At 41.1% G+C, this 144,179-nt stretch overlaps 1 pseudogene across 1 annotated transcript; it reads right to left on the bottom strand.

The window, feature by feature from the left end:
• Positions 1 to 56,908: 56,908 nt before the first annotated feature.
• On the bottom strand, positions 56,909 to 101,210 carry LOC308492332 (endosome-associated-trafficking regulator 1-like; annotated as a pseudogene). The gene is made up of 2 exons: positions 101,152 to 101,210; positions 56,909 to 58,115 (listed from the first exon to the last, which is right to left on the bottom strand). The product of its transcript is annotated as an endosome-associated-trafficking regulator 1-like (transcript).
• Positions 101,211 to 144,179: the final 42,969 nt, after the last annotated feature.

Here is a 144,179-nt window from a genome sequence, read left to right on the forward strand (position 1 = left end):
CTGTTTCCTGTTTCCTCTGTGGGGATTAAATAAGATGAGTCCACAGATGCCTTTGCACAGTGAGCTGCCATCATGAGCTGCAGCAGTAGCAGGAATTTCCACACATTATTGCTGACCTGGATGAGCAGTTGTATCCAACTCACGAAAATATATTGTTTTACATATATATGTACCCCCTTACGTATGTATTTTATACTTCAGTAGGTGGTTGGGATATTTTTTGTTGCTTTGTATTATTGTGTTTTGTTTTTGTTTTAATCTAGAAAAGGAAGTTGTAAGGAAATAGTCCCGCATCTCCACACTGGTCTATGTAAAAGAAGAATTTTGCCTGAACACTTGTTAAAAATGGCAACACTTTATGTGTACTACTGCAGTAGGGGAAAGAGACTTCAGTATAGAATTGAGCTCAACTCTGAATACCGTAAAGACAGCTGGGGATTTCTAGCCAGGGAAAAGAGTGAGGGGGTCAGTGGATAGAAAATTACTATAAGGAACCTGAACAGATATCAAAGGTAGGGTGATTCTTGCTAAACTGTCTTAATAGAATTCTTGCCAAAGGCAGGCCAAGGACTTAGACATCAAAGGTGGGGGGTACGGAACTTAATCAGGTGATAAGGGTACGGAATTCTTGCTAAAATGACTTAGCTGGATTCTTTGCTAAAACTGGCCTCCAAAGACCAAGGTCAAGACCTAGTGGAAAAGAGGACTCAGAGGAACCTGACCAAGTTTGGTCAAAGAGGGATCTTTGTCATTCATTGGGTTCTGACCCTATTATCCTGTTGAGCTACAGGTGGGCCTCACTCTGTGAGAGAGAGGAGGTAACCTTTGCATATTTCCTTGGAATATATCCTTGGAATATATCCTTGCAAAGAGCTAATTACAGGGTCAGAAAAAGGGCCTGGGATGCAGGCTTCATGACGGTTTGGGGCGTGAATCTGAGGGATCTAAATATGCTCACAACACTTACAAGGGTGAGGTGAAGCCAATTTCTGCCATAAAGAGCAGAGTGTAAAGGTAACTTGGCTGCCAGAGGGGGCTTTGGGGGCAGGGCCTGTGGGCTCTGAGAACAGCCAAACCTAAGGGCAGGTTATATACAGCAGAGCAGGAAAGGCCTAAGGCCCTGGAGCCACACTGCTCAGGTGCAAATCTGTTTATGTCACCTACGGCCTGTGAGACCTTAGGGATATCACTTCATTTTGAAAAGCCTCAGTTTTGCGTGTCTGTAAAAATGGGTATAACATGGCATTAAATACTTGCTTTGAACTTTTTGGGTCTTGGCTTTGTAATAAAAATGTAATAAATATCTGCAGTGCATTGTAAAAAAAATGGGCAAAACAATGGCAGGAAAGAACTCTGTGGGGATTAAATAAGATGAGTCCACAGATGCCTTTGCACAGTGAGCTGCCATCATGAGCTGCAGCAGTAGCAGGAATTTCCACACATTATTGCTCAGCTGTTCACTCACCTCAGCAGAAATGATGTCAGGGCATGTGACCCCAGGACAGCATGGAGGAGCTGGCAGGTCATGGGGTGCAGGGATTGTCCTACTAAGGCTGAAGTATCGCAGCAGGAAGAGCTGCTGAGTCAGGGAATGTCTAGATATCTACATGTGACCTCATTTTTCCCCTAGAGGGGGATGTCTGAGCAACACTGAGGTTATATTTACATAGCTCACTATAAGTGATACTGAGTCAGGGTCCCCAGTGAGGAATCTGAGGGTCAGAAGGTCTAAGTGACCTGCAGTGGGGAAGGGAGACGGTTATGTCCAGTATGTGGCAAAGCTAGTGTCAGATTGTGTCTCAGGCCACTACTTCAGCACTCTGGCCCCACAGCAAGTCTCTCTGAGTTGACTCTCCTGACATGTGAGTGGCCTAGCCTGAGGCCCAGTTCCACAAACACCTAGGCCTGGGGGAACCACAGGCATTGGTCATTTTGGGGCCTGGTCCCTTGGGCATACAGGAATGGTTAACTCATCTTTGTAGATGTTACAGAAGTTTCTTCTTATCCTGTGACTGGCTGGGAGGTAGGCTCCTAGCAGGTACACGGGCAGAGAGATACGTTAGCTGGTTGCAGCAGGACCACATTCCTCTTGATGGTGGTGGCGGGAAAGCTCAGGCCACTTGCATGACTGGGGCCTCCCAACTACTCTGTGACCTCACAGCAGCTATACAGTAAAAAGTCAGAATACCCACATTTGTGGGGTTTGCACTAAGAAGGTGATGAGAGGCAGATTCGTACACAGAGAGGAAGCTAGGCCAGGGTCCAGCCTGGGCAGGGGGCCATCTCCATCAGGATGTAGCTGGGGAACGGAAGCCCCAGGTAAATAATTTATCTGAGCATCTTTCTGTGGATTACATAAAAAGCTTCACAGAACCAGTTGGTTGCAGGAGGTAACAATTCCTTTAGTATTTTATCCTAAAGCAGCAATAAATTAGAGGACTTTAATATCTGAATGTGAGGATCCCATTAAAATGATAAATAGCCTCTCCTGCTCTCATTAGTTTATAGTCCAGCTAGAAGAGGCAGATGTGGCAGTCTCCAAAGAAGCAAAGCTCCAGGCCTGACAAATAGCCCAAGAGACTTATATTTAGAGATGAATGAATCTGGTTCCAGAGGAATACGTCATGCCAACAGCTGAATAAATAAACACCTAACAGGCCCATCTGAGTCAAGATTCAGCAGAAGGATGGAGGTTTGGTTTTAGAGAGGTCCTGTCTCTTCCTGACAGCTGTCAGCAGCTAAAGATCAGTATCTAAGAGGCTTTGGGTCTGCTCTGCCTCCAATGTTTGTTCTACAACTTTCACTCACTTTACATGAACTTCAGTTTCTTCTATCCACAAAATGCTGTCCTTCTCAGAGAGTCTAGGATGGGAAAGTTGTTTCAAAGTATGTAAGGAGCTACATACCATAGGAGAGTTAGTCCCAGGTTTGTCTGATTGCAAAATGAGGTGTATAGGGAAAGGATCAAGGTGTAGAGAGAGCCAGAGGTGAGGAAAGGAGATGGTGCACCTGGTTCTCCCTTGTGCCTCATCTCCCTTTCCCACTGCAAGGTCTCTGGAGGGGTATCACAGTGTGCCACCCCAATTCTGACCCATACTGTCACACATCACACAGGGAGAATAGGGGATCACGCCTCTTTAGCCATGTCTTCCATTAAAACAAGGTATCTTGCCCCCTTGACACACCCTCTTATTTTGAGCTGCAAGGAGTGCTTATCTGCCTCTCAACATGTCTGCATACACACATAGCCTTTTGCTTTCAACCATGCACAGTCACTGGTACTAGAGTTACCTTCCTGCTGTAAAAAACTATAAAAATAGGCACAAGAAATGAGGTAGCTGTTTTCTGGCATTAATCAACAGGTGGTATAGAACTGTAGACAAAGGGAAGGGACACGCACGAGCAGCCTCTAGTCACCAAGTTTTTCTGCCTCATGGCAGATATTTGTATAGTGAAGGGAGGTGGAGTGATAGGGGGCTGAACTCAGACCGGAGTCTGGCCGCATACATGGCAGATATGTGGGGTTCACAGTGGGCAGAGAATCAGAAGTCTGCATGGGATTCTCCCACATCCTTGGTCTTTGTCCTCAGGCTGGCTGAATGTGTGCAAGTTCATACTCCACAGACCTAGTAGAAATGGCCTCAGTGGGCTCAGAGCCAAACAGATACACAAGAGAATGAACAGCACTGGGAGCTGTTGGAATTCCACCCAGTGAAACTGCGAGCACCTCATCCTGTTCGATCATACCCAGAAAAGCCACGTCTTAGAAATGAGAACCATAGCCTACAGGAGAGCTTCACCTTGGAATGAATTATGAACAGAAAGCAAAACTAGATATGTCATGATGAGAAATAAAACCAAGCCTGATAGAACCAAAAAGATTTGTAATTTAACTGCTGTAACAACAAAACTTAACACCTTAAAAAAAGATAACACAATCTAGACCAGTCCCTCTCTTATTCCTGATGTTGGTGATTTATGTTTTCTCTTCTTTCTCTCTCAGTCAGTTCTTTTAGGTGTTTATCAATTTTACAACCATCCCTAGTAGCTGATGTATTTTTCCTTCTTCTAATATTTTTTCTATGTTCTTCCTCTTCCTTCTGCTCATTGACATCTAATTCTGACACTAAGTCACCTGGTGTCAGAAGCTGTGACTTGACGTTAGGCATTTATCATCTCAGGATGGAGTCCATCACACAACTACTTTCTACCCCAAATTTCTTTTTCTTATTTTGTTAAACAATATGATTTACAGTCATTGCTGAAAATAATTGATTTTTTTTTTGTAATATCATGACTCTGGTTGAGATCTGGACTCTGCAGCACATTTATTACTTCATGTGTCCTCTGTTTATTCTAGTGTGAAATTGTTTTCCAGGTACTAATTAATTCTGCCAAGTCTTTCTTCCTTTGACAGATAATTTGTGATGCTTTGGAAGAATACGCTAACTGCATGGGCCTGCTCTCAGTGGTGTCATTTCAGTTGTGTCAAACACTGACTCTTACATTGTCTTTTGTCACTCAACCAAGCCCGAGGTCCAGTATTTACTTCCCATGGCTGGTTTTCCTACAGGGATAAACAATGGCCCTAATAACCTCTCTGAAATTAGAAGTGTGGCTTTAAAGGTCTATAATGGAGAGAGAGAATGTAAGGTCATAAGTCCAATGTAACCAAGCCCTCCCTTTCTCACTCATCATTGAAGGAAAGAGCAGTATGTCCTAAAGGTAAAGGCAGAGCTGGGGCATGTCAGAGCACTCATGACCTGGGGTCATGAGTGAGTAAGCAGAAAACCCAGAAGCTATTCAATACAAAGTAAATAAGAAATAAGGTAGACTCTGGTTATCTCATTGTTTTTTTTTTTTTTCAGAGGAGAACACGAATGCAGTCCCCCACTACCACAAATTATGCAGTCGAGTTTCCCACATTTGGGGAAATCGCAGGGGTCAGCACATCTGGAGTGCAATGGATAAGCCTCGCCCTGGGAAAACCACCTTCGTGATCATGGTATCTCCCCTGCCAGGTAAGTATTGGTTATCTCATTTGTAAGGTCTTATCTCAGGATTTATTAAAACTAGTCACTTAGATCTTGTAAGTCATGATACCTAGACCCTTCCACTGAGGTGGGACCAGAACTGAGGGTAATTGATTGTTGATACAGGTAGAGAACTCTAGCTGGCTGGCCAAGAAACCAGTCTAAATGTACATGGAATTGGTGGGCCAGGTAAGGAGTCAAGGATGGTGAGGCCCAAAGTAAAGTAGCAAAGGGTGCTCTAGAAACAGAGGGAGTGAGATTTAGAAACACAGGCAGTTGCCCTCATGAAAATCTCTCCACATGGAACAGGGCACCAGCCACCAGCATGGAATTAAGGGCTAGTTTTCAGGAAGGGCAGGAAATAACAAGGCAGAACTTGGGACTCAGGAGAGCTTTGAGATATTAGAGTGTTCACTAAGGCAGAAAGGTGGTCATAAGTGTTGGGGCCCACAGTAGGACTGGGCTCAGGAACTACATTATCAGATTCTAGTCACTGGGCAAGGGTGGGACAAGTAGTAAGGTGTCCTTAATACTAGCCCTTTTGTGTGTGGCTATAGCTGATAAAGTACTACCATCAGGATTCTTGTGGTGGGGTTATTTTCTGCAGACCAAGTGGACTCACTGTGAGGAGAAGGCTGTATGTAGAGGCTGGAAAGAGACTGGGCCTAGTAGGTAGAAACATCACTCACAAACCAATTGTGGGTTTCAGTCTGTGTGAACCCCATTCCACAGCCAATGACAGATATCTGCTAATCTGCTAATGTTCATATATATATTATGATACTAGAGGACCAAAAGAATGAAAGAGAGAGAAAACTGAAAAAATGAGAGGCTGGCACATAGCAATTGTTCATTAAATCCTGCAGAATTAATAAATGACTAACACAAAAAAAATCATAAGATGGAAAAATCATTCTAAGTACCCTTCTACTGAACAAAGGATTATTAGTCTGAAGCATGAGTGACAACATGCCAGGATTGAATTGAGGGGCAATGATGGGCTTCCAGATAAGAGGAGGACTTGAATACATTGAAGACAAAACAAATCAATACAAGTTAACACTTTTTGTGTGATGCTTTGTCATATTAAATGCCTATTTTCCCTTCACAGCAACCCATGAATTTGATATTTGTTATCTATATTTTATCAACCCAGCAATTGAACCTCAGAGAGACAGATTGACTGTCAAAGGTCATACAGCTTGTTGACACCTAAACTGTGCAGTCAATTTGAAGCAAACCTTAGATAGAAGGGTTCCCTAAGGCAGGGCATGGAGGCTGGCTTCATAGAAACAAGCATTTAGCAAGGCAGAATCTGGGAAGTTGATGTTGATGGCTCTAGAGACAGGGCTGATGCACTCTGACCCTGGGGCAGAAGCTTTTGGTCTGCAGAATGAAGGGCAAGCCTGGATCCTGGGTATGGGCAGCATCAGGAAGAGGGTCAGAAGCTTCCCTGTGTTTGAGGCAGAGACGGGAATGCAAGAATTAAATTCATATCAATTTTGCTCCAAAGGAAAGTAATAGATTTTGTACTATCACAGACTGAAATCAGGTGCAGAGCTTGAGGAATTTTTACTGATGCTCATTAAACATGATAATGTTTTCATGAACACATCCATAAAACTTTTAGAAGTGAAATTTTGCACAATTTAATAATTACCCTGAGATAGCAGACAAAACCTAGGCCTAACCGAGGCAAACGAGGAGATATGACACCATAGATATGGAGACAACATCCCCACAGCAGGCTGGGAATGACCTCGGGATTTCAGGATGCAGAGTGTCCTGTGGCCGAGGCCAGATGAGTGAAAGGCCAGCTTTCATTGCGGACCAAGGTCAGCTTCTCTTGGGAGGAACCATTCCCACCAGACTATTAGAACGCTAGAATGGGTAATTGAAAAGGGAGCACTCAACTGACGGGAGATTAAAGAAACTGTCTCGAATGGTTTTGTGGCTCAGGCACGTCACATAGTCTGTTTTGAGTGCCACTTTCATCATATGTAAAATACATAATTCCTTGTCTGTTACTATGAGATTGTTTCGATGTTCAAATGAAAAAAAAATGCATGTACATGCCCTTTGAAGTAAATAATACTATTCACATGTAAGAGTATTACTCATTTCTACCATGAGTCACACAAGGAAAGTGGAAGTGAAATTTCTTCCCTTCTGTGGAGAGAACATTTGAGATTTATTCTCTTAGCAACTTTCAAGTATATAGAACAGTATTATTAACTAAAATCACCATGTTTTGTATTAGTTCCCCAGATATTATTCATCTTATAAGTAAAAGTTTGCACCCTTTGACCAACGTCTCTCCATTTCCCCAACCCCCAGGTCTCTCCGGCAACCACCATTCCAGTTTTTTTTTAGATTTCACCTATAAGAGATATATTTTTCTCTCTGACATATTTCACTTAGCATAATGCCCTCAAGTTCCACCCATGTTGTTACAAATAGCAAGATTTCCTTCTTTCTTATGGCTTAATTTTATCTATCTATCTATCTATCTATCTATCTATCTATCTATCTATCTATCATCTATCTAAGAGGAGGACTTGAATACAAGTCTTATAGATAGGATAGATAGAAACAGGCATCTATCTATCTAATAGATAGATAGATAGATAGATAGATAGATAGATAGATAGATAGATAGATGATAGGCAGATCACAGAATTCAGTTTTCTGTGAGTTATTTTACCAAGCACATTAGTTCTTTGCTTGCTGAAAGTCAACCTCAGATCTAGGTCACATAATCCTGTCCAGAGGGTAGCTCACAACATGGCAACCGGCTTCAAACAAATCATTAAGGGCAAGAGTCTGCTATCAAGAGAGAAGTTACATAATCTAAGATAGTAGAATATATAAACACTGTGCTTACCTCATCCCATGTACAAATCAAAATTACAACAAAATAATAGAATAATCAACCTGAAGAACTATCAGCAGGGGGAAGGGGAGGCAAGGCCCTTTCCCATATTTGTTTAAGGCAGCTCATTAGGGGTCCCCACTCAGTTTCGCCTGGCTTAGGTTGTAACTCCCGTGAGATATCTTACCCATCTTTAGCTGCAAACCATCTTTTGGGGACCAGACAGAGAAACATAAGGTGTAAACACAAGGATGGAACAGAGTCCCAGGAAGGCACAATCTCACAGACTCTTCTTTCCTTAAGGACAGACATGGAAGGACAGTTGGCTAGGCTGTTGTGCGCCTACATCCCCTGGAGAAACAAGGGACACTATCCCCACACCAGGCTCCCCAGCCCAGAGAACTGTTGCTGGGAAGAGGAGTCCCTACAAAGTCTGACTCTGAAAAACAGTGGGGATGCCAACTGTCTGGGTGGAACGGAAGGCGCAGGAAACCTAGACATCCTCTTAAAGGTCCTGCAGAGACTCACTGGCAGGCACTCCCCTTGGGCTCTGGCAGACAAACTTGGGGAGCATTAGAGACATACGATGTGCAGACTGAGGTGTGTGGCTTCAAGTAGGCTGGAAGATAGTTGCCATTTTCCTGTGTGGGGTCCTTCTTCTGTGTAGCTGGCAGGCAGGTGCCATATTTCCTTGTTGAGCCCTTCTCCATCCCATGGCCAAATCTGTATCTGAATTGGTCTGGTGAGCTCGGTTTGCTCACACTGATAACTCACTGAGACCCTGCCATACCAAACTCTGCACTGCGCCAGGCTTTATCAGCAGCTAAACCTTACAGAAGCCAGCAACCAGCAGCAGGTCTCAGGCTGTCCTGGCTTTTTATGGAGCTACCCCAAACCCGGTGCTAGTGATAGCATCCTCAGTTCACAGCACAACCTCTCCCACAAGCCTCCAAGTCCAGCACAGGCAGCAACCAACTGTGGATCACTTTGTAGCTCCTACCAGGTAGTCCTTGGCTTGTCACAAGCAGTGGCTGACCTGGGCATTCACAGGAGCCCCTCCCAAGAGGATCCAGAACAAACATACTTGGAGAGCGGCTTCAGACCACAGCAGAGCACCACCCAATTAAGCCCAAAAGTGGCACACCCAAAGGGTGGTCTCAACAAGCACCAGAAGCTAATAAGGGGAATCTCACTCCATGTGTTAAGTCCCACTGCACAACAGCCCATATGCTGTAGATGTGGTCAAACCCCACAGCCAGTTAGCCTGAAGATCAATTCCACCTACTGCTGTGCCAATAACGATCAGGGCTCAAATATAACAGGAGGGCACACACAACCCACACAAGGAACACTCTTGGAGTACCCAGCACAGGTGACCAGAGCGACTGTGTCACTGGGCCCTACAGGGCACCTACTATATAAGACTACTCAGCAGGACTGGAAGATATATCACATCTATCTAATATATAGAAACAAACACAGAGAGGCAAACAAAATAAGGAAACAAAGAAATTCATTCCAAATAAAAGAAAAGGAGAAAACTCCAGAAATGGAACTAAACAAAATGAAGGCAAGTAACCTGCCAGAGACAGAGTACAAAACACTCATTATAAGGATGCTCAAGGAACTTGGTGAGAACTTAAACAAAGAGATAGCAAGCATAAAAAATACATAAAACCATAAAAAATAACCAGTCAGAAGTGAAGAATACAATAACTGAAATGAAGGATGCACTAGAAGGAATCACCAGCAGACTAGATGAAACAGAGGATTAAATCAATGATTTGGAAGACAAGGTAGCAGAGAACACCCAATGAGAACAACAAAAGAAAAAATATAATTTTAAAAAAAAATTAGGATAGTTTAAGACACCTCTGGGACAACATCAAGCATAACAATATTCACATCATAGGGGTACCAGAAGAAAAAGAGAAAAAACAGGAATTGAGAACCTATTTGAAGAAAGAATGACTGAAAACTCTCCTAGCCTGGCAATAAAAATAGACATACAAGCCCAAGAAATGCAGAGTCCCAAACAAGGTAAACCAAAACAGGACCACACCAAGACACATAATTAAAACGACAAAGGTTAAAGACAAAGAGAGAAACCTAAAAGCAGCAAGAGAAAGGCAACTAGTAACTTATAAGGAAGCTCCCGTAAGATTGTCAACTGATTTCTCAACAGAAACTGTGCAGGCCAGAAGAGATTGGCAGAAAATATTCTAAGTGATGAAAAGCAGGACCTACCACCAAGACTACTCTCTACCCAGCAAGGCTATCCCTTAGAATCAAAGAACAGATAAAGAGTTTCAAAGAAAGAAAAAGCTACCACCAAACCAGTAATACAAGGAATGTTAGAGGGACTTCTTTAAGGGAAAAAAAAATCAAAAAATGAATAATAAAATGGTTATAACTACATATCTATCAACAATTACTTTCAATGTGAATGGATTAAATGCTCCCATTGAAAACATAGGATGGCTGAATAGATAAGAAAACAAAACAAAACAAGAATTTTAATAAATTACCCATCATTTATCTTTCCCAACAGTCATTATCATGAAACCTCTTTAAACGTAATTAAAATTGCCCACAGTAAAGAAAAAAAAAAAAAAAAAAAAAACAAATCCCTTATATTTGCTGCCTGCAAGAGATTCACTTCAGACTGAAAGACACACACAGACTGAAAGTAAATGCAAAAAGTTATTTTGTGAAAATGGAAATGGGAAAAAAGAAAATGTGGAGTAACAATATTTATATCAGACGACAAAATAGACTTTAAAACAAAGCTATCACAAGAGACAAAGAAAGACCCAGTAACCAACCCCTTCTGGGTATTTATTTGAAGAAACCCAAAGCACTACTTTGAAGGGATATGTGCATCCATATGTTCATTTCAGAATTATTTACAATAGCCCAGATGTGAAGTCAGCCTGAGTGTCCATCAATGGATGAATGGATAAAGAAGAGGTGGTACATAGATACAATGGAATATTGCTCAGCTATAAAAGGAAATGGGTTCTTGCCATCTGTGGCAGCAAATGGATTCAGAGGGTATTGTGCTGAGTGGAGTATGTCAGACAGAGAAAGACAGATGCAATGTGATTTTGCTTACGAGGTATGACAATTAATTTCACAAACTTGTTGCAACGATGTTGCTAACCTTTTTTGATATCAGAGGGATTATTCATTATGAATTTGTACCAACTGGACAAACAGTTCACTAAGTTTACCATTTGGAAGTGCTGAAAAGGCTGCATGAAAAGTTAGACGACCTAAACTTTTTGCCAACAAATCGTGGCTCTTGCATTTCGACAATACACCAGCTCACACGGCACTGTCTGGAGGGAGTTTTTAGACAGTAAACAAATAACAGTATTGGAACAGCCTCCCTACTCACTGGATCTGGCCCCCAATGACTTTTCTTTACCTGAAGATAAAGGAAATATCTTTCAATCTTCCTTTCAGAAGACATTTTGATGACATTCAGGACATCAAGAGTAATATGACAACAACTCTCATGGCCATTCCAGAAAAAGAGTTCCAGAATTGCTCTGAAGTGTGGACTAGGTGCTGGCATTGGTGCATAGCTTCCCAAGAGGTGTACTTCAAAGGTGATTGTAGTGATATTCAGCAATGAGGTACATAGAACTTTTTCTAGGATGATTTTGTGATCTTAATCATTTCACCGTGTATATGTGGAATGTAAAGAACAAAATAAACAAACAAAATAAAAACACACTCATAGATACACCGAACATGTCGATGGTTGTCATGTGGGAGGAGGTTAAGGGAGTGGATGAAATACAGGAAGGAATTAAAAAGTACAAATTTGTTGTTACAAAGTGGTCAAGAAATATAGTCAAGAAATATAGTGTGGTGTCAGGTGGGTACTAGATTTTTGGGGGTGATAGATGGAAGGGGTTTGGGAGACAGGGTGAAGAAGGTAAAGGGATTAAGAAGAACAAATTGGTAGTTACAAAATAGTCATGGTGATGTAAAGTAAAACAGGGAATATAGTCAATAATATGGTAATCACGCTCATGTAGTGCCAAGTGAGTTCTACACTACTCAGGGTGATCACTTCTTAAATTACTAAGTGTCTAACCACTAGACTGGATACTTGAAAATAATACAAAATAATATTGAGTATCAACTATAATTGAAAATTTTAAAAAGCAGGGGAAAAGTTGAAGGGGAATAAGAGGTTCAAATTTCCAGGTAAAAAACAAATAAGTCATGGTCTTGTAATATACAGCACTGGAAATATAGTCAATAATATTGTGATAGCATAACAATGTCAGATGGTTGCTATAGTTACGGTGATCATTTCTTTTTTTAAAAAATTAGTTTCAGGTGTACAAAGCAATGTAATAGTTAGACATTTAAACCCCTCATAAAGTGATAACCCACCCTCCAAGCTACAACCCCTCTGACATCTTATATAGTTGTTACAATACCATCTACTATCTTCCCTACGTTGTATTCCACGTCCTGTGACTATACATACCTATATATTTAGTTATAGTTGACATTCAATATTATTTTACTTCAGCTCTTCAGGTGTATAGTGTATTGGTCAGGCATCTACAGAGTCGATGGTGTGATCCCTCTGATAAGCCCAGTGCCCATCTGGCCCCTTACATGATCTTTACAACATTGTTGATTGTATTCCCCAGACTGTATTAACTATCAATTTATATTTCTTAATGTCTTCACTTTTTTACTCTGACCCCAACCCTATTCCCATCTATCACCCTGATAGATCTAGTACCTCTCTGGCACGATACTTAGTTATTACAATATTGTTGACTATATTCCTTATGTTATAACCTACATCCCCATGATTACTGTATAACAACAAATTTGTTCTTCTTATGCCTTCCTAGTTCACGTGTCCTTAACTCCCCTCGCATCTTAAAGAAGTTCCTCTAAAAGTCCTTCTAATACTGGTTTTGTGGTGATGAACTCCTTCACCTTTTTCTTGTCTGGGAAGCTCCTTATCTGTCCTTCAATTCTAAACGACAGCCTTGCTGGGTAGAGCAATCTTGATTGTATGTCATTGCTTTGCATCACTTGGAATATTTCCTGCCACTCCCTTCTTGCCTGCAGTTTCTGTTGAGAAATCAGCTGAGAGCTCCCTTGTGGGTAACTAACTGCTTTTCTCTTGCTGTTTTTAAGATTCTCTCTTTGTGTTTAACCTTTGACATTTTAATTATGAAGTGTCTTGGTGTGGACCTCTTAGGTTTATCTTGTTTGGGACTCTCTGTGTTTCCTGGGCTTGTATATCCATTTCCTTCACCAGGTTAGGAAACTTTTTTGTCATTATTTCTTCAAAGAGGTTTTTAATTCCTTGCTCTCTCTCTCTTCTCCTTCTTGTACCCCAATAATGCGAGTGTTTATATGCTTGATATTGTCCCAGAGGCCCCTTAAACTCTCCTCAATTCTTTTGGATTCTTTTTTTTTTTTTTTGCTGTTCTGGTTGGGTGTTTTCTGCTACCTTATCCTCTACATTGCTGGTTGGATCCTCTGCTTCATCTAATCTACTGTTGATTCCCTGTACTATATTCTTCATTTCCATTATTATATCCTTTATTTCTGTCGGGTTCTTTTTCATGGTTTTCCATCTCAATTTTTATGAGATCATTGAGCATTCTCATAATCAGTGTTTGGAACTCTGCATCTGATAGATTGCTTTTCTCAATTTCACTTAGTTCTTTTTCTGGAGCTTTGTTCTGTTCTTTGATTTGGGACATGTTTCTTTGTCTCCCCATTTGGGCTGCCTCCCTGTGTTTGTTTGTATGTATTAGGTAGGGCTGCTATGTTTTCCGGTCTTAGTAACATGGCCTTATGTAGTAGGTGTGCTGTGGGGCTCAGTGGTGCAGTCTTTCTCCTCACTTGAGCCACGTGCTACAGGTGTGCCCCTGTGTGGGTTGTGTGTGCCCTTCTCTAGTAGTTGAGCCTTGGTTGATCATTACACATCATGTGAGGGACTGACCCTTGGGCTCACTCGTTGTAAGGACTGGCCTTGACTACAGTGGAAGTATTGTTGTTTTGCAGGGTCTGACCCTACAGAGCAGGATCTGCCTCAGCAGGACTCTGGTGCCTGCCCAATCCAACCCTTGGGTGTATCATACTTGCAGATGGCTAGGTGATGCTCCAGCTCATTTTGAAGCTGGCCACTGGGGGTACCAGCCCCAGGACCACGTTGGAGGGGATCCTCTGTAGGTCTATTTCAGCCACAGCCCATGCCCCACCCGGGGCTACCTAGCGGGAGCCAGAAAGAAATCTGCAGATGTCTGCCATCAGTGCTGTGCTTGGAAGGACCTTTGAGAGGCCAAGCCACAAACCAAGGCCCCCTTTCACTGGTGACAGCTTAGGGCTGCTCAGCCAGAGGCACAGGACACATTCAAACCAGAAGCTGCTTGTCTGAGTTCTGCAAACCTTTGAGAGAACCTAGGAAAGTGCAGCTTGAGCCAAGGCAGGCTGTCTGCATGAGAAGGACATTGAAAGCAGCCTGGGCGTGCCCAAAAGTTGGGTAAGGCCAGGTCTCAAATTACCAGGCCATGGCAAACTAACAGGGGAGACTCAGATATAGTGGCTGCCTGTGTTCACACACTGGGAATGGGGAAGGCTCAACAAAGAAACAATGGCCTCTACCAGCTCCTCCATCCATGAGAAAGCTACCTCTCCAGCCTCTGTCCCAAGCCAGACAACTCAATTCCCCACTATTTGTCCCTGCCACCTTTCCAGCTGCTGCTCCAGTGCTGGAGCTCAGTCCGCACCCAGTCCCTTTAAGAGGAGTGCCTGTGAGTGCAGCCAGCCTTAGTCTCACTCAGTCACAATCTCTGCTGTTTTTCATAACCAGAAATTATGGAGACTTCTTTCCCCAGCACTAGAACCTTGGGCTGGGGTAGGATTGGTATCTCTTGCTCCTTTCGGGGATGGGGGCACCCCCACAGCTGAAATAGCTCTCCCAATCTTTAATGGTCACACGCAGGTGTGGGACCAGCTGGTACTGCGTCTCTGACCTCCGTGCTTCTTCCGCACGTCCTTAGTTGAAAGGCTTCAGTTCAGCTTGATTTTAGGTGATTCTCAATAATGGTTGTTTTGTAGATTAGTTATAATTTTGATGTGGTTGTGAGAAAAGGTAAGCACAGCATTTACCCACTGCACTATCTTGGTTGTTTCAGGCCGGTGATCCCTTTTGTAGGTATATGAATATTGAATAACTATGGTGTACACCTGCAACTGATATGTTAGCTATATATTTTTTTAAAATAAAAATCTTTTTAAAAAAGACAGAATTTATAATCTCATGCAACCTAATTATATCTGTCACAGAAGTGGCATCCCTCAACTTGGAGGAATTCCAAGGGAGACGTTTATACAAGTCCATGAACACAAGGAAGCAGGGATCCCTCGGGTCATCTAAGAAGCCACCTACCACTTTTGGCCCCCTGGGCTTCAGTGATGTCCACCTCCTGGTATTCATGTTGTGTGTAATGTCCTACCCTTGAGTGTGAACTACACCTGTGACCAGCTCAATATGCCACACTAATGTGAATTCTCCAAAAACCTCATGAGTTTGGAAGTGGATCCTTCCCCAGTCAAACACTCAGATAAGACCTCAGCTCTGGCCAATGTCTTTTCTTTTCTTTTTACTATTTTTTTTAAACTAAATCATTGTTACACTTATTTATTTAGTTTTTTAATTGGGGAATATTGGGGAACAGTGTGTTTTTTTAGGGCCGATCAGCTCCAAGTCAAGTCATTGTCCTTCAATCTAATTGTGGAGGCCACAGCTCAGCTCCAAGTCCAGTCCCCGTTTTCAATCTTAGTTGCAGGGGACGTAGCCCACTATCCCAAGTGGGAATTGAACCGCCAACCTTGTTAAGAGCTCTCACTCTAACCAACTGAGACTTTTGGCCACCTGGCCAATGTCTTAATGGTAGGTTAATGAGACATCCTGAACGGAGAACTCAGGTAAGCTATGCTGAGGTTTCTGACCAGCCCAGGCTAGCTCTTTGCTTTTCAGATGTTTGTGCTCTTTGACAATCTCTCTCCAGCCCTGGCAACAACTATTCTGCTTAGTTTTACTTCTTTTTTTTTTCCCACATATAAGTGATATTATACAGTATTTGTCTTTTTCTGTCTGTTTATTTTACTTAGCATTATGCCTCTCAGGTGCATTCAAATTGTCACAGTTGACAATATTTTCTTCTTTTGTAAGGCTAAAAATTACAGTAAGTCTTCACTCAATGCTTTTAATAGGTTTTGAAACTTTAAGTGAAACAACATATAACAAAACCAATTTTACAATAGGCTAATTAATACAAAAAATAGTTAAGTTCCTACAGAATCTCACCAATGTTATAATGAATTGAAGTTGAATAAAACAGTATTATTCAAGACCTTGCCATATTTTACTGTATGTATACCCTCTTGCTGCCTCCATTGGCTAATGCATGAAGACTAATCCCCTGACCTTCAGGGCTCACCAGGTGTTCCTGACTCTCTGTCGACAATTTTGCCATTCTCTGCTCTCAGTGTCTTATGAGAAACTACTTATCCACCCTCTAGGTTTTCATCAGGAAAAGCTAAAAAATTGTCAGAGAGACATTGTCCCCAGTGTAGCAATAGTGGCGTCCCTGGAACCTTTCCCATTTCCCCTAGCTTTCTCTCCCCCAGACACAGTGCAGGGCTGGGAGGGGTGAGAAGGACAAAGAGGGAAAGATAGGTGGGCAGCAGCTCTGGCCACCAGTCACACTGCTCTCATCTGGCAGGTAGGCCTTTTCAATCCTAAATTCCCTCCTATTCATTGCATAGGTCATAGCTGCAGAACATTCCTAAAGCATCTAAAAGCTACTCGACCAATGTTAAATAACTGAATAACTCTCAAACAGATGGTTTGCCTTCTGCCTTCACAAACACCCTTGGGGTCTGCTTTGAGCATAGAAGCCTCTCTCTGTTCACCAGCAGAGGCAGATAGCAGGGGCACAGAAGCCTGTACCGATGGTGTCTTTCAGATTAACTTTGGGGCTGGGCAAAGACTATGAGTGGCCATGCGTGGTCTGTGGAGCCAATGGTGTCTCAGCTATCCATCATTTGAAGAGGAATAAATCCAGTTCTAGAAAGAATGCCATTTGGGAGTTCTTCACTGAGAGCTGCTCCCAAGGCACAGATAACACCCAGACTTGAGGGTTGTACTGAGCACCAGGGAGCCTGAAATGCTGTAGGATTTTTATTGCTGTCTCACCCTCTTTTCTTCATTTTTGCTCTTTTTTATATGCTTTTCCTTCTCCCTCTCCTCCCTTCTTTTTGCCCCTTTCTCTCCCTCCTTCCTTTCCTACCTCTCTGTCATCTCAAGAAGATGATAAGGTAGAGGGGATTGTTAGCAGTGTTCCCTTTGTTTGGCTCTCCTGGCCTCTCATTTTCTCCCAGGTTTTCTCCTCTCATGCCACCTTTTCTCCTTCACCACCCCAGCCACATTTGCAGATCTCTCACAGAATAAGCCAGTTGAGCCCAGCTGAATTTTCTCTCTCCTGTTGAGATGAGACCAGGGGCCTGCAGAAGCTCTACAAGGTCTGGAGAGGGAAGGGTCATGGTGGAGTGAGGCCTCAGGGCAGATGTGGGGCATCCCAGGGTTGCTCCTGAATGACAGTGGGGGCTGATTAGCCCTGTGAGTTTTCCCTAGCCCTTTCTTCCCCTTCTCTAATCCATGCTGCTCAGAATGTGGGGAAAAAAGAAAACATAGAGTGGTTGTGATAGTTTTTTATCAAATCATAATGGTTTTTAAATTGCATGCTGTACTATTACTATTGGCAAAAAAAAAATGAGAGCAACATTTATCTATATCTAGATAGTGTCACACACATGAAAACATTGAAAATCAACTCAACAATGTCTTTGCAAAAGTCTTACTTTTTTTTTTCCTTTGCCAGAGTCTGTAGGAAATTCCAACAAATAACCACTGCAGTATTTCTCCACTACCACCTTCACCCAATTGTGTCTGCCACCTCTGCCTACACTTAAGGATGTGTAAACAAACACAGTAGCTGACCACTACTTGTCCTCACATGTGGTTCTTAAAATGCATGAGATTAGTAATGGGTTATCTGGGCCAAATCCATACACTTAGTACAAAGGAAGGGAGATTCTGGCCCACACTTTACCACTCACCCTGGAGCAGGCAATGTGCTGAGAATTCCCAGAGAAAGAATCTGCTCTTGTTCACTAAGGGCTTGCAGTCTAATTGGGGATTAGATAGCCTCCCAGATGACTCCCTCAGTCTGCTGATCAAAGGCAGTCTGCAACCAGTTGGGCTAAGCCTCAGGCAGATGTACTGAGAGATACAAAAAACAGAACACTGCCCTGTCAGCAAATAATGCCTTTAGCTCAGAAAAAAGCAGAGCCATGATTCACACACACACACAACCCACAAAGAGCAGAAGAAAAGTAAGGTCAAGATCTCAAAGATGTTTAAGGTACACTAAGAGATTTACAATAAGGAGTGGGCACACACAGAGGGATCAAGGATGGCTGCACAGGAGAGGTAACCTTTGGTGTGGGCCTTGAGAAATGGGAGGACAGAGTAAGAAGTCTGTGGGAAACAGGGCTGGAGCCATTTGGAGGGCACCTCAGTCAAACAAGAAGGCACACTGCAGCTGTTTTAGGGAGAGTGGGTGGCCAGTTTGACATATTTCTGGAGGGTAGAGGCAGTATTCTTACTGGTTAAGAGCTCTGGAGCCTGGGGGTAACTGTGGCTACCCCCCATTCCTGATTTAGTCTCCCCAGCCTCAAGTTTTCCATCCATTTCCACCTAAGCACTGATACTCACCTAACAGTGTGTATTAGCCCAGGTAATGTGAAGGACTTGGCCTATGGCAGCTACACAGAGTGTGTGTGGCCCTCAGAGACAGGGTAATCTGGCTCTGCACCTGCCATGGGAACTTGCCAGCTATACCACCACCTCCTGGGCTTATTTTGACATCCCTGTGAAGAGGGATCAGTGGTGGGCCTGTGCTGAGAGGTCCTACTCCTCTCTCTTTCTGAACAGCTGTTATATGGGCGATAGATAGTTTATGGGTCCATTAGCAGAGAAGCCGACCACCAGATGAGATGGGAGAAGCACACAAAAAGCAACAGACATGAGATCGAGGCCCATGGACCAAGTCATGCTTCTGCCTAGGCCCTAATTTCTCCCTCTCTTATGACTTCTCTCTCTTCCCCATTTGCTGTGATATTAGAGGAACATTAGGGGAATTAACAGCCATAGTGGTGCCCCTTTCAGAAAAATTGAATCACTGTCTTAAATTCCTTCATTATTAATTTAAAGTAATACAGGGAAAGACATACAGCTCAGCCCCAGCACCCAAGAGCCAGGCACATTATTATTATTTGTTCCCACAGAACTGCAGAAGACAGTGGGACTCCATTGGTTTTCCTTCATTTCTTCCTGTTCCTAAGTCCCTTGAGGAAGACTGAGATGGCGTGGGGCCCACAGGGCTCATGCAAACAAAAGCCTGGGGAATAGAAAGAAGTAGAAAAATGCTCTAGGCAGACTGACCAGCACAGCCTGTCCACTCCTCCTTAAGTCCCTTATATTGAAATGTGCCCCAGCTGTTACCCAGAATGCTCTGTTCCAGTCTTGCACAGATAGCCATTGTCAACCCTGAGAAAGAAAACACCTACTAGAAAGAGCTCCGGGTGGCTATTTTGACTCAAAAATTCAAAAACAAACAACAAACAAGCAAAACAAACAAACAAACAAATAGAATGTCTAGCAGCCATTGCTAAACTGAAACCTCTCACGTGAAGTGCACTCACTTTAGGGAGAAGCCTGCACTTAACTCCCTGTGTTCGCACTAGACTGCCTGCCAGCACTGTGTTCCTAACCTCTGAGCAAGCCCCTATAAAGGAGTTCCTGGAATCCTGAGGCTTTCCCTGTCCATTGGAGCTGCACAGCTACCTCCTTATTAGCGTCTTTAGTGACCAATCACAGCAGCTCCATTATGACCAATCATGACTGTGCTCTTTGGACCAAACTGTAAGGATGTGGAATCCTCATTTGCATAAGAATGGACCAATTAGGGGTGAGGGCACGGACTTCTTTCTATATAAGTCAGCTCCCCTGTGGCTCAGAGAACTCACTTTCCCTCTCCACCAAACACCGTGTTTCCCTGGCTGGAACACCCAAGACATCTTGTGGGAGCAAAGCTGAACTGTCCTGTCCCAACAGAACAGAGTAGAGTGAAGAGAGGTCTAGCTGGAGAGGGGCCAAGCTGCAATACTGAGCCAAGCTACCTCACTGCCTCGCTCCCACCTCACAGCCACACTATTCCACAGTTACCTTATATCATAACTGAGCTGTAACACTACTGAGCTGTCTGACAACTGTGTTGTTCAACAGCTAAGCTGTATCACAAATTAACTGTTTGCACTGAATAAAGTCTCATTCTTGGCTCCTCAGATTGGGGATTCGTGTTGGTGTTGAATTGGTGCCAATGACCATCAGCTGATACCAGGTAACTTTGGTCAATTGCCAGCCACACAGGGGCAGGCACGTGGCTAACTACCACAGGGGACCACCTCTGTGGAAATGGACAACTCACTGTCCTGCACTGAGTGGTTTTGGGTGATCCTCTGGAAGTGAAAGCCTCCCTCCCTCCCTGCTTATTACCGTGTTTCCCCGAAAATAAGACCTAGCCAGACCATAAGCTCTAATGTGTCTTTTGGAGCAAAAATTGTGGGGACAGAGTTCCAGAGAGCAGTTTCCAGGCTTTTGGCCTCACGTGGAAAGGTGCTGGCTCGGGTAGTAGATGGCCATCAGCTGTAATCAGATGGCCATCCGTTGTGGCTGGGTGGCCATCATCTGTTACCGGTTAGCCATTAGCCACTAATATAACTGCAGTGGCTACGCTAGAGGGTTGGTTGGTTGGTCGGCAGAGAAACAGTGAGCAGATTATAGCTAGCAAGTGCAGTTGGTTGGCAGAGAAGCGGATGGCAGATTGCAGCTAGCAAGTACAGTTAGCAAGCGGATTACATTGCAGATCATGTTGATCCTACTTCCTGTGTCTTGCCTGGCCACCAGCGAGACTGGGGAGCAGGAAGTCCCCTCGTTGGGGTATTGGTGAATGTTTGCTCTTGTGTCTCTACCAGCCGCCATCGAGAATATAGTGGTATGACTACCCTATCTATGGCTCCCTTGTTATTCCTTTTTGGCCTCACCATATCCTGTGTTCTTGTGCGGGGAGCAGAACCAGAGTCCCTGCATGACAAAAATTAACATAAGACCCAGTCTTATTTTACTATAAGACCAAGTCTATAATAATATAACATAATACAATACAATACAATACAATACAATACAATACAATACAATACAATACAATACAATATAATAAAATACTAGGTCTTATATTAATTTTTGCTCCAAAAGATGCACTAGAGCTGATGGTCTGGTTAGGTCTTATTTTTCGGGGAAACACGGTAAACATGATTCTGGACCTGAGATACAGCTGCTGTTCCAAGTTGTTTTACCCCTGCTCATGAACACATAAAACTGAATAAATGTAACTACTCTGGACACTTAAGTCACATACAGATGAGACCCTTCCCAGGATTATTTGTACATTTGTACATTTTAATAATTGCTTCTCAGGAGCCTCCTCCATGTTTCAAGGAGGTTGACTGTTTCCAATCTCCATAGTAAGTGAAAACCGTCTGTGTCCTTCAGGCACTTGGCTCACCTGGCTGGTACTTTCACTATCCCCCAAAAAACTGCCTAGAAAGGAGCTCTTCTGGGCTCCTTTGTTTAAAGCCCTACCTCCAAGGAGTTATCAGAGGTCAGGTTGGTGGTGAGGGGTGGGGGCAAGGAGTTTTAGCATGGCCTACAAAAGACTGATATTGCCTGGCAAGAAAGTGTATGGTTGGTGCTCAGCATCTGTAACTGCAGAAGGAATGCTGATAACCTCTGCTATATTATTATTATCATTATTTTGATTTCCATAATAATAATATGATTTCCATGGCAACATATGGTCTGGAAATGGATAACCTGTTTCTGAATCTCTAATGCTGATCCCACCTCTCTGAGCCTTTTTTCTCATCTATAACCTGGGTTCAGAACTGTCTTTGTCCAAGGCTGTCATGAGACTTACTAACATAACACCTATGAAACTGTTGTCAATGTGGCACCTGCCACATTGTGACGAGTTCTGTCTTCGTGGATTTTCAAAATCTGCTTTCAGGTAAACAATTCACATTTCAAAGAGAACAGTATCTGAAGGACTTTACCAGGAAGTGACAGGAAAAGCCAGCCCCTTTTCCAAGCATCTCAGAGCTACTGAACACTTATTGGGAGATTTTCAATCTGCAAATCAGCAGCCCTGTGATTCCGATTGTCTCCGTTAGAGGGCAGCACTCCATCTCCCCAAAGGCAGAGGGTGGGCCTTCGCATAATAGTTGAGTCTCTAATGAAGTTGAACATCTCGTCTATGGGTGACCCAAGACAAACGCCTGAATGACAAAGGAAGACTTCATACAGCCGCTGTGCATGTCCACAGCCATCCAAATATTTTCACTGACTTGTCAAGACATCTGGATATGGGCTAAGTTTTATCCCAGTGTTTGGTGTCTGCAGGTGAAGCCGAGACCAGTGACATCAGCAGAATTATTTGACACTGGATGTTCTCTTACATAGATGGGAGGTTTCCCTCACTTCTATCCTGTGGAGGGTCAGGACCATACACGGGCTGCCTCTTAGTGAGTGTGTCACTGGTGGAGTGGAGACATCCAGGGATCACAGACAAAGAATTTGTCCCAAATCCTGGCTTTGTCACACTGGCAACAATGAGCCTGGGAAACCCTCTTAACTTCTCTTAGCCTTAGTTTTCTCATCTATAAAATGGGAATAAAGTGTTGGTGAGTGGATTAAGTGGAAGAGTGCATGAAATGATTTTTTTCTTTTGTGGAAATTGCTAGTTTCTATGTAAGATTTCTTTCAGGTATATACCTTGGAGTCATAGTGATGGGTCATAGGATAAATCATTTTCAGACTTACTAGACATTGCCTAATTGCTCCCCAAAGTGGCTGTACCCTTTTATAGTGCTATCAGCAGTGTGTGAGAATTCAACTAAAATGTCCAATAGCATTGAGCAGTAAATTGTACCTCATTATTTAGTGGAAAATTTTATCACAGTAAAAAAATATATCTGTCAACATAAATGAATGTCAGAATAATGTGAGATTTAAAAAGAAGGAAACAGAAGAATACATCCAGTTATAATACCATTTCATACAGTTGCATAGCATGGAAAACAGTGCAATATATGAGATGATGCACACACACTTTCATGGGCAGGATCCTAGTTAACTAGGTGAGGATAGAGGATGGGTTTGGGAGGGGTGATGATGAGAGGTTTAACTGCACTGGCAATGTTATGTTTATTAACGTGTGTGCATAGGTGCATTTATTCATATGCCTTTTTGTTTGTCTTCAACATTGCACAGTTTATTTTGGAAAAATTTACATACACACAAACACAGTGCCAAAACAATGTATACACATTTTAAAAAAGGAAAAAGTGTATTAAAATTGTAATACTTTTTTTTAAAATTAAAGTTTATTGAGGTGACAATGGTTAGTAAACTTACATAGGTTTCAACTGTACAATCTGTAATACATTGTCTATATATCACGTTGTGTGTTCACCACCCAGAGTCATTGTCACCCCAATAAACTTCAATTTTAAAAAATTGTAATAATATATACCAATAACAAAAGATGAATACATGTCACATTTTACTTCTGCAATTACAAGGGGTGCTCAAAGTGGTTACAATCAGCATAATTTTAATACAGCTCTGTATATATATATATATATATATATATATATATATATATATATATATATATATAGTGTTCTTCAAGTATAAATTATTTGCTTATACTTGCACCTTGGTCTCTCTCCCTGTACTGGGTGAACGAGGGGTACCCTGCCCCGAGTCTGATGCGTATCTGAAGGACACCCTGGGTGGGAAATTAGAGACTGAGCCCTCATCCTTAGGAGGACACAGAGGTCCTGGCTAGGACTTTTGTAGATAATCAGTCTTCATAAAATATCTTCTGCGTGAGCCAATTTCAGGAAGCACACAGGGTAATGGATTCGTGCAATTGCTCTCTCCCAATTGTTCACTCCACATGACTTAAACCTAGGTGGACCTAAACTGCATTCTCAACTCAGGGAGTAGAAATAAGCCTTCTGAGTTCATCCTGAAGGCAGCTGAAATGGAGGACTAAAATTAACTGATGGAAGGAACCCCAAGAGTCATTTAGCATATAGATTTTACTTTACAGATACATATAGTGAAAGCAATCATTCCTTATCTGGAAGTGGCACCACCAGGGCAAAACAAACATGTCTCTGTTGAACTCAGTTATTGCACTGCCAGTTTGGGATCCCTACCCAAATTTCTTCAATAGACTCTACCTACCTATAGGATAAAGTCTGGGTTTCTCAGGTGGGCACTCTAGGTCCCTACTGTCTGGTCCCAGACAAGTTTCTAGATCTGTGTCTCTGCTGCCCCCCAAATGCCCTGCACACCCCTACTACTGGCTGCTCTCTGAATGGGTAGCATTTCCCCACCTTATTTTCTTCATGTTATTCTCTTTCCCATGTGGCCTCATCTTTGTTGGACTTTTACGTGCTGCTATTCAGGACCACCTTGGTCATGCCTTCTTCTATTAGATCTCCCTGATAATCAGGTGGATGTTGTACTAATAGTCCTTTATTTTGTATACCCTTTAGAGGCAATGTGTGTATTTTCTCCTTTAAGCCACATTCTGAGACAGGTTTCCTTATTCTGATTTTACAGATGAGAAAACAATACTGAAAGCTATTGACTAAGAAATAATTTGATTAGGAGTTTCATCACCAAAAGGATTTATTCTAGAAAAAAAAAAAAAGAAGATTGCAATCCAGTGTACACAGACATGGCAAGCCATGTGCCCACACTCAACAATGTGTCATGATGGAGAGGTATTCATAGAGGGGAAAAAGGAAGTTACGGAGAGGGGTAATTAAAACCATAGAGCTTTATTGTAAGCATAGAGTTCTTCCTGTGTTGTTCTCACAATGACATAGAGTGTGAGAACTCTTCCCATAGGCCCTAGCTCCTCCCACAAACCCCCCTGACCACTTTCATTTAAAGTGAATATTTGTCAGAGCAAAGTGAATGTCCCAAGCCTGCAAGGTGAGTAACTGATTGAGACTGTTCTGATTCCTGTTTTAGACATATTGCGTGTGCCTGAAATCCTTCCAAGCTTTAGTTTTTGAACTTACCGATACCATATTGCTTGTCAGTTAGCTGTGTATTTATTTCCCTCATTAATTTTAAAAGCCTCGTGGGCAGGTACTGTTTTACTCAGCTACACATCTCCACGGTCTCTTTAGTGTTTGGTTTATAGTTCATGTTTATTTAGTAAATGTACATTTGTTTCCTGAGTGAAAGCTCCACTTAGTACCTGTGTGTGTGTTTGTGTGTGGTGTGTCTATAGGTGTGTGTCTGATGTGTTTGTGTGTATGTATATGTCTCTATGTGTATATCTGTGTCTGTGCGTATGGTGTGTGTTTCTCTGTGTGCATGCACATGTGTGTGGTGTGTATGTGTACATATATGTCTCTGGTGTGGTATGTGGTGTGTGTCTATGTGTATTTTTGTGCCTGTTTGTAGTATGTGGTGTGTGTATTGTGTGTCTGTGAGTGTCTGGGTGTGTGGTTGGTGTGCATTGGGTGTGTGCATTATGAGCAGAGAAGAGGGAATCAAGAGTGATTGGACAAGGTGAGCTTCTCTAAAATACATGGCATGTGTTTCCACATAAATATTAGTCTTTTTACTCCACAACAAATATTGATATTTGGAAGCAGTAGAGGCTGGTCTCCCTCACCCATACCTCTCTCCTCTTTTACCTTTCACCCCTTATGATGATGGCCTCATTCTAGATAAGGACCTGACCCTTCATTTTCTCACCCTATCCCTCTGGCTGTTTATTAACTTGTATCAATAACCAAGCACTTGAGTGATGTCATAAAAATGGTGGCTTGAGGCAAACCTATTGAAATCTCTGGAATGTATAACAAATTGAACAAGTGTAACTCCACAAAGGACTCCCTGAACAGCAGATAGGCAAGTCTAAGAGGAAAATTACTGAAATCACCTAAAGGTGGGCATATTATGCAAGCAGGGGAGGAAGGAAGGGAGAAGTGTGGAGACGGAGCCGCACAGGTGCAGGATGCAGACGTAGCTCAGTGCTCCAAGCTCACTGCATTCCAGAACTATCGCAGCTGCGAGAAAGGGAAGAACTCGGACTGCAAGCACTCTGCTTATGGCCCACAGGGCTGAGGGGACAGCATATAACATGGCTGAACCCAAGGCTCATGGCAGAGACCTGGGAGAAAAAACAGAGGGAAGAAGGCTGAAAACGGTGGTTTAAGCCCTCACTGCCAAGCAGAGAATGGAAGCCTTAGGCTAGGAGAATAGCCACCCCCTCTCTATCCTCCCAAATTTTGCACCAACCCCAAGGGTCCAGTGATAGAAGCGGAACAGTAGCAGTGTCAGATCAAAAGAACAGAATATTTGCCGTTCTGAGAACTGTGGTCCACAGACACAGACTTGAAGCCCAACTAGTTCTGGCAAAGGGGAGGGAGCTGTGGAAGCAGGACCACCTGTGGTGGTGGTCCCCGCCATTGCTCTGGACCACCTCTCACAACTCACCCCGCCTCTGGCCCCACCTATCAGGGCGGATCCCTGCAGGAGTAAACAGAACTGCTGAAATACACGGGCTCTGAATATGGTGCAGGAAGAGCTTTGGAACTTCAGAAGCTCTCCATGTCCTCACACAGAGGCAGTGCCTTATGACCCAAGCAAACTGTTCACAGAAGAGAAGCCCACACTCCAGGTAATCCCCCCATTGTGTGAGAAGGCAGAATAGTGCAGACAAAACAGAATAGTGCAGAGAAACTACAGTGTGAGAGAGAATAAAAGGCTGCAGTCAGAGAGAAAATAAAACATTCCACCAACAACTACTGGAAAACAAAAGAAAGACCACTTTTTTTGCAGAATCACTCCTGTAGAAGTCTAGGAAGAGAAATAATAAATTGTTAATTGCCAAGGATAACCAAAGCAACAAGACACCTCAGAAAGAAAATGAAAAGTCTCCAGAAAATGAATTTAAAGATATGGAAATAGGTGACTTAAATGACAGAGAATTCAAGATTGCAGTTCTTAAAAAACTCAATAAGATGCAAGAAAGCACAAGCAGGCAGCTGAATGAACTCAGAAACACAATCAAAGAACAAAATGAACATTTTATCAAAGAGATTGAAGTTTTAAAAAAGAACCAAAAAGAATTTCTGGAGATTAAGAACTCAATAAAAGAAATAAAAAATGAAATAGCCAGCTTAGGTAGTAGAGTTGAACAGAAGGAGGAAAGAATCAGTGACATCGAAGATAAAAACCTGGAAATTATACAGATTTAAGAAGAAAGACACTTGAGACTTAAAAGAAATGAAAGAACTCTACTAGAACTTCCTGACTCCATGAAAAAGAGCAATGTAAGAATAATGGGCATACCAGAAGAAAAAGAAAGAGAAGGGAACAGAGAGTATATTCAAACAAATAGTTGATGAGAACTTCCCAAACTTGTGGAAAGAACTGGATCCTCAAATCTAAGAAGCAAAGAGAACACCTAATTACCTCAACCTCAACAGGCCTTCTCCAAGGCACATTATATTGAAGCTGTCAAAAACCTACAACAAAGAAAGAACCCTTAAAACAGCCAGGGAAAAGAAGACTGTAACCTACAACAGAAAGCCCTTTAGAAATTCATCAGATTTTTTGGCAGAAACTCTACAAGCCAGGAGTGAGTGGAACAAACATTCAAACCATTGAAAGAGAGAAATTATGAGCCAAGAATAATACATCCAGCAAAGATATCTTTTAGAGATGAAGGAGGAATAAAGACCTTTCCAGACATACAGAAGCTGAGGGAATTTTCTGAAACATGACCTGCACTACGAGGATTACTGAAGGAGGCTATTCAACCATCATCAGCAGGGATAATTTGTGGCAAACAAAACATAAAAAGAGGGAGAGTAAAGGTTTGAACTGAAATATGGGAACAGAGAAAGTAAGCAAGCTGAAAAAAATGAATACTCTAAATATCAAACTTTTTTTATATATAAACTTAAGGGTGACTACTCAAAAAAATTCCAGAACTGAGATATATAATGTAAATAAAAAAACAGAGGGAAAACCACACAAAAAGGAAAAAAAAATAATGGAGACACAGTCTTACCAGAAAACTAAAGATAGAATGATAGGAAACCCTCAAATATCAATAATCACCCTAAATGTAAATGGACTGAAGTCCCCAATAAAAAGGCATGGAGTAGCAGATTGGATCAAAAAACTAAACCTAACCATATGCTGTCTCCAAAAGACCCATCTCAGCTACAAGGACAAACATAGATTCAAAGTGAAAGGGTGGAAATTGACACTCCAAGCAAATGGTACCCAGAGAAAATCAGGTGTAGCCATAATGATATCAGATGAAACAGACTTCAGAGTGAAAATGATAACAAGAGACAAAGATGGACATTTCATAATGGTAAAGGAGAATATACAACAAGAAGACATAACAGTCATCAATATTTATGCCCTAATCAGGGAGCACCAAAATATACCAAGCAACTACTAACAGAACTAAAGGGAGAAATTGACCAAAACACAATTATACTAGGAAACCTAAATACATCATAGACAACTATGGATAGATCATCCAAACGGAAAATAAATAAATATCAGCCCTAAATGACACATTATATAAAATGGACATAATCAACATTTATAGAGCACTTCATCCTAGGACATCAGACTATACATTATTTTCTAGTGTACATGGAACATTCTCAAGGATAGAACATATATTGGGACATAAAAGCAGCCTCAGCAAATTTAGGAAGATTGAAATCATACCAACATACCAAGAATATTCTCTGATCACAAGGCTTTGAAATTGGACATCAACTGCAAAAAAAAAAAAAAAGAAGAAAAGAAGAAAAAAAAAATACATGGAGGTTAAACAACATAATTTAAAAGAACGACCAGGTCAGAGAAGAAATAAGAGGAGAGCTCAAAATATACATAGAAGCATATGAGAATGAAAATACATCCTACCAAAATTTTGGGGATGCAGCGAAAGAGTTTTAAGAGGGGAATTTATATCATTACAGGCCTGTTTCAAGAAACAAGAAAAATCCCAAATAAATAACCTCATGTTATACCTTAAAGAATTAGAAAAAGAAGAACAAATGAAACCCAAGGACAGCAGAAGAAAGGAAATAATAAAAATCAGAGCAGAACTAAATGAAAGAGAGAAGAAAAAGACAAAATAAAAAATTAATGTGACAAAGAGCTGGTTCTTTGAAAACATTAATAAAATTGACAAATGCTTGGCTAGACTCACTAAGATAAAAAGAGAGAAGATACTAATAAACAAAATCAGAAATGAAAGAGGGGTAGTTATCACAGGCACCACAAAAATGCAAAGGACCATCCAAGAATACTATGAAGGACTCTATGCCACCAAGTTCAATATCCTAGAAGAAATGGACAGGTTTTTAGAAACATATAGCCTTCCTAGGCTGATTCATGAAGAATTGGAAAATCTAAATAGACCGATCACCAGTAACAAAATTAAATCAGTCAGTCATTGAAACCTTCCCACAAACAAAAATCTGGGACCAGATGTCTTCACTCGTTTTTTGTACCAAACCTTGAAAGAGAATCTAATACCTGTCCTACTCAAACTCTTTCAAAAAATGGAAGAAGAGACAATACTCCCTAACTCATTTTATGAGGCCAACATTACCCTGATACCAAAACCTGGTAAGGACAACACAAAAAAAGAAAACTGGAAACGAATATCTCTGATGAGTACAGATGCCAAAATCTGAAACAATATTCTAGCAAATCAAATATAACAATACATTAAAAAGATTGTTCATCATGACCAAGTGGGGTTCATCCTAGGGCCACAAGGATGGTTTTACATCCACAAATCGATCAATGTGATACATCACATAAACAAAATAAAGGACAAAAATCATATGATTATATCAATTGATGTAGAAAAAGCATTTGACAAGATACAACATCAATTTATGATTAAAACGCAATAAAATAGGTATAGAAAGAAAATGCCTTAACATAATAAAGGCCATATATGACAAACCCTCAGCTAATATCATAATTAACAGTGAAAAACTGAAGCTCTTTGCTCAGGAACATAACAGGGCTGTCCCTATCACCTCTGCTTTTCAAAATAGTGTTGGAAGTCCTTGCCAGAGCAATCAGGAAAGAGAAAGAATTTAAAGGCATCCAGATTGGGAATGAAGAAGTTAAATTGTCACTCTGCAGATGACATGATGCTATGTATAGAAAACCCTAAAGAGTCCACCAGAAAACTGTTAGAAACAATAAATGAATACAGTCAAGTTGCCGGCTACAAAATCAACATACTAAAGTCCACTGCATTCCTATATACTAACAATGAAATCTCAGAAAAAGAAATAGGAAGGCAATTCCATTTGCAATTGGAACAAAACGAATAAAATACCTAGGAATAAACTTAACCAAGGATGTGAAAGACCTATCTACTGAAAACTATAAGACATTCTTAAAAGAAATTGAAGAAAACACAAAGAAATGGAAAAACAATGTTCATGGATTGGAAGAATCAACACTGTTAAAATGGCCGTATTACCCCCGATGGCATTTTTTAAAGAAATAGAACAAAAAACATCAGATTTGTATGGAACCTTAAAAGACCTTGAATAGCCAAAACAATCCTAAGAAAAAAGAACAATGCTGGAGGCATCACCTTCCCTGGCTTTAGCATGTACTATGAGGCAACAATAATCAAAACAGCATGATATTGGCAGTAAACAGACACATAGAGCAATGGAATAGAACTCAGAACCAAGAAATAAACCCACATAACTATGGACAGATAATTTTTGACAAAGAAGCAAAAAGCATACAATGGTGCTAACATCAATAAATGGTGCTGACAGAATTAGAAAGCCACATGTAAAAGAATGAAACTGGACTGCTATCTGTCACCATCCACCAAAACTAATTCAAAATGGATCAAAGACCTAAACATAAGACCTGACACAATAAACTGCATAGAAGAAAACATAAGTACTAAACTTATGGACCTTGGGTTCAAAGAGCATTTTATGAATTTGACTTTAAAAGCAAGGGAAGTAAAAGCTAAAATAAATGAATGGGACTATATCAAACTTAAAAGCTTCTGCATAACAAACGAAACCATTGACAAAAAAAAAAGAGGCAACCAACTGAATGGGAGAAGGTTTTTGTAAACATTGCCTCCAATAATGGCTAAAATCCAAAATATACAAGGAACTCATGCAACTCAACAACAAAAAAACAAACAACCCAAATTGAAAAATTGGCAGACGACCTCAAGAGACATTTCTCCAAAGAGGACATACAAATGGGAAATAGACATATGAAAATATGCTCAACATCACAAATCATCAGAGAAATGCATATAAAAACCACAATGAGCTATCACTTTACCCCAGCCAGAATGGCTATCATCAACAAGACAAATAGTAGCAAGTGTTGGAGAGGCTGTGGAGAAAAAGTAACCCTCATACACTGTTGGTGGGAATGCAGACTGGTGTAGTCATTATGGAAGGCAGTGTGGAGGTTCCTCAAGAAATTACGAGTAGAATTACCATATGACCTAGCAATCCCTCTCCTGGGTATCTACTCAAAAAGTGTGAAAACATTTATCCATAAAGACAAGTGTACTCCAATGTTCATTGCAGCTTTGTTCACGGTGGCCAAGACATGGAAACAACCAAAATGTCCTTCGATAGATGAATGGATAAAGAAGTTGTGGTATATATACACAATGGAATACTATTCGGCGGTAAGAAAAGATGAAATAGGACCATTTGTGACAACATGGATGGATCTTGAGAGTATAATGCTAAGTGAAATAAGTCAGATAGAAAAAGTAGAGAACCATATGATTTCACTGACATGTGGTATATTAACCGAAAACAACAAAAGATCAAGACAAACAACTGAAAGAACAAAAACTCATAGACACAGACAATAGTTTAGCGGTTACCAGAGGGTAAGGGAGGAGAGGATAGCGGAGCTCTAGAAGAGGGTAAACGGGGTCTAATATATGGTGATGGAAGGAGAACTGACTCTGGGTGGTGAACACACAATGTGAAATATAGATAATGTATTATAGAATTGTACTAACAATTGTTGCCCCAATAAAACTTTAATTTAAATGAAAAAACAACAACAAGAAAACGCCACCAAACTCTTGATAGAATAAAAGCATCCCCGTCATTCACAGTGCCAGCGATGTTTCCTGAGTGATAATCAATTTGTTCTATAAAATGTTCTTGGACAAAAAAGATAGAAGAGAGTTACAAGGGAATGGAGCTTGCCAACATAAAACACTCACATGCACTCCCACTTAAAGACCTTGCCCATTCTTCAAAGAACAACAACACATACTCACTGCTTGGCTGGGCCCATTCTTCAGCATTAAGGCAATGTGCCCCAGATGAAAAAATAGTTTCTAAATAATTTTACAGAATTTTTTCCATAAGCTGATTCTTATGAGGAAAAGAAAATAGTGAACTATGAGAAAATTTATCCCCTCACTGCCATTTCAGCCTATGGGGTGCTTAGAACAAAGTGTGTATAGAGACAGGAGTTTGGGAAATAGAAAATCCTTCCTTCAGATCAGTTGGGATGAGGGTCTGAGCAATTTGTGAGTCCAAGTCTTGGCTGTTATCCCTCACTTAGTTCCAGAAAGCTGCAAGATGCCCCAGAGCAGGGGGCATCTTGAGGGCAATGATGGTTGTTGCCATACCCTTATTTTTTAGGGGACATAGTGATAATATCTTTATATGCATTGTTTAATAAATTCTTAGAACATTACATGTGAAATAAGAACATTTATACCCTTTATACCAGGGGTGTCCAAACTTTTCTCAACGTTTTTTACCAAGGGCCATATGTGGTAAAATACACAAACAGCCAGGCCACTAACTCAAGGTGAAGTACACATTGACTCACCTGGTTTATTTAGGTGAGTCAAAACCTAATGTATTTTTGGAATTTGCTGCAGGCCAATTAACAATGGATTGCGGACTGCAGTTGGCCTGCAGGCCGCAGTTACGACACCCCTGCTTTATACAGTTAAGAAAACTGAGATTTAGAGTGACTGAGTGATTTTACAGGGTGATAAAGCCAATAAATAGAAAGGTGAGGACGCAAGCCTAGGTCAGCAAGAATTCAATAATGTCTGCTATAGTGCCAGGGCCTGGCATAATCCCTAGCTCTTGGCAGGTATTCAAATTAATGAAAGGGAGAAGGAAAGGAAGGAAGGAAGAAAGACAAGATGTTGGGAAAGGGACAAGCTGATTAATCTCGGCTGAATCTGGTCACTCAGCAGAGATTGTGGCACTCCCTGTCTGTCCATTCTAAGTTCAAGGGTTCCACGCTATGATTTGTTTACACTCCTACTGCCAACACGGGGATCTGGGTCCTGCTGACTAGTGCTCAATAAAGCTTCTTCACTGTGCTTCCCAGGACACCAATTACTTTGTTCTCAGAAAACGGTCCACTGAAAGATGGCTGAAGCCTGACCACTCAAGTCTCAACTTAGAAGCATGTCTGTGGACTCTGAGCTTTTCTAGCCGTCACCTTTTCTGGCTTCAGCCCAGCCATTGCCCAGATGAAGTTTACCTTTTGACATGCTGTTTGGCTCTAGTTAAGGAAGAGGTGAATTGGTCTTCTAAGTAACTGGACTAGAAGGGTGAGAGGGGAGAAAAACTTTCTTTAACTGTGTGTTCTTCCTGGATGTGGCGAAAGTAAATGTCACTTTCTATAAATGTTGGCAAAAATTTCATTTGTCTCCTTGGTGATCTAATTATAGAAACAGAAAAGCACTTCAGGTTTCTAATGCAACTTCATTGAAAGGGTAAAATAGTGCCCAGAGGCCTGGTCAGCATAAAGTGATGTGCTGGACAAGGGTCCTCTGGTCCCTCACTGAGGCCAATGGAGAGCAAAACGGGATAGAGCCAGTATACTGGGGAGGTTTCATGAGGCAGGAGTCAACTTGTATTCTAGGGGCCTTACTAAATTCAAAGCACCATGTGAGGTATTGTTGGGGAGCTATAAACAAGTCTTTACCCCAGAATTCTATTAAAATCTAGTGAAGGACAAGGACATGAAATAGATATTTTGATATGTAATGAATAATAGATAGATTTGTGCTCAAACTATGCTCTTCAAGTTATTCTGAGGATAGAATTGTCTTGGTAACCAGAATTCATGGGTTCCAAATTCCTTTATCTGCATTACCTATAGTCTTGGATGTCTATCCTTGGGAATAAAAATCGTTCTCCAACCCACCAATCTGATCTCCCCATGCCTTGTATATCCATTCTTCAGTAGGCTGTGGTTTTGAGGAGTGTCTGTTGCCTCTCAGACTTTTCTCCAGCTTTGCCTCACTAGTGGACAGTTGTCTCCATGGCTGCCAAGCTAAATTAACCTAGGAGGCAAAGCTGACTGTGCTTCCTGTAGTACATGTGGCTCATTACCAAGAGTGGGGGAAGGAGGATCTTGTGATGACTCCAAATACATGTCACATACTTCGGCTGGCTCTCAGGACATGTGACTCCAGGAATCCCTGCAGAGAATGAGCTCCATCTCTGTTTACAGTGTCTGGCAGTAACATTTGCCACCTCAGGAGCAGCAGGTGGAACAAACACAATCATTGCCAAGTTTCTGCCCAGGGAGTTGGTTCTGATGGCTTCAGTTGTGTTGATTTTCTTTTCAGGGAAGTAAATGAATCAGGTCTCCTGAAATCGCTGAGGCAGATGTTTGAGGACTGACAGATTCAGGTAAGTATGAGAGACCAAATTTCGAATGTGAACAAATCTCCTTTCGTCCTGTGTTGATTCTCTTTCCATTAGAGTCTGGGGTTCCTTTGCTAGGGTTCAAAGTGGTTTCCAAATTGGTTAAGATTGGTGTTTACATAAAAAAGAAGTGAGCTAGGGGTAGGAGGAGGGAAAGAGAAAAATATCAGGGAGAAGGCCCAGAGAAAGACAAGCATATGAAGTAAAAGGAGAAGAGAAAAATAATAAATACAACTGGCAGTAAAAAAATAAAAATAAAAAATATAGAGTGGAGATGGAGTTAAAAAACAAAGGCAGAAGATAAAGAATCTGAGAAAGGGAGGAAAATATGATAAAAGAGTGAGACGGTGGGGGAAATTAGGACAAAAATAAGAAAAGGGACACCAAAAATAGTATCCTATAAGAGAAAGGAAAAGGAAAAACCAAAAGAGCAAAACAAATATCATCTCAAAAGATAAAGAAAATTACATAAATAAGAGAACCTGCAAAAGAAAAAATGGGGAGAGTATGAAGACAGAAGTCATCAAAGCTGAGATCTGGAAAGAGCAACCAGCCTGAGAATGGGTGGGGTCTTTAATGGCAGGGACAGAGGTTCCTTTTGCCTCAGAAGGAGCTGGCTTGGTGATGTCCCCCAGTCTCCACTCATCTGCAAGATCCTGTGGCCCAGTTACATAGAATGAGGTCAGGTGGAATCTCCTCTCTGTCCTACGCCAGGGCTACTGCACCCCTAGGCTTCCTGCTGTGCAGCCTGGATGCCCTGGCAATTTTGTTTTAGCTTTATGGATATTTAATTGACATACAATATTGTATAAGTTTAAGAGTACAACATGTTGACTACAATTAACTTACCATACACATTATTCCAGACCTCCTGGGATTGACATTTTGTCATATTAAAATTCTATATTCTCAAATGTTAGTTAAAAATTGGGGTCATTTTGCAGGTTTCATTCATCTCCCCCATTGGGGTAATCACTGTCATGAATTTTGTTTGTGTCTAGCTCATTTTTAAAAATACTTTTGTGTATACATATGCACATATGCTCACTTGCCACACACATATCACACATGTATACTGGTGGTTTTAACATGTATGCAAATGTTTTGACATTCCTCCCATCAAGATGTAGTGTTTGACAGCCCTTACACTTGAATACAGTAACTCCCTGCTAACCATTAGAATAATGTAGAAGGGACACTGCATGACTGCAAAGTTGAGGTCATCAAAGGGGATGTAACCTCTACCTGGCTTTCTCCCCCACTAGGACACACTTGTTGGGAGCTCTGAGATGATGTGTAAGAAGTTCAGCTGAAGAATAATGGCTCCTCAAACATGTCCATGTCCTAATTCCCAGAAGCTGGAAATGTTACCATACATGGCAAAATAAATTCTGCAGATGTGATTAAGTTAAAGATCATGAAATGGAGAAGATTATCCTGGGTAATCTGGGTGGGCCAAGTGTAACAATGGTCCTTAAAATTGAGAGGTAATAGGAGCTAAAGGAGGAAGGGGGAGATGTGATGATGCAAACGAGGCTAGAGTAATGCCAAGGAACATAGGGCGCCTTTGGAAGTTAGGAAAGGCAAGGAAACAGATTCTCCTCCTGAACCTCCAGGAGGAATCAGCCCGGCTTTCGCTTTAAGTAAAGCCCACTGTGATCTACATCAGACTTCCAAACTACAGAACTGTAAGATAGTAAATTTGTGTGGTTTAAGCCAAATAAAAAGGAATAAGAAAGAAGGAAGAGGAAAGAAGAAAAAAAGAAAAGAGAAGGAAGGAAAGGAGGAGGAAGAAGAGGAGAAGAAAAGAAGGGAGAGAAAGGAGAAGGGAGAAGAAAGGAGAAGGAAGAGGAAGGAAAGGAAGAGGAGGAGGAGGAGAAGTAGTAGAAGAGAAGGGAATAGCAGTAGCAGCAGCAGCAACAGCAGTAGTTAAAAACAAAAAAGAGTACAACTTGTTGATCTGACACATTTAAGTATTACAAAATGATTACTACCATAGTGTTAGCTAACACTTCATCTTGTCACATAATGTCTCACCTTTTTTTTTCTTGTCTCACCTTTTTTTTGTGTGGTGAGAATATTTAAGATCTACTCATTTAACAACCCTCAAGTATATAATATAGCATTATTAGCTATAATCACTATGCTATCCAATAGATCCCAGTAACCTATTTTATAACTAGAACTTTGTGCCTTTGACCAAAATCTCTCCATTTGCCTTACCTCCAGCACCTGGTAACTACCACTCTGCTCTGTTTCTACAAGTTCAGCTGTTTTATATTCCACATATAAGTGAGATCATACAGTATTTGACTTTCTCTGTCTGACTTATTTCATATATATATATATATATATATATATATATATATATATATATATATATATATATATGTGTGTGTGTGTGTGTGTGTACACATATGTGTACACATATGCACATATATATGTATAATATGTACATATATGTATATACATATATATGTGTATATGTATGAAATAAGTCAGACAAGAAATACCTCTTTATTCATTCATCCATTGACAGATACTTAGATTGCTTCTACTCATGGAGATTCTTGAGACTGGCTGATTTTCTACTTTGATTTGACACAGCCTTCCTCTGGGAGCATGCACACAGCTCCACCCTGAAATTAAGTTGTGACTGGATGTTTATGGCTCCACTGTTGAGAGGAGAGTGGAAGGCTGAGTCCTTGGGCCTGTACACAGAGACCTGGCAAATGCTCAGGAAGGGGCAGGAGGAGCTTTTCTTGGCAGGAGTTCACTTTGATTTCCTAAGTTAGACTTCTTTGGGGACAAGTTTTCAGCATCAGTGGGAAATGTTGAGCATCAGACTAATACTGTTCTTGGGCCACAGACTAGTGGAGACACTGATGGCTTAGAAGAAGCCCCAGGGAGCGGGAGGTGACACGGCCATGCCTCAAACATGTGTACATCAGCAACCCTGGGTCTGCAAAGAACAGAGGGGACCCAGAATTAGTCATGAACAGAAAGTGGGTCATAAGCATGAGAGAAGGCAGGAGCTTCATTAGCTATGTCAGACCAGTGTGTAAAGTCCTCTCTGAACATCACCAGTGTTTCCTTCACTCTCATCCTGCTTCTCAAAAAGCTGCAGTTCAGGAGGGATGTGGACTTTCCTGAGGATGAGATTCTACAGTCCAGGGGCTTTCAAACGTCCCAGACCCCAGAGCTAAAGGAGACAGGACAATGTAGTTTAAGGAGGATTATGAAAACTAGGAACTAACAAATAAAATCTCTCTGTTGGCTGGAAACCAGATCACTTCATCCCCATCAAGAAAGAACCAGTACTATAATCACAGAATTATGGATAGTAAAACTGAAATGAACCCCAGAGGTCAACGCCCTCTTGATCTGGAGTCAGAACATCTATGTTCACTTTTCATTTCTGCTTCCCCAGTGAGGTGACGTTACAGGCCTCTCTGACTAAGCCTCAGTGTCTTTACTTAGAAAGTAGGGGTAATGGTCTTCTTCCTGCAGGCATGCCATGTGTTTGAGCTGGTACATGCCCAGGTCAACTGAGACTCCTGGTACAGTAGGTGATTGTTGCACAGAAGCTTTGGTCACACTATCTATAAAGACACTAATGACTACACGCCCATGATTCTTATGAAGGTGATCTCAGCTCAGATAGTCAGGAGGAAACAAGTCCTTCATTTATGATGTTTTGTTAGAGATCATCTTACACGCAGAGAATGGTGACACCCTCCAGCTGAAGGCCTCTTCTTTCCTCTTTCCTCAGTGCCTCAATCAGTGGATTAGAAAAAGTGGTATCAGTCCCTACAGCATCATTACTTTGTAGGTGATCATGGCACTCCAGATCCTAGAGGTACTTCCCAAAATAACTCACACCATTCACAGAGAAACCACACAAACATGCCACTCTCTGAGCTGATCCCTGCCACCACCACCACCCCACCTTGGAAAAGACTCCCTTCAGAGAGTGCTTCTCTTCCTCGGCCACTTTTCCATCTTCAACAAAGCCCCTTGGAGAGTGATCACTTAGTTAGTATATAGATGTATGTCTTGATGCATTTGTCTAAATCTCACACAAGATAGTAGCTTAGGCAAAAATTATTCACTGTGTGTGGTAATCAAACTTCAGCAAAGGCTAGGATACAGCTGAACCTTGGGAGTTATTTGCTCCAGAGGCTTAAATGACACCAAGGCTTTTATTTCTGTTGCCCAAGTGACTATCAGGCAGAATCTTCCTAGTGGCTGAAGACAGAACCTCCAGGGAATTCTCAGACTCACAGCAGATGCTTTGCCACCATAGAGAAAGAGAGGCCTACTCTCTTAGGTCTCAAGTTAAAAAAAAAAAAAAAAAAAAAAAAAAACGTTCTGTGAAAGCCCTCCTACTGGCTCTAGTTTAAGGCAGATGTTCCTCCTTGCACAGGGAGACAGGACGTATAACATGGCAACTCCTATTCTAATCACATCGATACAGTTGTGCAGAAAGAACCATTTCCCAAAAGGTGAGAAGAAGGCAGGGAAATTGCACTATTCTAAATAGAAAAATAACTAAATATCTAATATGACACATTGAATTCATTCAGAGGCAAACCCAGAAAGAATCTTTGGCATATATCAGGCCAACCACTCTTGTATTTTCTGTTTTGCCTGTTCATTCCCTTGCTCAATTTCAATTGCAGAGGTCCATGTTCCTTGCATGTTTGCTAAGTCCTGGCTTTAGAAGTGATTGCAGAAGAGAGAAGCCAATTGACTCTTCCAAATGTCTTCTTTACAGTCTCACCCTCTACTTGACCATGATACGTTGGGGTTACTAAAGGCTGATTCTTAAGTTTTATTTCTTCTCATTCAAAACCCTCTTTCTTGAAAACCTCATCTCAGCTAATTAACTATATCACCACTATATGTAAATATCACAAAAATTATTATCTCCAGTCTGGTCCTTTTTTTTGAGTCCTATACCTATATGTCCAGCTGTCTTCTCGGCTTCTCTTCTTGGATGTCTCAAAGGCATCACATCTCAAAGACAACACATCCCAAACTGAGTTCACAATCTTTCTATTTCCACTTTTCAATGGATCCTCCTTCATTGTGCTCTTAGGAATTAATACAACTCATCCAGTTACAGCATCTGGAAGCCTAGCAAACACCCTTGATTCCTCCTTCTCCCTCACTCCATATCGAATCCTTTACTTCTTAAACATCTTTGAATCCATGCATTTCTCTCAACCTCCAACACAATTCTTATCCAGGATACCATCATCACCTACCTGCACTGCTTAAATCTACCCATTTGGTCTAATGACCAACATCATCATCCATAGCTGGAGTGACCTTTTCATAATCCAAATATAGTTATATTACCCATAACTTAGATATAGCTATAAATACTCCACATGACTACCCAGGTTCTGCCTAAAAAAACAGGGGGAGGTGGAGTTCTGGAGTCTCATGGAGATACAGCTGCAGTTGAGGCCAAAAAGATCCCAGATATCAGTTTCAGCATCAACGTCAGCAGAAAATCCTACAACCAAGAGACCCTGTACTTCCCCTCATTGCCATTCCCTCCAACCCCAGCCTGAACATTCACTGGAAAAAGGAGGTCTCAGGTATTTGGAGTACCTACTACTCAGATCAACAGCACATATTAAATGTCAAGCAGGCTGCCGGATTGGCAACAAAGCCCAGAAATTAAAAGAACACTGACTATGGTATAGTAAATTCTTTCTCTAGAAGTCGGTGAGTTTCCAGAGCTACTCCAGTCATAACTTGGGAATCTGTGATGGCCAAGCCATCCTCAATTGTGTCTGTGTGTGGAAAGAGGGAGGCATGTGTGTGAGCATGTGTCCTTGAGGGATTAAAAGCCCCAGTAAACTTCTAACCCCCTTGAAAAGTTTTTATTTGATGCTAAAGTGTCATCTTAGCAGGTTTCACTTGAATCTTCCACAAGCGATTAGGGCATTGTCATTAAGAAAAAGGATGCTGAAGTGAGATTGTGTGGCTAAAATACTGACCTGTTAAAATTAGCTTCAGAAATTTGGTCAAATCATTCAATCTGTCTCTGCTTCAATTTCTTGATCTGTACAATGAGGACACTCACATCGTACCTACACTTACGCATTATTTAAGGGTTTATTACTTCTTACATGGTGTAGTTGGAGAAATATGCATACTGTAAGGGAGAGAACTACAGTGAAAATAGAGGATTTTGAGTCAGACAGAAATGAATTAGAATCCCACTCCCACCCTTTACTATTTGTGTTAGCCTAAACAACTTAATTAGTTTTCCCAAGTAATCTCACTTGCAAATGTAGATAAAAATTATTCACAAACTCTCAGAGAGGCTTAAAAATGTAAATGTATGTACATTTCAGTGCTTGGCATGTCGTAGACCTTAATACATAGCAACCATTACTATTAAAAGCCATGGATCCTAATACTAATCTAGAAGGGAAGACAGAATTACACAATGGAAAGATATAATAAAACTAAGAAAATGTGACATGTCCTATGAGAAGGAAGCTCAAGTTTTTAGCATATTTGGAGTAGAGAGAGATCAGTTCAAACTGGTAAGGGGAGGTGTTCATGTTAGGCTTTAAAAGAGGGAGAGAATTTAGACTTTGCAATGAGAACTTTTAGCCAGAAATAGTTAATATTTGTACATGTAGTTCTGTTTCCCTCTCCTGGTACCACAATCATAACACTTGAGCACAGCCTTTCCCTGACTCAGGAGAGCACCACCAAACCTTCTGCCACCCACCCTGCAGGCAGCCACTGCCAATCAATTTGAGCTGGAACCCAGATCAAACTGTTACCTTCTCTGAGTTTGATATATGGAAATGTGGCTGAAAATAATTCCAGGTTGTGGAAATACTGTAGGCGAAGTCATAAAGCCAGACAGTCACGTGTCAGGGAATCTTGGGGAATTAAGGTATCTGAACGGATTATTGGGAAGTTAGTATGGAAAACTGACAATATTAATAGGTAACATTCGTTAAACATTTGCTATACACCAGGTTCTTTTCTAAGTGTTTTATTTGTATCACCTCAATTAATCCTTGTGACAACTATGAGGTACATAATCATTTGTGTTTTACAGATGAAGAAACACAGACACAGAGCATAGCTAATGAGCAGTAGATGTGGGATTCAATACTGGATGGTCTTGCCCCATAGCCTGTACCCTGAACCCTGCCCTATATTCTATGTAGACTGGGACATATCAGCGGTCTCAGAAGGGTGGGATTCAGTCAATGGGCAACAGGGAACTGAACAAATGTTGAACAGGATATTTTTAGCTGTAAGCCCCAGTAGCAGGGCACAGAGGGATTAGATGGTCTGAAAACAGTGACCAGCTAAGAGCAGGATACCCTTGAAGAGAAAGGAAGAGGAGCAGGGCAGGGGAAAGAAGGAGAACAAGAGAGAAGAATACAGAGAGAAAAATGTGTGATTGTATTTTAGCTATAAGCAACAGCTGAATTTCTAGGAATTATTTTAAGAATTTGTCAGGCCATATTTTGGCCCAAGCCTTGGAATAATCAATTTCTGGAGCCATGAAGGCCCACTGTGAGTGGCTGAGTTAGTTCTCTCAGAGAGTCAGTAAATTGAGCAATGCCTTGTCAGAGAATAATGGGAGCAAAATTACAGTTGTGGAATTTATCTGCAGTGTCTTTCTCAGGGTGTAAATACTTTTTTTATTAGCTCTTATGCAAATAGCCCTAGAAATGAGGCAATGAGCAGGGGAATGAACCTCATAAACTTGGCAGTCTTTGCAGCACTGTATCTTCCCACAGTCTCTGGAGCTTCAGATCATCCTCAGCATTTTTCTCTTTCTGCTGATGGCCACTCATAACAATGCCAGAAGTTAGAATAGTTCCACAAGAAAGACCATGACAGTCACACTGTCACAAGGCAAGGGAAAAACTTGAATGTCATGTTTTGCAGCCTACAGGTTTGTTTGGTAAAATTTCATCTTATACTTCCCAGATAGAGGATTGTTTACTCTTTCTTTTAAAGTCCATATAAAGATAAGCCAGATCATTTTCTTACTATAATATCATATAATTGTAATAGTTGTTCTTTCTGTCTAGATTAACTTTTCTGTCTAGATTAACTTCCTTTTCCTGTAACCTAATAAAAATATAGTGCTGATAAAGGAAGAACCACATTTTATTAGTCGGATACCCTCTGTAAGAGACTGTTAGCTTGAGAAATGCTATCTTAAAGTCAGGGTTAACAACCCCTGGCTTGAAACACAACCTAAGTGTAAACACAACCTGACTGTAAATTCCAAGATGTGGGCAGTGACAGTGAGGAGACAAGTGGCCCTGTAGCTTATCTTATACTCTTTGAAGCTGTGTAAATCCTGCAGTTTATCACATACTCCTTAAAGCTGTGTAAGTCCTGTAGTTTAATTACTGTGTGCCTTGAAGATGCTACATAAACCCTGGGTTTTAAGTGTTTGGGGTCCTTGTTGAAACCCGCTGCGACGGGCAGATACTCGGACCCCAGCTAGCTGGAAATAAACCTCGTTGTGTGACTTACATTATCGTGTGACTTCTGTTCACTTGAGGAGGGGTTGACTCCGGACCTTAACATTTGGGGGCTCGTCCGGGATAGTAAGACCCTACCTCAGGGGAACAGACGACTCCTGATACCGAGATTTATTCTGGAACCGCGGTAGGTGGTTTGGCCACCTCCAATCAGGGAAGGGCTGAAAAAGGCCCTCGGCCGGAGAGACTGAAACAGTCCCAATTGAGAATTCTCACAGGAAGGAAGGAGAGGGTTATGACCCTGGAAGTCGTGGGAGACGTCCCCGACGAGAAGGTGGCTCAGCGACGTCCGCAGTGGACGCTGTTTGGATGGGCCCTGGGTAAGGATCCTGAGTGTGGCGTGACTGGTGTGATTGAAACGGCGCCTGTGGATGTGGTGTGGTTGACCGGCCGGTGAGTGTTGAAAAGTCCTGTGCGAAGTTGTGTATTTGCTGGCACTGTGTCTTTTGTCCTTTCCTTTGTCTTTTCTTGGTTTCTCTTTGTGACCATTATGGGACAGGCTCAGGTAACACCTAAGACCCTGCTTCTGAGCCACTTTCCTGAAATCCGTGCCAAGACTCCTAATAATGGCATGGAACTGAAGAAAGGTAAGTTTGACACCTTCTGCTCTGCAGAATGGCCTACTTTTAATGTGGGCTGGCCTCCCCAGGGGACTTTTTCCCTAGGCATTATTAAGAAGGTCCGAGATATTGTTAATCGGCGCCATCCGGACCAATATCCCTATATCTTGATGTGGCAAGCCTTAGTAGAGAGTCCTCCCTCCTGGCTTAAACCCTTTATCCCCGAAAAGCCAGAAGATCCCCCTAAGGTCCTGACCGTTTCAGGACCCTCCTGCCAGCCAGCGGTGCCCAAGGCTGGCCCGAAATCCCCGGGGGAAGCGACCCAAAGACCCATCCTGCAGGAAGGGTCAAGCATATATCCCTCCCTGATAGACCTAGATTTTGAAGGGACTCCCTCTCCCTACGCGCCTGTGGCGCCGCTCCAGCCTGAGGTGGCTGCCCCTCCCGCGTCTGCTCACTCCACCGCCTTCCCATCAGCTCCGGCCCCAGCTCCCCCTCCCCCGGCTCCGGCTCCAGTTCCCCCTGTCCCGGCTCCCTCTGCCCCAACCCAGGGACCAGCGAGGGGATTGAGGTCCCTCAGACACCGGGAAGAGACCCCAGAGGAGGAACCGTCTTCCTCCACCTCCGCTGAGGCACCGATTCTCCCCGTGCGAGCCCTAGGAGGGGCTGGTTCAGATGGGGAGCGAGCCTACCAGTATTGGCCCTTTTCAAGCAGTGATCTGTACAATTGGAAGGCCCAAAACCCCCCTTTTTCTGAGGATCCGAAAGGCCTAACTGACCTGTTCGAGTCTGTTATGCACACTCACAGTCCAACTTGGGATGATTGCCAACAGCTTCTTAAGACCTTATTCACCACTGAAGAGCGAGCGGATCCTCACCGAGGCCAGAAAAAAATGTCCCTGGCGACAACGGGCAGCCAAAGACCTTGCCGAACCTGATCGATGAGCGTTTTCCTCTGAATAGACCGGATTGGGATTTTGGGAACGCAGAAGGTAGGGAGCGTCTCCGAGTCTACCGCCAGAGTCTTATGGCAGGTCTCCGAGCGGCAGCACACCGCCCCACCAATTTGGCCAAGGTAAAAGCTATAATGCAAGGGGAATATGAAAGCCCAGCCGTGTTTTTAGAACGCCTCTATGATGCTTATAGACAGTACACCCCGTTGGACCCTGGCAGAGGAGAACCAGGCTGCCCCAGATATTAGGAAAAAATTGTACAAACAGGAGGGACTGGGAGAGATGTCCATTCGGGATTTGATGAAAGTAGCGGAGAGAGTCTTCAACACTTGAGAGACTCCGAAAGAAAGGGAAGATAGAATTAGGAAAGAAAATCAGGAGTTGCAGGAACGGATTAGGAAGGAAGACAGAGAGCATCAGAGTAGGGAAAACAGGAGGCAGCAGAGGGAGATGGCCAAGATCTTGTTGGCAGGCGTGCAAGGCACAGTCGGGGCGGGACTGGGTCCAGCCGGACCAGCCCGACCGTGGAGACAGCGGCCCCGACTGGATAGGGGGCAGTGTGCAAACTGCAAAGAATATGGACATTGGAAGAGGGAGTGCCCCAAGCGCCAAGGCCAGACCGGGCAAGGCACACGGGTTCTGCTGGCGGGAATGGACAGTGACTAGGGGAGACGGGACTCAGATCCCCTCCCCAAGTCGTGGGTAACTGAGTATGTGGAGGGGAAGCCAGTGGAATTCATGGTAGACACAGGAGCCCAGTATTCAGTTTTGAACAAGCTACGGAGCCCTTATCTCAGAAAACCAGTTTTGTGCAAGGGGCAACTGGGTCTAAGGCTTATCGGTGGACCAGTAGGCGCCAAGTGGACTTAGGCCGCCACCAAGTGACCCACTCCTTCCTGGTTATCCCTGAATGCCCCGCCCCCTTATTGGGGCTCGATCTCCTGACCAAGATCAGGGCCCAGATCCATTTTGAGCCAGATGGCATCAAGGTATTGGATGGCCAGGGACAGCCCCTCCATATTTTGACCCTGTCTCTTGCAGATGAACATCGCCTGTTCACTCTGCAGGACAACCCCTCCAACTCTCCCTCTACAGAATGGCCCTGTGATATGGATTATTGGCTTAAAACGTACCCTCAGGCGTGGGCAGAGATAGCGGGTGTGGGTCAGGCGGCCCGCCAAGCACCAGTAGTGGTCGAACTTAGAGCCTCGGCCCAGCCTATCCGGATCCGCCAGTACCCCAGGTCCACCGAGGCGCGGAAAGGGATTGCCCCACATATTAACCGTCTACTGAAAGCCGGAATACTGAGACCTTGCCATTCTGCCTGGAACACCCCACTTCTCCCCGTAAAGAAACCGGTGGGAAAAGATTATAGGCCAGTCCAGGATCTAAGGGAAGTGAATAAGAGGGTCGAAGACATCCACCCCATGGTCCCCAACCCTTATATCTTGCTAAGTCACTTACCCCCTTCACATGTTTGGTATACTACCTTAGACCTGAAGGATGCATTTTTCAGCATAGCCCTGGCACTCAGCAGTCAACACATTTTTGGCTTGAATGGCATGATGGCAATACGGGAACCCCCGGGCAGTTGACCTGGACTAGACTACCACAAGGCTTCAAAAACGCTCCTACCCTGTTTAATGAGGCCCTGAATCAGGATTTGGACTCGTTCCACCGGAGCCATGATTCAGTTACGCTCCTGCAGTATGTAGATGATTTGCTCTTGGCAGCCCCCTCCGAAGCCGAGTGCCGAAGGGCCACTGGAGACCTCCTCCAGGAGCCGGGGCAGTTGGGCTATCGGGCCAGTGCAAAGAAGGCTCAAACATGCAGGCAAACAGTCACCTACCTGGGATATAAGCTGAAAGAGGGAACCAGATGGCTGACAGAGGCCATGAAAAAGACTATTCTTAGACTTCCGGTTCCGACCTCAGCCCTAGAGGTCCGTGAGTTTTTAGGGACGGCAGGCTACTGCCGGCTGTGGATTCTGGGGCATGCTGAAATAGCGAAGCCTCTGTATGAGGCAACCAAAGATAAGGTCCCTTGGGCCTGGGGGCCAGACCAACAGAAGGCCTATGACGAACTCAAGGTCGCTCTCTTGAGAGCCCCAGCCCTGGCATTGCCAGACCCCCTGAAGCCTTCTACTCTCTTTGTTGATGAGAGGAGGGGAATAGCGAAAGGGGTGCTAATGCAGCGTCTGGGGCCCTGGAAACGTCCTGTTGCCTATTTATCCAAGAAGCTAGATCCAGTTGCAGCAGGGTGGCCCCCGTGCCTAAGGATCATCACGGCAGTAGCCCTAATGGTGAAAGATGCAGATAAACTCACTTTCGGGCAACATCTGAAGGTGGTGACCCCCCATGCGATCGAGGGGGTCCTGAAATATGCCCCTGGTAAGTGGATGACCAATGCTCGCCTAACCCATTACCAAGGTCTCTTGCTAGATGCACCCCGGATCACCTTTGTTGAACCCACCGCTCTGAATCCAGCCACCCTGCTGCCGACCCTGGACCTGGAAGCCCCCCTGCATGATTGCCAAGAGGTCATGGCAAGAGTCACCCAGGTGCGCCCCGACCTCCAGGACACCGCACTTCCCAACAGTGAGTTGGTATGGTACACTGATGGAAGCAGCTTCATTACGGATGGGGTGCGGAGGGCAGGCGCGGCGGTAGTAGACCAAGGCTGGAACATCATTTGGAGCTCCTCGCTTCCCCCGGGGACCTTATCCCAGAAGGCCGAGCTGATCGCGTTGGCAGAGGCGCTGGAACGGGCTGAGGGGAGACGAGTGACTGTCTATACCGATAGCTGCTACGCTTTCGGCGCTGTCCATGTGCATGGCGCCATCTACCGGGAGAGAGGCTTTGTTACAGCGGAAGGAAAGGTTCTGCGCAATCTCCCTGAGGTACAAAGACTGCTGATAGCCGTGCAAATGCCCCGGGCAGTTGCTGTTGTCCACGTCCCCGGGCACCAGTCTGCCCGGACCCCGGAAGCTGAAGGAAACCGGCGAGCGGATGAAGCCGCCAAAGCAGCGGCAGTAGCTTCATCAGCTTTGGCACTCACCCTGCCCGCACCCGAGCTCCCGCGCCTGCCCCCGCGACCTGACTACACCCCGGAAGACCTGCGATGGATCCAGAGCCACCACTGCCCGGAGTCTGATCGGCAGGGGTGGCATCGGGATGCAGAAGGAAGATTGATACTGCCGGCACAGCTAGGACTGTTTCTCCTGTCCAGCCTGCACCAAGCCACCCACTTGGGAAAGAGGAAGTTGCTGACGATTCTTGAGTCTGCCCGCCTCCTGTTTCCCCGACAAGCAGCTCAGATCCAAGAGATCGTAGATCAGTGCGTTGGGTGCCAGGCCATGAAACCCAGTAGGAAAGGACCCCAACATACAGGTACAAGGGTACGAGGAGGGCGCCGGGACGGAGTTGGGAGGTGGATTTTACTGAGGTATAGCCTGGGAGGTGTGGGTACAAGTACTTGCTAGTCATGGTTGACACATTTTCAGGCTGGGTGGAAGCCTTCCCCATGAAACGGGAGACTGCCCAGGTTGTTGCTAAGGCATTACTAGAAGAAAATTATTCCCAGATATGGAGTCCCCGAAGTTTTAGGCTCCGACAACAGCCCAGCTTTCATCAGTAATGTCCTACAGGGACTGGCCCGAGCAATGGGGACCAATTGGAAGTTACATTGTGAATATAATCCCCAGAGCTCAGGGCAGGTAGAATGAATTGGACTCTAAAGGAAACCTTGTCCAAACTGGCCATCGAGACTGGTGGGGACTGGGTGACCCTCTTACCCTATGCCATCTTCCGGGTTCGGAACTCACCATATGTACATGGTTTGACACCTTTCAAAATTCTGTATGGAGCACCACCTCCCATTATTGTTCGTACTCTACCAGATCATGACCCTAATGTGGCCCCAAGTTATCTGGCCAGTTTAAAGGCCCTGCAGGGGGTCCAGCATGAGATTTGGCCCCTAGTGCGTTCCCTGTATGAAACTAAAGACGCACCGAACCCGGAACATGGCATCGTTCCGGGGGATTGGGTATGGGTAAGGAGACACAGGTCCCGGACACTGGAGGAAAGGTGGAAAGGTCCTTATGTGGTTATTCTGGTCACCCCCACTGCCTTAAAGATTGACGGCATCGGACCTTGGGTCCATCACTCTCACATACGCCGAGCCAACCAGCTGGAGCAGACACAAGCTGAGGAGTGGACCGTGCGGCGACACCCTGACAACCCTCTAAAGCTGCAGCTCTCCCGACCTCAGAGAAGCACCAAGCCCCCTGCCTCAGCCGATGATGGAATGGCTACTAGCCCTAACTCTGCTCAACATCTGGGAGAGGAGCCACGCAGGGATCAACCCTCACCAACCCCATAAGCTAACATGGACCCTAACGGACGGACAAACCCACACAACCCTTAATACCACTACACATACTGCCCCAGTCAATACGTGGTGGCCAGACTTGTTTTTCGATCTGCGTGACATTTTTGGCTCTAAACTGGACGGCAGTATGACTACTCAGTCAGGTCCAAGAGGGCCGTAATAGACACCTCTCAAGGACATAGTGCGCAAGGGTTTTGGGCTTGCCCAGGGAACTTAAGAAACAATTGGAAAACCTGTGGCGGCCCAGACCGCTACTATTGTGGTAGTTGGAGTTGTGTCACCTCCAATGACGGGCCCCGACAGTGGGATGTTGGGAACAGGGATCTAGTCAAATTCTCTTTTAGGGACCCCCACAACTGGGTACCCCAGGTACGTGTCCAATTTAACCAAGACGCGGCACGAAAAGAGCGTGGTTGGTTATCAGGATTAACTTGGGGGTTCCAATTAGATATAAGCCGTTGGGCATGGGCAGGCCCCCACCCCGGCGGTCTTCTAACTATTTGACTATCGGTCGAAACAATCAACACTCAGGTACGTCCAAACAAGGTACTGGCCCCTCTCATCCCTACCAAGAACCCAGGTATATCAAGGAATAAGGACACCGCAGGAGGGATCGCGGGACCCCAGCCAAAGACCTCTGTAACTCCTTCGACACCTGCTACGCAGGCAACCAAAGACTCCTTGCGGAAGCTGGTGCGCACTGTATATGAGACCCTTAATGCCACCAGTCCTAACCTCAAGACCTCCTGTTGGCTGTGCTATGATGTAAGGCCCCCGTTTTATGAGGCAATAGGACTTAACGCCTAACAGTAAGAACCCCTCTCAGTGTTCATGGGGGGATCGTAAAGTTGGCTTAACCCTGCAACTAGTGAGCGGCAATGGGACCTGTTTAGGGAAAGTGCCCCAAGCTAAACAAAGTTTATGTGCCTCCCTGAACAGCTCCCCTAGTTGGGAACGTGACACTAGGTGGTTAATTCCCAGAACTGATGGATGGTGGATATGTTCAAAGACTGGCCTCACCCCGTGCCTATCTACTTCGGTCTTTAATACCGCCAATGAATTCTGTGTCCTAGTAACTGTGCTGCCCCACATCCTCTATCACCCCGAGGAGAGTATATATTCACATTGGGATAGTGACACAAGTACGAGAAGTAAAAGAGAGCCCATCACTGCTCTAACCATTGCCACCTGTTCAGTGTGGGAATAGCCAGAGCCGGGACCGGCATAGCTTCCCTGGCCACTCAACAATCAGGAATGACCTCCCTAAGGGCAGCCATAGATGAGGATATAGAAAGACTAGAAACCTCTATTAGTCATTTAGAAAAGTCGCTCACTTCTCTATCCGAGGTAGTACTCCAGAATAGAAGAGGACTTGATTTGTTGTTCCTCCAAAAAGGGGGACTGTGTGTCGCGCTAGGAGAAGAATGTTGTTTTTATGCTGACCATACTGGTGTAGTTAAGGAATCCATGGCTAAAGTAAGAGAAGGGTTAGCTAAGAGAAAACGAGAAAGAGAAGCTCAAGAAAACTGGTTTGAGGCTTGGTTTAATAGATCCCCCTGGTTCACCACCTTAGTATCTACCTTAGTGGGCCTGATTGTCTTGCTCGTGCCCATTTTAACCTTTGGCCCTTGCATATTGAACAAGCTTATTAATTTTGTGAAAGATCACGTTAATACCGTCCAGCTCATGGTCCTCAGACAACAGTATGAGAGAGTGGCCGCCCCTGAGGACCTCTACGGCTGGCCCGCACATGAGCAAGATTCCTCATTATGAACAACAAACAGGGGGAAATGTAAGAGACTGTTAGCCTGAGAACTGCTATCTTAAGGTCAGGGTTAACGGCCCCTGGCTTGAAACACAACCTAAGTGTAAACACAACCTGACTGTAAATTCCAAGATGTGGGCAGTGACAGCGAGGAGACAAGCGGCCCTGTAGCTTATCTTATACTCTTTGAAGCTGTGTAAGTCCTGCAGTTTATCATATACTTTTTAAAGCTATGTAAGTCCTGTAGTTTAATTACTGTGTGCCTTGAAGATGCTACATAAACCCTGGGTTTTAAGTGTTTGGGGTCCTTGTTGAAACCCGCTGCGTCGGGCAGATACTCGGACCCCAGCTAGCTGGAAATAAACCTCGCTGTGTGACTTACATTATTGTGTGACTTCTGTTCACTTGAGGAGGGGTTGACTCCGGACCCTAACACCTCTTAAATCCCCATAAGAGTCTCTAAGCCTCAGTTTTTCTTGTCTAATATAAGAACAATGACTTGTTTTATAATGTTGGAGTGTAGGCCATGCCAGACTGCAAACTTGCCCCTGAGCACCAGGGTTTCTCTGGGTCAGCCCCACCGCCCTCCATGCATGATGGTCCCCATGGCAGCTCACCTCTGGCCACAACTTCCCAGAGCAAATTAGTTTATATGCTCCCACCTTTGTTCAGAATTTCAATGTGACCTCCTCCCAAATATTAACTGCCACCCCCAGCAGCTAGAATGTTCAGTTAAGCTCTGACAAGTTACAGGGTCAGGCTGGGGGTGCTCTGCCCAGCATGTGAGACAAGCATGGCCAAAAAATTCCATGGCCAGGTTCTCATTTCAGATCATAGTGAACTGGCAGAGAAAGAATTAAACCTATTCAGAATAACACAACGTCTTCATGGATTAATTCTGTTCTAAGTGGACTTGAGGAGGTGCTGATGTTTTCTTTGTGGGATTAGCAGCAGAGGTCCAGGAGAAGGGCATGCATGAAAGTGGGGGAAAGGTGATGGAAGATTGCTTCTTTTGGAAACATTTTTAACATACAAAAAGATAGAAATCATACATCTAATTAAATATGGAATGCTTTGTGATGCCCACATATTTAATATTGGTTATAAATGAATATATCAAACCCATCCTTTGCTGCATAATTTTACAATTTATTCAATTAAATGTCTCTTTGCCTGCATTGCATTGATTTTATAGCAAATGAAATGAGATAAGCATAAATGCAATCTTGTAACCCATAAGATATTTTATTATAAAATTCTGATGATGTCATTTCAGGAGAAATAATAGAGAAGGACAAAAAAGAGAAGGTTAAATGAAAGAAAAATAGGAAAAAAGAACAGGGAGGGAAGAATAGGAAGGGAGAAAGAAAGAAGGTAGAGGAAAGAATAGAGGGAGGGGGAGAGAAGCGAGAGAGGAAAGGTGCTAAGGGGAGGAAAAGGAGAGAGAGAGGGCGGTGGAGAGAGACAGAAATGGGGGGAGGGGAAACTGTCAGTATTCCAAAGGCTAAGGTTATATCTTATATATTGTTGTTTTCTCTTCTCCACAGTCCTTCCTTACCCAGTGCTTGACACATAGTTTGTGCTATCTAAGTATTTGTTGAATTGAACTGAATCACACCACCTGGGACAGGGTGGAGAAGGAAAGAGAAATAGAGATAAAAAGTAAAGATAGAGATAGAAGGGAAACAGGAGATACTAAAAACATGTAATTGTAGTGAATAACTAAAGCAGGGTAGATTTAAAAAAACATGGAGGAACAAAAGGTAGTAGAAGTTGGGAAGCAGGGAAAAGGAAGAAGGAGCGGGAGAGGGAAGGAGGAAGTTGGGTCAAATGACCTATTCAGGGGCTATGGGCCCAGTGAACTCAGCTCAAACAACAGGGTGGCTCACACACTTGGATGCCCGCGGAGCGCACAGGCCACTGTATGAGCATGTACCTGACATCATGCCCTCCCTAGAAGCCTTGACTTCCCGTCCAATACCTTGCAATTTCACCTCAGCATTGTCTGATAAGAGGGCTCCCTAGCTCAGAGGAATTAGGCTCAAATGCACTGCTCAATAAGGTACCCAGAAAAAAGATCTTTCTCGTTCTGTGGCCACTTACAATAAGGACACAATGGTCTCCAAGAGATACCTGGGCCAGATGAAGGAAGGAGACCTGGACTGGACTGGTGTTTGGTGGACAGATATGATTCTCCTGCTCTGGAAAGATGGGACAGCCACTGCTGGGGTCGATCCCCTGCCTCTTACTTCCACTTGACATGATAAGCATGTGTTAATCTCTCATGCATCACGGACAGGGTAAAATAAAATAATGGAGACAGTCCCTCTCTTCTCTCAATTTGGTATGAGGGGATGCAAGCCTCAATGTGTTGGGTTTTTGTCATGTGCCAAGCCCTGTGCCAAGTCCTTCACAGATATAATTTCATTTAATCTGCACAACTCAAATAAATATCATTATCTCCATTTTTACAAATGAGGAATCTAAGACTCAGAGATGCTACATAGCTTGCCCATGCCACGACAGTATGGAGTAAAGCAAATAGATAAATTGATGTAAAACAAGATAAATCTCTGTTTATTCCTCAATACCCCGAACAGTGCCTGCAATATTGAAAGATGCTCAATAAATATTTCTGAACAAATGGTGAAAAAAAGGTCATGGCCATAGACAGCTACAAATTGTTTCAGGATTTCTAAGGAGAAGAGAGATTATATGAGATTTGGGGAAACCGAGGGAAGTTTCTAGAAGAAGAGATATGTGGCTGTACCTTGTAGTAAAGGTAGTACTGTGATACAGTGGAGATGAAGTGGAAGAAGATGAAGGAAGGGCCAATGTTATCTCCAAAAGTCTTTTCCCCAGTAACCAATATTAAATCCTCAGACAGGCCAGGCCAGGTCAGTCTTTCTGTCTCTGAAATCACTGCCCACATTCCAAGCCCTTGCTCTCATACCTCTCATCACCAGGGGTGCCTTGCTCTTCTGCTTCATCTGTGAAAATCTAAATAAGCTCCATTTAACTCCCAGAGTTCCTTCTGTCTGGGACCACTCCCCTAGACTTCTCTTCTTTAAACTCTTGCTGCCCAGATGGTCAGTACTGGATATATACAGCTCCATTCTGAGCAGTATTTGTTGACAATTACTTAAATGGACATATAAAAAAAAGAAAAAAAGAAAAAAATATATATATATGTATGTATGTATTTAATATGTGAATGACCTCAAAGCAATATGAGTTGCTAAGAGACTGGCTCACAAAATTTGAATTCAGAAATGATAATCTGAAGCAAACAAAATTGAAATTTTATTAAAACAAATGTCAAGTCATCTGTTCATTTATTCAACAAGATCTCACAGATAATAATACTCTGGCCTCAGACCTGATCTAGTTTCTAGTGGTACAAAGGTGAATGAGATGGATGTTTCCTCTTCAACTAGAACTTCATACTCTATTGGAGAAGACAAATATGAAAAATGAAAGTTTGCAATGGTGGATGATAAGTGCTGTAATGAAGGTATAAAAAGGCTGTGAGGACTTTTTGTTTCTGGTCTGACATGTATGTCCTAACAAGATCAAAGCTGAACAAATTAACAATCAACATCTTTTTCTGGATCAGAGAATTGAGGTCAGAGCACAAACTGCTGCCCCCAAATTGGAGATACAGACAGGCCAATACAGAGATCACAGCAGAGTAGAAACCACCCAAAGAACCAGGGTAGAAAAACTTAACCTGTAGTTGACAAATTGCCAAAAACTCAGTATGGACAACTGGAGAGTTAAAAACTGCTTCTAAGAGCTCTACCATATTCTCATACTAAAGACTGAAGAAAAAACCCCTTGTGCTTCTAGCAGAAGAAGTGACTATTTTGAAATATGCCAGAATATTCTGTTCTCAGTAATATGGCCTGCCCTCAAGAGAAATTATTGTACTAGAGACTAATCAATGGGGGTTTTATCAGAGCTTATCCTACTTGTGGAGAGGGAAATACCCAATTCTAGTCCCCTCTAGCCTCCTGTCTAAGGGGTAAAAGCCAAACAAAACCAAGACAGGAATAAACTTGCCCAGGTCTTCTCCCCCTTTCTCCACATATCTGTCCCAGAAGCTGTCAACTCTCCCTTGCCATGCTGACTGCAGATAGCCTGGTCTACTCAAGAGGAGTTGTCAGTATTAAATGAGCCAATGTGCATGAAAGTGTGAAGAGCCGCACCTAGAACATCTCTATCTAATGTCCTTCAGACCCAATATATTGTACTATGACCAAATCTTTCCCACACTCCCCTGTGGGTTAGGCCAGAAACGCAGAAATTGTCCTGCATGTCTCCTCTTCTCCTACAGCCCATCATGGTGAGGTCCTGTGGATTCCAATTCTATAGCAGCTCACAAGCCCAGTTTTTGTTCCTAGTACTTTAATTCAGGCCCCTTCCTGTCACTGCCTCTCTCTCTCTCTCTCTCTCTCTCTCTCTCTCTCTCTCTCTCTCTCTCTCTCTCTCTCTCTCTCTCCCTCCTTCCCTCCTCCCCTCCCTCCCTCCCTTCCTCCATCCACCTAGCTTGTCCTTCCAATACCATCTCAATTCAGACCTAGAGGTTCAAAGGGCTTAACAGAGTCTGGTGTCGAGTAAAGTTCAATAGCTGTTACTATTATCACTAGAAGTGCAAATATGGATGAGACAAGCCTTCATTTAAACTCCTTGAATACGTTTCTATTGCCTTGAGGTAAAATCCTCATTTTTCACACTGCCCATTTTTGCAGACTTTCATTCACTCCTCCTCTCACACTCTTACCTCTTGCCGTACTGAGCATCCTGCCCCATACTTCCAATACCTTGATTCTTTTTTGTTTTTGTTTTTGAACAGGAGGAAAAATTTATTTTTAAAAATGACATCTATAGGAAAACAGCCAAAAACGGTACAGAGGGCATGTTACGCCTCTCTACATCAGAAAGCAGTTGAAAAGACGCCCTGGGAGACCTTGTGCTAATCCGGAAGCGTTGGTACCTCCTTTAAATTCCTGAATTCTAAACTTCATTGTACAAAAGGCCACTTGAAATATGTATCAACACCCTCCAAAAGCAGGTTTTCAAATCTGAAGGCCCCTAAAGAGGTGCCTATAGACCGCTTCACAGTGTGGAATCCTTGTGCAGACCTTGATCCCTGTGAGAGGATAGCAGCGTCCACCACACAGGGCGTCCATGGTCGGGCCACCAACCACAGAAGCCAGCCCTCTGAAGACCACAGTAGTGAACTGAGCCAGAGGCAACACTGAGAGATGGCAAAAAAAAAACCATCTACCCAAGGCAAACATTTGAGTTCCAGCGCATTTGGTGATTTTCTTGACTTGTGAAATGAAGGACATCAACTGAACTTATTACAATGAATGTCTGGGATGAGAATGTTCTGGAATGAGAATGGTATCACAGAACTAATGTTTCCATGTGTAACTTCAAAAGTAAGTGGCTTTTATAGAAATGTCTTCCCAAAGATCATTAGTTTGTAAAATAGCAGGGGTTCACCAGAAGGGCTGGGTGGATCTACAGTTGTGACTCTCACCTATAGGAGCTGCTCCTCTTTGCAGTTGGCTAATAGCACTATTCTAGGTCATGATATTAGTATAATGATAAATAGTTTTACTGTTAGTGAAGACTGCATATTTAAAGACACAATGGCATTTTTAAACCCAGTAAATAATTTCAGGATGTAAACAGAGCTGCAATTTGGAAGCTTCTCTGTGGTTCTCAAGACTCCACCTCCTCATCTTTAATTTCAGAAATTCTGTCTATGGATTTAAGGATTCAACATTTCAGCTCCAGAAACCAGTTGCTTTACTGAGGAGTGCGCGTTGCTCATAACCACACAGATTCTGCAGATGGTGTTTGGTGGACTGTGTTCTGCTTCACCACCTTCACCAACAACGGGCTTGTGGTTCTCGTGCTTGAAGTTAGGGATCTTCACCTGGAGCAAGCTTATTTCTTATTTTAGTTTCCTGACTGATTTTCTTTACAGACTGCGTGGTCATCAGCTCCTGGTTCTGCTTCATCTGCTGAACCATGGATTCTAGGTCACGATAGTCACTCTCCTCCTTTATCATTTTTGCTTCTAACTTCTGCTCAAGTGTCCTCACCATTTCTGTCTCAGAGAAGCTCTGAATCTCAGTCAGCTAGCTTTCTTCTTAGCTTAGAAGTCTCATCTTTCATTGCTTTATAACTTATCTTCAGCACCTGAAGATGCCTGTCCCCCAGAGACTTTCAGTGGGCTGCAAAATCTGTGCCAGGGCTCCCTGCCAGAGAGACATGAGGGTCAGAGACTCGGGCCCCACCAGCTCCATTTAGCTGGAGAAGAAGATGTATGTGCTACAGAGCAACGTGCTGGCAGTGACCCTCGATGAGTGGTTCCTTTCCACAGAGAATAGCAGACAGACCCCCTTCCACCTATTGTCCTCTTCCTCGACCTCTCCAGGAGGTCGTCAGGCCCCAATAGGTCTTCAAAAAATGGCTACTGGTATTCCAGGCCAAACCTGATGGTTTGAGAGGTTAGGGAGTTGCATTTGAGCCCAAGTGAGTGCCTCGTGGCTTCCTTTGAATAAAGTCCACAGTTGGCTGTGTCCTCTTTCGACAGGCTGAGTTTCTTGGTTTTCAGAAACTCTTTAAAGGAGAATCGATTTGCCACTTCAAGTTCTTCAAGTTTAACATCTCCAAAATGTGTCTCTTGGGCTCCTCGATGAACCTTGCTTAGTACACTACCCCTTTCCATAGACAAACTCTGTATCTTCCATGGAAGCTAGCGCTAGATCGGTCACATAGCACATGAACGTTGGCCTAATGCGGAAGTAGTGGGAGTCCAGGTTCCTGCCATAGAGGCGCTCGCAGTCTAGCTGGGGGAGACAAGACGAGAGCTGGAGCATCTGGAATGACGAGGCGGTGGGCTGGGGACAGCGGAGTGACACTGGTGGAGCATGTAACCCTCCATTGCCATGAGCCCTGACACTCCTGCCGTCCCTAGCCCCCCAGCAGCGGCTCCCTGGTCCTGGTGCTGCCCCGGCTTCAGCCTAGTAGGCTGCCCCAGTGGCCTGCAGCTCAGCAGCCGCTCCAAGCCTCTTGCCGAGGTTTCCATTCCCAGCACCTTGATTCTTATACAGGGAATTTCTTTTTTGCCTCCTTATCATGGCCAACTCTTTCTCCTCTAACAAGTTTGTTTAGTTGTCACCTCGTCAAAGGAGCCTTACCTTACCCTCCCGATCTAGGTTGCTCATCTATGAACTCTGCTAACAACTCATGGTTTCCCCATCATAATACCTCCCAAGCTTACTTTGAACATTTGTAAATCTATTGATGTCTCCAAAAGACCATGATCACCTTGAGAACAGAGATGATGCCTTATTAAAATTTGCATCCCTTGTACTACACAAAGTTCAGGCACATATAGAGGCTCAAAAAATGTTTACCAAATGAACAAATTCATCTCCTCTCCCTTCTCACTCTTGACCCCCACTCCTGGCTTTTTGCTTTCTTACTCTCTGTTTAGCAAGCTTCTCTCCTACTCATCTCTCTTTCAAAGACTGGCTTAATTTTTACCTTTTGTGAAATATTTCTTTCCTTTCCAGGAGGAAGTAATCGTGTTTTCTCTGAACTCCCTTGCTCCTGGTTCTTTCTAGTGCTGCAGAATTTATCTGTGTATCACTGCACTTTGCTAATGTTGATGTCTCTGTGTTCTACTCTGAACTCCTGAAGGGTGGAGACTGTCTCATTCAATTTTGTACAGAGTACAGAGCCTGGCAACAAAAACACATTCAGTGAATGTTTGTGAAGGCATAACTGAGTGATTGATTGAATAAATGAAAAGAATGATATCCATGCTGGTGAACATCATGGCATACACTATAAGAAGGAGGAATATTCCTTCATCCTTTTAAAAAAGATGATTGACACACTTGTGTGTCTGTATTTGCTGAGCTATCAATTCTGCCTATTAAATAGACAGATTTAAGAAAGAGTTGTGGAAATTTGCAAGTGTGGCAATTATCTCAACTCTTAGATATCTTTTCACTACAGAAACACTATTAACATAGGATAAACAAGAGAATGTGAATGCATGAATAATGCAATGTTATAGCAGATTGCTACAGTAGGAAAATAAAATTCAGCATAGCTTCCTAGATAAAGATGGAATGTGAGGAAAAGTAGAAAGCATTTATCTAATTATATTTGGGAAGTGCTCCTCAATGGAAGGAAAACTTTCTCTGAAAAGTAATGCATACAGAAGTGATATCTGTATATTTAACTACATGAGTTTGTGAACGCCTCCACAGGGAAATCAGTGCCAACAATGAAGTGCACCTCTGTGCACTTCCTTTCTCTCTGGGATCTTGGTCCTGCAAATCTTCACTTCCCTGATAACTTTCCAATATCTTACAGTACTGTTTGGTATATTTTGACAATACTTTATAGTTATTCTCTATAGGAACATCATTCTGCTACAAGCCAGCCTGCCATTGCCAAAATATACTTATCCTCTAATCCAAATAATGAAAAATTATTAGACATTTGGGTCATATGGATGACATGAAATCAATATTTTAGAAAGATTAATCTAGCACTGTTATGAAGGTGGAATTGAGAAGGAATAATGGAGATATAAACAAGTTAACGAAAGAGGGACATAGTTATGGAAAGGGGGGAAAATGTAAGAAACATTCACATGGAATAGCCCAAAGTTCTTGTTTAGTTTCAGAATGCATTAAGTACTCAGTGTCATTATTTTCTTAAACATTTGAAATGATTTCTCCATTGTCCACATAATAAAGTTTAAAGTCATCAGTCTGGCCTTCAGGCCGTGTGCAAGCTTTATTTCTACTGTAAGATATGTGACATTGACTGGGAAATGATCAGGAACTAACACGCCTGACCTGTGGCTCTCCCAGGGGATATTTAATGAATTTACAGAGAAATAACCATGTGTTCTAGGCTTCTGCTCAATACAGATGTCATAAGATCCCAGGTTATAATAACCCCTACAGGTAAAAAGAAAGAAAGAAAGAAGTAGATATATATTAGAGATCTAACCTTGCTGGTTTATTGCAGTGGAGATTCTGGTTGTGGAGTGCAATACTAAAGAATACACTGGCTCCCTTCCCTGTAATAGTATTATGTTTCTCCATGTCTCACATTTCATAATAACATAACAGCATAGGGAGCATAGCAGGTTAGGAGGTTAGTGAAAACTATGGAGTGACAGATAATAGAGAATTATTTCATTTTTGATATGTTATGTTTGACATTCCTGTGGGACATCTATCTGTATGTACTCAGAATACTGTGTTTCCCCGAAAATAAGACCAGGTCTTATCTTAAGGTTTGCTCCAAAAGATGCATTAGAGCTTATGTCCAGGGGATGTCATCCTGAAAAATCATGCTAGGGCTTATTTTCCGCTTAGGTCTTATTTTCAGGGAAACATGGTAGGTGGAAGAAAACTGTCCCAATCTTTCATGTAATAGACTTTTATGTACATCTTATTTTTTCTTTCTTTTTCCTCATCTGTTGATTTGACAGGGAATGAAAGTTGATGCTAGAGATTCAGACTGAGGAGGCATCAATGCTTTGATGGGTATGGATTCAATCTCCCAACTATGGTTACGGAGTCAGTCTCCCAGGGAGAGGTCAGAGCAGAAGTAAAAGTGGCCAAAGATGAAATACTTGGAGCTTCTTAAATTTAAGGCAAAATGGAGAAAAGTTCATAAGGGATGATAAAAAGTGGCAACACAATGCTGGGAGGGAATCAAGGAGAGAACAACACCGTGCAGTCCAAGGAAAAGGACAGAGTCAAAGGTTCAAGAATAAGAACAGAGCTCCTACTCTCAAGTGCCACTAAAAATTTGAGCAAGTTTAGAAATAAGTGTGTCATGTTGGTAAGGCAGTTTTAGTGGAATGTTGGAGGCAGAAGCCTGACTGCAACAGAGGTAAATCGGCAAAAAGGATCATCCCCAGGAGAGCAAAGTTGTCAGTGATTGTGGGGGGTAGGAGAATGTTCTAGCCCATGAGGCATGGACTGGAAAAGGATGAACACTCTCCCCTGCAGTAGGCCACCGGGAGCAAAGAAATCATAGAGAGATAGATTTCAGTGAAGTGATGGGGTTCAGCGTAGTCCAATCTAAAATATGCCATTTGGGAATGTTGATTATTATGAATTAAAGTTATTTAAGAAACAGTCAATGCAAGAAGGATACGTTGAACCCCTTTGATCCTTGAAAACAGGAAATAATCTCCCAAGTGAAAGGTACCCTCCTCATACCAGGAGGTAAAGAGACATCCTAATCACCAGAGATAGAGAATTTAGAGCTGAGAAGGCAATATAAACAAACCTTGTTACTTCTTCACTAATTTACTACCCCAAGCCAAAATCCATTTGTCTTGTCAACTCTTTACAAAATTATTTTTCTTTGTCTAAAAGGTATAAAAGCTATCTGCTTTGGTGACTGTTTTGAGTCTAATATTTTATAAGCTCCCATATACAAAAATATTTTCCTGTTAATTTGCCTTATGTCAACTTAATTATTTGGCAAGCCAAAGAACCTATGAGATAGGAAGGGAAAAGTTTTCCTTCCCTGCAGAATCAAGTGGTTTGTTGCTTCTTTGGTTTAATTATAGAGCTAATTTCCAGAGTAAACATCAGGTCTAGATTGGGGGAGAGGTGTGTGTGGATGAGTGTTCAAGGCAGCAAGTTTCACATCTTAGACAATGGCTGATATTTATATCAAGTAGGCATAAACATCTTCTTTGCCAGATGGAAAGAAGCAGGACAGAAGAAAATTAGCTGGTGAGACTCTTTAGAAATTAGATTTTATCCATTTAAAAGCCAAATAACCAAGAGCTTGCCTTTTGTCATTTTATTTTCTTTGTCTCAGACTTCTGTTACAAAACAAAATGAAATGAAATTAACAGTAGAGTTTCTAGGATCAGATTGCCTGTGGTCAAATGCCAGTTCTGCCATTTATTAGTCATTTACTATAGGCATTTACTTACTTCAGCAAGCTTGAATGTTTTCATATATAAAATGAGAGTGGTAATACTTCCTACCTCACAATATTGTTGGAGGATGAAATGAAATGAAAATGAATTAAAAGCTCTTAAAACAGTATCAAGCATATGGTAGCTGTTCTTGCTTCTTCTCCTCCTTTTTCTCTTTCTCTTTCTTCTTCTTCTTATTATAATTATTGCTATCCTAAATCACTGGGCCTTTCATGAGGTTATTGGAATTTCTTATGTGTAGAAAGTAACAAAAGCATGAGGCCAAACCTCGAGACAGGCTGTCTTCTAGAGCCACCCGTTATGCCTTTGATTCTCTCTAATTGCCTTCTTCTCATCATTAACTCATCCAACTTCCACAGAGCCACGCAAAGGCAATATGAGATGGCAATGTTTTTTGTTTGTTTGTTTGTTTTTGTTTTTATGTTCAGATGAGGAGTTTAGGGAGTTTTTCAAACATCTACACACATAATTTCACTTCACCGCTTGCCACAAACTTGGAGCCAGGTGTGGCGGTGCAGTATCCCCACTTTACTGATGAGGTTCAGAAGAGCTGGAGGCCATAGTAAGAATCTCATCTCAGCCACATATCTCCATTTCTGGCCCTCCTGAACATCCAAGGTACCAAAACAGGTAAACATTTCAAAATCATCTTGAAATCACTGTGTGGTCACCAACATCTAGGAGCAGAAATTCTTTACACCAAAATTTCTTCTGATAACTCAAGTCTTTTCTTAAGAGTCAAAGCCATACTCTTTGGAGACATACTTGATTATGAGGCCTAGACATAGACAGTGTGGAAGAGAATGCAGACTCCAGGACTCCTGCTGGGGCACCTACAGTCTCCTGTTAGTCTTTTCTCCCTCTTTCTCCTCCTTCTCTCCCTCTTTTCTCCCAGGCCCTGACCTGCTCCTGACACAATGACTAAGTGGGCTCAGGACAAAGGCTGCCCAGCCCTTTCAGTCATCTCTTAGTGGAGATAGCAGTGAAGCCTGACTGCCAATGGATCCTCCTAACAGTATGCTCCTTGACTCATGGACAATTTAATGAGCCTGCCCAGATCTGTGGCCTGACACCAGGGTTGAGAAAAGAGAGAATGATGAGATGCCCCTGTCACAGGGACAAGGAGAAATAATGCACATGGCCAGAAACAGCTGGTTCAATTTGAATATAATCCTCTCATCAGAAATCAACTGCTCCTTGATGATAGCAGGGTGACTAATTGAAGGGGCTAGAGTGGAGAGAAGAGGAGAAGGAGGGAGAGGTTGCGCAGCACAACAGAGTGGGGACACACGCACACAGACACACCCCTCTGTTCTACAGGCCCAGTTGTGCTCACAGCACCACCTTAAGGAAGGTTTTCCTGGCAACTCAATTTGTGAAACCTCGGCTTGGCCACCAGAATTTATTGGATAAATTCCTCTGTCTCCACCATAGATCATGATAGAGCTGGAGCTAAATGGAGGATTCTCAGTCTCAGTGATGACTTTTAGGACAGGAAATTCCCTTATTTGAATGATTCTCGAAGGGGAGAAATCATTGCCAAATGCTGTTGTCCTGTATACAGATTGTATATACTCATGTAGATAGAAGAAAATTGTTCCACTTCTTCGTGTAATACACCTTAATGTACATCTATTTTTGTACTCATCATTTAATTTGTCAGATAAAAGTCAAGAGTAAATTCACACACACACAAAATGCTTTATTACCATATGTAACAAGTCCCACTTCCACATTGGAGAAAGTATAATATGCACAGCAGAGCATTGAAGAAAAACCTGAAGTAGGAGATGATGCAAACAGCCAGTATGAAGGAGTATGCAGCCCTGGATCACTAGTCCATGCCTCATACCTGGCCTATATTCTCACCATGCATCCTTGGACAGACAGGTACCCTCACTGGGCTCCAGGTTCCTTTCCTTAAAACATGAGGTAGATAAAGCAGAGGGCCTTTGGGGACTCTTCCAGGTCTCACAGGCCAACCTTAGTTCTAGTTCACTGTTAACAGTAACTCAGGCTTCTATCTTCCACCATTCTCTGCATTGTTGTATTTCCAGGGATCTGGGATTGGCCAGCCTGGCAGGATATCTCTCCCACCGCATTCCTCCCAGTACTTTCTCCAGACCCCGACTTTTTCCACATACCTTATACATTAACATTCTTCCAACTATTTTCTGTATTTGAAAAACCTGTTGAAATTGCCTAAGTTTCTGATAACCTATACCATGTTTTCTTTATGTTATTGCTTCATATCACTTTAAATTTTCTCTTTATTATTTTAAAAGAATCTTAGAATAGAAGGAACATAAGTGTAGGAGACTGGCCTGACAATTTGATACACAGACCAAGGGAGTTTTTGTTTCTTTTGCTTGTTTTTTGTTTTATTTTTGGGTGAGCTCTACCTGAGCCTGATTAAAAGCTTATGACAATGTTCAAATACAGAGACAAAATAAAAATATAGAAAAAAGTGACAATCATTATACAAGCAAAATCCTTGAGAAAGTGAGAAGAGATGGGATCCAGAACACATGGGTAGGACTGGCCACCTGCAAAGTGGTTAAGAGTACAGATTCTGTAGTCAGATTTCCTGCTTCAAATTTCAACTCCAGTGCTTAATGGCTATGAAATCTTGGGAAAAAATATTTAATTTTTTTGTGCCTGTTTCATTATTGGTGAAAATTAGTATAATAAAAATGCCTACCTCATAGGGTTCTTGTAAATATTTAATGAAACAATGTGCCGTGTGCTGAGAACTGCGACTGGCATAAAGCAAAGTTTCCATAAATGTTAGCTACTCTTAATAGAGTAGAAGCTATCAGGAGTGAAGAAGGTACACAAAATGCAGAAAGCCATAGTTTTTATTTCTCTTTGGGCACTCTCCAATGACTTCTATATTCTCAGAGAGGTGGGAAGAGTAAGGCAGCTATTTCCATGTAGTGTTTCCATGTGAGAATTCTTTCATGTCATTTCTCAGGAAATTTACTTGTTTTTCTGAATCCAAAGGAAAATCAGTTGAGAAATAGAGAAAACTGAAAAGTGTTAAAAATTTCTTGTAAAAATTGAAACTTAATCATTAAGATAGTGACATTACTAGTTTAAAGGAATCAGTGACATGAAACTAACAGCAATAACAGAAAAGAAACACTGACCCACAGTGTTGAAAGTACAGGTTGACATTTTCAGAAAGTGGGACAGTAACACGTACTCAAGGAGGAGCCCATCCAACTTAATCAGTCACTGTTGCTTGTACTTAAGTGTTGTTGTGAATGTGTGTTCATGGTCCTATCTGCTGCTAACACTGAGTATGAATGAGAGAACATATGTACATAAATATAATTTATTCAAATTTTATGCATGGAAATAACTCCAAGAATAACATGTTTTAGAAGAAAATAAGCCCTTAATTGGCATTTTAAATTGGCAAGGAATTTCCTGGTATCAGAGTATGTTGCTATGAAATACACAATATGAATCAGAAAATTATCTAAAATTAAATTTGCAAAGTAATAATATTTCAAAGACAAACTCCAAATTAGGGCAAATACACAAAATATGTGCATTGTGAAAATATGAAATGATTTTATATGAAGCAATACATACCCTAACACCCAACTTGAAGATGTTTTGGATACATTCTTAACAATGCAACCAACAGAATGGACAATGATTTTTTATTTTTTTTACATCTGAAATATTTACCAAGAAGTAAAAATCAAAGACATCATCAAAATGGCGGCATGAGATGAGCCTCTGTAAAGCTCCCCTGGAATTCACAACTAATCGAACAACAATAACTCCACAAAGGACTCCCTGCACAGCAGACAGGCAAGACGAAGAGGCCCACTACTGAATTCACCTAAAGGTGGGAGAATCGCATGAGCAGGGGAGGAGGGAAGGTCGAAGTGCGGAAACGGAGTCGCGGGCACAGGTCACAGACCTAGCTCAGTGATCCGAGCTCGCTGCATCCCAGAACTACTGCAGCTGCGGGAGAGGGAAGAACTTGGACTGCTAGGTCTCCACTTATGGCCCACAGTGCTGAGGAGGCAGCATATAAAACGGCTGAACCCAAAGCTCATGGCAGAGACCTCGGAGAAAAGACAGAGGGAAGAAAGCTGAAAACGGTGGTTTAAGCCCTCACTGCTGGGCAGTGAATGAAAGCCTTAGGCACTGAGACTAGCTGCACCCTAACAACCCTCCCAGAGCTTGCCCCGCCCCCACCTGCCCAGTGCTAGAAGCAGAACAGTAGCAGTGTCAGACCAAAAGAAAAGAATATTTGCTGTTCTGAGAATTGTGGACTACAGACACAGATTCGCAGCCCAACTAGTTCTGGCAAAGGAGAGGGAGCTATGGAAGCGGGACGGCTTTGGTGGTGGTCGCCGCCATTGCTCTGGTCCACCTCTCACAACTCACCCCTCCCCTGGCCCCACCAATCTGAGCGGACCCTGCAGGAGTAAACAGAACTGATGAAACATACGGGCTCTGAATCTGGTGCAGAAAGAACATTGGAACTTCAGAAGCTCTCCGCATCCCCACAGGGACATGGCGCCCTGTGACCCAGGCAAACTATTAACACAGGAGAAGCCCATCTCCCAGGGAATCCCCACATTGTGTGAGAAGCTGGAATAGTGCAGAGAAAATATAGCACTACTGTGAGAGAAAGGAAAAAAAAGGCTAGTGTCAGAGAGAAAATAAAACATTCTATCAACAAGTACTGGAAAACAAAAGAAAGACCTCTTCCTATCAACCTGTTGCAGAAGCCACTCCTGTAGATGTGTATAAAGAGAAATAATAAATCAGTAATTGCCATGAATAACCAAGGCAACAAGACAGCTCAGAAAGAAAGTGAGAAGTCTCCAGAAAAGGAACTTAAAGATATGGAAATATGTGACTTAAATGACAGAGAATTCAAGATTGCAGTTCTAAAAAAACTCAATAAGATGCCAGAAAACACAGAAAGGCAGTTTAACAAACTCCAAAACACAATCAAAGAACAACATGAACATTTTACCAAAGAGACTCAAATTTTCAAAAGGAACCAAATATAATTTCTGGAGAATAAGAACTCAACAGAAGAAATTAGGAATGAAATACCCAGCTTAAGTAGTAGACTTGACCCGGTGGAGGAAAGAATCAGTGACTTCGAAGATAGAAACCTCGAAATTACAAAGATGGAAGACAGAGACTTGAGACGTAAAAGAAATGAAAGAACTCTACGAGAACTTTCCGACTCTATCAGAAAGAGCAATATAAGAATAATGGGCATACCAGAAGGAAAAGAAAGAGAGAAGGGAACAGAGAATATATTCAAACAAATTGTTGATGAGAACTACCCAAACTAGTGGACAGAACTGCATCCTCGAATTCAAGAAGCAAATAAAACACCGAATTACCTCAATCCCAACAGGCCTTCTCCAAGGCACATTGTATTGAAACTGTCTAAAATGAACGACAAAGAAACAATCCTCAACGCAGCAAGGGAAAAGAAGACGGTAACCTACAAAGAAAAGCCCGTTAGATTATCATCAGATTTTTCAACAGAAACTCTACAAGCCAGGAGGGAGTGGAACCAAATATTCAAACTATTGAAAGACAGAAATTATGAGCCAAGAATAATATATCCAGCAAAGATATCCTTTAGATATGAAGGAAGAATAAAGACCTTTCCTGTCATAAAGAAGCTGAGGGAATTTTCTAATACATGACCTGCACTAAAAAAATACTAAAAGAGGCTATTCGACCACCATCAACAGGGACAATTTGTGGCAACATAAAAAGGGAGAGAGTAAAGGTCTGAACCAGAATATGGGAATGGAGAAAGTAAGCATGCTGAAGAAAATGCAATACTCTAAATATCAAACTTTCTTTTACATAAACTTAGTGGTAACCACTCAAAAAAAAAATCCAGAACTGAAATATATACTGTAATAAAAGAAGAAACAGAGGGAAACATCATAGAACACCACCACACAGAAATAATAGACAACAACAAAAAGGCAAAGAAACAATGGAGACAATGCCTTACCAGAAAACTAAACATACAATGACAGGAAATCCTCATGTATCAATAATCACCCTAAATGTAAATAGACTGAACTCACCAATAAAAAGACACAGAGTAGCAGATTGGATCACAAAACTAAAGCCAACCATATGCTGTCTCCAAGAGACACATGTCAGCTACAAGGACAAGCATAGACTCAAAGTGAAAGGGTGGAAATTGACACTCCAATCAAATGGCACCCAGAGAAAATCAGGTGTAGCCATAATGGTATCAGATGAAACAGACTTCAGGGTGAAAAAGATAACAAGAGACAAAGATGGACATTTCATAATGGTAAAGTGGACTATACAACAAGAAAACATAACAGTCATCAATATTTATGCCCCCAATCAGGGAGCACCAAAATATACCAAGCAACAACTAACAGAACTAAAGGGAGAAATTGACCAAAACACAATTATACTAGGGGACTTAAATACATCATTGACAGCTATGGATAAATCATTAAAACAGAAAATAAAAAACGAAAGAGCAGCCCTAAATGACACATTAGATGAAATAGACATAATTGACATATACAGAGCGCATCATCCTAAAACATCAGACTACACATTCTTTTCGAGTGTACATGGAACATTCTCAAGGATAGACTATATATTAGGATATAAAATCAGCCTCAGGAAATTTAAGAAGATTGAAATTCTACCAAGCATATTCTCTGATCACAAGACTTTGAAATTGGATATCAACTGCAAAAAGAAAGGAGGAAAAAACACAAATACATGGAGATTAAACAACACACTTTTACAGAACGACTGGGTCAAAGAAGTAATTAGAGGAGAGATCAAAATATGCATAGAAAGAAATGACAATGAAAATACATCCTACCAAAATTTTTGGGATGCACCGAAAACAGTTTTAAGAGGGAAATTTATATCCATACAGGACTATTTTAAGAGACAAGAAAAATCTCAAATAAATAACCTCATGTTTCACCTTAAAGAACTAGAAAAAGAAGAACAAGTGAAACCCAAGGTCAGCAGAAGAAAGGAAATAACAAAAATCAGAGCAGAACTAAATGAAATAGAGAACAAAAAGACAATAGAAATAAATAATGTGACAAAGAGCTGGTTTTTTGAAAATATTAACAATATTGAAAAATCCTTGGCTAGACTCACTAAGATAAGACGAGAGAAGACACTAATTAACAAAATCAAAAATGAAAAAGGGGAAGTTATCGCGGAAACCACAGAAATACAAAGGATCAACCAAGAATACTATGAAGGACTATATGCCACCAAATTCAATAACCTAGAAGAAATGGACAAGTTCTTAGAAACATATAGCCTTCCAAGGCTCAACTAGGAAGAACTGGAAAATCTAAAGACACCAATCACCAGTAACGAAATTGATTCAGTCATCCAAATCCTTCCCAAAGTTAAAAGTCCGGGACGGGGTGGCTTTACTAGTGAATTCTACCAAACCTTCAAAGATGATCTAATACCAATCTTGCTCAAACTCTTCCAAAAAATTGAAGAGACAGTACTCCCTAACTCATTTTATGAGGCCAACATTATCCTGATACCAAAACCTGGTAAGGACAACAACCAAAAATAAAACTACAGACCAATATCTCTGATGAATACAGATGCAAAAATCTTAGACAAAATTCTAGCAAATCGAATACAACAACGCATTAAAAAGATTATTCACCACGACCAAGTAAGGTTCATCCCCGGAGCTCAAGGATGGCTAAACATCTGCAAATCCATCAATGTGATACGTCACATAAAAAAAAATAAAGGACAAAAATCATATGATTCTATCAATTGATGCAGAAAAAGCATTTCACAAGATACAACATCCATTTATGATTAAAACACTTAATAAAATAGGTATAGAAGGAAAATACTTTAACATAATAAAGGCCATATATGACAAGCCCTCAGCTAATCTCATAATTAATGGTGAAAAACTGAAGCCCTTTGCTCTACATTCAGGGACACTACAGGGCTGTCCCCTATCAGCTCTGCTTTTCAACACAGTGTTGGAAGTCCTTGCCAGAGCCATCAGGGAGGAGAAAGAAATAAAAGGCATCCAAATTGGGAATGAAGAAGTTAAATTATCACTCTTTGCAGATGACATGATGCTATATATAGAAAACCCTAAAGACTCCGCCAAAAAAGCTGTTAGAAACAATTAACAAATAGATTTTTGCAAACAGTGCCTCCGATAAGAGGCTAATATCCAAAATATACAAGGAACTCATGAAGCTCAACAACAAAAAAAAACAAACAACCCAATTGAAAAATGGGCAGACGACCTGAAGAGACATTTCTCCAAATAGGACATACAAATGACAAATAGGCATATGAAAAAATGCTCAACATCACTAATCATCAGAGAAATTCACATAAAAACCACAAAGAGATATCACCTCACCCCAGTCAGAATGGCTATCATCAACAAGACAAATAGTAACAAGTGTTGGAGAGGCTGTGGAGAAAAAGGAACCCTCATACACTGTTGGTGGGAATGCAGACTGGTGCAGCCGCTATGGAAGGCAGTGTAGAGGTTCCTCAAAAATTACAAGTAGAATTACCATATGACCCAGCAATTCCTCTCCTGGGTATCTACCCAAAAAATCTGAAAACATTTATACATAAAGACACATGTGCTCCAATGTTCGTTGCAGCTTTGTTTTCGGTGGCCAAGACATGAAAACAACCAAAATGTTCTTCGATAGATGAATGGATAAAGAAGTTGTGGTATATATACACAATGGAATACTATCCGGCGGTAAGAAAAGATGATATAGGACCATTTGTGACAACATGGATTGATGTTGAGAGTATAATGCTAAGCGAAATAAGTCAGACAGAAAAAGCAGAGAACCATATGATTTCACTGATATGTGGTATATCAACCAAAAACTACAAAAGAACAAGACAAACAAATGACAAACAAAAGCTCATAGACATAGACAATAGTTTAGTGTTTACCATAGGGTAAGGGGGTTGGGCGGTGGGAGATGAGGGTAAGGGGGATCAAATACATGGTGATGGAAGGAGAACTGATTCTGGGTGAACACACAATGGGATTTATAGATGATGTAATTCAGAATTGTACACCTGAAATCTATGTAATTTTACTAACAAATGTCACCCCAATTAATTAAAAATAATGGAAAGAAAGAAAGAAGTAAGAATCAAGAGTAATTTATAGGTCAATTAACATTTTGCATGTTTTAAATTTCAATTTTAGAATGATAACTTTAAATATTAAATATTTGTGCTATTCTATCTTTAACATTTTTAATTATTTTTATTTGACTGTTATTTTGTGTTAATGTTTTCTTTTTTTAATGTTTTCTGTTATCAAATGTCTATGTCAGGTAGAAATAATATTACATGTAACTAACATATGTAACTTTATTGGAATATATTGTTTCATGATAAAATTGTATGTTATTGTATATAAAACTTCTCAAATTTTAGTATAACCCTATCATAGAGAAATGATTCATTATTCACTATTTATTACTATTGTCACCTATAAATGTAATAAAATATTAGAAAACTACAGAACGATTGAAATTTCAGGAATTCCCAAGAATTACTGGGAATTCCAAACATCTTGCTTGAGTCCAGAGGATTAATTTAGACAGAGAGTTGTAAGAAAGATATATGTGTGTGGTGGGAAGGTGGGGTCCATGTTATATAATGTGGGAAATGTATAAAATACTAACCAAGGAGAGTAACAAAATAACCTACTTATGAAACATGGTAGAATGGCTAAGCAGTCTTAAGGTAGATGATCATCAATTTATACTCTGAGTTTTCCTTCCTATGTAAAGCTCCATTGCTAAGAGGAGGAATGTTATGTCAGTCACCATCAGGAGCACTCTATTTATAGAAACAAGGAAGAGAAAGATGAGTCAGAAACCTACCTCCACTTGGCAGTGAGACTGGATGGACTTAGATCTGGCAGAAATTCGGAGAAGAGACTATTCCTTTAAGGACTACACGTTTCAGTGTTAGGCATATAAGACAACTCTCTAAGGAGGGAGGTCATTGGCTAAGGAATCACATGTGTGGTCCAGTAGATTCAAACACACCTGGGAGGGAACAAAAATAGCTGAAAAGGGTGAGAACGAAGGTAGAGAAAAGGAACTATTTAATATAGAAAAAGATTATTTTACTCATGCACATAACTGTAAGTAATGTAAGTTATGTGCTTGTAAGTTATGTGCACAAGTAATGTAATTCCGAGTCTGTGGCTATGCAATGCGTAGAATTAAATGTACGTTACATGTACAGTCTGATGCTTTAACGTTTCCAAAATACATTTGCATAATGTGTGTGATAGCTTTTCTCCAGAATGTTTCGTTCTTTTTTTTTTTTTAATTTTATTGGGGTGACAATTGTTAGTAAAATTAAAAGGATTTCAGGTGTACTATTCTGTATTACATCATCTATAAATCCCATTGTGTGTTCACCACCCAGAGTCAGTTCTCCTTCCATCACCATATATATGATCCCCTTTACCCTCATCACCCACCCCCCACCCGCTTACCCTCTGGTAACCACTAAACTATTGTCTGTGTCTATGAGTTTTTGTTTCTCATTTGTTTGTCTTGTTCTTTTGTTGTTTTTGGTTTATATACCACATATCAGTGAAATCATAGGGTTCTCTGCTTTTTCTGTCTGACTTATTTCGCTTAGCATTATACTCTCAAGATCCATCCATGTTGTCACAAATGTTCCTATATCATCTTTTCTTAACGCCGAATAGTATTCCATTGTGTATATATATACCACAACTTCTTTATCCATTCGTCTATCGAAGGACATTTTGGTTGTTTCCATGTCTTGGCCACCGAAAACAAAGCTGCAATTAATATTGGAGCACACGTGTCTTTATGGATAAACGTTTTCAGATATTTTGGGTAGATACCTAGGAAAGCGATTGCTGGGTCATATGGTAATTCTATTCGCAATTTTTTGAGCAACCTCCACTCTGCCTTCCATAGCGGCTGCACCAGTCTGCATTCCCACCAACGGTGTATGAGGGTTTCTTTTTCTCCACAGCCTCTCCAACAATTTGCTACTATTTGTCTTCTCAATGATAGCCATTCTGACTGGGGTGAGGTGATATCTCATTGTGGTATTTATTTGCATTTCTCTGATGATTAGTGATGTTGAGCATTTTTTCATATGTTTATTTGCCATTTGTAGGTCCCTTTTGGAGAAATGTCTCTTCAGGTCCTCTGTCCATTTTTCAATTGGGTTGTTTGTTTTCCTGTTCTTGAGTTGCATGAGTACCTCGTGTATTTTGGATATTAGCCCCTTATCGGAGGAACTGTTTGCATAAACCTTCTCCCATTCAGTTGGTTGCCTCTTTATTTTGTCGATGGTTTCTTTTGCTGTGCAGAAGCTTTTAAGTTTCATATAGTCCCATTCGTTTATTTTAGCTTTTACTTCCACTGCCTTTGGAGACAAAATCACAAAATGCTCTTTGAACCCCAGGTTCATAAGTTTAGTACTTATATTTTCTTCTATGCAGTTTATTGTGTCAGGTCTAATGCTTAAGTCTTTGATCCATTTTGAATTAATTTTGGTACATGGTGACAGATAGCAGTCCAATTTCATTCTTTTCCACGTAGCTATCCAATTCTTCCAACACCATTTATTGAAGAGGCTGTCTTTCCTCCATTGTATGTTTTTAGTTTCTTTGCCAAAAATTATCTGTCCATATTTATGTGGTTTTATTTCTTGGTTCTCAATTCTATCCATTAGTCTATGTGTCTGTTTTTCTGGCAATACCATGCTGTTTTGATTATTGTAGCCCTGTAGTGACAGCTAAAGTCAGGGAGTGTGACACCTCCAGCATTGTTCTTTTTTCTTAAGATTGCTTTGGCTATTTGGGGTCTTTTGTGGTTCCAAAGAGATCTGATGATTTTTTTATTCTACTTCTTTAAAAAATGCCATTGGGATTTTGATGGGGATTGCATTAAATCTGTATATTGCTTTGGGTAATATGGCCATTTTAACTATGTTGATTCTTTCAATCCATGAGCATGGAATGTCTTTCCATTTCTTTGTGTCTTTTTCAATTTCTTTTAAAAATGTCTTATAGTTTTCAGCATATAGGTCTTTCATATCCTTGGTTAAGTTTATCCCTAGGTATTTTGTTCTTTTTGCTGCAATTGCAAAGGGAATTGTTTTTTGTATTTCTTTTTCTGAGATTTTATTGTCAAGTGTATAGGAATGCAATGGACTTTTGTATGTTGATTTTGTAGCCAGCAACTTTACTGTATTCGTTGATTGTTTGAAATAGTTTTTGGTGGAGTCTTTAGGGTTTTCTATGTATAGCTTCATGTCATCTGCAAAGAGTTATAATTTAACTTCTTCATTCCCAATTTGGATGCCTTTTATTTCTTTCTCCTCCCTGATGGCTCTGGCAAGGACTTCCAACACTATGTTGAAAAGCAGAGGTGATAGGGGACAGCCCTCTTGTCTTCCCAAATGTAGAGCAAAGGGCTTCAGTTTTTCACCATTAATTATGAGATTAGCTGAGGGCTTGTCATATATGGCCTTTAATTATGCTAAGGTATTTTCCTTCTACACTTATTTTATTAACTGTTTTAATCATAAACGAATGTTGTGTGTTGTCAAATGCTTTTTCTGCATCAATTGATATAATCATATGATTTTTGTCCTTTATTTTGTTTATGTGATGTATCACATTGATGGATTTGTGGATGTTGAACCATCCTTGTGCCCCGGAGATGAACCCCACTTAGTCGTGATGAATAATCGTTTTAATGCACTGTTGTATTCGATTTACTAAAACTTTGTTTAGAAATTTTGCATCTGTATTCATCAAAGATATAAGTCTGTAGTTTTCTTTTTTTGTATTGTCCTTACTACATTTTGGTATCAGGATAATGTTGGCCTCATAAAATGAGTGAGGGAGTACTGTCTATTCTTCTATTTTTTGGAAGAGTTTGAGCAGGATTGGTATTAGATCCTCTTTGAAGGTTTGGTAGAATTCACTACTTAAGCCATCTGGTCCCGGACTTTTTCTTTTGGAAAGGTTTTGGATGAATGATTCAATTTCCTTACCAGTGATAGGTGTGTTTAGATTTTCCAGTTCTTCCTGGTTCAGTCTTGGAAGGCTATATGTTTCTAAGAACTTGTCCATTTCTTCTAGGTTATTGAATTTGGTGGCATATAGTCCTTCACAGTATTCTTGCATAATCTTTTATATTTCTGTGGTGTCAGTGATAACTTCCCCTTTTCATTTTTGATTTTATTTATGTCTTCTCTCATTTTATCATAGTGAGTCTAGCCAAGGGTTTTTCAATTTTGTTAATCTTTTCATAGAACCAGCTTTTTGTCACATTAATTTTTTCTATTGTCTTTTTGTTCTCTATTTCATTTAGTTCTGCTCTGATTTTTGTTATTTCCTTTCTTCTGCTGACCTTGGGTTTCACTTGTTCTTCTTTTATAGTTCTTTAAGGTGTAACATGAGGTTATTTATTTAGGATTTTTCTTGTTTTTTGAGATAGGCCTGTAATGATATAAATTTCCCTCTTAAAACTGCTTTCGCGGCATCCCAAAAATTTTGGTAGGATGTATTTTCATTGTCATTTGTTTCTATGTATCTTTTGATCTCTCCTCTAATTACTTCTTTGACCCAGTCATTCTTTAAAAGTATGTTGTTTAATCTCCATGTCTTTGTGTTTTTTCCTCCTTTCTTTTTGCAGTTGATATCCAATTTCAAAGCGTTGTAATCAGAGAATATGCTTGTTATGATTTCAATCTTCGTAAATTTGCTGAGGCTGATTTTATGTCCCAATATATAGTCTATCCTTGAGAATGTTCCATGTACACTCGAAAAGAATGTATGGTCTGATGTTTTAGGATGATTCACTCTATATATGTCAATTATTTCTATTTCATCTAATGTGTCATTTAGGGCTGCTATTTCGTTATTCATTTTGTTTGGATGATCTATCCATAGCTGTAATGATGTATTTAAGTCCCCTAGTATAATTCTGTTTTGGTCAATTTCTCCTTTTAGTTGTGTTAGTAGTTGCTTGGTATATTTTGGTGCTCACTGATTGGGAGCATAAATGTTGACGATGTTATGTCTTCTTGTTGTATAGTCCCCTTTACCATTATGAAATGCCCATCTTTGTCTTGTTATCGTTTCACCCTGAAATCTGTTTCATCTGATATCATTATGGCTACACCTGATTTTCTCTGGGTACCATTTGCTTGGAGTGTCAATTTCCACCCTTTCACTTTGAGTCTGTGCTTGTCCTTGTAGCTGAGATGTGTCTCAGCATATGGTTGGATGTAGTTTTTTGATCCAATCTGCTACTCTGTGCCTTTTTATTGTTGAGTTCAGTCCATTTACATTTAGGGTGATTATTGATATGTGAGGATTTCCTGTCATTGTGTCTTTAGTTTTCTGGTGAGGCTGTGTCTCCATTGTTTCTTTGCCTCTTTGTTGTTGTCTATTATTTCTGTGTGGTGGTGTTCTATGATGTTTCCCTCTGTTTCTTTTATTACAGTAGGTATTTCAGTTCTGTATTATTTTTGAGTGGTTACCCTTAACTTTATATAAAAGAAAGTTTGATATTTAGAGTATTCCATTTTCTTCAGGACGCTTATTTTCTCCATTCCCATATTCCAGTTCAGGCCCTCTCTCCCTTTTTATGTTTTCGTTGCCACAAATTGTCCCTGTTGATGGTGGTTGAATAGCCTCCTTTAGTATTTCTCATAGTGCAGGTTGTGTAGTAGAAAATTCCCTCAGCTTCTCTATGACTGGAAAGGTCTTTATTCTTCCTTCATAGCTAAAGGATATCTTTGCTCGATATATTATTCTTGGCTCATAATTTCTCTCTTTCAATAGTTTGAATATTTGGTTCCACTCCCTCCTGGCTTGTAGAGATTCTGCTGAAAAATCTCATGATAATCTAAAAGGCTTTCCTTTGTAGGTTACCATCTTCTTTTCCCTGGCTGCCTTGAGGATTCTTTCTTTGTCATTGATTTATACAGCTTCAATACAATGTGCCTTGTATAAGGCCTGTTGGGATTGAGGTAATTAGGTGTTTTATTTGCTTCTTGGATCGAGGATCCAGTTGTTTCCACAAGTTTGGTAAGTTGTCATCGATAATTTGTTTGAATGTATTCTCTGTTCCCTTCTCTCTTTCTTCTCCTTCTGGTATGCCCATTATTTTTATATTGCTCTTTCTGATGGAGTCAGAAAGTTCTTGTAGAGTGCTCTCATTTCTTTTAAGTCTCAAGTCTCTTTCTTCTTCCATCTCTTGTAATTTCCAGGTCTCTATCTTTGATGTCACTGATTCTTTCCTCCATCTGGTCAACTCTACTACCTAAGTTGGTTATTTCATTCTTAATTTCTTCTATTGAGTTCTTATTCTCCAGAAATTCTATTTAGTTCTATTTTTAAATTTCAATCTCTTTCATAAAATGCTCATGTTGTTCTTCGATTGTGTTTCTGAGTTCATTAAACTGCCTTTCTGTGTTTTCTTGCATCTCTTTGAGTTTTTTTCAGAACTACAGCCTTGTATTCTGTCATTTAAGTCACATTTTTTCATATCTTTAAGTTTTTTTTCTGGAGACTTTTCTTTTCTTTCTGAGTTGTCTTGTTGCCCTGGTTATTCCTGGCAATTACTGATTTATTATTTCTCTTTGCAGACATCTATAGGAGTGGGTTCTGCAACAGATTGATAGGAAGAGGTCTTTCTTTTGTTTTCCAGTACTTGTTGGTAGAATGTTTTATTTTCTCTCCGACTGCAGCCTTTTATTTCTTTCTTACACGGTAGTGCTATGTTTTCTCTGCATTATTCCAGCCTCTCACACAATGTGGGGATTCCCTGGGAGACAGGCTTCTCCTCTGTTAATAGTTCACCTGGTCACAGTGCGCAGTGTCTGTGTGGGTATGCAGAGAGCTTTTGAAGTTCCAAAGCTCTTCCTGCACCAGATTCAAAGCAGTTCTGTTTACTCCTGCAGGGATCCACCCAAATAGGTGGGGCCAGGGGCGGGGTGAGTGTGAGAGGTGGCCCAGAGCAATGGCGGCAACCACCACCACAGCCCGTCCTGCTTCCACAGCTCCATCTCCTTTGCCGGAACTAGTTGGGCTGTGAATCTGTGTCTGTGGTCCACAGTTCTCAGAACAGTAAATATTCTGTTTTTTTGATCTGACACTGCTATTGTTCTGCTTCTAGCGCCTGTTAGGTGAGGGAGGGGCAAGCTCTGGGAGGGTAGGGAGGGGGCGGCTAGTCTCAGTGCTTAAGGCTTCTGTTCTCTGCTCTGCAGTGAGGACTTAAACCACCGTTTTCAGCTTTCTTCCCTCTGTTTTTTCTCCGAGGTCTCTGCTGTGAGCGTTGGGTTCAGCCGTGTCATATGCTGCCCCCTCTGCCCTGTGGGCCATAAGTGGAGCCCTAGCAGTCCAAGTTCTTTCCTCTCCTGCAGCTGCAGTAGTTCGGGGATGCAGCGAGCTCAGAACACTGAGCTAGGTCTGCGTCGTGCGCCCCCGCTGCTCCGTTTCTGCACTTCTCCCTTCCCATTCCTCCCCTGCTCACACACTTTGTCCACCTTTAGGTGAAGTCAGTAGTGAGACTCTTCGTCTTGTCTGTCTGCTGTTCAGGGATTCCTTTGTGGAGTTATTGTTGTTCGATTAGTTCTAAATTCCAGGGGAGCTTTACAGAGGCTCACCTCACGCCACCATTTTGATGACGTCTGCCCAGAATGTTTAGTTCTTTAGTGTACATACCAATATATAAAGATCTAGTTGAGTTCTTTCAGGAGAAGGCTTAGTAAAATAACTGTAATGTAGTGATATTTGCCAAAACAGTTGATCTTATTTGTAAGGAAATGCAATGTAAAGATAGATTTAAAATGTATTTACCATAAAAAAATGAATGAAAAAATACTAGAGGGCCTATGTAGATATAGATAGATAGAAAGTTGTAGAATCAATGGACTGCATGTATTGTTGAATGTGAACAATTATTAATTAAACTGGTAAGATTGTGGTCAAAACTGGCCATTTGAACTCATTATGAGGTTATGACCATCTCTGGAGATGAGTTGTTAAAAGCACTGAGAGGTCAGGGTGTTGATGAATCATTTAGATAGTGAAACCCTGAGAATGAAGAGAATGACTGTGAGCACATACTGAAAACTTTAGTGGGGTGGAACGGAAGAGGAACCAGGACCTGGGTGGATAACACTGATGAGAAGGGAGATGGCAAAAGCCACTTGTTAGGAAATTTACAAGAGGGGGAAGGAAAAAAATTGATACTATATAATGAGAAAGTACATCAGCAGTGGTAGATGAGAATTTTTAAAAATTTTTCTATTCTATTCTATTCTATTCTATTCTATTCTATTCTATTCTATTCTATTCTATTGTTTCCTCCCTTCCTGTCTCCTTCCCTTCTTCCCTCCCTTTCTCTCTCTCCTCCATCCTCCAGGCTAGCAGCCTAGCTCAGTACATTTCAGATAAGTCACACCAAATTTGATGATCAGCATTTGCAGTTAAGAGGAAAAACAAATGTTCAATTAACAGTGCTACAATTATTCTCACTCCCACATTCCTATGGCCTCTGCCTTACCAAAGTAGCCTATGTTTCAACTTTATGTTTATTGCACCTATATTCATGTTTTATGTTCATTTCAGAAAATACTTTCCATAATAAAATAAGTTCAGCTTACTGTCTTATTTACAAATATAGGTTTCCCATCGTTTTATTTAACATTCTTGTGAAAAAAAATATTAAATTTTCAGTTCTGACCATGACATAGTAATTGGTATCAGAAATACCCTACAGACCTAGATAGCCTTAATTTTCCCCTCAGCTTGACTAAATTTAGACAGGTTTCTTCCTGGCTATAGTCTCCTAATCTCGCTTTTCTTAGAGCATTTACTTTAGAAATCCTATAATTGCAAATTCTTTCTCTGCCAGTTTGAGGTGTGGATAGTCTCCTAGCCATAAAAAAGAAGAAAATCTTGCCATTTGCAGCAACATAGATAAATTCAGAGGGCATCACACTAAATAAAATAATCAAGATACAGGAAGACAATAGTGTCTGACTTCACTTAATTGTGGAATCTAAAGAAGTCAAACTCATTGAACCAAACTATAGAATGGTGTTTACCAGGGACTGAAAAGTAGGGATAATGGGGAAATATTGGACAAAGGGTGAAAACTCTCAGTTACAAAATGAAAAAGCCTTTGGGTTCTAATGTACAGCATGGTTACTACAGCTCATAATAGTGTATTATATATTAGAAATTTGTTCAGAGAATACATTTTCATCACAAAGGTAATTGTGAAATGATGGATGTGTTAAATAACTTTATTGTAGTAATCATTTCATAACATAAACACATCAAATCATCATGTTGTACATCTCAAATTTATGCGGTTCTATTTTTAAAACAAAAGGATCCAAAGGAGGTGATGAGGTAACTTGATCAATTCACCATGTTATATGTATAGTAAATCTTTAAAAATCACATTGCACAACCTAAATATATACAATTTTTATATTCTAATCATATCTCAATAAAACTGGGTGAAAAATGTAACCATCAAGAAGGATAGCATCTCCATCAACCAGTTTCTGTGTGAGATGGAGCCTTACTTCAATAAATGTCAATTAGTAAACAAAGATGCTTAATCACATTGGACTATCTCCCTCTGAACAGCCTCCAGTACTTTTTCATTTAGTTCACTACAGTGTTTTAAAATTTCCCTGCCTTTTGTTTCAGTGGAAATGAGTTTAATCTTTCTTCCTATTGTAACAGTCTCGATTCCTCTTGCAATAGTGTTGAATAAAGTTGTTTTGGGCCTGTTTACTTCCATCCAGTGAAATTTTTCTATAACACTAACACTGCAAACAGCTATAAAACCAGGCAAAATACATGAAGGAAATGTTTTCAGGCATTGGAAAACAAACAGAACAGAGCTATGTTCCCCGAGAGAAGGGAAGCACAGAGGTGGGCTCCACATTTACTCTAGCTTTCCACGTGGGGCACTTTTCAAACCATGTCCATTAGTTCCCCTAGTGCTGCTATAACAGATTACCACAAGCTTAGTAGCTTAAAGCAACACAAATGTATTATCTTACAGTTCTTGGTGTCAGAAATAGGTTTCACCAAGCTAGAGTTAAGGTGTCAGAAAGGCTGGTTTCCTCTTGGAGACTCTAGAGGAGAATCTGTTTTCTTTTTCTTAGCTTCTAGAGGCTGCCTTTTATTTGGATTTGTGGACTTTTGCTATATCTTCAAAGCCCGTAGTTTAGAATCTTCAAGTTTCTCTCTCACTCTCACCTTCTGCCCCTCTCTTCCATACATGAAGGAACTTGATTACATTGGTTCCAGCTGGATAATCTCCTTATCTTAAAATAACTTGATTAGGTGAGTACTAGAGGTATCTGGGGAAATCCCTATGTAAGTCAATTTTTAATTACCGTAATTAATTTAATTAATTTAATTAATAATTTTCAAATATTTTGAAATGAATAATAATGAAAACACAACATTTGAAAATGTGTGGGATGCAACTAAAACAGTGATTTAAGGGAAAATTATAGCTCTAAGTGATTATATTAGAAAAAAGAAGAGATGTTTAAAACAGACATCTAAACTTCCACTTTAAATATCTAGAAGATCAAGAGCAAATTAAACCCAAGGTAAACAAAACACGAGACATAGGAGCAGAAATCAATGAGATAGAAATAAACAAATATTAAATTAAAAAAATAGGTTACTTCAAAAAATTAAATTTTTTTATAAACCTTGGCTAAATTGCTCAGGAAAAAATAAACACAGATTACCAATATCAGTAATTTAAAAAGAGACATTACTATATGCTTCAGCCATTATAAGATTAATAACAATGTATTATGGAAAAGTTTATACTGATACATTCAACATTAGAAACGAAATAAACAACTCCTTAAAAATAAAAGAAGAAAAGGTTATCAAGACTAACATAGAAATTCTATGATATATAGAATTATATATGTAATATATATGTTATATATATAATATGTAATATATTGTAATATGTTATATATTATATTACATAAGAGAGGTGATAAAAATGGTGAATGTTTAAATAAAAAATATATTACAATAAAAGACACATTGCCATTAATCCCTTTCAAAATACTGCTCCTTGCTTGGAACACACTTATCCCATCATTCTTGCCACTTTCTAAAACAGTTCTGGAAGTCCTCTTTTATGAGTATCTTTAGTTGCACTATCATGGCTGCCTCGATCAATTCAAAATGTTTGCTTTTTATAATCAGTTTGACTTTGGAGAAGAGCCAGAAGTCACATGTGCCAGATCGGGTGAATAAGTTGGATGAGGACACAACTTAATGTTTTGCTTGACAGAAATTGCCATACCAGAAGCAATGTGTGACACGGAGCCTTTACATTGTGATCAAAAACTGTGATGAAAGCTGCTGCCGAGTGCTATCCAACAGAAAGGCAGGCAACTTCAATATGGAAAGTGGTGCCTTCAACCTTAGTAACAGTGTGTGACAAGTTTCAACTTGTTCAGTGCAGTGTGTCAGGTGTGAGCTAAGGTTGAGAGAAAGTGTGTTTTAAAGTGTGCCTTAAATCATCCTCCATTGTGACAATGCTCCATGTCACACATCATTTCTGGCATAGCAATTTCTGTTAAAAAAACACATTATGTTGTGTCCTCATCCACCTTATGCAACGGATCTGACATCGTGCAACATCTGGCTCTTCCCCAAAGTCAGAATGATTTAGGACATGGACACAGCCACAACAGCACAACTAAAGACACTTATGAAAGAGGACTTCCAGAACTGCTTCAGAAAAAAGTGGCAAGAACAATGTTAAATAAGTGTGATTGAAGCAAGGGGGAGTATTTTGAGGGGGATTAATGGCTACGTGTCTTTCACTATAATAATTTATTTCTATTTAAAAATTCACTGTATTGTGTGATCACACCTCATATGTATATGTATATGTAATATATGTATTGTGTTTCACCCAAAATAAGACCTAGCCAGACAATCAGCTCTAATGCATCTTTTGGAGCAAAAGTTAATATAAGACCTGGTCTTATTTTACTAAAATATAAGACTGGGTCTTATCTAACATAGTATAATATAAGACCAGTTCTTATATTAATTTTTGCTCCAAAAGACGCATTAGAGCTGATTGTCCAACTAGGTCTTATTTTTGGGCAAACACGGTATATGTTGTAATATACATGAGGTCTGCAATGAAGTTCACGACTTGCCACGGTTGTGCTTACATTGGCAGCACTGTACAAACAGCTCAGTAATGTTTTATTAACTTGGTATATCAGTGTCTCACAGCTATATTCACGTGGCATTGTCTTGCTGAGTGGCGCTCATTATTGTTGTTACATGTTTTTGTGCACAGTCATGAGAAAGTCTGAGCTTGAATTAGAGCAACGGACAAATATTAAATTTCTTGTTAAACTTGGCAAGAGTGGAAGTGAAATCAGGGACATGTTAGACCAAGTTTATGGGGATAATGCCATGAAGAAAATAGTGTACAAATGGATTAAATGTTTTTTCTGAGGTGAGAGAACACATCATTGATGAAGAGAGGTCGACCAGTAATGAGCAGAACTGCTGAAAATATTGCAAAAATTTGTCAAATTGTGTATCAAAATTGTTGGCTGACTGTGAGAGGCATAGCAGAGCAAGTAAACATTGATAGAGAAATAGTTAAGAAAAAAAAAACTGAAAATCTTGGCATGAGAAAGATGTGTGCAAAAATGGTCCCAAATAGCTCAGTGATGAACAAAACCAACGGAGAGTCGAAGTTTGCCAAGATCTTTTGAAGAGGCAAGACAATGTTTTGGGTTGTGGTATCACTGGTGATGAAATATAGGTGCACCAATATGACTCTGAAACAAAGCGTCAAAGTGCACAATGGAAGTCAGCCCATTCTCTATGACCAAAAATGTTCCGTCAGTCCAAATTAAGATGTTGCTAACTTTTTTTGATATCAGAAGGATTATTCATTATGAATTTGTACCAACTGGACAAACAGTTAACCAAGTTTATTATTTGGAAAAGCTGAAAATGCTGCATGAAAAAGTTAGACGAAAATGACCTGCACTTTTCACCAGCAATTCATGGTACTTGCATCATGACAATATATTAGCTCACACAGAACTGTCTGTGAGGGAGTTTTTAGCCAGTAAACAAATAACTGTATTGGAACATCCCGCCTACTCACCTGATCTGGTCCCCAATGACTTCTTTCTTTACCCAAAATACAGAAAATATAGAAAGGAAGACATTTTGATGGCATTCAGGACATCAAGCATAATCCAATGACAGCTCTGTTGGCCATTCCAGAAAAAGAGTTCCAAATTGCTTTGAAGAGAGGACTAGGCACTGGCATCAGTGCATAGCTTCCCAAGGGGGTTACCTTGAAGGTTACAGTAGTGATATTCAGCAGTGAGATATGTAGCACTTTTTCTAGGAAGAGTTCGCAAACATAATTGTCAGACCTCATATACATGTATACATATATATTTTTCATATATGTATGGAATTGAATTTGTTCAAAAAGAAAAAAAAAACCTTCCCAGACAGAAACCTCCAGGCTCAGAGGAATTCAACTGACTATTAATAGTGTGCGTGGGTATGTGTATGCATGCATGCATGTGTGAGCGTGTGTGTTTGTGTGTATATGTATGTATATGTCTTGGTGTGTGTGTTTGTATATGTTTGTGTACACAAGTGGATGTGTGTGCATGTGTGGGAGTGTATGTTTGTGTGTATGTGTGCACACATGTGTATGTGAGTGTGTGTGTGTGTGTGTGTGTGTGTTTCTGCCCATGTGTGGACACTTCCTGCTGCATCTGCCTTTTCTCTTGAGAATTGAGTGGCTTCCATGATGCAGCACTGGACTTTCTTCATATGCCTAACACTATACTCATTGTATATTAATAATAGTAAGAGTAAGAAGAAGAAGAATTAGTAACAAGAATAATAATGATAAAAATGACTGATGCTGTGTCAGATTGTTCTGCAGAAAGAAAAGAAGTCGCTATTTCTGAAGAGAATGTAGTTGGAGAACTGAAGGACAAAATGTATTTTCAGACCAATTTATCAGTTTATATTTTAAGCCTTTCTTTGAGAATGATACCTATGAATTGCTTAACTCTTCTTAATGAACACTAGCAAAGGTTTATTTATGCATCTTAATGACTCCAGAAGTATGAGTAACATGAATATTTAAGAGATTGTTCCTGCCTATGCAAATATTTGGAGGTAGCATGCCATTGACTTGTTACTTCACTGCCCATTAATGTCCTCTGAGGCACAAATTCATAAATGTTTATGAGCTCTTATCCTGAACTTATTATCATCAGTAGAAACATCAATATTGTTTGGATAGCCCAGTTTTAATTTGTTCTAGTAGTTCAGTGTGATTACTTGACTTAAGTTGTTTCAAGGCTCCAGAAATACACATGATCTTTATTAACTTTTGGTCATTTTGTGTTTGTTTTCAGAGCATCTTTGGAAAATAAAGTGTTGCTTGTTTAGGGAAACAGATTTTGCAACTATTTCTGTCCCAGTTCCTATTTCTCTAAGGCTGGAAACAACTGTGTGCCTTCTTTCCCATTCTATGTCTTTGTTCCTCACCTTGTCCGAACAGGCTCCCCTCAGCTCTTAAAGCAATGGAAAGGGTCGGCTTAGTATCAGTGTGCTCACTGCCTGATTCAAAAGGCACTCTGAGGGGTTGGGGTGGCAAGTAAGAGGAAAGAAGGCTGATTCCTAATTAGTATTTATCCTCTGGTGTGGACATTTTTTACCTGGACTTGTAGTTTATTAACTGCTCGTTCGTTCTTTTATTTCAGCCTCCAGCATTTGCTCCATGCTTGTTTTGTGCAAGGCACTATACAGGGGTTTGGCTCATGATTTCTAGAGTGATAAAGGGACAGAGTCACTATGAGGACTACATCTGCTCACAAACAACAAGAACTTTGCATACCTGAGCTTATTTCTACACCACAATCACCCCCATGAGGTCAGTGATAGTGTCATTTTCATTTACTAGAGGAGAAAGCTGAGGCCTCACTTGCCTGTGGCAGCATCCAGGAAATGAACAAGACTCCACTTACTAAACTCAAAAGCCCCTGCTTTTCCCTTCTGCTTTGCTTCCCAGGGGTTCCTTATCCTTTCCACATCTATCTTAGCTTAAGATGATCGTCACACACACCCTCTATACCCGAGTTTCTAGTTGGCAGTCTTCCCCACTAGTTAAAATCTTGGAAACTCTCATACCCAATCTATTTTCAAATATTTGTGGAACACCCACTCTTCAAATCACTAGGAAGGAGGCTTTCCCTGGATTCCTTCACCTCTCCTCCCCTCACATTGTGTTCAGACCCCATACCCTGGTCACCCTAGTGATAGATGTTGCCTGTTCATTAGCAACCCTCTTGAAATGTGGTACCCACAATGCCCTGATAAACATTGAGCACAGAATTGCTGTTAGTACTCTTGACCCGGATATCATTTGGGTCCTTAAAGCCTAACATGGCATTTGTACAAAGGAGACATTAGCTCTTCAGTGCACCTTCCTTAATGGATACTCCCACATTCCCAACCCCTACACATACACCACACATACATATGCACACTCTGCCACAGGAAGAAAAGTTGTTACCTTGATTAGGGGTGAGATTATAATACTTTGTCTAAAGAGTAAGACTGCCTGGGTTCAAATCCTAGTTTCACCACTTGGTAATCATGTAAACTTGGACAGGTCACTTAATCTTGCATTCTATGAAAAGAAACTGGAAATAGGACAGCTGTGAGGCCAGAGCACCTGAGTCAAGGATGGTGTACCTGTGCTTTCTGACATATTATTCGTGCCCATTCTTAGATACATCTCTCAGAGGAGAAAGCCATTACCGTCCTCAGAGAGGAATGCATCACAATTTCTCTTCCATCAGTAGCTGAGAACTCATTTCTCAACCATGTGTTATTAAGATCTCTAGCTGTCCCATCTTCTGAATGGCTGTAGCGCTGGTTCAATTGTCTATTTTTGCTGATCTATTCTGGTATGTAAATAAATACACCATCTTACATCACAAAACTTATTTCAGCCAGAACTCACAGAGCAGTATGCTGATTCATTTGCATAATAACGTACCAAAAATGTGAAAAAGCCATATACCAGTCTCCTTAAAAGATATATCAGAAAATGCCTAGAATAAGTGAAACCCTTGGGTCATTATTATGGCCATCTCAGTCATAGAGGATGCAGTTTCTTGCATACTTGGGCCCAGTAGACGGTGCCATGTTATATAAAAACCTCATGTTCTGAGAAATATTGGGGTAATTCTGTTGCCTCCTCTAGGGTCCTGGTGAGACCTAAAGAAGAGGTCAAGACTGGGGAGAATGGTCTGAACCAGCCAGACAAAGGATGCTTACAGGAAGCTGGCCCTGAGCCAGGATCACAAACGGTGGGGAGAGGGAGCAGGAAGTCATAGATAAGCTCAGTCTTTCCATAGCTGGACTAATGACATCTTCCTTTTTGTTCCTGATGGTTCAAATTCCAGATTTAAAGGGCCCGAGATATGTTTTCCAAAGGGTCATAAAGAACTTAGGTAAAAAAATTAAAAGAGAGAGAGCCTTTCTTTTGGTGGACACCGCTGAGGAAGCATCACTAAATCTCCCCTCACACAGTTGTCGTGTCTCAGTCAGAGTCTCCCAAAGAGCCTGAACAGCTGCAGAAGCTCTTCATTGAAGGCTTGAGCTTTGAAACAACCGATGAGAGTCTGAGGAGCCATCTTGAGCATGGGGAACGCTCACAGACTGTGTAGTGATGAGAGATCCAAACACCAAGTGTCCAGAAGCTTTGGGTTTGTCACCTATGCCACTGTGGAGGAGGTGGGTGCAGACATGAATGCAAGGCCACACAAGGTGGATGGAAGAGTTGTGGGACCAAAAAGTGCTGTTTCAAGAGAAGATTCTCAAATACCTGGTGCCCACTTAACTGTGAAATAGATTTTTGCTGGTGGTATTAGACCTTGAAGAACATCACCTTAGAGATCATTTTGAACACTGTGAGAAAATTGAAGTGATGGAAATCATCACTGACTGAGGCAATGGCAAGAAGAGAAGATTTGCTTTTGTAACCTTTGATGACCATGACTCTGTAGACGATTGTCATTCAGAAATACCATACTGTCATTCAGAAATACCATACTGTGCCATAATTGTGAATTAAGGAAAGCCCTATCTAAGCAAAACATGACCTCACTCAAGAGGTCAAAGTGGTTCCGGAAACTTCAGTGGTGGTCAAAGAGGTGGTTTCAATCAGAATGACAACTTTGGTCATGGAGGACACATCAGTGGTCTAGGTGGCTTTAGTGGCAGTTGTGGTGGTGGAGGAAATGGTGGCAGTGGGGATGGCTGTAATGGATTTGGTAATGATGGAAGCAATTTTGGTGGTGCTGGAAACTACAATAACTTTGGCAATTACAACAATCAGTCTTCAAATTTTGATCCCATGAAATGAGGAAACTTTGGAGGCAGAAGTTTTGGCCCTGTGGTAGTGAAGGCCAATATTTGCCAAACCATGAAAGCAAGGTGGTTCCAGCAGCAGCAGTAGCTATGGCAGAAGCAGCAGGTTTTAATTACTGCCAGGAAACAAAGCTTACCAGGAGAGGAGAGCGAGAGACGTGACAGGGAAGCTATAGGTTACAATAGATTTGTGAACTCAGCCAAGCACAGTGGTGACAGTGCCTAGCTGCTACAAAGAAGACATGTTTTAGACAATACTCATGTGTATGGACAAAAAACTCAAGGACTGTATTTATGACTAATTGTATAACAGATTATTTTAGTTTCTGTTCTGTGGAAAGTGTAAAGCATTCCAACAAAGTGTTTTAACATTTTTTGCACTCCTACTATTGATTGCTAAATGTAATAGTCTGATCATGACATTGAATAAATATGTCTTTTTGAAAATGTGCCATGTGAAGTTAGTTTACTCTGAAGCCCTCTTGGTAAATTACCCCAAAAGTGTAAAGTTCCTTCAGGGTGGTGACAGCTTCCATCTGAAATTTATATACAACCTGCTTGGGCTCAGAAGACATTGTCTTCAAAAACCTTGGTGTAGTTGAATTGACAGTTACTGTGTTGTGATCAGGAGCTCACCATTAAAAGGTCACCCAAGCAGAATAATGGAGTTTGTTTGGTTATTAATGATTGTTGGCACATCCTATGCAATATATCTAAATTGAATTATGGTACCAGATAAAATTATAGATGGGAATGAAGCTTGTGTATCATCCATTATCATGTGTAATCAATAAATAATTTAATATTTTCTTTGAAAAAGGAGAAAATTTCCATTGATATAAAAATAAAACGGAAGGAAGCTTGGGTCTAGGGAGGGAAGAAAAAAAAAAAGGAGAGGAGAATACTACAATTGCCAGACCACACCTAGAAAGGAAAGAGAGAGAGAGAGAGAGAGAGAGAGAGAGAGAGAGAGAGAGATCTGAGGGGAGAGAAGAGCTGCTGCCTAGAAGCAGGTGACAGTGGGGTGAGAGGGAGGGAGGGAGTACTCTAGAGCAAAAAGGAACCTTGTGAGAATCCTGGAGACCCAATGTCTAGCTGTAAGTAAGGAGGAATCTTAACATCACCGGTGTCCTTGGCTGGCCTCAGTTGATAGTGATGGTTGCCTGTAAGCTCAAACTTGAAGGTATGCGGTACGAAACTCAGCTCCTGTACTTGGCCAAGGACCCTCGTCCTTAGAATCACAGGTCTGGGGAGCTCTGAAGGAAAAGTAGGTTTCCCACCATCAGCTGAAAACAAACAAACAAACAAAAACAGTAAGTCTGCAGGTCAAACCTATCTCCTCCATGGTCCTTATAAGGAGGAGTGTCTTTCCATGAGGATAGCTGGATCTTATAGGCTCTCTAACCTCTGCAGAGATGTGTGTTCTTTTGAGGATCTCTCCCCAAGAGTCATTGTTGTCCCCACATTGACTTTAGGTGATGCTGTCCTACAATTGGTGGTCAGGGTTAAGCTTAGAGATGTGAGACCCAGGTAAAATTTTTAAATATGAGCTAGCTCCCACAAGAACTCCAATGTATTAGCCCTGGAAAACTCATTCATCAAGTTACCTTATGGCTTCCAACTCAATTTCTATGCCAGGTGAAATAAAACTGAGTTTTATTTATAAACACAGGGCTACTTTCACTTGTACAATGTGCCTACATAGACCATGGATATGATTCAAGAATCACTAGGAAGACCCTGTTTCAAACACAAAACAACTCTTGTACTCATATTCTTAGAGAGATGGAATGCTATCTTAATGGCATTTTGACCAGGAGGTGCAGAAATACACGGTTCTTATTTTACCCAACTCTCCTCCCCAAGGCAATACATAGGCAATGGTGAAAGGAAAGCATAGTAACATATCATTAATTAGAGCTTTGGTTCTGTTACTTAGGCAGAAAGAATAGGGCTATGGGGAGAGGGGAAAGGAAGTAGGATGTGAGGGGAGACAGAGGAAAGAGAGGAGATGAAATAATTCTTAAGAAAAGGTGCAGCTACAGCTACTTGTAATGGATTATAACACTATTAGCATTGTAGGAAAAATTCTCCATCCCCTGTGTTGCCAAGGCAGTTTCAACAAAGGCCAAGTAAAAACAAGGAAATCCCACCTCCTGACGGGAAGGAGTGATCATCAAGAACAGCAAGGACTCACCTTGGGAACACCACCCCTAAAACTTGAATTTTTCATGCCCTCATTCTAATAAAATCCTAAACTTCTTTGTTCTTTGGAGCAGTTTACCTCCCTTTGTCCTTCCCAGGCCCATTATTTTGGGAGTGTACTCTTTGTATTTACTTTAGTAAACCCACTGCTTGCTTGGCTTTGTCTGCATGGCTCATTTGGTACATCTTGGAATTCCTTCTTGCAACAATACAAGAATGCTTTTTCTCCTGTAACAGTTCCAAGCCCAAGTTCAAGTTTTATCAAAATAGTTTTGACCCCTTGTAGAATTATTTTTGTATAGGTTTAGGGTAGCTTAGAGCACAGAATCAAAGGCTGGACAAATATTACTCCTGCACCTATACCCATCCTTGGATCTTGTAACTAGACATTATCCACCACTGCAGGAGAAAGGACCAATCAACCTATCAACCATATGTCTGGTTGTCATTTAGAGGAAGAGAAGAGCCAAAGGAAGAGATAGTTGGCTCTAGAGTACTTAACCACTTAAGCCATGTGGGTGAGTAAAAAAGAAAACAGAGTTCACACCTATTTATGAGCTCTACACCTGCTGATATTTCTCCTATACACAGGCCACCCAATCATTAAATTAGAACAGGTGTTCTTTACATGTGCTCTCAAGCCCAGCAGCATTAGCATCACCCGGGACATTGTTAGGAAGGCCATTCTCAGGTCCCACCCTAGGCATACAGGATCAGAGACTCTGGGGACTGGGACCTGAGATCTGTGTTTTAAAGAGCCTCCCTCCCTCAGGCGAATGCAATGCAGATGAAATTTGGGAGCCACGAGTCTGGAGCTGAGATTTTCCTGTCCTTGATTCTGACTCATCTTGGGCAGTATTAAAGTGTGTGGGGATTGCGACAGAATGGGAGGAAAAGGGAGAGGTGAAAGGAGTCAAGTTCCTCCCAGAGGTCGACTAATAATAGCACAGATGCCTGAAGTTCCACTGTGGGACCACTCCACTCGATTGCAGCCTGAAGCCTCAGAGAGGACTGAGTTATCAAGCTGCCATTGGCCATTAACACCGTTAACACTCAAGCGTGGACCCATGACTCAGATTGGTTATTTGTCATCTTAGAAATCAGACAGGTAGACTGAGACATTAGTATTCCTAATGGCAGGGGACTGCTAAGGAGGCAGAAGATGTAGGAGTCCAGAAGTGATCAAATATTTGGAGAAAGCAGAGGAAGATCTCTACTGAAGTGTTTTAAGAAGCCTATTAAGTCTGGACAGGAAATGCCACATAGTCATGCATTCAACATCCTGCTCTAAACTCTTCTCTAAGCAGTGTCAGGACACCTCAGAGGCAGGGGAAAGTACTGGTGTGGGGACAAAACCCCAAAAAACAGTTTCCAGGCTCTCGGCCTCACATAGAAAGGTGCTGGCTCGGGTAGTAAATGGCCATCAACTGTGATCAGATGCCAGCAGCTGTGGCTAGTTGGCCGTCAGCTGTAACCCGTAAGCCATTGACCACTAATATAACAGCTGTGGCTATGCTAGCAGAGAAGGAATGGGGGCTAGCAAGAAGATGGTGGCTGGCAAGTGCGGACTGCTGTTAGGCAGATTATGTAGATCCTGCTTCCTGTGTCTCCAGCCCAGCCGCCAGCGAGAATATATTGGTTTTACTCCCCTATCTATGGCTCCGTGGGTGTTCCTTTTTGGCCTTACCGTGTCCTGCGCTCTTGGGCAGGGAGTAGGAGCTGAGACCCTGCACGACAAATGGCGCAGCGAGCAGGGTTTCCCGCACGACAACTGGGCATATTCCATAGACCCTGAAGCTTTCATAAGGAAAACATAAAACTAAATTATTCTTACTTAATATAAGGCTGAATATGTTACGAAAAGTTATAGGTTATAAGCAAAGAATATCAATTAAGTTTCTTTAGATGTAGGTGACACAAAGACTTTGGAAAGATACAGGGGAACTCACATAAGAAAAACATCCCTAGACCCAGAGCAGTGGTCCTAGAGATCTAAGTCTCAGGAACAAATAAGTGTCTTCAAGTTATGCTTGCAGTCACCATACATAAACTCTATTTCAAGCTCAGGATTCAAATTTGAGGGTAAGGACATCTGCTTGACCAGATTTGTTCACATGCTTGTTACTTGGTTGAAAGATGGTGTGACTTCTTCTTTCTTGCCTGAAAGATGGTGCAATTTCTTCGATAAAGGTTTACTTCCCAAAACAAAATCAGGAACTATTGTACCAGGTGTTGGCGATACACTATATGGGAGACCCTCCAGCTGCATGGGCTGAGCCAGCAACATCTGTTTTCTCTGTATCCCCTCCCTGATTTTCTTATTGTCTGCAGCTTTTTATCAGCCCTGATCACAGCCACGGGGTTAGAGAGATTTACAAGAGTTCAGAGACTACCAATCACTGCTCCCCAACTCTCTTTGAGGGAGCTCAAAGGTTATTTACATCAGCGTTCCCAACTATCTGGGGAACCAAAATTTGCTAGTTTTGTTGCTTGTTTATATGTTTATCTTAGTTTCCCATCTGTTGTGAACTTTAAAATACCATGGTCATTAAAAAAAGGAAAGAAAGAAAAGACCAAAAAGAAGAGAAAGAAGCATAAGGAGAAAGTAAAATCAAAATAAAACAAAATATAAATAAATGTTTGAAAAACAATAGATAATAAAATAAAAAAATACCCTGATTATTTGAATGGAGCACTAATGTCAAATTGCTACAAAATTTTCTGAGTGCTTCTTCCTGTGAGAATTCTAATATCATAGTTTGTGATCAAATATCTGGACGCTGCAATTTGGTCTCTGCTCAAATGACTAGGCCATTTTGCAGTTTAAACTCTGACTCTCTCTACATGAGGAACTGCATTCTTTGCATTGTCTGTTTCATTAAAAAAAAAAAAAAAAAAAAAAAACTTGTTTTACTAGTTTATTTTGAAGATTCCAAGAGAAACTGAGGTGTTGGCCCCTTTCTTGTGACCCCACCCCCACCTTTTCTGACCATGTTTTATGACTCCAACTGTTGGCCATATCCTGTGACTCTACCTGCTGACCATGAGTCAATTGAAACTACCCATTGTTCTTATTTCATAACCCCACTTGCTGACCACTGAGTCAGCAGACCCCTGAAAATCCAGTTGCCCCCATCAATCAGAAAATGAATGACGTAAGTTTATGGACTTGTTTCCCTAGCAACTCATCTTTTTGATCAGCAACTCCTCACTACTCTTTCCTTTAAAACCCTTGCCTTATTCATCCCATCTTAGAGCTTGTCTTTGATTTATGCCAAAGACTACATTCTATGATTTGCAAATCGTATCAGAATAAAATTCTCTTTTATCGCTCAGAAAAGTCTTGTGGAACTTTTGTTTACAACTATTTTCACTACTTATCTGGTATAAGGACAATAATATCACTGAGCTTGACCACTAGTTCTCAACCTTAACTATACATTGGAATTACCTGGGGCACTTTTAAAAGTATTAATGTATGGGTCTCTTCAGCGATTTCAATTTAATTAGTCTATAGTGAGACCTGCCAATTAACATTTTCTAAAACTCCTCAGGACATTCTGATGTGCAGCCAGAATTGAAAACCACAGATCTAGACCAGTATTTTCAACCTAGGTAAGAATCTGAATTACCTGTGGAAGTGTATAAATATGCATGTGCCTAGAGCCTACTCAACTCTCACAAAATGCAAAGTTCTGATGGTGGTTCCAGGGCAGTAGTGCATTTACAAAGTGCAGCATGTTATTCTGATGGATATTCCTGGATAAGAGCCATGAATCCAGGCCAAATACCTTATTTTACTGATAATGAAGTAGAGTTTCTGAAAGATAAAACAACAAACCAAATCATACATAAACCTAGATACTGTGTGAGAGAAACAGAGTGGTTTAAGTTTTTAATATTGTATCACTTTTCAACTATATGCATCAGATCCTCTTGAGTGTGAAGGAAGAGACCGTATAAAACCATGAGTAGTTATTGCAAGGAGAATGAAGGACAAGGCGGGGGTTACAGGGCAGGGGCCAACACCTCAGTTTTTCTTGGAATACAAGCAATAAGCAAGTAGTTTATTTAACCTTTCAAATGAAGTCCAGACTTCTTAACCTGGTGTGAAGTTTAGTTGTGTGTGTCTTGCTTCAGCTATAAAATTTGATCCATTATGTCCGTTGGTTTTACTTAATGAGTTGAATTAAATAATTCTAGTTTATATTAGATGTTTGCTGTTGATTGTGCAGATTTAAAAGATAAGAAATGGTAAAACAAATAGGTTTATTTTTAAAAAAAGTTGTGTTCATGTTGGTCAATAACAACTATTGCTAACAACAAATTCACAACAGAATTATATAGTTTTAATGTTATGATACATGAGACTGTATGTAAAGCATGGGATGGTGTGCCGTGTGCAGAATCAGGTAGAAACAAAAGCTTGCATTTCACTTTTGAACAAACTCAAAGATTTGGGCTCCATAGGGAAAGAGCACTGAGGAGTCATGGACATTTTCTGCCCTCAGAAATGTCCTGAATTTAAAGAAGAAGGGAGACTTGGGATTCTTTGGGCTCAACGACGCTACACAGATTAATCAAGCAGTGAGAGTGAAGATAGAAAGCCTAATACAAATATCAAGATTAAACTATATTCATAAATAATTTTATCTTATTCATAAAATAATTTTTATCGTATGCATAAAAAATTTTCTGTCATTGCCGATTAGAGGCAATAATATAATGACTTGAAAAACAAGGAAACAGAAATGACTTAAACATGCAATTATTCAGGTAGACATTTTTAAAACAACTATAGACTGCTCTGATCTGAAGGTACCATGGTACACAAATGTGATTAAGATGTGTCAAGATGTCCTGGGATATAATTTTTTTAAAAAAAAATACAATAATGTTAGAGCCAAATGCAGGCCATTAGCATTGATAACCAATAGTCTCCTGCTGTGTATTTTGTCTCATTACCCTCCTGTCAATTGGAAGGTCAGACCAAGCCTAGCCAGTGAGCTGACACCAGTGGCAGCATAGCAAACAGTCAAAATCCTGTTTGGGGGATACCAGGTTCTCTAAAAACACCCTGGCCCTACGAAATATTCCTGGCAGGACAGCCACAGTAGCTACAACCCATACTATATCTCTCCCTAGATGAGGTCACTGTCCCCCCTCCGCCCCCTGTGGCATCTAGACCATCCAGGTGTCCACAAGACTCAGATCCACATCTCCAACCCAGACCTATATTCTAAACAGCTGACTGTCCATCTGATAGCTTCACTAGCACACTGGAACCCCAAAATGAAGATGTCCCAAATGCCCTCCTCTCATCAATCTGTTCTTATGTAGCCTTTGGTATCTCAGTAAATGACACTGTAATCCAACTTGTTCATTGAGATATTCTTGACACCTCCCTTTCCTTTCTCTTATTTGAATTCTATCCCCATCTTGTCAATTTTAAACTCCAAAACATGTCTTGAATTCCTTCACATCTCTAAGTTACAATCATCTGTACCTTAGATATTATGCAAAATCTTATTGAAGTCTTCCAGCTGTTCTCCTTGCCTCTGCTTGTAACTGCCACTCAAATGCTAGACTGGTTTTTAAAAAAGCATTATTAGGCCATATCACTTTTATGCTTGAGACAAATAAGTAGCCTATTGCCCTTCAAATGAAGTCCAAACTTCTTAACCCGGTGTGAAGTTTAGTTGTGTGTGTCAACTTGGCTGGGCCATAGTAATCAAACACTAAAGTACGTATGGCTGTAAAGATATTTTGTAGATGTGGTTAACATCTATAATCAGTTTGACTTTATGTAAGGAGATTACCCTTAATAATGTGGGTGTGCCTAATCCAATTAGTTGAAAGGCCTTAAGAGCAAAAACTGAGGTTTCCTAGAGATGAAGAAATTCTGCCTCAAGACTGAAACAACAATTTTGCCTAAGTTTCCAGCCTGCTGTCCTGCCCTACACATTTTGGACTTGCCAATCCACAATTACAAGATACATGAATCAATTCCTTGAACAAATCTCTATTCCCTTGCTTCTTTCTCTATATGTATGTACGTAATCTATATTTGCATTATTTGTGTGCATATACATATGTTACATGTATGCATATATGAGGTCTGAAAATTAAGTTTGCAAACTTGTTGCATCGATGTTGCTAACCTTTTTTTGATATCAGAGGGATTATTCATTATGAATCTGTATCAACTGGACAAACAGTTCACCAAGTTTACTATTTGGAAGTGCTGAAAAGGCTGCATGAAAAAATTAGATGATCTGAATTTTTCGCCAACAATTCTTGGCTCTTGCGTCATGACAATGCACCAGCTCACATCGCACTGTCTGTGAGGGAGTTTTAACCAGTATACAAATAACCGTGTTGGAACACCCTTTCTACACACCTCATCTGACCCCAAATGACTTATTTGTTTACCCAAAGATAAAGGAAATATTGAAAGGAAGACATTTTGACAACATTCATGACATCGAGGGTAATCCAACGACAGCTCTAATGGCCATTCCAGAAAAAGAGTTTCAAAATTGCTTTGAAGGGTGGACTAGGCACTGCCATCAGTGCAAAGCTTTCCAAGGGGAGTGCTGCGAAGGTGACTGTAGTGATATTCAGCAATGAGTTATGTAGCACTTTTTCTAGGATGAGTTTGTGAACCTAATTATTGTATACATATATATGCTGTTGGTTCTGTCTCTCTGCAGAACCCTGACTGACACCTGGCATGGTAGGCACTCCACAGTGTCTGGCCTCTCTCTTCCACTCTTACTTTATTACACAAACTTTCTCCTTAGCTCATCACCCTCCCGCCACAGTAGCCATACAGTTCCTTTATGATCCACAGTTCTCTTGCCTCTACATGTTCTTCCTTCTCCTAGGAATGGAAATGCTCTTCATAACACCCTCTCCCTGGATATCTTTTTCCTACCATTTAGCATGGAGATAGAGCATCACTTTCTCAAAGATGTCACCCTCACCACCTTATTCAAAGTATCTTCCCCTCATTCTATCTCACTGTATTCTGACCTCTCTTCCCACAGTTAGCCATTATATTTAATTCACTTCTTAACAGTTTGCATTTGCCACTGCCTCGTAACTCCCATAATGACAGGGTCTATTTCTGCTTCACTGATCCTTAACAATCTAGATGCCTACCAAGGTACCTGGTACATAATATGTGTTCAAAAATATATGTTGAATGAATTAATAAATCCTTTTATTATAGAGAAACCCACTTAACAGTGTGTCATAAAAAAAGTGTCCTAGACTAAGATTTAGGACATTTGTGTTTAGTTCTAGCTCAGTCACTAATTCATTGAGAGACGTTAGAAAAATATTTTGCCTATCCAGACTCCATACCTTTATATGAAAAAGATATTGCACTTTGTAATTATAAAATATTCCACTTCCTGTGACACTCTGAATTATTCTCTGATAGGCTGCAGGGGCCACTTTGGGGTCTGGCTACGGTTGAAGAATCCATTTCCAAGATGACTCAATTATTTTTTTTTTAATGCCGTGAGAGACAAGGTAGGAGAGAGAGAGAATATGGGAAAACCATAGAATGAAGACATGGGAGATACAAAAGAGAAGTAGGGAGAAAGAATAAAAAAGAAAAGGAGAGAAAGAGAGAGGAGGTGGATAAAAGATATGAGGAGAAAGAGAGTAGAAAAAAAAAATTTCATTCTAAGGTACATAATTTGCATGACTTTAAAAAGCTGGCCAAAAGCAGACAGAATAAATTATACCCATATTGTGAAATTTAAATTTTCACAAATTATACACATATTCCACAATGCTTTAATTTATTCATTAACAATTCATGAATACACAACAAAAATTATGACTGGAGATGGGGACTTCCTACTGATTTCCCCTCCATCTTGGGCCCTAACAGACCAAAACAAGTTATTTCCTTCTCATGAAAAGAGCCCCAAAATCCTCAGTGTTCACTTGTATTCCTAATCTGAACAAAGTCATTATTTCTGTGCCTAGCTGTCATGAAATATCCTACGAATGAGAATTCTTAGTCATGTTAAATATGAGCACGTTGGACAGCTCCCCATGCCATTCACTCTACCCTCCTTTGCTTTACAACAATGCAGCTTATTTCAGGTTCAGCAATTTTTCTTTCTGCGTTGTTTGGAAGCCCATTATCAATGCACACTTTGTAAATACCTATCATATTCAAGCCTGAAATACTTGTTCATCACAAAAACACAATAATGCCATTGGAGGAGTTGCTTCCTGCTACTTGCTTATAATATAATTTCATGTGACTTAATATAATAGTATATTAAGAATAGGAGACTCATTTTTTGTGCAGCTTATTAATGGAATAGTGTGCTTCACAGAGTTGAAGGAAAACAAAAAATATTTTATCACTGAAATTGTCAATAAATTTAATATTCATCATAATCTCACGTGTGTCATAGCATTATTTAAGGCACCTCTTTCTTATGTCTTCAAGTCGCCTTTTCTTAGCACTCTCACCTTTCCCTCCTAGGGCTGAGGACGCTGATAGTTTTTACACCATCCGAGGGGCCAATCGCTTCCAACAAACAAAACAGAAGCCGTTTCCCTGGGGAAGCATCAGGGCCCTTGCCAAGCCTAATTTAGGGATGCAAGGTTAGGCTGGGCTTGTTAACTGAAGCAGAATCTGTCTGGACCCCAGCTGCTGGAGTGGAACTCTCCACTCCCACTGTCAGAAGAGCAGTCACTTGATTGGCACCTGTCATTAAAACTGTTCATGGACATGAACTTAAGCTTGGGCACCTGCCAGGAGGGAGCAAGGTCTCTTGCCTAACGGAGTTTTATCCCCTCGATCAGTAACAAGCTCCATTCTCTCCATTCATCCCACTGGTGGAAAGCAGATACAGAGCAGGGGTCACAAGCCAGTTATTAGTGTGGGAATTGTGGCTAAAAGATAAGAGAGGCTCAGAGTAAGAGAAAGGAAAAAAAGTACTATTGGCAACTCTCTATGGATGTGGTGTATAATATACAAGATTCTATAAAAGTAGCTTTGAAGTTATTTAAATATGCCACAAGGGAACTATTATAATAATTTTGGCAAAAATTTGGTCACATGATGTGCAACTTATCTCCAAGATAATTTTCTACTCTGATAAGCTGACTGTGGCTATAACAAGACTCGAATGAGATAATGTTTGTTAAAGCCATTTTTAGTCCCTAAAGTGCTGTACAAATATTTGTATATATGTGCTGATGATATTGCAGTATTACTTCTATCAATGTGGCTCATATAGAAACTCCCAAATGACCTTACAAAATCGTATGCTGTGAGAAGAGTAGGCATAATTGTTCCAATTTCATAGAGAAAGCTAAGGTGTAGGACAAAATAAGTGGAAATATATATCCAAATTTAACTTAGAACTAGGTCTCATATTTCTCTATATGCTGTGGTTTCTATTGGTCAATGCTGCTTTCCCATAATATAATGAAATTGAAGTCCTCATCAACGTGGTATGAAGACAGTCTTCTTCAATTTTATACATATATATAAAATTGTGTGTGCATATATATATATATATATAGAAAGCAGTTATAACTTCAGAGGACAAGCCAATAAATCATAGTAGGAGATTTTGTGAGGAAAAAAGCACAGCATGTAAAGTCCTGAGACTCGCCATTCTAGGAACCTCTCTTCACTGCCTAACACAACAGGGATTCCAATGTATATTTTATCCTTTGCTGTAGAGAATCAAATCTATGTAATCTTCGCAGCTTGGGCTAACATGATATTTCTACTTTTTAAAGTGTGGCTACTAGAATTTAAAATTATGCATGTGGCTCACATATTTTTATATCTGAGAATGCTCTTTTAGAAAATACAAAGAGCAAATTCCAAGGATAAATGTCACCTGGTTTACTATTTGGGTATAAACATAAAAAGACATTCCATCCAGGATCCACCCACCCACCCACCCACCTACCCATCCATTCACCCACCCATCCATCTATCCAAGTAAATACTTCACATTGGAATATGTTCAGGGAAGAATTCAAACCAGGGCATCAGCTCCAAGGCCAGGTCTTCCCACCAACATGTCACACCAAGCTGCCTCATGCCTCATCAAGGGATGAAAGGTGGGAATTTAACCCCAGACTCACCTTCCGTGGAACCCATGCTCCTGCCTCTGCACAGCTACACATTCCATCCCTGTGGCCATCGGAAGGTGCAGGACTCCAGTAAAAATGAGCTGAAGCCTTTGCTTTGCACAAAGCAAATAGAAGAGTTTCTGGCACAGTAAACACTCCTAGTTTATACTATATAAACAGTTCCTTCTTTTAATATTTTGTGCCTCCTGACTTACACTTTGCTACTATCTCTGGCTGAAAAGTCTATACTCAGAATAGGCTAGAGCATGTACACTGGCTAACTTTGATCTGGATTTGAATCCCAGTTCTGCCACATACTACCATTGTGACCTTGGACAAGTTACTTATTATTACAAAGATTCAGTTTCATCCAGTGTAAAATGGGAATATTAATAAAAGATTCCCAGGAGGTTATTGTGCTGATGAAATGAGAAAACATATTTAAGCACTCAGTATAGTGTGTGGTAAGCACTTAGTAAATATTAGCTGTGATTTAGTTAATAACATCGTTGAAGACTCAGTCCCGGCATTCTCTCTGCAGGATTTCTCTCAACCCCAAGATTACCTTCTTTTCTCTGTGCCACAAGCACATCCTTTAGTGCCAGCCAAGGGAGAGACCCTGAATCATCATCTCTGCTGTCCTAGAACCAGCACTTCTGTTCCAATTTCCATCTAAAGCAACTTTCATGACTATTCTTAGCAACTGGGTTTCATAATTTATTACTCTTTAAATCTTGAAAAGAGGACCTTTCCAAAAGGTTTGTGTCTATTTCTACGCTTTATAGAAAACCGTAGATCACTTTGCATGGGTTTTTAAAAAGTGTATAACCACAGAACTGATGCCAGTAGACAGAGTGTGGTTTTATTGCTAAGGTAAACAATAGGTAAAGGGAACTGTATTTTCATTTGTAGGACATTGTTCGGAAATGCTTCATTGTTTCTAGAAGGATCATAAAGCAGAACTAAAGAGCCTCACTCAACACAGAAAGTAAATATAAAATAATAGAACTTCAGTGTTTTATTTGGCCAAACACATGAAATTTGTATGAAATTCATGTTTCCTCCTCAATAGTAATTTGAGCCATACATTTGTTCCAATGATGTTTTCACTAACCTGTAGCAGGCTGACTAGTGGCCCCAAAGATTGACTTCCTAATCCATGGAATCTGTAATGGTGTCCTTCTATACCTTATATGGGAAAAATGAGTGATTAAGTTAAGGATCTAGAGGGGAAGAGATCATCTTGAGTTATCTGGGTGGACCCTAAATGCCATCATATACATCCTTATAAAAGTCTGACAGAGATTAAACATGGAAGACAGCCACACAGAAGAGGAGATCATATGAAGATGGAGGTCACAAGCCTAAGAATGCCAGAGCCACTACCAGAAGAAGCTGGAAGTGGCAAGGAACGAATTCTACCCTAGATGCATAAGAGAAAGCAAGGCCCTCTATCTCGAGAAGAATAAGGTTTCCCATATTTGCATGATTAAGATTGTCACTCTACCTGGGGGACCAGGAAACAAAATATTAGATCACAAGCAGTCACACTTTCTAATATTTCCAATGCACTTCTCCAAGGTGCCAACACTTCCCCACACCAAGCAACATATTGACTAACTTCCCCCCAAACAAAGTTGGTTAACACATCCATTAACTCACATATTCACCATTTTTGTGCACATATTAGAACATTTAAGATCTACTCTCTAAGCAAACTTCAAGTATTTAATACAATATTATTAACTATAGTCACCATGCTGTACAGTTAACTCCAGAACCTATTCATCTTATAACTAAATATTTGTACCCTTTGACTGATATCTCCCTATTTCCCACATCTCTACCCCTGGCAACCACCATTCCAGTCTCTTTTTCTTTGAGTTTAATGGTATTAGAGTCCACATATAAGTGAAATCATACAGTATTTGTCTTTCTCTGTCTGACTTATTTTTGATAGCCATTCTAACAGATAGGAAGTCATATTTCATTGGCATTTTCCTGATAATTAATGATATTGAGCACCTTTCCATATGCTTGTTGCCATTTGTATTCTCTGGGATGTCTATTTAGGTCTTTTGCCCATTTTTAAATCTGGTATTTAGTTTTGCTCTCTCTCTCTCTCTCTCTCTCTCTCTCTCTCTCTCTCTCTCTCTCTCTCTCTCTCTCTCGTTTTTTCTTTTCACAGACCCTCACATTGACCTTCACAAACCCTCCCACACACCCTCACAGAGACACCCTCACACAACCCTCACACATCTTTACAACCCTCCCACAGACACTCATACAGACCCTCCCACCTAAAGACCTTCACAAACACCCTCCCACACACTCTCTCACAAACTCTACCGCAGACCTTTATAGGCCCTCACATAAGGCCCTCACACTCTCACAAGCCTCACACACACCCTCACAAAGAGCCTCATACACAGCCTCACACAACCTCACAAACACCCTTATACATGCTCACACAGACCTTCACACAGACTCTCACATAGACCCTCACACAAATCCTCACACACACCCTCACATGACAACTTCTCATAGGTTTGTTGAATGACTATAGGCCTGAATCAGGTGTCTGCCCCTCTGTATGGATTCATCTTCTTCTATGTCCTGCTTTACATGCTCTGGGCAGGACACACCAGACCCATTTGCAGGATAGAGAGCAATGATTCCCCCGGGATGGGCACCAGTCTAATCTCATAATAAATATGGTGCAGAATTGGACATAACCTGCACATGTTTCTAAGCTGATCTAGTTCCCTTCTACCTTCTCTGCTCCCCAAGTAGACACACACACTCACACACACACACACAAACACACACACACACACACTCACTCCTGTTTCTAATTTTTTCTCATATAATTTACGAAGTCTGACAATTAAGTTCACGAATTTATTGCAATGATGTTATTAACTTTTTTTGATATCAGAGGGATTATACATTATGAATTTGTACCAACTAGAAAACAGTGCACCAAGTTTACTATTTGGAAGTGCTGAAAATGCTGCGTGAAAGACAAAAACGACCTGAATTTTTCACCAACAATTCATGGCTCTTGCATCACGATAATGCACCAGCTGACGTGACACTGTCTGTAAAGGAGTTTTTAGCCAATAAACAAATAACTGTATTGGAACACCTTCCCTACTCACCTGATTTGGCCCCCAAGGACTTTTTTCTTTACCCAAAGATAAAGGAAATATTGAAAGAAAGACATTTTGATGACATTCAGGACAGCTCCGATGGCCATTCCAGAAAAAGAGTTCCAAAATTTCTTTGAAGGGTGAACTAGGCGCTGGCATCGGTGCATAGCTTCCCAAGGGGAGTACTTCAAAGGTGACCATAGTGATATTCAACAATGAGGTATGTAGGACTTTTTCTAAGATCAGTTCGTGAACTTAATTGTCTGACCTTTGTATATAGATCATGGATTATAGAATTGTACACTTGAAACCTATTTTTACTAACCATTGTTACCCCCAATAAATTTAACTTAAAAAAAGAAAGCCTATACGATCATCCTAATGCTTCCAGAGATGAGAAGGAAAAGCCCAAAGTTTCATTAGATTTCTAAAGGATCTAAAGATCCTGAAGGAAGTTCTTTCATATGGATTTTGGCTGGAGCTTCAGTTTTTCACCAAATGGACATCTTCACAGGGCTGCCTGATATGGCAAAATATGGCAGCTGGCTCCTCCAAAGGGGAGGATATAAGAGCAACAGAAATGCAGAAGCTATAATGTTTTTTATGACCTAGTCTTGGAAGTCATATACCATCAGTCTGTCATTTTCTCTTGGTCCTACAGATCAATCCTAATACAGTATGGAAAAGAATTACACAAGGGCATAAATACCAGGGGTTGATCACTGGGGACTACCCGGAGGCTAGCCACCACATTAGGTCACACTTGGGGCAACTCTTATGCACCCTCTTTGGTCCTCCCCACTCTAGACCGCACTACTGTGTGTTTGTGTGTGTGCATGAACACACACACACACACGCATACACACACACACACACACACACACACACACCAGGTCTAACCAACAGATCACCAAATGTCTCTCCCCCCAGGCAACTTGGCAAAGGAACTTGGCAACTTGGCAAAGCTTCAGCTCCTGTGCCCTCCTGGGACTGGGAATCAGTAGAACAGATTTTGGGACAGCTTTTCCTTCCACCGGTCAGTTGGGTGGCCTTTTAGTAATCACTGGACTTCTCTAGACTCATTTGAGAAACAAGGGCACTGCACAAGGCTGTCTCCATGTCTTGGACAGATCTAGAACAAAGGTGCCTGCTTCAGTTGGCTTGGACAGTGGCATTGGGATTTCAGGACAGGGTAAGAGAGCAGATGGGGTTCTCTAGGAAGCAGAGTCTGAGATGCAAATTTGCACACAGGGAGTATATTGTGGTGTGCTCTCAGGATCAACACATGAGGAGGAAGTCAGAGGGAGACATTGGACTCCAATACCATACTACTGGTTGCTGTGCAGCTGGGATGGCCCTTCAGAGTTATCCTGAATTGGCATGAGAGGGTCATTATATGCTAGACCTCAACTAACAACCAAGTATTGGATGAAGGCTGCCCTCGGGACAAGAGTGGGGCATGGGGTAAGGGCAAGTCCCAGAGAAGAATTCAGCTAAGGGCTGCCTGCTGCCAACATTCCATGGGGGAGGAGTGCTTCAGTCCTGGAAGGTGGGATATGTATGGGGCACCAGAAAATCCATCACAGGTGAGGACAGCAGAGAGAAGGAAGGAAGAAGAACAAGCTGACACTCAGATAGGACGGGGAACAAGGAAGAGGCACTACCTGTGGGTAGTTTCCAGGCCAGTTCCTAGGTGAGGAACAAAGTAACAGTTTCCATGCTCCAGTGGGGAACATTTGCTTCTCTCAAAGTGTCTTCTCTTTGTGTCAGGTGTCTTCCTAAGGGCTGCCAGACAATACAGAGCATGCACTTGTGCTTCAGGTTTAGCAGCAGCGACAGATGGGGGACTGTATATATGACTTGAACTGGGACCCAGACTACTGAGGGCGATGGAGTTGCAGCGATGACTTGAGCTGTAAGTCCCATGCCTCTTTCAGCAGTTTTCATCCCTGGTAAGCCAGCTCTGAGCCCTGCAGAGAAATAGGGAAGCAGACTCGACAGTGATGGGGAGAGTGATACAGAATTAAACCAGAACATTTAGCAGTAGCCCCTTAGAAGCCAGTAAAACCAGAAAGATCCACCAAGGTTTCCCTTGACTCATCTACTCATTCATCTGCTCTCTGCAGGCTCCCATTTCCACAGCAAAAATCCAAATTATCTTTTATGTTGCCTTATGGCTGCCAAACCGTTTGTTCCCCTGCTCTCTTCCCAGGATTTCACAAGGGAGTGCCTCAGCAAACTGAGGCCTGATGGAGAGATATCAGAAAAGCTCCTTTGAGGGGAAGTCTCAGCAAACTGAGACCGGATGGAATTATATTGGTTGCTCCCCTTCAATGGATTCCTTGGAGATATGTGTGTATGAAGGCAAAGTTCAGCTGGAACAAAATGGGAGCTTTCAGAAATACAGCCAGCAGGCTACTAACACACAGATCTTGAGATTAACAATCTTTTACCTCTTTAGAAGTTTACCAATAAAAACTATGCTTTGGCCGATTCGGGGTTCAGTCCCTGAGACTGTCCCCCTTGGCTCCACTGTTTGTATTCTATATTCATGGCCACTGTCTTTTCTTAGCCCTGCGCTGCCCTTCTCCCTCCCCACAACCCTCGTCGTGCTGGACAAGATACTTTTAAATTCATTTGTGTTCTCCTTTTGAGCTTCTTTCTTTCTTTCTTTCTTTCTTTCTTTCTTTCTTTCTTTCTTTCTTTCTTTCTTTCTTTCTTTCTTTCTCATTTGAATTACTTTTTATTGTCAGACTCTGAAGGCAGCTCTGTGTCATAATGGTTCTCTCTAAGTATCTGACAGAGCATTTCCTTGAGGCAGAAGAATCATGGAGGGTGGAGAAGAGAGGAATAAAAGGAAGAGGAGTTTAAATGGAGGGGAAAGTGAAGAGGGAGAGAGAGGGAGAGAGGGAGGAAAGGAATGGGGGAAAGAAAAGGGACATGGCGTCTTAGACATAACAGTGGTTCTGTAACAGGCTGTAGCCTCTACTTTTACTCTCTTTCCCTAGGGTCCAACCCAAAATCCCAAGCTCATAGCAGAGTACAACCGATCTCCCTCATGCACCCGTCAATACACATAAAAGATGGTGGATAGGAAGGGATAGAATAAAGTGATGCTATATGCAGTGTGAGGACATTATTTTCCCTGTTGCAGTAAAGATCAGCTATGGCCCTGCCCCACCCATTGGCTAATACAAAGCTCTCTAACCCTGGAGGAGTAAGCTATACACATGAGGAAGTTACCTTGCACAAAAAGGATACTGGAGAAAGGCCTGTGAAATGAATGAATGAACAACTCAGCAGGACAAGGGGGTACAATACACTGGTCCAGATTCCTGAGGCCCTCAACTGGAATTTTGGGCAGTCCCTCAGAAGTTCCTTTCAGTATTTTTCTAGGTTCAGGAAGGACTTGCCTTTGAGCATGGGGATTTTGGGGTCACACTGGGCTCAGATACTGTGTTACTGACCAGAAGTATGATGATATTGATTTTTGCTCTTCTGTGTGTCAGTCATTAGTATTGACTTAGGCACTTCGGTCCAACTTCACTCAAGAGATGTATCCTGTATAACAACCCTCCAGGGTAAGCATAAGTATCCAATCTTAGGCATTAGGATACTGAGCTCACAGAGGTCACACTAGTAAGTTCCAGGGTTGGGATTTTTATCCATATCTGTTTCATTTTGACTGCCACAGAACTTTTTCCCAACCAGGTCACATAGCCCTAACCTAACTTCCCTCAGGCTTTGAGCCCTACCTGTAATACAGGGAAAAACACGACCTACAGTGGTTGCTGGAGGTACTAAGTACATACACATGAAAATTTCCAAAAACAGTAGCTTGAAAATAACGGAATCTCATCAGAAGCTCTAATGTTGCATGAGGCCAGCAGCACTATACATGCGCACACAGGCTAGTGTTAGTCCTGCAATATCCCTCTCTATTGACATATGTGTGTATGTATGTATGTATGTATTTATTTATCTACTTATACCTTGACTTATTCTGGAAAGAGCAGCTTATAAAAAAATCTATACAACTCAATAAGATGAAATAAAATTTCATTTCAGTGAGTAAAAAACCAAGACAAAGGAAAACTGAGAATGGAAAAACATGGTGAAAAGTTAGGTGAGCATGCACAATGTATTGTGAAAGGGCTTGGGTAGTTATATCTATCTAACATATATATATATATATATATATATATATATATATATATACACACATATATATATGTATATATATATGTATATATATATATCATAACTATATATATCAGGACTACATGTATGCATGTCACAAATATATATATATATGTCACGAATATATATATATGTCATGAATATATATGTCACAAATATATATGTCACGAACATATATATATGTGTGTGTATATATGTGTGTGTGTGTGTGTGTGTGTGTGTATATATATATATATATATATATATATAGTATTAGTTATAGGGACCGCAAGATATTTTTAAAGAGGGAGGTTGATGAAGAGACCTTTCTCAAGAGACATATCCTCCACTGGACACTCATAAGGATGATGCTGTATGTCCTCACCCACCACCCCATGACGAATACAGCAACAAGTTCTGTTGGGCTATTTCTAGAATATCCCCCAGTTCATTTTGATGGCACATCACCATAGTCTCGTCAGATGGAGCAATTCTACAAGCACCTCAAGAGAGGTGGCTCAGGTATGGAATCTTCTGATGATACATTATTACAAGTGTTATCCCAAGCTACATTTCCAGCAATTTGGGGTTGGAGTGGGAGGCTCAAATTAAATGAAGAAGGGAAAGTGGAAACAGCACTGGGCAGAAAGCTAGGGGTCCTGGACTCTAGCTCCAATGCACTTACTAAACTCAGTAACTTGCTGTAGGACCTGGGGAAAGACACCCAATGCCCCAACCTGTAACAGGAGGGGTGGCCTATATCCTTTTTTGATCCTGTGGTGACAGGCAACGTTCTTGCTTAGGAAGAGCGCAATCTGTGTGCCCAAAACTCAGCAATCAAGGCTCAGTCTACTTTGCCAGGTAACTTCTTCAACTGATCTTAGGCCCGAGATGTTGCTTTGTCCTTAAAGGCACTGCCTCATGACTTCTGAAGCACCAGACCCAAGGGGGTGTGGGAAAGAGAGGTCTACCCTTCCTCAGTCCCACATCATTTCACCTGATGAAATGGTTTTAACAGTTCCCTGGAAACAGCACCCTGGAAAGTTATCACGGATCAATTGTTATTCAGATGGATACCAGAGTAATTCCAGTATTGACTGTCCCACTCTCCTAACACAGGCCAACGTCCTTTGGGGATTTAAGGGAACTGCATATCTAATTAGAATTAAAAAATTGATGCTGTCTCCCACACCCTTTGGCTAGCAATGAGCACCTGCTCTTCACAGAAATCAGCATGTTCTGAAACATTGCTAATGAGGTCCCCCCCAGCACATCCCCAGGTCCCTCTCCATGCTGATGGGAATGAGGGCTAACGACTTCAGTCTACTTACCCAAAGGAGCCAGAGCACATGCTGGCTCTGTATATCCCTGTTAGTGTTTGCTCAGCAAGGAGGTGGTGGCCAGGCTGCGTGATGGGAACAGGACTCCTCTTCTATGAGGCCCACCCAATATCCCAGGCCAGCTGCCAACCGAGCCAGCTCCCAAAAGCTCTTGGTCCCAGAGACAGTTTCTTTTCTTTTCTTTTTTTTCTTTCTGGTGCAGCCACTATGGAAATCAGTATGGAGGCATCTCAAAAAACTGGAAATGGAACTACTTTATGACCCAGCAATTCTACTCTTAGGTATCTATCCAGAGAAATACAAAACACTAATTCGAAAAAATATATGAACCCCTATGTTTTCTGCAGTGCTATTCACAATAGCCAAGATGTGGAAATAACCAAAATGTCCATTGGTAGATGACTGGATTAAGAAACTGTGGTACATTTATACATTGGAGTATCGTGCAGTCATAAAGAAGAAAGAAATCTTACCATTTGCAACAATATGGATGAACCTAGAGAACATTATGCTAAGTGAAATCAGTTAAACAGAGAAAGACAAATACCATATGATCTCACTTATATGTGGAATCAGAATAAATGAACAGAAAATAAAAGAACAGAATAAATGAGCAAACTAAACAGAAATAGTCCCAGGAACAGTTTTGAATGTCACTCAGAGCTACCGACATCTAGTTTCTGACTCCTGAATGGGGAAAAAGGGGAAAGGAGATGGCAGATGAAGAACAGTACAGTGTAGTGATTTTGAGCATGGGTTTTTTGGGGGTCAGTCAGGCCTAAGGTAGAAATGGTACTCTTTCACTTACCAGCTGTGTGATCCAAGGTAAATCACTCAACTTCTCTGAGCCCATTTCCTTCTCTGTAAAATGAAGCAGCTATTGGTTCCTACTTCCAAGTGTTTATTAAATGAAATCTTACGTGCAAAGATCTATCACAGTGTCTGGCACATAGCAGGGACTCAGAAATACTGCTGTTATTCCTGAACTTCTATTTTGCTCTCAGGGGAGATCCGATAACTGTGTGTGCATGGTCACACATGTGTGCCATGAGAAAGCAAATACAAGATGTAACTGAAGAGAGAGAAGGTGAAGTAAAATTTGTAAAAGTAAGTCTGACTTCAGTAGGGAGGTCAGTACACAAGAAGATGTTTGTGGCTCTGGACTCAAGACCTTTCAAATGTCTCCGAATAACAGGCAATCGTATAACTCCCAAACTGCAGAGCAGGCTCTGGGTGACGTGCCTACCCTCCCCCATACTTCATGCTCCTGAATCCCATTCCCCATACTCCTGCAGAAAATGTCTAGGACCAGTCCAAGAAGGGCACACATATCTGGTGGGAGATAAAGAGCTTCCAGGACTTCCCCACACACTTAGACCATGACACAGTCCCCAGGTCTGGCAAGAATGGGATGCTTGTCCTGGAGAGCGGCAGGCTGTAGCCTAAGAGCTGCCCCTGGCGTGGGGAAGAGACTTGTGGTAGAATCAGGAGCCTGGATTCCAGGACAAGTCTGTGACCAGGGCAAGCCCCTGCCTCTCTAGACCTTGGTTCATCAATCTCTGTAATGAGGCCCTGACCCCCTGGCTACTGTTCCTCTCCCTCCTCCCACCTCCCAGCAAGGACAGCTTTAGGGCTGCCTTGGACCTGGCCCAGCTCCCTGGCCAGGACTCCCCTGTGCCTGTCTCCCTGGTGAGAGAGCATTCTCTGGCCACTGACTTGGGGTGTAGAGAGATGGATCTGCAGGAGAAGAGAGATTGCCTGCGACTGTCACTTTTCTCTTTAATTGAAACCTGCCCTGGGAGGTCCTATCAGGACTTCTGCTCTCAGAAATCCCTCTTTACATAGACACCCTGATCCCTAGGATATAAAGTCACCTTGTCCCTACCCTCTTCTCAGTCTCTCTGAGATGGCCCTGTGGTCCACCCTGACTCCCAGCCCTCCCACCTGTATACACAGTTGTGTATGCAGTGCAGTGTGCAACCCTAGGGGGTGTACATAGTCTCCTAGAGTGCAGGTAATGGGATTCTCTGGGCCTGGGCTCTGAAAATCAACACAGCTCTGCTCTGGGATGCTGGGGCACTGGAATCCTCTCGTGGGGTGGGGTTGGTGAAGGGGCACTCAGGGCCCTGGATATCCTCTCAGGTGACAAGTCTGTGACCTGCGTGTGGCCACTAGGTGCACAGGAGCAATTTCAGAGTGGGGTCTCTAATGCCACCTTTCAGAGGAATGGGACTAGCACTTAGTGTGTGTAGCACACACTCTGAGATTTTTTTTTGTTTTTTTTTTACTTTTTAAGTCATAGAAAGCCTAATCTAGCTATTAATTATGTGGAAAGTGGTGTTGAAAACCTGATATACAGTAAGATGTTTTCTTATCATTTTGAACTGTTACTAGCCAGTGTATAACCTGCATAGTATGGAAAAGCACACATTCACCTGCAATGTTATCTTAGGGGTGGATTCTTGCTGTAAGCTCATAGGGAGCCTTGGAGTGGAGTGACGTGAATCTCCAACAGTTTGGTGTGTAGGCTTTTATCAGCAACTTCCCTCAGACCTTCCAGAAGAGACATTTAACATAGAGCTTATCAGAAATGACACCCCAGCAACCTTATCAGTTCTTTCATTAAATCCCACGACCTTCCCATGCCCTCCATCTCCTTTGGTTCTCAACTGCATCAGCAAAAATGGAGGACTGTGAGGTTTCAAGCCAAAGAGACATTCATCGCCTGAGCCAGACTAGGGGCCAGAGCAGCTGCAATAACTTCTTCACAAACATTCTTTACAGCCAGAAGAGTCTCCTCTCTCCAAATACAGGAATTTCCCTTATCCATATAGTAACTATATAAAATTACTTTAAAATCACATGACTTTTTGACTGAATTTGCAAAGTCAAACCTAATCAAATTGTACTTTGAAAAGATGTATGTATTTTCACCAAAAATGCTATTTTTAAATCAGTTAAATAATACAATATACAATTCTAAAACAGAATTGAGTTCAAGAGTTACAATGTGGTATTGAAGAATGAAGGATCTGAATCACATCAGTGGTCCTCAATTTTAGCGATGCCTCAGGGTGAGCAGTGAGCGGATCTTTACAGATGTATTGATCCTAATGGTTAGATCCTCAGAAATTCTGACTCAAGATGTCTGGGGATGCCATACAAATATTGATCTATCTATTGATCTATTTTTCCATTATCTATCTAATTATCTACCAATATATCTGCATAAAGGATTCTGCTCTACCATCAAGATTGAAAACACTGGACTAGAACTTCGGAATCATTTATTGATGTAAAGATGTGAGAGCCAATTAAACTGGATTAAGCTGAGAATTATTTCAATGAGCTAGCTTTTACAAAAGAGAAAGGGAGAGTAGGGAAAAGGAGCTGTATTTTTGGTCCTGCCTGTAAGTAGGAGACGGATTGAACAGGATGACACCTGAAGACTTTGGTATAGCTGGGAACTTTTCTTTTACCCTCCAAGAGTTGTTTGGACGAGAGTAGGACCTGCACATTCAAGTATGACCCACCAACTCAGGACATGCCATTTGACATAAAATGTGTGCTGTTGTAAAATTTCAATGTCCTAAAGGCATCTTAAAGATCACCTTGGGTGCCCCACTTCATCGCTGCATGAATAAAGTCTCTGAATCTTTAATCCACCTTCCATTCACTTTCTAAACTATTTAAACCTAACTATTTGATCATAAGTAGTTAGGTTTAAATCTCTTAAGAATCAGATAGAGTCTCTACAGTGAAATGTACTGCCCACTTCTTTGATCTGTTATCAAGAGTTCGCTCCTCAGTACATTCTTCCTCTCACCGTCCTTGAATTCATGTTGGCGGTTATTTCTGTGAGAGCACTGCCCTCAGAACTAAGCTCAAAATTGATGCTGTTTTCCTCAAATTTTAGCTTGGGGTGTGTGCTGCAGATCCTTTCTCAGAATTCTGGTAAAGCACAGAGATTGAGGCAGGACAGCTTCCATTTTATAGGGAAAAATTATGGTCACCTAGGAAATCATTCATGGTTCCCCCTGCATCCAGGAACAGAGAGAGATGAGATTTGCAAAAACAACAATTATGATGAGGCTCCCAGGTCTTTGAGGAATCTGCCAGAGAGCTAATGGTTTCCATAGAAACATTAGGGAAAAGGCTAAGGAGAACATCTCCCTTGATTGGCAGCTCTTAAGAAGGGATTATTCAGAACAAAGGGAGTAAATCACTGGAGGTGAGGCACTCCCTCCCTCGTATTCCTATAGAATAGGTCTGTTGGGGCAAAGTTCACAGGTGAAGGACTTGCCCTTCTCCATCCCTGAAAGTCACAGATTTATTTAGGCAAAACCCCATTCAATTTGTATCTTTCCCTCCAATTTGAGTCAACTCAGATAATAGCTTTATTCCATAAATTACCATTGAAAAGACAGCAAACATGGGTAACATAAATTAAATAAGCCTTGCAAACAATTACATCATTCTTCTTATCCCATTTGCCTTTTTTCCCTGCTTTAGAAATTATCCACTGAGGTGTGGGCAGTGAGTGGTCATTTACCCTTCTCCTGCTTCCAAAGAAATTGCTTTCTCTCTCATAAGGATGCTCAAGGAAGGAAACTCCACCACCTCCTTGATCAGCTCTTCTAGAGCTGCCTGCCCTTGTTGAATATGCAGTGCTATACTTGTTTACCCTCTATTTTCCTTTGCTGTAATTTTTGTTTCCTCTAGTTCCATCCTCAGTGGAATCTGAAAATGGGCATTCAGCTTCTCCCTACCTGTAGGACCCCATGTGCCATCTGCAAAGTGCTGAGACCTCCCCAGCCACCCTTATCGTTTTCCTCCCAGACTCAATACACCTCTTTCCAGAAATGTTTTCTCTGGTTCAGGCAGTCCAAGGAAAATTTTTCAAATTTGGAATTTTAGGGATCTGGAACTTGAAAAGGAATAAAACTGTTTTAGAATATTTTAGCTCTTTAAAGAAGCGTGTTTGTATTAAGTCCACTTAATCCTCTTAAGAAACATGGAATAAGTGATATTACTATTCACATTTTCTTGTTGGGAAATCTAAAACTCAGAGGCCAGGATGATAGCGTAGGTAGATAGATAGGAATAAGCAGGAGAAATTTAGCCCTGGCTAGAAAGCCCCTTGCAGCAGCTCCTACTTGGTTCAAGACCCCTTGCAGCTGCCCAGCTGGTTTCCAGGCTTGTACATACCTCTAAGGGATGTATTTACACATGCCCCTAAATCAAGGGGATGTGTTTACACATGTCCCTAAATTAAAAAAAAAGAAAAATACAATGTTAAGAGAAGAAGACTTCCTGCTTATCAGGGAACATATCCTATTTGTCAGAATAACCAATATCTTACGAGCCCAATAGAATTCCAGGTTTTCACATACCCCCAAAGAGGATGTGTTTACATATGTTCCTAAATCAAAGGTGTGTGTTTACACATGCCCCTGAATCAAAGAAATGCACTGCTAAATGCCAGAGGAGTAGATACCTCCCGGAGGGGCGGGGGGAGGAGAAAGAGAGGTAAGAGAAGGGCGAAGGTGACACAATTCTACCCATAGAAATAAAAGATTTCATGCAATGTAAGGCAAGGCTGCTTCCCTCTCTTGAGTCAGCCTGCTCCATGTCTAGGAGTGTACTTTCTTTTACTAATACATTTCTTGCTGTCTTAATGCTGCACAAAATTCTGTCTCTTGATTGAATGCTTTCCTTCAAGAAGAGAAGAGCAAAGGTCAACCTCACTTCCCGGTACCAAGGCCGTTTGCCCACTTTTGCACAGCTGGTGATCAAGGTAGCTGAGGCTTCAGTCCAGGCATTTTGGCTCTAGTCAGTCACCTTCCTCCATCCCATGAAAGTTGTCTCAGGCCACAAACTCACGACTTTGAGCTTGTCACCAGCAGGCACAGCTCGGGGTTCTGCAGCCATTGTCTGTTTATCCATGTTCTTTAGTCTCACAATGTTGGACCCAGAGAGGATCCCAGTTCTCCTTCTTCAGCCCTGACGCCAAGGACTGGAGGTATAAGGTGTGTAGGAGAGGAGAAAGCACATCCTCTACATTTCTTCCCCTTACAATTCTCCCCCCAACCTCCACTAATCTCAGGTTTCTGCACTGCAAGGCCCTACATCACCTGGGCCCTTCTGATCTCATCCTTTTCCATTCTCTTCTCCCTTGTTCTGCCCTAGCCACACTGAAACAACCATCACATTCCTGCCTTAGGTCCTTGCACTTGCTCTTCCCTAAGCCTTCATGTTAGTTATCTATCACTACATTAACAAATTACCACAAAATTTAGCACCTTAAAAGAGTCCATATTTATTATCTCACAGTTTCTCTGGCTAAAAAATCTGGGCATGGCTTATCTGGGTCCTTTGATTCAGGGTCTTACCACCTTGCAAGCAACGTGCCAACCAGGGTTGGTTTCATCTGAAGGCTCAACTGGGAAAGGATCTACTCCTAAAATCACATGAAGTTAGCAGGACTCAGATCCTGTAAGTTATTGGACTGAGGACATCAGTTTCTTGCTTGCTGACTGTTGGCCAGAGAGCACCCTCAGTTCTTTCCACAGGAGCCTTTCTAACATTGCAGCTAGTTTCACCAAAGCCAGCAAGGAAGAGGTGATACTAGAAAGACAAAAGTCAACATCTGCTGTAACCTAATCATGGAAGAGTTGTCCCATTACTTTTGCCAGATACTTTTGGTTAGAAGCAAATCAATATATCCATCCCATGTTTAAGAGAAGAGGACTACATGGGGAATGAACACTGGTAATCATTGGGGGTCATTGGAGAGTCAGCTTGACACAACCTACAGTGCCCTTTTCCAGATGTTTTTATGGCTTACTCCTTGACTTCCTTCAATTTTTGGCTTATACATTATTTTTGCAGTGCTGTCTTCCCCGGCCACCCTCTCTAACATTACAATCCTTGTCAATCACTCTATCCCTCTCCCCTAGTCAGTGTCCATACATGTATGTTGGAGCCCACGCTTATCAGCTCACAAAGAAGCTGATTGTTAAATCTTCAGGAAAATGGTGACCTTGTTTATTTCATGTTAACATCATAAAATGTGCCACTATAGGAATATTTATACCACATACATTGGTAAACGCTAGAAATCAGGACTTTTTAAAAATGTAGAAACAGGGAAGACAGGTGGCTCAGTTGGTTAAAGTGCGAGCTCTGAGCAATGCAGCCGCCGGTTCGATTCCCACATGGGCCAGCGAGCTGCGCCCTCTGCAACTAGACTGAGGTCAATGAGCTGCCGCTCAGCTCCCAGGTGGCCAGATGGCTCAGGTGGTTGGAGCGTAGGCTCTCAATCACAAGGTTGCCAGTTGGACTCCCGCAAGGGATGGTGGGCTGCACCCCCTGCAAATAACAACGGCAACTGGATCTGGAGCTGAGCTGCGCCCTCCACAACTAAGATTGAAAGTTCAACAACTTGACTTGGAAAAGTCCCGGAAGTATATACTTCTCCCCAATAAATTCCCCTTCACCAATAAAATCTTAGAAAAAAAGAAATGTAGAAACAGTAATGTTAACATTGACCAACAAACCACTGCCTCCAAAGCACTCACCCTGTTCTAACATATGTCATAATTAACTCATTTATTCGGTTCACTATCTGCCTTTCCTCACTAAAATGCAAGTCTGTGAATACCCACAATTTTGTATGTTTTGTTCACTGCTATATCCCCAACACCAAGAGTAGTAGGTGTTCAATAAACATTTGTTTAATGTTGGTTAAATACATAAATTAAATATTATTTCTTCAGAAGGAGTATTCCCTGACCAACTACCTACCTCCTTCATAATCTAAATTAGATTGTCCCTATGAGTCTATCGCTCAACAGCTAGTTCTTTCCTTTAAACCACTGATCGCAATATCTAATTGTAGACGTTTGCTTACATTTGTGTTTCATGTCCATCTCCTCAACTAGACTACGAAAGCATTTTCAGGGCAGGTGCTGTATCTGACTTTCTTACCACTGCCTAGCCTAGTACAGATTATCGGTAATCAATAAGTGTTTGTTAAATACATAACTGATAAATGGAAAAATTAGTAAATACAAAGTTTATTGTATGTATGTTTGACAAGTGTGTCACATTGTAGAGAGTGTCTGTCTATCTATCTATCTATCTATCTATCTATCTATCTATCTATCTATCCATCTATCGCAGCTGGCATGGAAGGATGAGAGCAGAACCCAGCATCTACACACACACGCGCACACACACACATTAATTAATTATTCGAGGATCAGAGAGAACTTTTAGATCATGAGAGCATAGTCTGTGAGATGTGAGTTGACCACAGGAAAAACTAGAGAGAAGACATTAAAGAAGTTTAGTATGAAATACTTCCCCTCATTGTTCTGAGGGTGAACAGAGTTTGCCACTCAAAATATGCCTTTGGGGCATTATTTATTGTTTAAAGCTGGTTATTTTCAAAAAACCAGAAACTCAGGAAAAACCCTAACTGCCTAAAATAATTTAGACAAAGGACCTGCTGCAGGATGGAAGCTATTAAATAACTATGTTTTAATATGAAATCAATGTGATAGAAACCTAGCAAGGCCCATTTGATCAATGTCCTCTGTGTCGTATTGTTAAGATAGCCCAGCAAACATTTCTTTCTTCATCTCCATGTGAGTTTCCTTCCATCCCTTTGGAGTCCAAACCACTACACCCCTTTTTCCTTAGCTTAAGATGACATGTTAGCCTCAACAGCCTGAAATGTCCTCTGGTCCTATATTCCTATGTAACTCCTGTAGGCCCACATGTAATTAAATTTGGTGGGTTTTCTCCTGTTAATCTGACTCATGTCAATTTAATTCTAAGGCCAGCCAGAAGAACTAAGAAGAACTAAGGGGGGAAAGGGGAAATGTTTCCCTCCCCACAGTTTGAAATGTAAGAACACTCCCTCTCAACACTGTCAATCTTTCTAACTTCTGATCCTAGAATGTACTGGGGCATCTGGACCATCGTAATTTCTCTGTTGTCTCTTCAGGTTGATCTGTTTCCAGACATTTCCAACCACCAAAGGAAAAGTCAGTCATGCTTCTCTCTTTCTGAGTCTGACTAAAACCACTGGATTAATCGTGAAGGCTTATTCCTCAAACACCAGGTGGAAGGTACAGGAGAGTGGATGTGAGTGTATATGTGTGAAAAGGTGATGGCTTCTCCATTAAAATTTACAAGGCTGTTCTCTTTAGTATGGTATGACAGCTTCCTTGAGATAGCCTAAACATGCAGTCAAGAGTATAAGAAACGTGGCTGGCAGTGCAAAATGTGAACACACTCCTTCACAGGCACACACACAAGCAATCCCACACAGTCAGACACAGACAGGCACACACACACACACACCACTGCAAGAAGAAAGGAATGTGGCCAGAAGAGAGAACAGTGACTGCACCAGACCCCATTACACAGGTCTGTGAGCGTGTCCTCAAGCTGGACTCAGCCCTGCAGGATCTAAAAGGCCTTGTAAACGCTGACCTTCTGCAGCAGATCAGAATGTGCTATTAAGTTTTCTGAGCACTGATTGGAGAAATGATCTCTGAGGATCATCAGGAAAGCGTCATAGACAACTTTTTACTGGTTGCCAAAGGAACCCTAGCACTTTCCTTGTCCCAGGTTAACCCCGATATGAAAACAAATCCAAAAGGAGGGCAAGGAAAATAAAAGTGCAGTGTCAGAGTTAGACAGAAATGTCATCACCACTCCAGGAGCTAACATTCGTTTCAGCTTCCCTCAGCTCCTCTCTTTCACTCATGAGATTCTCTTTGAAATCTTTTGAAAGATACTGTTCCTCATCCAAGAATAATGTGTTTCACTGAAAGTGAGTCCTTCACAACAAGGGTGCAGTAAAGATGAAAACCAAACCACACCTCCTGAAGCACAGCAGTGCAGGATTGCCCTAGCAAGGGTCTCATTGTACACAGGTCCTTGGACACAGTAGATGCTTGCTGAATGCTGATTGCCCCTGCCTCGTAATGATGACTGCTCTGAGAGCCTCCTTTGTCTGCAAGACTTCATCTGTCCCTTCCCACAAGAGAGCAGAGGAATGGTTGTGCTCAACCTTGAACAAGCCCATCCTCTCATCAGTAATCAATCCTTTCCCAGTCGCAGAACTCTAGAGAAGCTAATGAGGAATTGCCTGCTGTCTCCTCTAGAACTGGATCCTCACATCCTTTATCCATCCTCAGAATTGGGATGTTTTAACAAAGGGCTCAGAGGTCAGATAGCTCTACTGTTATGTGACTCTGGTCATAGCCAAAGCTGGCAGATTACATCTTCTTTGCCCTAGAGGCATTACCATCTCACAGGATATCCCAACACTCTCCTTTGCCAGGAGGTTCTTATGCAACCAGAGGCAACATCTCTGCAACCTCTTCCTCCCCTCCTTTCTCTCCTCCTTCTTCCTATGGCTCTCTTTAATCTCTCTCTTAAATTCTGCAGCATAATTTCTGTGAATTAAATGTAATTGTGCCCAATCTCCAGACCAGCAAGGAGAGCTGTGTTTCTTCTGAGACTAGATAGGTTCTTTCATCCCCCAGGAGGCCTATGGGGATCACCAGCTAGGGAGGGGCTTCCTGCTCAGAGGGTCAGCATTCAGAGCCCAGGCAAGTGGGAGACGCTCTGTGCATGCCTGTTCCTTTGACTTCCAGCAAAGATAGAGTGAGAACCAAAGAAAGGCAGGAGCATATGTACTGGAGACTGGGTGAGAATATGAATTTAAGTTCCAAAGTCCTAATTAAGGCCCCCATTTGGTGGAATTGGGAAAGAAAGAGAAGTAGACAAGCTCAAAACCAATGGCAACACCCTACCTTTTATTTAAAATAGCTTTAGTGAGCTATAAGTTATATATTACAAACTGTACACATTTAGTATATACAATTTGAAGAGTTTGGACACACACATACCTGTGAAGCCATCACCACAATCAAGGTAATAGACATGTCCATCACCTCAAAAAGTTTCCTCATGTCCCTTTGTTTTGTTTGTTTGTTTGTCGGTTTCTTATTTTGGTAAAAATACTGAACATGAGATCTACCCTCTTAAGTTGTAAAGTGCACAATACAGTACTTTTATTTGCTCATTATTTACTGTTTTCCATATTACTTTTGTTGACACTATATATTTTTTAAATTAAGCATCTCCCTATGGTTTAGGATCAAAGTCAGAATAAACATAGTTCAGTCTATGTTACAACATAGTTGCAAGTACATTGAAAAGTTTCTTTCCTTTCTGTAAGGTTCACCTGCACCTCAGGGTTCCATGTAGTACACAACTTTGAATATTTCACACGGTTGTGTGATAACATTAAGTCTCAGGCATTGGTACCATCTTGTCAGGTTGGATTTTTGTTACCGAGATTTCCCATGCTAGTGGGGGTAAGAAGAGACATGGGTAATAAAATCAGATAATTCCCAAGCACTTATAACTCGTTGAGGGAGGCAAGTAGAGAAATATTTAGCTCTAATGAGTGCTAAGGTAGATCTTTTTCCAGTTTTATGAGGTAAAATTGACAAATAGAACTGTATAAATGTAAGGTGTACAACCTGATGATATGTATATATTGTGAAATGATTAGCCCAATAATGTTAGTTAACACATCCATCACCTCACATTGTTGCCATTGATTTTTTGATGATTAGACATTTAAGATGTACTCTCTAAAAATATGTACCATATTATTAGGTATAGTCACCATGCTATATGCACATTAGAACCCCAGAACTTAGTCATCTTATAAGGGAGTTTGTAACCTTTGACCAGGATCTCTCCATTTCTCCCATACAACCACAGCCCTGGCAACCAGAATTCTACTCTCTGATTCTATGATTTTGACCTTTTTGGATTGCATATACCATTTCCCTGAAAATAAGATCTAGTCGGATAATCAGTTTTAATGAGTCTTTTGGAGCAAAAATTAATATAAGAACTGATATTATATTATATTACATTATATTAATTATATTATACTATATTATATTATATGAAACCCGGTACTATATTATAATAAAATAAGACTGGGTCTTACATTAATTTTTGCTCCAAAAAACACATTAGAGCTGATTCTCCGGCTCATTCTTACTTTCAGGGAAACACAGTACAAGTGAAAATATAGGGCATTTGTCTTTATCTGACTGATTTCACTTAGCATAATACTGTCAAAATTTATTTGTGTTGTTGCAAATGTCAAGATTTCTTTTGTTTTTGTGGCTGATATTATTTCATGTGTGTGTGTGTGTGTGTGTGTGTGTGTGCGCCTATGGGGGTAGGTAAAGCTGGTCACTACCCTATGTACCCTTTGCTGTAGACACAGTGGACTCATCTTGATTCTGTCTCTGCTCCTGTTCCTTTTTCATCTGGCCGAGCCTTCAGACCTCTCTGAGATAGCGCCCAGCTGTCCCACTCCCATACCAACAACAGCTCCTGCCTCTCTGCTTCCTCTTGGCACTGTGTCTTAGCTCAAATACAAAGTAGAGCAAGTCAGCTTCTGTGCTATTCTTTTATTGGTGAGGGCAATCCCAGGGAAGCAGGAATTCAGGAAAGAAGGAAGTAAGTTGAGGAAGATGGGAGCATAATCGGAGAGCAGGAGTTATTGAGCTAACTACTAGTGATGTAGATGATGCTGGATCTTCCAGCAGTTTCTGGGTGTAGGCCGGGATCGTGTCTCATGAGACTGAAGAATGGAAACACGGACTCAGGAGAGGCAAAGAGTTTTAAAAAGAGGATAGCTTATTGAAAGTAAAGAGTCAGAGCTCCTGAGCGGGAGGGGGTCCAAAATGGGGGTGGTCCTGTGACTGAGGCAAGAGCTCTTACTTTTATACCTTCCCTTGCCTGTTTGGGGAAGGGGAGCTGTTTGAAGAAGGGAACTTGTTTGAAGAAGGAACTTCAAACAAGTTAGAACTGGTGCCTTCTAATGAAATTCCTCTACCAGGTTTGTTCTACTTGCCCATCCTAAAGGAATTAGCCAAGTAACCCACTTTTACCTATCAGATCTGCTACGTTTGTCAGGCCAAAAGGAATTTTATGATTAATCTCAGGGCCTTGTTACCTTACGTCCTGGAGCAAAGGAGTTATTTCAAAACCTGGAGTTTTAGGATATGGCTGTCTTTGTTTATTCCACCAGGGACCTCCCTGTCTACCTAGGGACATGCTAGCTAACCTGTATCATTCTCATGTCTGTCCTGGAGTGAAGGAGACATTCCAGAGCCTAGAGTTTTAGGACATGGCTGCTTTTTTGTTTATTCCACCAGGGACCCCTCTGTCTACCTAGCAACCATACTAACTAACTAGTCTCACTACTAGGTGGCAAGCAGAGCTGATGGATGAACCTCCTGGACATCTTCAGAGAGGCTATGTGGACCCTATAGCTCGAGACAGGCTGTCCACCGAGGGTGGGTGGGAACGGTATCTTGCTGGTTTCTTCCTGATGTTTCCCATCTTACCCAGGGCATTAACTCCCCTGTCGTACTGGGATGTCATCCAGTCTCTCCAGGCAGCACCCACTGTGGCTGTGGCACAGGTATGGAGTCTTTCGGTGGCAGTGGAGGCTGTGTGTATAGCATCTCCTTCAGTGCTGAGACTGTGGCTCTGGGATTGTGGAATGCATGAATCATTACCAAGGAGGTGTAGAGGCAGGGCTGGTGGGCCAGGAGAGGGAAAGGAGTCAGCATTTGGCAGCAAACTAGGGAACATCCTTGGGAAAATCCCAAAGAAGGGGAAACTGCAAATAGAGTGTGAGACTGGATGGCATACGAATGCAAAACGCTTGCCTTTGGGTGTTCATCACCTAACACAGGGGTGCATTTCTATCCAACTCCTCCCTCCCCACTCTACAATCATTTACAGGTGGCCTTGAAGCTCCCAGCCCACCTAATGCTGACCAGTGAGTCTAAGGTGATAACTGACTAAGGCTCATGTGGAGAACTAAGGGGTCTTTTGAGAAATGGGAGGAATGTGACTCCCCATACCAGGCTGAATGGGCCAATTTGACAGGCCTAGAAATCCTGGCAGCCGCTTGTGTTGAATGTAAAAATGAAAATTATTTTCAAAAGCCTTTTCTGTCTTAGTAGCTGCTATGAACAGAATGTTTGTGTGCTCTTCAAAATACATGTTGAAATCCTAACCATCAATGTGACAGTATTGGTGATGGGGCCTGTGGGAGGTAATTGGGTCACGAGGATGACTTCCTCATGATGGAATTTGTGTCCTTATAAGAACAGACATGAGAGAACTTGCTTTCTGTCTCTATTCTACACAATGTAAAGAATCTACACAATGTAAAGAGAAGAAGGCATCCATCCATAAACCTGGAAGAGAGCCCTCATCAGAACTTGACCATTTTAGCACCCTGATCTCAGACTTCCAGTCTCCAGAACTATGAAAAATAAATGTTTCTATTGTTAAGGCCACCTAGTCTATAGTAATTTGTTAAAGTGACTCAAATGGCCTAAGGCAATGACAAAGAAGCAAGAAAACAGCTCCTAAAAACTAAAGTAAAATAAATATGCTGAAGGGCAGAGCTACTTCAACAAGTCAGCTTTCCCTTATAATACCTTCTGTAACCCAAATGTTGGAAACCCTGTGACAGACAGCTGTTAGCCAATAGCATGCTGCCTTTCTGGTCTGTACTGTCTGATGTGAGAATGGGGCTGTTAGGGATTGGAGGTGGACAGAAGAAAGATGGACCTGAAAGGATGCAGTCTGTAACTGCCCCTCTCCAAAACCTCTGCCAATGGTCCTCCCTTCCTGGATGCTACCTGGTAATATCAGGATAGGGAGAGTCCCTGGGAATATATCCCAACCTCAATAAGGCATTGAGGTGCCCTGGTCAAGGTCAGCACTCTCTGCTATTTCAGCTTTAGCTCTTCAAGGTAGATTTGCCTCTTGGTGAATTCAAGTCAAGTTTATGTTTATTGGGAGGGTTAACAGAATTGATGTTGTGTCTTCGATGCTGGAGTTGGAGGGAAGGAAGGTAAATGTGCCTGTATGGGCAGGAATCGTGCCTGGGGACATGATTGCCACCTGTATTGTTTCCAAAATTGGATATGCAATGTTGGTGTCATGTATATGTGCTTTTTCTTTTTCTTCTTCTTTTTCTTTTTCTTCTTTTTTTTCTTTTTTCAGAAAAATAGACCTCATGTTTCATTAAGACTTAAAATGAAGAAGTAACCCCAAAATCATTACAAACCACTGCATGGGGATAATGGAAAGGAATTTACCTGGATACACACTCTTCACCAGATAGTTTATGAGACAGAGACAAAGCAGAGAGTGTGGGGTAGATCAGACTATAGTTGATAATGCTACTTCCATGGGATAAGGCCATGTGATATTTTTGGCTAGTGGAATGCTGACAGACATGAAATAAGTAGGAGCTTGAAAAATGCATGTGCATTTGGCTTGCCTTCTTGCAAGCTACCCTTTCTGCAAAATGAATAGAGTGCAGCTGGCCCACTGATCCAGTGATGACAAATATGTGGAGCGAACTGATAACAACCCTTAGCTTAGAGGTGCTTATTCAGCCAAGTCTGATTGATCAACTAAACGCTAGCTGCTCCAAAGATGTGTGAATGAAATAAGTGTGTATTGTTACAAAGCAATAGGTGCTATTAAGACAGGTTAGTTAGCATTTCCTTAGATAGACGGGAGGTCCCTTGTGGAATAAACAAAGACAGCTACATCCTAAAACCCCAGGTTTTGAAATCACTCCTTCGCTCAAGTGCAAAATGTAACAAGGCCTTGAAGTTAATCATAAAATTCCTTTGGCCTGACAAATGGAGCAGATCTGATAGATAAGAGTGGGTTATTTTGCTAATCCCTTCAGGATGGGATAACAGAACAAACCTGGTAGACGAATTTCATTAAGAATACACCAGCTCCCTTCTTCAAATAGCTCCCCTTCCCCAAACAGGCAAAGGAGGGTATAAAGGTAAGAGCTTTTGCCTCATTCACTGGGCACCCCCATTTGGGACCTCCTTCTACTTGGGAGCTCTGACCCTTTGCTTTCAATAAACTATCTTCTTTTTAAAACTTTTTGCCTCTCCTGGGTCCGTGTTTCCATTCTTCAATCTCATGAGACACGATTCCGGCACTCACTCACTCAAAAGTCCCCTACATCATTTGGGGAAGCACAGAGAAATATTCCCACTTCATTATGGTTGTTTGCTATAAGACAATTGCTGAGTGATACAGAGGTCATGGCCATTTCCCCGCAAGTGTAAAAATGTTAAGCCTAACCTGTGCTTATCTGTCCTTACAATTCTTCTCACCCTAAATTGTGACTAGGTGTTCACTTGACTTTCTTCCTATCTAGATTACATACTCCTGGTGAGATGATGTGCTTTTTAAAATTATTTTCAGGACAAAACACGTGTTTAATTAGTATCTATTGGGTAAAAGAGTAAATAAAAAATAAATGAGACATTATAATATGGAGAAGAAATAAGCATCCAGAGTTCTCCATTCTCAGCAATGGCAAAAGGGGAAAAACAGGACTGGGACTCAAGGACAAGATTTTTGGAAGAAGATTAAGACTGGGTGCAAAGTGACTGGTGATAGCCCTGCAAAAGAGAGAGGCACCTGCTCATCCAATGCCACTAATAGGTGAGTTCAGTGCCCCTGCCATCCTGTTGTCTGATGCAGTCAATGCTGTCTGAGTGCAACCAAGCTATTCCACACTCCAGAGGAGCAGTCCTTCACAGAGAGACCCTGGGGGCAGACTCTGTTTCTGACGTCTCAGAGTGTACAGGTTAGGGACTGTTTCCAGGCTGATGACTCATGAATATGCACATGAACTTACTGAGGACCTCCATGGTGAGCTGTGGGCTAGGCCTGGGGTTCAGAGTCACTGCTGAACCATTCTATATAAAGGGTAGTACAGAACTTTCCAGAGCCTGTCTGCCCCAAGTTATCCCAAACTCAACTCATCTTCTATGATATAGTCATTTCCCCTTGACTGGCCTAAACAATTTACTCTTTGATTGACAGCTTGGTAGATGACACCCAGATATTGTCTGATGAAAGGCACATTAGGGGAATAAGGTAGTGGTTTGTGAGACAGAACAGGGGGAGCCCACCTCCTTCTGCTTTTTCCCAATGTCTCACAACATTTTAGATAAGCTGACAGTCATTTTGGAATCACTAGGAGTTTAAGACGAAGAGGATACAGAAAGACAGAGAAAAATTTTCATCTCTCTTTCATGGGCCAGTTGAAGACCAGCCTTACCAGGGAGTAGGGCTGAGCCTGGGTCTCCTGGAGCACAAGCAGGACACAGCGCTCCACTGGCCTAGAACAGGGAAAGACAGGGCTGAGGGAACAGGATGGTTTTAACTCTGGTTTCTTTAACAAAATGCTGAGGTCATTGTGATAACCAGGTGTGTGCTCTGCTAAGTTCTCCCTTCATAGACAAGCTGCTACAAGCAGCTAGTCAGCTGTGGCACCACTAGGAGCCATGGCAGTGTTGATTCTAAGGCCAAGCTCAGCCTTGGCTGCTCCCATCGATGACTAACAGTGCACAGATACTGGAGCTGGTCAGGGGCTCTTAATGGGTACTTTGTCCTTCCACACTCTGTATCAGCCTTGCTAATTCCTTCTCAGTGATGCTCTGTAACGTGAGGCTCATCCTACCCATATCCTTCCCAAGCCTTTTAGAAGTCCATTCATATCTCTTATACCCTACCATTTCAGAATGTACCTTACAACTGCCAGTGCCTGACTCTTGGGGCCTGAGGCAATCCCAAAGAACTGGAATTAACACTTCTGGGATCACTCCTCTGTTGTCATGCAACTGCCTGCCCGTCTGTCCCCTCGTGCCTACCCCTAAAAAGAAAGAAGAGTTTGTGAGGCTATTCCTTTCAGGGACATTGCTTCAACTTTATGCCATCTCCTTGTTTGGCCCCAAAGGATGGCTGGCTAGCCAATGACGGGTAAGATTCCTTAAGAAAGGAACAACCTAAGACAGGCATAGTTGTGTGGGGACCACCAGGAGAATTCACGGTGTCAATAGACGTGGGCATAGACCTCCACCTTCCCCCATCAAAGGAGAGCTTCTGCCCCTGTGGCTGTATTCCTTCTCACAACCTGCTTGGGAAGTGGTTCTAGGTGTGATAACATCAGTTCCCCATCTCATCAAGTTTCAACATAAAGGTTTTGTCCCCTGGGGAGGTACAAACAACAATTACTAATACATCATGGGACTTCCGGCAGGCAAGGGTGATTGGTCTGAACCAGTTTTCTGGTATGGTGTATGAGACTCACAGACCCTAGGAAAACAATGCTACTTCCTTGTGTGTACATCAATAAAAGCCACAAGGGGCCCGATTCGGGGCTCTCAGTCCTTTGAGGCTGTGAGACCCTTGGCCCCTGTTTCAAAACGTTCTTGATTTCTGTTTCTTTCTTAACCCTTCGCTGCCCCTTCTCATTCTCTTACTGCGCGTGTTGCGTTGGACGTGACACTCCTTAACTAATGACAAGTGGGAGCTGGAATTTACCCAGCTCAGTAGCTTCTCAGGTGGGATATTTCTGAATCACATAGTTTACACTGTCTCTCAAAGTTTCCCCCAGATTAAGTTGGTAGCTGGCTTAATAATGCACTCATATTGGCTGACTTCCTACTCCCTGCCCGTGTTCTCACTGCTTCCCAAACTGCTTGTACTTGAATCCCGGTCTCAAGACTCTATTTGGTAGAACACTGCCTTAGTGTATTCAGGCTGCTATAACAAAATACCATAACCTGGGAGGTTTGTAAATAACAGAAATGTGTTTCTAACAGTTCTGAAGGCTCGGAAGTCCAAGATTATGGTGCTAGAAGATTTGGTGTCTTGTAAGAACCAATTTCCTAACTGATGACTGTCTTCTCATTATAACCTCACATGGCATGAGCAATGAGCTGGCTCTCTGGGAATTATTTTATAAGGGCACTAACTCTATTCATGAGGGCTCCACCCTCATGACCAAATTACCTCCCAAAGGCCCCACTTCCTAATTCTATCATCTTGGGGGCTATGATGTAGGATTTTTTCTTTGTGAGTCCACAAATGATATAGGGGATTTTTGAGTGAGTGAGTGCCGGGATCGTGTTTCATGAGACTGAAGAATGGAAACATGGACCTGGGAGAGGCAAACAATTTTAAAAAGAGGATAGTTTATTGAAAGCAATGGGTCAGAGCTCCCGAGTGGGAGGGGATCCCGAACAGGAGTGCCCAGTGTCTGTGGCAAAAGTTCTTACTTTTATACCTTCCCTTGCCTGCTTGGGGAAGGGGTTGGAGCCTTCTAATGGAATTCGTATATCAGATTTGTCCTGTTTGCCCACCCTAAAGCGATTAACGAACCCATTTTTATCTATCAGATCTGCTCCTTTGTCCAGCCAAAAAGGATTTCTGAGATAATTTATTAACCTCAAAGCACTTTCTCATATCTTTGTCCTAAAGTGAAGGAGAAATTCCAGAACCTGGAGATTCAGGATATGGCTGCCTTTTGCTTATTTCAGCAGGGATCTTTCCTGTCTGCCTAACAACATGTTAACTAACCTGTCTCAGATTTTTGACATAACTTTGGGAGACATAAAGTTTCAAGCTATAGTAAACATCAACTAAACATATCCTCATATGCAAATTAGGAATGCATATAGTACCTAAATCAAAGTTTTTGGGTACTTTCATTAATTAAAAAAAAAATGTATATAAAAAACACCTTGATTTAGGTATTGTATGCATTCCTAGTTTGCATATAAGGATATGTTTAGTTGATGTTTGCTATGGCCTGAATGTTTATGTCTCCCAAAATTATGTTGAAAATCTAACCGCCAACGTGATAGTATTAGGAAGTGGGGTCTTTGGAAGGTAATTTGGTCATGAAGGCAGAGCCCTTATTTTTATTATTATTTTTTTAATTTAATGATGCCTATGAAAGTACCCAAAACATAGTAGACATCTGATCCATGTTGGTTCCCTTACATTACTTTCTCTTAGTCTGCAGGGTGGATTAGATTTCAGGAAAACAGACAGCTAAAGGTGTTATTGCAATAATGGAGGCAAGAGATGGCAAGGATTGTAAGTGGGCTGTCACTGCTGGGAGAGAGAGTTACACTGGGGATAACCCTAAGGTCTTTGTTTATTTCAGAACCCAAGCCTGAACATCAACAAAACTAATAATGTCCCTTCCCCTGTGTTGTCACGCAGCAGCCTACCTATCTGTCCCCTTGTACCTGCACCTTAAGAGTGTGAGACTCATCCTTTCAGGGACTTTGCTTCACCTTTGTGTTTACACCTTATGTCTCCCTGTTTGGTACTAGGGGATGGCTGGTCAGCCAATGATGGGTAAGATTCCCCATGGAGGAACAACCTAAGCCAGGCGCAGCCGCGTGGGAACCAACAGGAGAACCCACGGGGTTGATAGAAGTGGGCAAAGACCCCCACCTACCCCCAGCTAAGGAGAGCTTCTGCCTTTGTGGCTGTATTCATTCCCACAACCTGTATGGGAAGAGACTCAATGATGTGTTAACATCAGTTCTCCATCTAGTCATATCAGTAAGTTTCAGCATAAAGCTTTTGTCCCTTGGGGAGGTACATCCTGAGATTTACAGTTCCGCTGCTTGCAGGCAACGGTGATCAGTTTGAATCAGTTTCCTAGGATAAAGTATAAAATTCACAGATCTTGGAGAAAACAATGTTACTTCCTTGTATGCGCATCAACAAAAGCCACCAGGTGGCCCGATTCAGGGCTCTCAGTCCTTTGAGGTTGTGAGACCCTTGACCCCTGTTTCATAACTTTTTGATTTTGGTTTCTTTCTTAACCGTTCGCCTCCCCTTCTCGTTCGCTCACTGCCTGTGTTGCCCTGGACACGACACTCCTGGATTTCAAAATTGACTTTCTTTTCCCACTTGAGCCAACTTAATCAAGAGCTTTAAATTTGACAGGGGGATTTTATCTTATTTTTGTCTCAGTCGCCCTGTAGCTGTCTAAAGATAAGAACTGCTTCTCAGATTCTTTACCTGCCTGTCTCTCCTAAACTATTGTTTTCAGATGGCCTCACTTCTCAGAAGTTGAAAGTGTTCTCTTGAGGAGATACAATGTAGCACTTACACTTGTTGAATGGATGTTCATCTTCCAAGCTTCTTAGTACTAGGCAGTTTCTAACAAGGTCAACATCTAAAAATGTAATCATGATGAGAATAAACACTAGTTAACCCTGGTTGAACATCTCTACATACTGCACAATACACATTGTCTCATTTAACTCTGACAGGTAGAATTCTTATTCTCTCTTTGCAGATGTGAAAACTGAGGAGCTAAGTAACTTTTGCAATCATCATACAACTATTAAGTATGCAATTCAGTCTCATTCTGAAAGTCATGTTCTGAACAACTTGCCAAGACTTCCTCAAAGGAACCCCATTCCCAGGACCAAATGGAAACCTCAGGTTATTCAGCACTACCACCATCATCACATTAAGGTATGTTTGTTTGTTTGTTTTGTTTTTACCATCTGGCAATTCAGCTCTTGTTTTATTCAATTCTTGATTAGTTCTTCTATACCGCAAAATATTCACGTATCATCTGCACAAAATCCTTGTATTATGTTCTTCATCGGGTTCTTCATCTTTACTTAGCATGTTTGGATCCTTCACGGCTGGCTCCTGTCCCTGCCATTGCCCAACGCCCAGGAAGATGTCAGAGGCGGCTGAGGTCCCAGGCTGATCCCATGGTGGTGGGCAAAAATATGCTTCATGGGTTTCTTTGATTTTAACTATCTAGATGTTATAAGAGAAATCCTCAACTTCTTAAAGTCTCATAAAAAGTAGTATTTTTACTATTTCCTGGTAAATGTCTAAGTTTCTAAGAAACAGATGACTTTAATTCCATTTACCTCTTTTCTTGATACATATGACTGAAGCGTTTATTACTATTTTATTTTTACTCTCTTATGTAGGAATATCCTTATATTTACCCTCTCTGTATCTCTTTATTCCTTCTTGAAGTTCTAAGCTTCCCTCTGGGATTCTTTTCCTTCTACCTGAGTAACTCCTTTTAGTATTATTGTAATGCAATACTGCTGATGATGGAGTCTCTGTTTTCATTTGTCTCAAAATGTTTCTCCTCCAGGCGATTCATTTTTTGTAATAGCAGTTTTATTAAGATATAATTTACATACCACAAACTCTACTCCTTAGAAGTCTACAGTTCAGTGGGTTTTAGTATAGAGAAGTGTGCAGCCACCACCACTATCTAATTTTAGGACATTTTCATCACTCCCCAAAGAAGCTCCACACCAATTCAGCAGTCACATTCTATCTCCCCTTCTGCATCCCTGACAACCACTGCTCTAAATATATAGATCTGCTGAGTGTTAAATATATAAATATTTTCCTTTGCTGGACATTTCATATGACTTGAATATACAATATGTGGTCTTTTGTGACTGGCTTCTTTCACTTAGCATAATATTTTCAAAGTTCATCCATGCTATATAGCATGTATCAGGACATCATTCATTTTATTACTGAATAATATTCCATTGTATTGACCACATTTTGTTTGTATATTTATCAGTTGATGGACATTCAGGTTGTTTCCACTTATTGGTTATTGTAAATAATGAATATTCATGTGGAAAGTTTTAGTACGGACATACGTTTTCAATTATTTGTGTGTATACCTAGAAGTGGAATTGCTGGGACATATGATAACTTTATGTTTAACCATTTGAGGAAATAGAAATCTGTTTTGCAAAGTGGCTTCCTACATTCCCATCAGGAATGTATGAAGATCCCAGTTTCTCCACATTTCCACCATCCTACCAGGCATGAAGTGGTGTTTTATTGCAGTTTTGTGAAAATATTTTAAGGTTATTTCCTTGAATATATAAATCTAGGGTGACAATTATTTTCTTTCAACACTTTGCCTTTTACTACTATTATTTCTGTTGAACTGTTAGTTTTCAAATTTTTATTGTTTTTTGAAGATAAAATATTGTTTTTCTAGCTGCTGTTCAGTTTTTTTTTTTGTTTTACAGTCAGTTATATTATAATGTGGCTACCTGTGGTTTTCCTTAGATTTGTCTGGCTTGGGGTTTATAGTGCTTATTGAGTTTATGGCTTAATATCTTCAGTTTCTGAAAATTTTGGAATTTTCAAAGATTTGAAAAATATTAACATACAGTTTCTGTCCCGTTATTTCTCTTATCTCCTCATAGATCTACAATGCCATGTACTTGAAAACTTTTTATTATTTTATAATCCCCTCTTTAATTGTTTCAAATTCATTGTTATATCCATCTGTTGAGTGTTTAATATCTCCACTTGATTCTTTTTACAGATTTACTTCTCTAAAATTATCTGTCTTGTTATACGAATATATGTTTTTGTAGTTATAAATTGCAATAATTTAAAATCTGTATTTGTCATAAAGCCAGATGACATAGAAGGTAAGAACATTTCAATTCACAGAACAACAGAAAATGGACAACAGGTATGGAGAAAGATGAAGCCCTGGGTCCAGGCCTTTTCTGCTGGCCTTAGGTTTGAGTCTGACAGCTGAGCTCTCAGTTCAATTGTGTCTCAATCCCAGTGAGGATTGATCCTCTCCTCCACCTGCTTCATCAGGAAAGGCCTCAGATACACTTTAGTGGCATGAACAATGGGGAACATTTGAAAATTTTTAATATGATCAAAATTTAATTTAAAAAATGACGTATATTTGCATACGAGGAAATATACAGCTCTTGATTGGAGTTCAGTGCAATTTGATTAATGCATACATTTGGCTAATCCATACCTTTATCAAGATTTAGAACATTTTATTACTAATTTCCTTATACCTTTTACCAGTCAATCCCTTCAATCCCAGTACCCTGATAAAACCATAGTTTAGATTTCATTAACGTTTGGTTTGTCTATTCCAGAGTTTTATATAAAAGGATTCATATAGTATATAATTGTGTCTGGCTTCTTTCTTTTATTTAAGCTTTTTTTAAAAAATTAAAGTTTATTGGGGTAGCGTGGTTAATAAAGCTTACATAGGTTTCAAGCATACAATTCTGTATTACATCATCTATATATCACATTGTGTGTTCACCACGCAGAGTCAGTTCTTCCATCTCTGTATATTTGATCCTGTTTATCCTCACCTACTACTCCCCTCCTCCCTTATGCTCTGGTAACCACTAAACAATTATCTATGTCTATGAATTTTTGTTTCTTTGTTTGTTGTGTCTGGCTTCTTTCACTCAATGTTATATGTTTAACTTTACGAGAAACTTCCTAATGAATTTCCAGAGTAATCATACCATTGTACACGCTCACTAGCAATGTAGTAATGTATAACAGTTCTACTTGCTCCTTATCCTCACCCACATTAGTGTTGCCAGTCTTTACTTTCTGCTGTTCCAATATGTCTGAAGTGGTATCCCATTGTGATTTAATTTCTATTCCCCTGTTCACTAACAATATTGAGTACTTTCTCATGTGCACACTAGGCATTTATATATCCTTTTGAAGCACATATTCAAGTGCTTAATTCACTCTCTGTAATATGGTTTGTCATATTATTATACAGTTGTAAAGTTTTATACATCCTGGATACAATTCTTTGGCCAGATATAGATATTGCATACACTTTTAAAATTGTAGCTTTTCTATTCATTTAATTCATGGAACATTTTGATATGTAGAAACTTTTAATTTTTATCATGTCCAATTTATCTATTTTATGATAATCACCTTCTTTTTCCTATCTAAGAAATTTGTGCCTATCCCAATTGCATAACATTCTCTATTTTTGTATAGGTTTTGTATTCTTAAGTCCATGATTCATCTCAAATTATTTTTTATGTGTTTGGTGTGAGAATGCAAGAAAGGTTAATTTTGTATATAGATTTTTAAAAATTCCATGCAGATACAAATCATTATGAACAGTGAACAACTTTTTCAATTCTTTCACTTTTAGCCTATCTGTGACTTTACATTTAAAATGCATCAGGTAGACGAAATATATGACTCTATTTTTTTCCATTCTGATAACTTCTGTTTTTAATTGGAGTGTTCATTCTATTTAGATTTATTATAATTATTGAAATAGTTGGACTTATGTCTTCTACCTTCTTATTAGCCTTTTCATTGTCTCATGTGATATTTTCCAGCTTTGTTGAAAAATAATGGAGTATAACATTGTGTAAGTTTAAGATATATAAGGTGTTAATTTGACACTTATGCAAGGTGAGTATCACCATAGCATTGGCTAACACCTCCATCACATCAGAAATTTATCACTTCCTTTTTGTGGGAAACATTTAGGTTGCACTCAGCAAATTTTAGTTATACAATATAGTATTATAAACTATAGTCACCATGTTTTATTTTAGATCCTCAGATTTGATTGATCTTATAGCTGAAAATTTGTACTGTTTTACAAACCTCTTCCCATTTTCCCCACACCCCATCCCTTGGAAACAATTTTTCTACACTCTGTTTCTAAGAGTTAGATATATTTTTTTTTATGTTCTACCTAAAAGTGATACCATGCAATATTTGTCTTTCTCTGTTTGGCTTATTTCAGTTAGCATAATGCCCTCATGGTCCATCTACATTGCAGCAAATGGCAGAATTCAAGTTCTTAATCATGGCTGAATAATATTCCATTGTGAGCGAACGTGCGCATGCACCTGTGTATGTGTGTGTGTGTGTGTGTGTGAAAAATCTTTAATGGTATAAGAAAAATATTCTACTTATATATGTATGTGCATACATGTGTATATAAATAAATATATACTGTATATATATTGTATATATGTACATATACATATATACATATGTATTTGTGTTTATACACATGTATATACACACCATGATTTTTTTATTTGACAGAAATTGCTGTGCCAGAAATGATGTGTGACATGGAGGCTTTGCACTGTGATCACGAAATATGGTGAATGCTGCTGCCAAATGCCATCCAATGGAAAGGGAGGGATCTTCAATACAGGGAGCGGCGCTTCCAATCTTAATAGCAGTGTGTGGCAAGTTTCAACTTGTTCGATGTGGTCAGTCAGGTGTCAGCTACAGTTGAGAGAAGGTGTGTTTTAAAGTGTACTGTAATTTATCCTCCATCATGGCAACTTCCATGTCACAAGTTGTTTTTGGTATATGGCAATTTCTGTCAAATAAGAACATTGCAGAGTGTCCTCATCTACCTTGCGACTGGCACCATGCGACTTCTGGCTCTTCCCCAAAGTCAAAATGACCATGAAAGGTAAACGTTTTGAATTGATTCAGGGCATCATGGCAGCCATGACAGCACAACTGAAGACACTCACAAAAGAAGACTTCCAAAACCGCTTCAGAAAGTGGCAAGAATGATGGGATAAGTGTGTTTGAAGTGAGAAAGAGTATTTTGAGGGGGATTAATGCAATGTATCTTTTCCTGTAATAATTTTTTTATTTAAACATTCATCATATTCTTTTATCACACCGTGTATACTACAAATGTGTATATATGTATATATGTACATATGTATACTGTATATGTTTACACATATTTCTTCTTTATCCATGCATTCATTGATGAGCACTTAGGTTGTTTCCCTGTCTTGGCTATTGTTAATAATGTTGCAATGAATATGAGAATGCAGATATCTCTTCAATATGTTGTTTTCATTTCCTTTACTATATGTACACAAAAGTGGGATTGGTGAATCATGGCAGTTCTGTTTTTAAAAAATGGTTTCAAGCACCTCAACTGTTTTCTATAATGGCTGCACCAATTTACATTCCCACCAACAGTGCAGAGGAAACCCTTTCCTCCACATCCTCACCAACACTTCTTATCTATTGTCTTTTTGAGGATAACCATTTAAACAGATGTGATGAGGTACATTATTGTGGTTTTGATGTCCACCAAATTTTTATGTACTTATTGGCTATTTGTATATCTTTTTTGGGAAAACTATCTATTCAGTCCCTCTGACTATTTTTAATCAGATTGTTTTGTGCTGTTTAATTGTATGAGTTCTTTATATATTTTGTATATTAACCCCTTATCAGCGATACGATTTGCAAATATTTTCTCCCAATCTGTAGTTTGGCTTTTCATTTAGTTGACAGTTTCCTTTTTTATTTATTTCATGCAGTCCTACTTGTGTATTTTTGCTTTTGTTGCCTTTACTTTTGCTGTAACATCCAAAAATTAATTGCCAAGACCAACGCCAAGGAGTTAACCCTTACATTTTTAAAGGAGTCATGGTTTAAGGTTTTACATTGAAGTCTTGAATTTATCTTGAGTTGATTTTTGTATATTTTATTAGATATGGGTCATTTCATTCTTTTGCTTATGGCTGTCCAGTCCACCATTTATTGAGAGGCTATCCATTCTACATTGTATATCCCTGGCTACTTTATCATAAATCAATTGACCATATATGTGTGGATTTGTTTCTGAGGTCTCTGTTCCACTGATCTATGTGTTTTTATGCCAATGCCATAATGTTTTAATTACTATAGCTTTATAATATACTATGAAATCAGGAAGTCTGATGCTACTGGTTTTGTTCACCTTTCTTAAGTTTATTTTGGTGAACGTGTAAAAGGCAGTGGCCTAGAAGGATGTTGAACTTGTCCTCTCCCACAAACACACTGAAATATATAACTACATCTAGGACAATTACTCCTGGGAGGCCTTGAGTGTGGATTGAAGAGCTTCTGAATAACAACCTAGAGAATGAGACCAAGTAGAGATGGCTGGAAAACCATAGGTGCCATCCAGGACTGTGGGAAATCTCTGGCATTAGAGGTGCTGTTGAGCACCAGTGTTTACATCCCCCTCCAACTTCATAAGGTAGAAGAGAGTTCACCACAGTACGTTCCCAAACACACTGCCTGAAGCCCATTTTGGTTCCAAACAAAGGATTCAAGCAGGATCAGCAAGGAATCAATATATGCACCTGGCCTCCCAGGCTGGAATTGCTCTAGCCTAAGCTAGCACTCCAGGTGCCATGAGCACCTGCTTATCTCCAACTAGCCTGCCAAAACTACATGGCATACACAGCCTACACAGAATTTACTACTTTACAATAGCATTTTCCGTATACCAAACAAGGCTGGAAAGCCATGGGAGTTACCTAGGAACTGAAAGAATTGTCCAGGGATAGAGGTGCTAGTGAGCATTACTGCATAATTCTCCTCCAACTCAACAGAGTGAGCAGGAAGTATATCCAGGTACTCTGGCCTACCTGCAAGGTCACCACAGCATGTTCTAGGATGTATTGCCTAATCTCATTTTGGATCTGAACAAACAGATCAAGCAGGATCAACAGAACATTATTACGTCCACCTAGCCTCCCAACCCGGAGCTGCTCCAGTGCAGTAGGCCAGCACCATAGACACAGTGCTGGCTCCAATAAATTTGCCAAAACCATCCAGCACACAGAGCCTACACAGAAATTGCTTCTATGCAAGTCCACTTTTTTAAAGACTAGGAGAGATAGCTATTTTACCTAATTCATATAATCATATACAGAATATCAAGTAAAATGAAAAGACAGTAGAAAATCTCTTAAATGAAGGAACAAGAAAAATCCCCAGCTGGGGAAAAAACAAAACCAAAACCTAATGAAATGGAGATAAGTAATTTGCCTGATAAAGAAATAATTAGGGAGGTGACGTCATAGGAATGGCGGCAGCGGGGCACACTTTTTGAGTTCTCCTCCGGATCTAATCAGAAATCGGACTTCTATAACCCATCATAGGACTCTCTGCTCATCACACAGAAAAGCTAAGAGACTCATGCAAGGATTACTTGAAGGTGGGAAAATTGGGCAAGCAGGGGAAGAGGGATGGGAGTGGAGTAGAGACACAGCCTGCATCCGAGGCTGTGGAGATGAGCCCAGATCTGCGGCTGTGGAGACCCAGCCCGCATCTGTGGTGATGGAAATGCAGCCAGCATCTGCAGCTGCAGAGATGCAGGGGATCCCAGAACAGAACAGAGAACACAAAAGCCAGGAGGTGGGCTCTTTCCCTGTGTCCTACAGCTGAGCTCTCCTGCCTGAGGGGGCAGCATATCCAGCATTTGAGGCAATAACCTCAGTGAGAGCACCAGCTGGGCCCTAGCTTAAACAAAGGACACAAACTCCATACCTGGGCCCCTCCCCCCACTCTTCCAATCCTACCCCCGCCCTTCCAGAGACTTATACTGGCCCCTGAACTGAGGAGTAGTGTCAGATTACAGAGGAGCCTTAGTGCTCAAGCTCTGGGAAGACCGACCGTGCAGCTCTGACCCAGGGAAGAGCTGGGAAGAGTGTGATTTTGCTGGGCTAGGAGAGAAGAAATTCCTCCACCCCCAACCACCACCTTTGCTGGCCTGCGGGAAGAGTGTGACACAGCTGGGCTGGGAAAGAGAAGACCCCTCCATCCCCAGCCCCTACCCTCTCTGGCCTACCTAGGGCAGGGCAATTACAACTGCAGAGGTACTCGCAGGGATCAGCAATAGGCGGCAGACACAGCTCTGGCTTTCAGCAGCTCAGAAATCTCTCGCCCACCACACACACACACACACACACACACACACACACACACACGGAGGAAGTGCCCTAAGACTCAGGAGAACTGGACACAGAGCTGTTGGTGCTACTCTCAGTGCGCATATGTGCAGGCAAGGGCAGAAACTTAACTGACTTTGTAGAAACTACCATCCAGACTGCTCATCACCACTAATTTAAATCTGCAGTCCCAACGTCACTCTGGGCACCAGGTGACCGGCTCTGCCTGCACAATACACAGAGGACTCTTTGGTACAGCAGAGGAAAACCTGGAGATTACATGATGGGATTAAGTCAAGACTGGCGCTGCTTTTTTTTGTTTTGTTTTGTCTTTGTGTCTTTGATATCTTTGCCTGTGTTGAGTGTGGGTTGTCAGTTGTTTTACATGTGAAAGGATTTGATTTTTTTCTTTGTTGTTGTTGTTGCTGTTGTTGTTGTGCTTGGTGAATTTCTTTGTTCTGAAATTGCCCTACCAAGGCCCAGCTTAAGAGGCACAAGATTCAACATGTCCAGAGGCCAACTCCAGACCAAATCAGAGTACTACCAGGTTTTACCTACAAGTCACACACGCAGAGGGAATTCTCTACAGGCACAAGAGCCCATAGAGGCCAAACCACATTTAACTGGTCAACCCTCATGCAGCAGAACACCCTGTGGTGGGCAGAGCCAAGTATCACAACTAGTCAGCCTAGGAGTTAACCCCACCTACTCACAACTGAAAAGCAATTAAAAATCTTCTTTAACAGAACAATATACCAAATACAAGAGTCACCTTTGGAGCACACACAGAGGAGAAGAAGGAAGTAGTGCAAGTCAAATATAAAGGACACATACTACATAAGATAACCCAGAAAGAACTAAGAACTCTAGGGGATCTACTTAATACATCGAAGCAAACACAGAGAGTCAGCCAGAATGGGGAGACAAAGAAACATGTCCCAAATAAAAGAACAGAAGAAATCTCCAGAAATGGAACCAAATGAAACAGAGGTAACCAACCTATCAGAGACAGAGTTCAGAAAACTGATAATAAGAATGTTTAAGGAGCTCAGAGACGACATAAAGAAGGATATACAAAGTTAGAACTAAAACTAAAGAACACAGTTACTGAAATAAAGAACTCACTTGCAGGAATTAACAGCAGGTTAGATGAAGGAGAGGATCAAATCAGCGACTTAGAAGACAAGTTAGCAGAGATCACCCAAACAGAACAACAGAAAGAAAAAAGAATAAGAAACAATGAAGATGATGGTTTAAGAGACCTCTGGGATAACATCAAGCACAACAACATGCACATCATAGGAAAACCAAAGATGAAGAGAGGAAGCAAGAGATTGAGAAAACATTTGAAGTAATAATGTCCGAAAACTTCCCTAACCTGATAAAGGAAACCAACATAAAGCCCAGGAAGTGCAAAGAGTTCCAACTAGGATAAACCCAAACAGGTCCACACCAAGACGTATTATAGTTAAAATGGCAAAGCATAAAGACAAATAGAGGATCCTAAAAGCAGCAAGAGAAAGACAGAGGGTTATATACAAGGGAACTCCCATAAGACGATCAAATGACTTTTCTACAGAAACATTGAAGGCCAGGAGGGAGTGGCAGGACATACTCAAAGTGATGGAAAACAAAGGCCTACAACGTAGATTGCTTTATCCAGCAAGGCTATCATCTAAAGTTGATGGAGAGATAAAGAGCTTCCCGGAAAAGAATAAGCTAAAGGAATTTATTTCCACCAACCCAGCATTCCAAGAAATACTACAAGGACTTCTGTAAATAGAAGAAAGATGAAAACAATCTAACTACAAATTTAAAAATGGCAATAACTACGTACCTATCAATAATCACTTTAAATGTGAATGGATTAAATGCTCCAATCAAGAGACATAGGGTGGCTGAGTGGATAAGAAAGCAAGACCCTTGTATATGCTGTATACAAGAGACTCACCTCAGATCAAGACACACACAGGCTGAAAGTGAAGGGTTTGGAGTAAGATATTTCATGCAAATGGAAATGAGAAAAAACCTGGAGGTGCAATAGTTATATCTGACAAAATAGACTTTAAAATGAAGAACATATTAAAAGACAAAGATGGACAATATATAATAATAAAGGGATCAATCCGACAAGAACACATAACCCTAGTAAACATCTGTGCACCCAACATAGGAGCACCTAAATATATAAAACAGATATTGACTGACATAAAGACAGAGATCAACAGTAACACTATCATAGTAGGGGACTTCAACACACCTCTGACAACAAAGGACAGGTCTTCCAGACAGAAAATCAATATGGAAACAATGGCCTTAAATGATACATTCGACCACTTGGATTTAATCAATATTTTCAGAGCATTTTACCCCAAAGCTGCAGAATACACATTCTTCTCAAGCGCACATGGAACATTTTCCAAGATAGACTATAGTTAGGCCATGAAACAAGTCTTGATAAATTTAAGAAAATTGAAATCATACCCATTGTCTTCTCTAACCACAGTGCTATGAAATTAGAAATGAACTACAGGAAAAAAACAAAACAAAACTGGAAGACACACCAATTCATGGAGGCTGAATAACATGTTACTAAATAATGAATGGGTCAACCAGGAGATCAAGGAAAAAATCAAAAGATATCTCAAGGCAAACAAAAATGAAAACATGATGACCCAAAATCTATGGGATGCTGCAAAAGCAGTCCTAAGAGGGAAATTCATAGCATTGCAGGCCTAACTAAAGAAACAAGAAAAATCACTAAACAACAGTTTATTTTCACACTTAAGGGATCTGGAAAAAGAACAGCAAAATAAGCCCAAAGGGAGTACAATGAAGGAGATAATAAAGATCAGAGCAGAAATAAATGAAATAGAAACCAGAAAAACAATACAAAAGATCAATTAATCCAAGAGTTGGTTCTTAGAGAAGATAAACAAAATTGACAAACCTTTAACCAGACTTATTTCAAAAAAGAGAGAGAGGACCCAAATTAATAAAATCAGAAATGAAAGAAAATAAGTGACAACAGACACCACAAAAATACAAAAAAAAATTAAGAAATTCCTATGAGTAACTATATTCCAACAAATTTGACAATCTGGGAAAAATGTACAATTTTCTAGATGGATACAACCTTCCAAGGCTAACTCAAGAAGAAACAGAACACCTGAATAGACTGATTACCACCAGGGTAATTGAATCAGTAATCAACAATCTCCCAACAAACAAAAGACCTGGACTAGATGGTTTTACAGGTGAATTTTTCAAAACGTTCAAAAAAGAATTATCACCTATTCTCCTCACCTCTTCCGAAAAATCCAGAAAGAGACAAGGCTCCCAAACACTTTTTATGAAGCCACTATAACCCTGATCCAAAAATCAGACAAAGACACCACAAAAAAAAGAAAACTGCAGGCCGATATCTCTAATGAAAATAGATGCAAAAATCCTCAACAAAATATTAGCAAACAGAATTAAGCAATACATTAAAACATCGTACACGATGATCAAGTGGGCTTCATCCCTGGTATGCAAGGGTGGTTCAACATCCGCACATCAATTAATGTGATACAACACATTAACAAAATGAAAAATAAAAATCACGTGATCATATCAATAGATGCAGAAAAAGCATTTGATAAAATCCAGCAGCCATTTATGATAAAAACCCTTAAGAAAGTAGGAATAGAGGGATCATATCTCAACATAATAAAGGTCATATATGATACACCCACAGCTAACATCATACTCAATGAGGAAAAGCTAAAACCATTCCCCTTAATTCAGGAATAAGGCAAGGTTTCCTATTTTCTCTACTTCTATTCAACATAGTGCTGGAAGATCTAGCCACAGCAATCAAACAAGAAAAAGGAATAAAAGGCATCCAAATCGGTAAGGAGGAAGTAAAATTGTCATTATATGCAGATGACATGATACTATATATAAAGAACGCTAAAGACTCCACCAAGAAACTATTAGAGCTGATAGATGAATTTAGTAAAGTAGCAGGATACAAAATTAATATTTAGAAATCTGTTGCATTTGTATATACCAATGACAAAATATCAGAAGGAGAAATTAAAAAAAAAAAAAAAACTATCCCATTTACAATTGCTTCAAAGACTATAAAATACCTGGGAATAAATTTAACCAAAGAAGTAAAAGATCTGTACTCAGAAAATTATAAGACACTGAAGAAAGAAATAAAAAAAGATACAAATAGATGGAAACACATACCATGTTCATGGATAAGAAGAATTAATATAGTTAAAATGTCCATATTGCCTAGGCAATATACATATTCAACGCAATTCCTATCAAACTACGAATGACGTTTTTCACAGAAATAGAACATATAATCCTAAAATTTATATGGGACCATAGAAGTCCCCAGATAGCCTCAGCAATCTTGAGAAATAAGAACAAAGTGGGAGGTATATCAATATCTGACATCAAATTATACTACAAGGCTACAGTAATCAAAACAGCATGGTACTGGCATAAAAACAGACACATAGATCAATGGAACAGAATAGAGAATCCAGAAATAAACCCATGCCTATATGGCCATTTAATCTACAACAATGGAATCAAGAGTGTACGGTGAGGTAAAGACAGTCTATTCAATAAATGGTGCTGGGAAACCTGGACAGACACATGCAAAAAAATGAAGCTGGACCACCTCCTTACACCATATACAAAAATAAATTCAAAATGGCTTAAAGGCTTAAATGTAAGATCAGAAACCATAAAATTCCTAGAAGAAAATACAGGAAGAAACTTCACAGACATTACCCAGAGTAAGATTTTTACTGATATAT

Source organism: Rhinolophus hipposideros (genome assembly GCF_964194185.1).
Source record: "Rhinolophus hipposideros genome assembly, chromosome: 24".
Taxonomy (NCBI): Eukaryota; Metazoa; Chordata; class Mammalia; order Chiroptera; family Rhinolophidae; genus Rhinolophus; species Rhinolophus hipposideros.